This window comes from Sminthopsis crassicaudata, chromosome 3, assembly GCF_048593235.1.
Source record: "Sminthopsis crassicaudata isolate SCR6 chromosome 3, ASM4859323v1, whole genome shotgun sequence".
Taxonomy (NCBI): domain Eukaryota; kingdom Metazoa; phylum Chordata; class Mammalia; order Dasyuromorphia; family Dasyuridae; genus Sminthopsis; species Sminthopsis crassicaudata.
The window spans coordinates 226,685,957-226,830,135 of NC_133619.1; the positions used below are offsets into that span (position 1 = coordinate 226,685,957).

The 144,179-nt window shown below is 39.4% G+C and overlaps 1 protein-coding gene across 1 annotated transcript; it reads left to right on the plus strand.

Moving 5' to 3' along the window:
• The first annotated feature begins 476 nt into the window (after window positions 1-476).
• KCNK3 (potassium two pore domain channel subfamily K member 3) lies at window positions 477-64,120 on the plus strand. The gene is made up of 2 exons (XM_074300115.1): window positions 477-926; window positions 59,081-64,120. The coding sequence occupies exons 1-2, from the start codon at window positions 644-646 to the stop codon at window positions 59,956-59,958; spliced, it is 1,161 nt and encodes a 386-aa protein (XP_074156216.1). The 5' UTR covers window positions 477-643; the 3' UTR covers window positions 59,959-64,120.
• Window positions 64,121-144,179: the final 80,059 nt, after the last annotated feature.

Genomic DNA, 144,179 nt, shown 5'->3' on the forward strand with positions numbered 1-144,179 from the left:
AATGTGTCTGAAGGCTTGTTCTTTTGTAGGGCTGCTTGTCACACTAATGGGTCTCGGTTATTTACTGACTCTGGTAGAAGCATATTTTTATAGGAACAGAGTATTCTTTGGGTGCTGGCTTCTGTATGCCGAAGTGTGAGTGTGTGTGTGTGTGTGTGTGTGTGTGTGTGTGTGTGTGTGTGTGTGTGTGTGTTCATAAATGTACGTGTGTGAAGACAATCTCTCTCTCTCTCTCTCTCTCTCTCTCTCTCTCTCTCTCTCTCGCTCACTCCCTTTATTCCCCTCTCTCTCCCCTCTGCCTCCCCCACCCCCTCGCCTACCTCTGCGCGTCTCCCCAGTCCTTATTTGGCTGGACGGGAGGGCTGGCGGGAGCCAGGCCGCCGGGGAGCTGGGGGGCAGGGCCGAGGAGGGAGGGTGGGTGGTGCTGAAGGGACAGCTCCGACGCGGCCGCGGCGGCAGCCACAGACAGATCGCCGAGCCCAGCGGCGGAGGAGCCTCTGGTCCCCTCGGCGCCGGAGCAGCCCAGCGCAGCCATGCCCCAGGCCGCCTGCGGGGCAGCGGCAGCAGCAGCGGCGGCGGCGGCGGCTCGGGCCGGGGGACTCCGGCGAGGCCAGGGCTCGGGGTCCGCTGCTCGGGCGGGACGATGAAGCGGCAGAACGTGCGCACGCTGGCGCTGATCGTCTGCACCTTCACCTACCTGCTGGTGGGCGCCGCGGTGTTCGACGCGCTCGAGTCGGAGCCCGAAACCACGGACCGGCAGCGGCTGGAGCGAAAGCAGCAGGAGCTCCGGGCGCGCTACAACCTCAGCCAGGGCGGCTACGAGGAGCTGGAGCGCGTGGTCCTGCTGCTCAAGCCGCACAAGGCCGGCGTGCAGTGGCGCTTTGCGGGCTCCTTCTACTTCGCCATCACCGTCATCACTACCATCGGTAACAGCCGGGGGGACGGGCGCAGCGGGACGGGGTCCCAGGGGAGCGGCCGCCCGGGGCACCGAGGGGGGGCGAGGCTGAGGAGGGGAGGAGGGAGGACCTGGGAAGGGGCGGTGAGCTCGGCTGGGGACCTCGGGCTCGTGGGTACTAGGGGACCGAGAGAGCGGGGCCGAGGGCGGGAGCCCTGGCGGGCACTGAGTGCCGAGGTGAGAAGAGGCAGAAGCGGGGCCGCCACGGCAGTTGTGAGCTCCTTCCGGACGCAGGAAGCCTCAGTCCCAGGCAGGGCTGCGGAGAGTCCCCCCCCTCAGCAACTGCCTCTGCGCCGCCGAGACCCTTCCCCTCCAGCGCACTCGTAGTTTGCCGGTCTGCTCCCGGGGAGCCTCCCGCGGAGAGAGCAAAAAGGAGACCCGAGAGAGAGAGAGGAGAGGAGAGAGCAGGACAGGAGCGGGCTTCGGCTCCGGCCGAGGACTTCGCCAGCCTCACTTTTCCACCTCCCTGAACTTGGCTCGGGCCCAGTGAGGGAGTTCCTGAGGCGGGGAGGGGGCTGCAGAGAGAGGAGAACGGCCCCTGTTCTAGAGAAAGACACTGTCCTAGGGTGTGCACCGCCGTTAGGGGTGTGAGGGAAAGTGAGCGTGTCAGAGTGTGTGTGTGTGTGTGTGTGTGTGTGTGTGTGTGTGTGTGTGTGTATGTCCGGGTGTGTGTGTGTCAGTGTGTGTGTGTGTGTGTGTGTGTCAGTGTGTGTGTATGTCCGGGTGTGTGTGTGTGTGTGTGTGTGTGTGTGTGTGTGTGTGTGTGTGTGTTCTAAGTGAGGGCGGACGTAGATGTCATTTATTTATTGTACGGAAGGTGTGTTAGTGTCGGAACTGTAACTACAAAAGCCAGCGGCAGGTTTTCCTGTGAGGCTGCTGGAATCTGAGACATGGCACCCACCGCATCTGGAAGAATAAAGGGCTGCGTGGGACTGTGTGTGCTAAAGGGGTGTGTGACCGTGTTATGTATCAGTGCGTGCGTGTGTGAAGGGGAAATGGGTGTGTAATGTTGTGTTTTTTAATCTCTCTCGGGATTGACAGCCTGGAGCGGGAATTCCCACCCCGGCTCTCCTTCCCTTCCTGCTGTCCCAAAAGAGAATCACCTTGTAGGAATAATTAGAATTCTCCCTCCTCGGCGAGTGCGGACTGACAAACCCACACCCACGGCCATTCCTTCCTCCGGGAGCCCGGTTCCAGGAAAACGTTCTCCACCAGGGCCAAGCCTGCGGAGAGTGCAGGGGACTGGGAGGGAGCCAAGGGAGTTTTCTCCGTGGCGGGGAGGCTCTCAGGAACACACACCTTCCCACCGCGTGCCCGGCCCTTTGCAGACCTCTCAGCTTCCTTCACGTCTTGGAGCGAGAGTTCATGCAGAAGTGTAACATCCAGGGAGATCCGGACTAAAGAAAATAAACCCGCTCCTCCTTCTCACAAATCCCCCGTGCCTCCCGGAGCTGGGAATCTCTAGTGAAATTTCATTTTCCTTCCATCATCTCATTTTCATCTTTTCTTAGGGACCCTTTTCTCCTGATAGATGTTGACTCCCACCAATTCCTGTGTCCCGTTTCCCATTAAGACTGGCTAAGGGAAAGGGGGTTGGGATAGTTTTGTTGGAATCAGAGGGAAGGGGTAGTATAATACGGTGGCAATTAGTAGGATTCAGTGACTGATCACTGGTCTGTTTTCTGTTCTCAGCTGAGCTCCTGGCCTGCTGAGGAACCGTAGGCAAGTCCTAGTGTCCCAGCATTTACCCCCGCATAATAGGCGTCAGGGATCATGATTTGTTGGGGAAAGGTTGCTTATTTTGCTGTTTTCTGAAGACTAAAGGTATGTCATCAGGAACCATGGTAGTCATATGGGAAATAAATCTCATCCCACATTTTCAGCTGGATACTGCAAAATAGGTTAAGATGATTGGACCACAGGGTTATTTGGGGAGGAAGCCACCTTCATCAGAACTGATGTGATGAGCTTGGTCTTGACTCCCTTCTTTTTATTCTTTTTCTTTTTCCTATTCCCACCTATATATGGAGACCACCTGGCTAGCTGGTCCTAGAGAGTTAATTAAAGGTCTTTGAATCACCTTCAGTTATAATCAGTTACTACATTCTTTCTATTCTTTCTTTGAAATAGCCCCCTAAGCTCCCTAATTTTTTTTATTACTACTGTTCCCATTCCTGTCTAGCCTTCAATTCTTTCACATCAATGCCGCAGCAATCGTTTTTAACAGATTCTCTCTGGCTTCAATATCTCTCCCTCTGCCTTCCAATCCAGCTTGCATATGGCTGCCAGATTAATGTTTCTAAAATACCACTCCCCTATTCAGAATCCTTCATTGGCTTCCCACCATCTACTGATGATAAAGTTTTACTTCTTATCCTGGCACTCAAGATCTTCTGCTATTTAACCCAGGCCAATACTGTGAAGCTGTTTTCTACTACTCTCCTTCATCCTCCACTCTAGTCTGCTTAATGCTTGCCCAACTGACCATGCACATCCCCAGCCTGTTTTCCCCAGCTCATGTTAATTCCTGTGCCTGAAATGCCCTCTTTTTTCTTCTCTACATATCTAAGTCTTACTCTACTTTGAAGACCCAGGTCAACATCAAATCTTCTTTCAGGAAGCCTGCTTACCCTTCTCTCCAACTCATGGGGATCATCACCTCCACTTCCAGACTACTATAGTCTGTACCAGATAAACTATATTCTTTCAGTTCAAAACATATTTATTAAGTAATTACTATGTACAAGACACGATGCTTCAGGTAGAAAGGCACACACACACACACACACACACACACACTGGCCTCAGTTTATAAAGGAAGATATAATATGCACAAAAGTAAGTCAACCCTAAGTATATATGGATGTTACAAAAGTGTTACTGCAGTTTTAAGCTTTAAAAGCTTACATCCATTACTGGAATTGGGAAACATTGTATAAAACAATTTCAAGAGGAAGGAGAGGCAGTGTGTTATTATAGATAGAGCTAGCCTCTGACTCAAGATCTTGGCTCAAGTCCTACCTTTGGCACAAACTGGCTGTGTGATCCTAGGCAAATCACTTAACCTCTCAGTATCCTAGGAAACTTTCTATTACTATAAGGTGCAGAGAAAATACTGGTTTGGGGCATAGAAAGTTTTTCTTTCGAGTTCCTTAAATCAGTGAAACCACAAGTCCTGTCTCAATTCCCTTGACGAGAAAATGCATATTAAATGGGAGGGCTCAGGAAAGGTTGAGTGTAGGAGGTTGGAACCAGGGCTGTGCTTTGAAGGAAGCTAAGGATTTGAGGAGGCTGAGGTGAAAAAGGAGTACATGGCAGACACTGGAGACTACTTGGCAAAGGCAGGTAGGCCAGATGTAGAATTTGATAAACAAGCAACCTAGAAGGTTAGTTTGACTGAAATGAAGAGTGCATAGAGGAGAGTCATATATAACAAGAATGGAAAGATAGGTGAAAGACATATCAGAGGATGGCTTTAAATTCTAGCCTGAGGATCTTGTATTTTGTTCTAGAGGTAGTAGAGAATCCTTGAAGATTGGTGGGAGTGACATGTTCAGATCAGTATTTTAGGAATAACTATTTATCTGGTTGTGGAGAGAATTGGAAAGGAAAAGGAATGGAAATAGGAAAACCAATTAGAAGTTTATGAGAGCCTAAACTAGGTAGAGACTCTCTGAATGAAAAGAGTGGGGTGAATATGGGATATTTTGTAGAAAGAAAATTGAAGAGAGCTGACGATTTAAAGGAAATTGTGAAGGATGGCTCTGAGGTGAGGAATCTGGTCAACTAAAAGGATGGCAGAGATATATTGACATTTGAATCTTAGCTTATGTTACTCAACATTGCTATTTATGTTTTGTGTTCACCCAGCTATAGTAAGCTTCTTGAAAGTAGATTGATGTCTCTTGCATACTCCAATTCTAGTCACCTATGTGATACAGTGGAGGAAATGCTAAATTTAGATGCAGAGGATCTGAGTTTGAATTGGGTATTGCAGTTTATTCCCTATGTTATCTTGGAAAATTAGCTTTGCTTCTTTGAACAACAGTTTCTTCATTTGTAAAATAAATGGGTTAATACTTGGTCCCAGGGAGGAAAAAATGGACCTCCTTCCTATCTTTGGAGAGGTGGCTAACCATGGGTGTGGTATATTGCGGATACTGATGGCTAAGATGAATGTCTCAGTTTTGTTGAAAAAATTTGTTTAACAAATTTCAAGAGAAAGAATATATTTGAAAAAATATACAAAAAAGATGTTAATGAAACTTTAAAAATGAAATCAGAGGGTTAGGGTTGGGTTAGATGACCACAAAGGTCCTTGTTGACAGTAATATAGTCTAATATTCTAAACTTTGCATATAGTGCGTTGCCAGTTGAATTCAGCAAACATTGATTAATGACTTATTAAGTATAAGGTATTGTATTAAGCAAAAGCAGTGGAAAGATGAAAATAAAAACAGTCTCTGCTCTCAAGTAGCTCACATGATATGGGAAGGAGGCAAAAACATACTTAGAAAAATACAAAATGTACATTAAAAAATAAAAAGTAATTTCAAGGCAAAGAAGAAATTAACATGTTAATAATAAGAGACAGGGACAACAATGTACATTCCCACACACCCTTCTGAAACCAGACCCTTTTACTTTCCAAAAAGAACTTTGTACTCCAGGAAGTAAAAGACTAAAAGCAGTCAGAGGGAAACAGACAATATGTGGTTCTGGTGATTATTAATTTATGATGCTTTTGGTAAGAGGAGAAACAGCATTAGGGCAGTGAGCCAGTACCGTGGTTGTCCCATGCTTCCCCTCTTAGAGGCTTTAGTCCCTTAATTATTCTTCCCCTCTCCCTCTCTGATCACCAAGCCCCACTGCACCTGCCCTTTGGGTCTGATTGAGAGCTTTCACCTTGTACCAAATACTCACAGAATACCTGAAAGTGTCTGGCATGGGGGTAAGGGAGTTGGGGGTGAGTTGGAGGTGCGACAAAGGTGCTGCTATTGGGCATTTTGAACTGGGAGCTCAATTTTTGACTGATAGAAAACTCAGAGCAGCAGCTGCTTCTGCTTCAGAGCCCCTTTGACAGCCTGGGTGGGCCACCTTCTAAAACAGCAGGAGTCAGATCTGTGTAAAATGATCCTTCCCTTTTTCTTTCTGAGTGTCCCTTGGATGGCCCCGGCAGCCTTTTCCATATGCTACCACACCCAGATAGAGCTTGGGCCCATGCTTTGTGAGATGAAACTGTTTATGGACTGCCTTGTGACTGGTGGAGACAGTAAAGATCTGTTAGCTGCTCTTTGAGTTATTCAGGGGATCTTAGTTTAGAAAGAATTCTTTAAGGAAAAACTTTTTCTTTGGCCTTATCTTTGTTCATTAATGAGGAGCTTAACTATATTACTTTTAAATTACTAATCTCCCTGAGGATAGTGTCTATGTTTCAATAGCTAGAATGTAAAAAACATTAGATCAAAACTCTTGATTTTCTGTTTAAAAAAATCCTTTGGCCCAACCTCCTAATTTTGAAGATGAAAAAACTGAAGCTAGGCTGAAGGCAAAAATCATTGCAATTATGTCTCTGTATCCTCTGACATGCAATGGACATTTAATAAATGCTTGGAAATTGATTGCCCAAAGTTACAAAGCTCAACCAGGCAGAGCTGGGGCAAAAAGTAGGATTCCAATGTCTTTCCACTACACCAAGTTTCCTGGCTTAGAAAGCCAGTTTAGTACCAGACTATATGTTAAATGCCAAAAGGAAGTAATCTGATGGATGGAATGCCTGAACAGAAGTCAGGAAGGACTGAGTTCAAATACCACTTCAAACAGCTTACTAGCTGTGTAACGTTAGGCAAATCATTTATCTTTTCTCAGCCACACTTTTATCATTTGTAAAATGGAGATAATAATAGTACCTACATCATAGTGCTATTGAATTGAATGAAATCATATGTGTAAAGAAATTGGCATACTTTAGAGTGGTATAGAAATGTTAGCTATTATTATTATTGTTTTATTCTAAAGGCAATAGGAAGCCACTTGTGGGTGTAGAGGGGCTGGGGAAAATAACATGGATCAGATATGTGTTTTAGAAAAATCAGAGACCCCAGTTTCTAGATATGCATGGGGCCAGTCTCCCTTGGGGCTGGCAGGTTATGGGGAGGACTTTTCTTTTTTGAACATGCTTTTGCTGAAGGAAGGAGGACACGTAGCTAATTAATTATCCAGAGTCACAGAACTCTTAGAGATAGGTCCTCCAGTCCCATCTCATCCACTTCTCTATCATATGAAAGACTTCCTAGTTCTTGCCTCACAACCATCCTGAGATGGAAGGCAGCTGAAGCAGTCAGAGTCCACTCCATGAATTAGGAGACCTGGATCCCAAACCAAGTTCTGCTTTCAGACCTGAGTGACTTTGGGCAAGTCATAGAAATGATTTTTCTGGCCCTCAACTTTTGCATCTATACAATGAAGGCGTAGGATTATATGATTTCTAAACATTCCTTCTTGCTCTAGATTGATGTAGATTCTATCTCTATATTTTCTCCCCTTCAGGACCACAGAACAATGTCAAGCTTGGAAGGCCCTGGGGGATAATGGATCACGGATGAGATCATAGAATTTAGAGCTGGCAAGAACCTTAGAGAACAGAATCATAATAAAGCAGACATCATTTTAGGTTTTACAAAGTGCTCCATTATTTCATCTGAGTCTCACCATCTATAGTTCTGGAAGGTGGCTCCAACTAGGTGCCCTATGTTACAATTGTTGGACAGCAAGATCTGTATTAGGGCTGAAATTGAAAGCTCAAAAAACTAGAAAATGTGAGAAATCTGGAGAAGGTGATTAGATGGCAAATTGTGGATTTGAACCCTGAACCCCTGATTGTAAGTCCTGTGCCCAATATCATATTGTTGAATATGTTTAGAAGTTCAGACTTTCTTCTGGATGGGCACATAAACTATCACCACTTGTCACTTTTTAAAAAACAACATACCAGTCTGTCTGTGTATAAAGTGGTAGGAATATTATAGGATCAATCAACCAATAAACAAGCATTTATTAAGCACTTACTATGTATTAGGCATGGTGTTTGATGCTGGAGAGGCAAAAGCAAAAATGAAATATAATCTGCCCTCAATGAGATTATTCTTTCATATTTCATAACATATACATACATATATGTATGTATAGCAATGTATATATATATATATATATATATATACATACATACATAAATAGGCATATAGCTATATAGATGTATAAGTGCAGAAAAAAATACAGATACAAGATGATTTAGTGGGGAGGGCACAAGCAGTAATAATGTGTAATAAGGCTGAAAAAATGAGTTAAGGTCATGGTCATGAAGAATTTTCCAAATAGAATTTATTTTTGGTCCATGGATAACAAAGAGTCACTGGAGTTTATTGAATGGGAGAATAATATGACCAAAGGTATGCTTTAGGAAATTCACTCTAATAGCTGTGTGGAGGATGGGTTGAAGAGAAAAAAAACCTTGGCAGGGAAAAAGTGCTGGGTGGAAGGAATCTTAGTGGTCATTTGATACAATCCCTATGGGCAACTAAGCAGCATCGTGGATTGAGCAGTGGGCCTGAAATCAGGAGGACCTGAGCTCAAATTCAGCCTCAAACATTTCCTAGCTGTGTGACTCTGAGCAAGTCCACCCTGTTTGCCTCAGTTTCCTCATCTGTAAAATAAGCTGGGAAAGGAAATAGCAAAGCACTCCTGTATCTCTGCCAAGAAGTTCCCAATAGGAGTCACAATATGTCTGAAATAACTCAATAAGTACATTCCCTTCACCTTACAAATGAAGGCACTGAGGTCACAGAAATACACAGATGATCATAATCATCTAGAGAGTCAGTGGAGGAGTAGGGATTTGAATCCAGGTTCTTTGATTCCAAATTCAGAGCTCTAGCTACCATACCAAGCTGCTGCTCAGAAAGGAACTACATGGTCAGAGAAGATACAGCCCCCAACCCAAAAGGGAGACAGGCAAAACACCAGACAGAGACATTAAAATGCTCACAAGGGAAACATAAACAAGTGCAGATGAATATAGAGTAAATTGCCACTAAAAATGGTGCTCAGCTGGCAGCTCAAATGGAAGATCTGGGTGTTGGTTTATTTTAAAGCAAAGAAAAAAAATTTTCCTCAAACTCCAAAGCTTTTCCCTAACTCACCCCTGGGTCAGTCCTTAGCAGGGACCAGACCAGGAATTCCCGGGATGCTCTCATTACCACAGAACAAAATGATACATTATACTTTAAAAAAAAAAAAAAAAAAAAAAAAAAAACAGGGTCAGTTGTGGCTCTTGCCTTCTGGGCTCCAGGCTTCAGAGACATCTTTGGAACAAGATAGAGCAGTCATAGAATTTGACAAATAGGGTGCTAGAGGTAGAGCTGAGACATGAACCCAGCTCTCCTGGCCCTTCTGCTTCACTGCCCTTAGAAAAGTAAGGGACCATAAATAGCTATTTTCCTGGGCTAATTTCCATGCCTCCCACCCCGGCTTCTACCACCCTTTTTGGCTCCCCTTAATGCCAGTGCTTATTATTTTGACCGTGATCTCCACGCTATGATACCTGATACTGCCCTTTCACTGAGATCGTTCCAGGATTTCTAGCCAATGTCACCATCCCTCCCCAGGGAGACCCACCTGACTGCATCCTTCACTGTTTCCAGATGCAGCATCTGCCTCTGGTGCCCAGAACATGCAGCCTGAGCTCCTCCAAACCCCCCTCGCTGTTCCTTTCCCTACCTGGTGTTGCTCTCATTTTACTAAAGGCCCTTCTGGCTGAGTTCAGACCCTTCCCTTTCCCACTTAGGGACACACTGCAGCTGGCCTCTCTACCAAAGCAGGGAACATAAAGAAGGAATCTAGGGCCTTAATCCCAATTCCAAAGGAACCCTTTTTAAGAATTATGCGAGCTTCTAAGAAACCAGAGCAAGAGAAATGGTCTGGCTCCTAGCTACTGGGAAACAGGGCAAGCCAAAGTAGGAGTTACTCCTAATTGTCACCAGTAATCCTGGGCCCCTAGACATCTGGTTTGTGTTTCACGGTCATCTCCACCATAGTTGCTCTTGTTCCCAGGGCTTCATTCTGCACCTTCTCCTGGCCAGCCGTACTATGATCATAAGACTTAGAGCTAGAGACAATCTTAGAGATCATATAAATCCAACCCCTTCTTTTACAGCTGAGGAAACAGGTTAACTGGAGGAGGAAATAGATTAAGGAAAGAAATGATGTGACTTTCCCACAGTCACACAGGTAGCCAAATCAAAATTCAACCGCTGCCTACAGATTCCAAACCAGTGTTATTTTTTCACCGCATTCTGCTGCCTCCACCCCACTCTGGCACCCCTCACACCCTCCTCAAGCTAAACCAGACAGGGTGGCTGAGAGTCTCTCTGGGATGCCAGCGCTGGCTTCATGAGGCTGCAGCAGTTGTTCTCTGAGTCTGGGGAGGAACAGTGGGAGTTCTAAAATGCCAGGAGAGAGAGCGAGGAAACGCCAGGTTCCCAGTTGATACTTAACCCAGAGTGTCCTGGCAAGAAATCTGCTGCTCTGACCAGAAAGAGACCAGAGTTGGAACTGGAGGGGAAGGGTGGAGCTGGGAGAGGAGGGGAGCCAGCCATGTTGCAGGGGCTTTGTCCAGTCACTCAAGTAAATCTGGAAGGATTAGCCACACAGAAGGAGGAGAGGGAGGAGGGAAAAAGGAAAAAGGAGGAGAGTAAGTGCATGCATTTGCTTGGAGGTCCAGAAGTATAACCCCTATATTAGATACTCTCATAACATAAGGAACCCATGATACACTCTGGGACATTTTCTCATTCTCTTTGCTCATAGCCCCCATCCAGGAAATCTGTGACAATGAATGAAGTTATCTCCAGAATAATATGATCAACTCCCCAAACTAAATAACTTGTGAACTAAAATCAATCAACCATTTATTAAATGCTTACTTTGTGATAAGGATTGTACTTGGTGCTGGTCATACAATGACAAAAAAAAAATGAAACAGTCCTTGCCCTTGAGGAATTTATATTCTATCTACATTCATAATATAAAAATCAAAAATTTTTATTAAAAGGAAGGAGATAAAATTAGCATTCATGGAATGACAGATATAGAGATGAAAGGGACCTGAACCCAAATGAAGATATAAATAAATCTTCTGAACTACAGACCCTGATGTGGGCTCCCCAACCTGTTTAATCCTGTGGAAGTCCACTGCTACCTGCTGCTCATAAAAGAACATGGAAGGATGCTCTGTCCTCACTTTTTTTCTCTTCCTTTCTTTCCTCTCTAATCTTTTCTCTTCTGTTTCTCTATTCTTTCTCTCTATGTATTTTTTGTTCTCTGTCTCTGTCTCTCTGTCTCTGTGTTTCTTTCTTTGTCATGTGCTTCCCCCTTCTCCCTCCCTTCTTTTCTCTGTCTTTCTGTCTCTCTTTGATTCTCTCTGTCATGAGTTGGGATTTCATTAACTTCTCGACTAATCGAGAAGCTTTATGAAATCCTAGTCCCTCAAATCAATCACAGAATCATAGATTTAGAGTTAAAAGAAAATTTAGCAATCATTGAGTCTAAACCCTTCATTTTAAAGATAACAAAACCAAGATCCAAGAGATTGTGTGACATGCCCAGTGCCTAAAAGATAAGGAAGTAGTAGAAGGAGGATTTGAACCTACATCCTCTAATTCCAAATCCATCATTCTTTACATTTTATCTCATTGTCTCTTGGCACAGAGTGTGACTTTAGAAATGGTCCCAAGGAGGTGAAGGGGACATTGAGCACATTTGCAGAAGAGATAAGCCCTTTGGAAGAGGAGAAAGCCACTTAAGCTTTGCAGAGGTCAAAGTCTTCCCTGGCTTGCTTTTTGATTATTATTATTATTATTATTATTATTATTATTATTATTATTATTATTATTATTATAAGGAGACTGAAGAAAAGTTTATAACATTGGAATTTGGTAAAAATCACATTTACATATCCTTTAAGGTTTATTTAGAAACTACTCTGTGAGATACAGGTAACACAAATATTATTATCCCCATTTCACAGAAAAGTGGCAGAAATAAGATTAGAATCCAGGTCCCTGGCTGGATTTGGAGTCAGAAGACCTGAATTCAGATCTCACTCTGCTTCTTACTGAGTGTTCTTGATGAGCCCCTTAACTCCTCTGTGCCTCATGTGCTTCTGTCCCTAATCTGTAAAATGAGATTTATTCTGAGGTCTTTTCAAGCTGTGATCCAGTGACACATATTTGCTAAGCAGTCAGTGTTCTCTCCATTACACACTCTGAAAGAAACATGCCCCTTTTCCTCTTTATAACAATGTTTCTTAGAATGTCCTGGGGATCCCCAAGACCCTTTCAGGTGGTCTAAGAAGTCAAAACTATTTCTGTAATAATGCTCTCTTAATTTTTAATATGGTAAACACCAGTAGTTATATCCTACACAAACAAAAGCTCTTTGGGATGCTGACACTAAGTTAAAAAACCACTAGATACCCAAGATCCAGGATCCACCTTAGTCCTGAGAGAAAGTCCCAGCTTGTCTTTTCTATTCTGCAGCTCCATAGGGTACCCGTAGACAAAAAGTCTCAGGGACACCAGGCTGGTTCTGAGTTTGATCCCAGAGCCAGTCCTGAGACCCAAAAGTGATCTAGGGCTAAGAACAATGCTGCTTGGAATCAGACTATACCTTTCATCTGAAATGGAGCCAGGTATAGTTTATCCCCATATGGATTAAAAAAACAATAACAACGCTTAGAGAAGCAACATGGGATGAGTATAAGTGTTTAAAACACTCGTTTTGGAATAAGGAAAATCTGGCTTCAAATACTGCCTCCTCTTATATTTAATTAGGTGCCATCACCCCCCCCCCAACTTCAAGTCAGTTCCTTCATTAAACTAAGGGAGTTAGACTAGATGCAATGTCTTCCAAGATCTTTTCAACCTCTAAATTTATAAGGTTAATAGAAACAAGAGCTAGCATTTATATATCAATTTTAGCTTCTGAAAATGCTTTCATGTGTCATCTCATTTAATCCTCATAATAATCCTGTGGGGGTAGATGTGTTATTACAGAGCATCCCAAAAGTCTCAGTACCATGAAACATCCTGTATTTGTCCTTATTTTACAGATGAGGAAATGGAGATAGGCAGAGGTTTAATGACACATTCAGAGTCACAGTGCTAAGGAAGTATTTGAGGCAGACTCTTCCAGATTCTAGACCTAACACTATTCACTGTGCTATCTAGCTGCCAGGATCTTCATGTGATGCTTCTGGCCATTCTACAGATATGGAGCAGAACTGAAGCCAGAGCAAAGACCTAGTCCTTCCACAGCCTACCCCCAAACCATTCCTCTCCACATGCCTCTTAGCATTTCTTCTGGGAGGAAAGTCACCATATGCAATCAGAACAAGAATCTGGAGAAAATGCATCTTAATAGTGTCTGTGCCATGCCTCATTCAAGCACAATACCAGGCTAGACCCAGAGGATATGTTGTGACTCTAAGTTATTTACTTTTTTTCCCCATGGACACACCTCTACTCCTACCCCCAAGTCCCTATTTTGAGAACTCAAATATCTTAGGAGCGCCTCCCATCTAACCTTGGTTGTGGACACAGTGTTCCTGCCCAGGAATGTACAGGTTACCTGAGCACAACTCTTATACAGAAAGAATCAGATTAGACAATTTGAGGAAAAATCATTCTGGCTTGTGGCTAACTGTCCCCCTCCCCACCCCACCCATCCTCAGCCTTCCCCTCACTTTGGCTTCCAGGCTCCAGCTGCCCCAGAAGATGAGAGAGATATGGAGACAGCTGTCCAGCTACAAAAAAGATCCTTCTTTCTGGGACCAGGCTTGTAGGCTTTCCCAACAGAATGATTACAGCCTCTAAGCTTCCCATCTTTTGGAGACAGGACAGGCTTCAGCTTGAAGGAAAGCCTCAATCCTGTCTCATCTGAGAAGCACTAAAGTGGGTGGGCAGCTCCCAGACACACACAGACACCAAATTCAAACCCACAGCTGTTTATTAAGGGAAGCACAATGAACATTTACTCCATAGGGAAAAAGTTGAGGTTGCCAGAGTTAGAATTAAGCAGAGAACTACTGCTGGGTACTAATAACCCCTCCATATCCCCAAACTAGGGTGATAAATTATAGAATCACAACTGGTAGGATCGCAGATGGCAGCTAGTTTAACCCCCTCATTTCACAAGGAAGGAAATTGAGGTTGCTGGAAGTTATTTACCCAAAGTCACACAGGTATTAAGTATCACAGGCAGAATTTGAACTCACGTTGTTTAACTACAGTCAGTGGTCCATACCAAATTATCTCTCTAGTAACACAACAGAGTTATTCAAGTACTTCTGAATTTATTGATTTTAGGTATCAAAACTGGTAGCATTGAATTCAATAAGCATTTATTAAGCATCTATGTTCCAAGTAGGGTAAACTAGGTAGTACAGTAGATAAAGAATTGGACTTGGAATCAAGAAGACTCATCTTCATGTTGAGGTTTATCTTTCGTTCTCCAAGAGAACCATGACATGGGAAGGTGATGTCATGACATGCATGTGAATTGGATTTAAGTGAGACAGGGCTCTGCAAAGTCACCAGCCTCATTCTCTCCTCCTGAGCAGTCTGGTTCCAGTGGCCCGATATAGATCAGGATGACTGGAGATGCCCCCAGACACGGTGGGAGACCTTGGCATTTTTAAACTAAGATCTTTCCCAGGTCTCAGTTTATCTGAGGCTATATCCATTTAGTGATTAAGGAAAGGTAAGAAATGAGGCCCAAAATGAGAGGTTTTAGCTAATCAAAAATAATCGGTCTGGGAAGGGAAGACTCTCAGGATTTCTGGTCAAAACAAAAACAATTGCTATGTACATTCACTCTGAGCCATCAGAACCCAAACAATGATCAAGGTGGACTTTGGAACCTATGGCCAATCAGTTAGAGCTGAAGTAATTAGGGTGAAGGCAAGGTCCTTAAAAAATAAATCTAACCCACAAATCCCAAGATATTGTGTGAAGTTTCAGCAATCAAAATTCATATTCCTGTAGGCAGAGTATCCACAGTTAAGGGTATGATTCCCTGTGTCACTACAGAGAGAGAAAGAAAAGAAGGAAGGAAGGAAGGAAGGAAGGAAGGAAGGAAGGAAGGAAGGAAGGAAGGAAGGAAGGAAGGAAGGAAGGAAGGAAGGAAGGAAGGAAGGAAGGAAGGAAGAAAAAGAAAAAGAAAGACAGGAAAGAAGGAAGGAAGAAAGGAAGGAAGGAAAAAAGAAAGGAAGGAAGGAAGGAGGGAAAGAAGGAGGGAAGGAAGAAAGAAAGAAAAAAGAAAGAAAGGAAGGAGGGAGGGAAAGAAGGAAGGAAGGAAGAAAAAGAAAAAGAAAGACAGGAAAGAAGGAAGGAAGGAAGGAAAAAAGAAAGGAAGGAAGGAAGGAAGGAAGGAAGGAAGGAGGGAGGGAAAGAAGGAAGGAAGGAGGGAAAGAAGGAGGGAAGGAAGAAAGAAAGAAAAAGAAAAAAGAAAGAAAGGAAGGAGGGAGGGAAAGAAGGAAGGAAGGAAGAAAAAGAAAAAGAAAGACAGGAAAGAAGGAAGGAAGGAAGAAAGGAAGGAAGAAAAAAGAAAAAGGAAGAAAGGAAGGAGGGAAAGAAGGAGAGAAGGAAGGAGGGAAGGAAGGAAGAAAAAGAAAAAGAAAAAGAAAGGAAAGAAGGAAGAAAGGAACGAGGGAAGGAAGGAAGAAGGAAAAAGAAAAGAAAGAAGAAAGAGATAGAGAAAGAAAATAAAGAAGGAAGGAAAGAAGGAAGGAAGAAAGGAAGGAGGGAAGAAAAAAAGAAAGAAAGAAAGGAAGGAAGGCAGGAAAGAAAAAAGGAAGGAAGGAAGGAAGGAAGAAGCTGTGTTGCCCAACTGGAATTGGTTCCCACTGGGGCAACTACTACTAGTTGTTGTTTGTCCTTCATTCTTGAAGAGCACCATGACATTAAGAAGGTGATGTCTTGACTTGCAAGTGAATTGGATTTAAATGAGGCAAACCTCACTCCCTTCTTCTGAACTATCTGGGTCTAACAGCAAGATAAAGTTCAGGATGATTGGAGATGGCCTCAGATGCAGTTGGAGATTGTGGTAAACCACACCATTATCTTTGTTTAAAAAAACCCCAAATGGGGTCATGGAGAGTCAGAAAAGCAACTGAAAAGCGATGACAAATATGCTATATGCTAAGTGTTGAGTATACAAAGACGACCTAGCCTTCGAAGGACTTATATTCTACTTGGAGGTGAGAGGAAGAGGGGGGACATTCACAGACCAATATAAAATCTCTACAAAATATACATGGAATAATGTGGGAAGGGAAGGGCCCTAACGTTCATGGGGATTAGGGAAGGTTTCATGTAGGAAGTGGCTTTGAGTTTATCCTTGAAGAAAGCTAGAGATAGAGATGAGGAGAGGTGTCTTCCATACTGGGCTTGGGAAACAACCCATGCAAAAGTTTCAGAGACAGGAAATGGAAGGTTATTTAGAGAGATAGGTTGGAGCCAGACTGAAAGGCTGTAGATGGCAGAGGGGTCTGCCTTGGTTCCTACAGGCAAGAAGGAGCAGATGGAGTTTCTTGAACATGGAGTGACATGATCAGGTCTCTCTGCCTTAGCTCTAGCTGACAGGATGATTGGAATAGGATTCAGTTTTCCCCCACCCATCCCCAGCCTAAGCAGAGGACACAGGTTTTCAGTTTTCTCATGTGTTCACTGCCTCACAACCATCTTACAGGGTTGCTACCAAGGAAAGGACTTTGTAAACTACAAAGAGCTATGTAAATATGATCTCCTAAGCTCCCCAGGGGAAAAAGGCTGCCAGGCCTCTTTTTATTCCTTTGGGCAGAATACTCACAGCTAAGGGTAGGATTCCATATGTGGACAAAGGGAAGAACTTACTATTTGACAAAAATTGCTGGGGAAACAGAGAGAAAGGAGGGAGGAAGAGGAAGGAAGGAAGGAAGGAAGGTAGGAAGAAAGGAAGGAAGGAAGGAAGGAAGGAAGGAAGGAAGGAAGGAAGGAAGGAAGGAAGGAAGGAAGGAAGGAAGGAAGGAAGGAAGGAAGGAAGGAAGGAAGGAAGGAAGGAAGGAGGGAAGGAAGGAAGGAAGGATTCACTAGTGCCCTTACCACAATACCCTAGATGTTTTGGAGTTGGTGGGACCCTGCTTGGATGCCATTAGGAAACAAACATGCTACTTAGAGGGTGGGCACTTGTCGGCAGTTGTTGGAATTCTTGTTGTCCTAGAGCCTAGCAGTGCTTGAAGTAAGGGCCATATCCCCAGCAGCTTTCTCCTATCTCAGCGCTTTAGAGAGAGAAAGCTGGGAGGTGGTGGCTAAGCCCCAGCTAATTCTTCCTTTCCTATCTCCCCCTCCTCATGAGAGAGGCTCTTTGGCAGGGAAACAGAGGTAGTTAGTGTGATGCAATGGAAAGAGATGACTCTAAGTTAACGGAATCTGATGCTTCTGATGCTTCCCAACTCAATCCTAAATTACTTAATCTTCCTATATCACTGTTTCTTCCTCTGTAAAATAGGGTGGATGGGGAGGATGCATCCCACAGCCTTGAAGACCTCTTCCAGTGCTAGAGCCATTATGCCCCTATAAAATCTGGAATTAGAAAATCTAGGTTGGGATCCCAGTTCCATTACTGACTTTTGCCCTGCCTTGACATTCTATCCATGTTGCCTATCTCCCTTTTATATCTTCAGTTTGGGAGAGGGAGGAAGGGAGGCAGGAGAGAAGCAGGGTGAAATTCTATTTGGCCTCTAATGTGAGACATGAGACTTGTTCACTCAGAACATAACAAATGGAAAGAAACTTGGCAAGGCAGTATTCAGTGTGACCCACTCACCCCATGGCTCTGATTCATAGATTTTCCATTATAAAGGGCAAACAGGAAGGGTCCTGAGCGGATCTTCCAAGGACTCTGCAATAAAGCAAGGGCTGGGGCCTGATCAACATTTCTCCCACCTCCCACCCTCACTGCCATCCCAGGAAGGGCCAGGAAGAAGCTAGGCCTGGGTGGAACATGTCCAGGCTCTCTGCTGTGACTACCTCTAGTAGAATTTTAGTCTCTGCTCTCAGGCTTGGTATCTGAAGTCTGCTTTGTTCACCTGCTCCCTATCAGGATCCAAGTGTCCCCAAGAGAACCCAGAGAGGGTGGCCAAGCATCTCTCTTGGGCACCTACCCCCGCCTCTGTGTCTTCTTATCTTCTGTCTCTCATATGTATCAAGATCTGGGCCCCAATTTTTTTTTGTTTGTCTGTTTGTTTTTTTAAATCTAGGAAATAAGCACATTTTATTGGGTGTTTTGTGTGTACTTCTCTCATCTGTCAGATTTACCAAGGCCAGTGGGCTGGGTGGAGTGGGGCAGGTCTGGGCTGAACTGGACAAGTCTAAGCTGAGTTAGCTGCCTTCTGCCTTTACTGCCTCTCCCTGCAGTCAATCAATCAGACAACAAACCTATTTTAATTGATTTATATGTGCCAGTCACTGTGGTAAGCTCGAGGGAAATAAAGAAAACCAAAAATAACTAGCTCACATTCTAAAGGAAGAGATTGGTAAATGACCAAGTACAGGTACAATATATACAGAATAGACACCATTTAGGGTTTTCTTGGCCAAGTGACTCCACTTAGGGAAGGGGTTTGCCATTTCTTTCTTCAGCTCATTTTACAAATGGAGAAATTGAGGCAAATGGGATTAAGTGGTTTGACCAGATAAGTGTCTGAGGCCAGATTACTGGGGGAGTTAGTCTCCCTGACTCCATCTGCCATCTAGCTGCCTCCAGGATTAGAGAGAGAGGTGAAATAGGGAAACCAATTAGTCCTCAACGTGATAAAGTGGTCCTGTGAGTGGAGAGATGGGGACTTATTTATACAAGAGACGTTATGAAGATAGAAAGAAGATTTGGCCTCCAGACCTTTGCAAGCCTAGTTTGAACCACGCTATTCTTTGATTTACCCCTAAGGAAGCCTTCCTCATTCCCATTACCTTCCCAGCCCCCAAGCCAATTAAAAACAATCTCAGGTCAGCCCCGAAGCCTCCCTGTCCTTATACCTAGGCTTTCCCTGTAGGCTGTACCAGGGCTAGAAAGTATTCCCACCCCCAGCCCCGTCACAAGTGGAAAATGTGATGGATTTAGTCAGCATCAGGAGACAGAATTCCAATTACTGCCTGTATGATCTTGGACAAATCTTAACACCTTAGTTTCCTCCTCCTTAAGTGGAAAGGGTTGGTCTAGGTCACAGATCATATGATCATAGATTTAAAGCATAAAGGGAATTTAGAGCTATGTAATCTTAACCTCCTCACTTTACAAATGAGGAAACTGAGACTCAGAGAAGTTATGATTTATCAAATGAGATAATCTATAAAGTTCTTTGCAAACCTAAAGTCCTATATGAATGCCATCTTCCTAGTGTAGCAGCAAAGCTTGAATATTAATTCTTCACAGCTCTAAATTTATGACACTAAATCTAAATTTATGATCTATGCTCTCTGTCCCCCTTTCCCCACCACTATCCAAGCATCCAGAAGGAAAAATAACGCTCAGGTTCTCTGCCCAGGGCCTCCTTCTGGAAGAAGTCATCCTTCTGTTGTTTTTTTCTTTTCTTTTCTTTCCTCCTCCTCCTCCTCCTCCTCCTCCTCCTCCTCTTCCTCCTCCTCCTCCTCCTCCTCCTCCTCCTTCTCCTCCTCCTCCTCCTCCTCCTCCTCCTCTTCCTCCTCCTCCTCCTCCTCCTCCTCCTCCTCCTCCTCCTCCTCCTCCTCCTCCTCCTCCTCCTCCTCCTCCTCCTCCTCCTCCTCCTCCTCCTCCTCCTCCTCCTCCTCCTCCTCCTTCTTCTTCTTCTTCTTCTTCTTCTTCTTCTTCTTCTTCTTCTTCTTCTTCTTCTTCTTCTTCTTCTTCTTCTTCTTCTTCTTCTTCTTCTTCTAAAAAAATTAAGTTTCAAACCATGACCAAGGTCCCACAAAATTAGCAGAACCACTCCTCCCTTCCTCATTCTCCTAGGACAGCTGGGATTTTAGTCTCCCACTCTGCAAAAGAAGGTCTCCTGGGGGAAGGCTGATCTCTCTGAGAGGGGGGTTCTGTGGCAGGTCCAGAAAGGGAAAGCAGAAGCTGAGGTGGGGGGAGGGTAACAAGAGCCTAGTGACCCCAGGGCCATCTGTTAACTGTCTAACTTCCCCGGAAACAGGCTGGAGGCCAAGCTCTTTTCCCCAGTTGACTGATTCAGGACAGGACAGGACACAGTGTATCAAAAGCAGACCTAGGAATCCTGAATCCATCCTGGGCTTCTGTCCCTAGGATTTTACAGACTGTTGCTTTCTGGAACTCTGGGGTTTGAAGGACTGAATCAAAAAAAAATCATCAAATGTAGAAATCAATAAAATCCTTAGCATTCACCTCATCCAAGTCCCTTGATCTGAGGAAATGAAGGGCCAAGAAAATGAACTGATCCAGCTGGGCCACACAATGGCTGAAGTGGGCTCCCGTCTACTATTTAGCCTAGGGCCCTCTCAGTCATTGAAACGAGAATTCAGTGTTCTGTCAATTTACTAATTTAGCAGAACAGCAAGGAAACAAGAATAGAAATCTTCTTTCCTGCTCAGCCCCTGGGCCTGAACCTTGTAAGAGCTAGGAGAAGAAGGAGAAGGGAGAAGAGAGGAAGTACCACAGATTCAGAGCTGGAAAGGACCTTCAAAGTCATGGTGTTTCCTCTCCTCAATTTGCAAATAAGGAAACTGAGGTACAGAAGGATCACAATCAATAAATATCTGGGACAGGAGTGGATTCCAGATTCTCCTAACTCCAGTGCCTTAAGGGAGAGAAGAAGGAATAGAGAAAGGGAATGGAGGAGAAAGGAAAATTTAGATAGGAGAGAAAGAGGCAAGAGGAGAGGGAATAAAGGAGAGGAGAGGGATCTAGGACACACAAGAGAATGATAACTATGAGCTCTGAATCATCTCATGCCAACTGATTTGTTGATCTTGGGGTCTATTGGCTTGCCTTCTTTGACAAGGTCAAAAAGATGGAGATTTTCTGGGCCAATGTGGGGCAAAAAGTAGAAATCACTCTTTGAGTAACTCTTTCAAATCTATTTCTTAAAAATGTATACTTCCTGTCTCTATTCTTCTGCCTCTATTTGTCCTCTCTCACTAGCTTCTCTCCTCCTTTTTTTCCCCTCCCCACCTTCCTTGTCCCTCTTCTCTTCCTTTATCCCCTCTCCTCTTTCTCTAAATTCTTCTCTTTTTCCTCTATTCCCTTTCTTCTAATTATTTCTTCTCTCCATTAAGGTACTGGAGTTAGAAGAATCTGGAATTCATTCCTATCCCAGATATTTATTGGTTGTGATCCTTCTGTGTCTGTTTCCTTATTTGCAAAATGGGAGGAGGGAACATCATGATTTTTAAGGCCCTTTCTAGCTCTAAATCTGTGGTACTTTCTCTCTTCTCCCTTCTTCTTTTCTTTATATCCTTTGCACAACTCTCCCTTTTCTCCCTTTCACTCCCTTCTCCCATTTTCTCTCCATCTCCTCTGTCCTCAGTTCCCAATGGTTTTGAGCTCTTGTCTTTTACCAGAAATTCTGATCTCTGCTCTCTCTGCCCTCTGGGACAACTTTTTAGTCTTCATTGTTGTTTGTCTATTTCTAAGAGGACCTTGCCATCAGAGAGGGGATGCTATGACACGCAAGTGAATTGGACTTAAGTGAGGGAGGGCTACGAAAAATCACCAGTCTTTAACCCTCTCCTCAACCAGTTCCAAGGCCTTTTTTGTAATGCTAATTTAAGGAAGGACACTTACCAAAGATTTAGCCGGCAGAAGATGAAGAGATCTGTAATTGCTTTGGGCAGCTCCATCTCCAGCGCCATTTCATGCCATGCTCAACCTCATCCATTGGCTTTAAGAATTTGAAAAGCTGCACTCCAAAGAGGCATGAGACTTAGAGGATCACAAATGTAGAGGTGGGAGGGATCCTAGAGTCCAATCCCCAACCCTCATTTACGGAGGAGGAAAGGTGAAGTGTTTTGTCTGAAGTAACAGCTAGCAAGTGTTGAGGCACATTTGAACCCAGGATTTCCTGACTCCAGGCCCAATACTCTGTTGTCTTAGAAGCTCTGACTCTGTTCTACTTGGTCTCAGAGAGTAGGACAAGAAACGTTGGGTAGAAGCTGAAAGAGGTGAAATTAGGAAGGAAGAAAACAAGCATTTATGTGCTAAGTGTTTTGCAAATATCCCATTTGATTCTTATAACCTCTCTGGAGGTAGTTTTTATTATCCCTAGTTTATAGTTGAGGAAACTGAGGCAGACAGCAGTTAAATGACCTGTCCAGAGTCACACAGCTCATGAATGTCCAAGGCAGTATTTCTGACTCTGGGTCCAGCCCTCCATAACTGCCTTCAGAGAAGGGTTGAATGTTAAGGATGGGATTCATATTCAGGTACAGATTGAACTGAATAGCCTTTCACCCTTGAAATTCTGTGATCCTGGGATGATCCTTTGGCTGGATCCCCCAACCTAATCTATTCCAAGAAGACTGAGGGTCCCAGTTACTTCTACTCTTCATGACTGAAATCCTGAGCTAGTCTATATTTGATGACTTGCTATGCCTTAGTTTCTAACTTTCTATAACCCAGATCCTTGTCACTCTCCAGATGCCTCTAGCTTCACCTTCCACAGTTTCCTTTGGAAAAGTCCTTAGCAGTCCTGGGCTTGAAATATACCTGTGTTCTTCCTTTCTTCCCTACTTCTCACTCCTCCCCTCTCTCCTTTCTTCTTTCCCTCCTCTCCTTTTACTCTTTTTTCTTTTCCTTTCTTCCTCCTCTCCTCTTTCCCTTCCTTTCTTCTTTCCTTCTTACCTCCCTCCCTTCTTTCCTTTCTTTGCTTTCCTTCCTTTCTTCCTACCTTCCTTCCTCTCTTCCTACCTCCCTCCCTCCTTTCCTGCCTTCCTCTCTTTCTTCATTCCTTCCATCCATCCTTTCTTCCTTCCTAACTTTCTCCTTTCCTTTCCTCCTTTCTTTCTTTCCTTTCTTTCTTGAAGCTTCCTCTTTCTAACTTTCTTTCTACCCAACATGAACTTTGGAAAGGTTAAAAAGAAGACAGATCTAATAGTCATGGTATAAACATTACTCAGGGCTCTCTCAAACATAGCTGCCTGATGCTTGATTGGGTAACTATCTAAAATTTACATAGTTTGCAAAATGCCTTACAAACATTATATCATTTGATCCTCATGATAACACTGGAATCATCCCCATTTTATAGCTGTGGAAACAGGTTAGAAAGATTAAATGACTTGCCTACAATCATACAGCTAGTAAATATCCAAGACAGAATCTGAACTCAAGTTTTTCTGACTCCCAATTTAGCACTTTCTACTCACCTTTCTATCTCAGACTAGGTAACCCTAATCTTGATAGTTATAAATGAAATTTTACTCAAGAGGCAGTACAATGCAATAAAAAAAAATACTGGATTTGGAAATAAGATCTGAGTTCAAATCCTCGCTCTGCTATTTAGGTGTGAACAAGTAACACATTTAACCGATTGGGGTTTCAGTTTCCTCATCTGTGAAATGGGGATACACATACACTACCCACCTCATCAAGACTGCTTCAAGGGAAGTGTTTTGAAACCTCGTGGGGCTGCCTCCATGTGAGTTAGTACAAAGAAAGGATTTTTCCCCATCTAGAGTTGTATTCCTGAAAACCTGGCTTCTCCACCTTCCCCCTCCCTTAGAGACCCATTCCTACTTCCTGCCTAAGTACACACACATACACACACACACACACACACACACACACACACACACACACACACACACACACCCTTTGTGAACACAACCCAATATACACAGTCAATTTGGCGCCGGGTTAAGCTTTACTACAAGGGAAAGAGGAATCAGTAAGCAAAAACCATTCACGGAGATGAACAATATCCATCCAGTTCAGTTCTTTTGATTAGCATTCAGTTTATAGCACCAAGCAGGTCTAACCTACACAGACCCTGTGTCATTTGATGGTGACCTTCAACGGGGGACTTCCTCTCCAGCCCACTCACCAAATTCTCCCCAAGCTTGCCATAGTACTCTACTGCTCTCACTCTTGTTACCTGGGTCACCTGGTAGCTGAATGGGAGGAGGCACCATGTCTCTGGGAAACTAGAGAGAGTTTAACCTTTCCCCACCCCCCCCCAGGATGCTGACAAAGGGTTTGCAGTAGTAATTAACTCCTCATACATACCCACCCCCAACCCCTTCAGCCTTTGCTTTATTTTTAAGCTGCCTCCTATCCTTTGGGTTATTTTTAAAGTGAAAGTGCCACGTGGGTGCCCTTTACAGGTGCCAGATCCAATTTGGGCTAATTTTTTAAGTGTAAGTTCAAGGGATCCCCTTTTCTAGGGGTCTGTTCTTCTATCTTTTAGGCTCTTGCCCCCAATATTGTAAGGCTAGCCTATAGAAGACTCTCACGAAGGAATTAGAGACCAATAAAGGGCACACCTATCCATCAGCCTCTTACCAATCTCATGGAACCCACAAGCACACATCCCAGGCTCAGCACACAATGAGATCCTCTAAGTTAAAGATCATAGGACTATAAATAAAGAACTGAAAGGTAGTTTAGAAGACTAGTCACTACCATCACCTTTCCACCCATTTTACAGATGAAGAATTATGCTTTACAGAGTTTGAGTTGTCCAAGTTTGTATGGCTAGTGAATGGCAGAGCTGAGATTAAAACCCAGGTCCTCTGGTTCCAAAACTAATACTCTTTCCATGCTACCCACTATCTTCCCAGTTGTCTTTCCTTCACCTTAGACCCTCCAAGCTGGTATTGTCTCCTCGATTTTCATTTTCTTTCAGTCTGATGCATCTGGAGCCTACTTGGTCGCATCAGGCTAACAACCAGGGAAATTGCCAAAGGTGGCACCTTGGCATAAGGCACGGATCATGGCAGTGGTGGAAGAGGATGCTCCCTGGGGTCCTCACTTCTGGTAACATTCTAGTCATCTGTTTACTTTGAGAATCTGGAAGAAAATGCCTGGGACCAGAGTTCTACCCTTGGCTTACAATATATCCTTTTCAGAAGGGACCCCTGCTTTCCGTATCTACAGAGATGCAGGCAAATTTTTGGTAACATTTTGGAACTAAGATCATAATTAAAACTGAAAGAGGTCTCATAGTTTGTCTAGTCCAATCCCCCATTTCACAGATGATCCTTAGAAAATTAAGACCTGAGAAGGTTAATCAATGCTTCCACATTTATAAAGATAACAAAGACAAGATTGGAACTGGGATCCTTTGCGTTTCCATTGTACTCATTGTCCCACATCAGGTGTTTCTGGAGAATAGAAGAAGGCAATGACACAATCTCAAAGTTGGAATTTACCTTACTGTTGTTCTATGTGCACCAGGATAAGAATCCTCTCTGACATGTGGTCCTCTCTCCTTAGTTTGGAGATCTTTAGCAAGATAAAACATCACTTCCTTCTGAAGCAGCCTCTTCCCCTTTTAAATAGCTCTTTTTGTTAGGAAATTTTCCTTTCATCAGGCTTAATACCTTTTGCAGCTTCCATCCATCCATCACTCCTAGATCTTCCCTTTGGGGCCAAGGAAAACAAGCATAATCCCTCTTCTGAGTGACAGCCTTTCAAATACTTGAGGACAAATATCATCTCCTTGCCCCGCTTCTGTTCTCCAAGCTAAACATCCCCAGTTCTTTCACTTTTCCTCATATGGCTTGATCTCAAGGACCTTCACCTCACTGGCTACTCTCCTTTTGATGCAATCCAATGATAAATAGACTATATGTCAGACTATGACTGGTTTTTCTCTTTCTCTAGAGTGAAATGAGCTCTTCCTTCCCCTTTCCATGAAACAAGGTTCTCATCATTTTAAAATCAGGAACCAGTTCCTTATTATTTAGAATCGGTTCTGACTAGCAATTCCCCTCATTGTTCCCAGAAGATGTCTAGATTATTGAAGTTCCTATTACAACTCAATCACGCCTTAATGCCAGGCTTGTGATGATGTGTTTCCTAAATTTCTTAGCTCTTTCTTCTTTCTATCTGCGTGGTCTGGGGTATATTAGAACAATATAATGCTGTTTCAGCCTCTATTAAGTTTCATCCAAATGTTGTCCCATCTGGGTTTTGCCACATTGAAAATGCTATTCTACCCCTATACTCACCCCTAGAATTAACTCCAGTTTAACATTGCCTTCCTTAGCTTAAACCTCCCTCCTTCCAAAAATTCTAGTGACTTAGTCATAATTTCAGAATTAGAAAAGTTGAAGATTAGCCATCTTGTTCCAAACACCAGGCCACTGTCCTGCCTGCCTGGAAGTTAACAACAGACTTGGACTACATTGATAGAAGTACAAAATGGAAAACAAGGAAATGGATTCTATGCTGATCAGACTGCATCTTCAGTCTTGTCTAGTCCCGGCCACTTCACTTTTAAGGACATTAAAAAGATAGAATGTATCCAGAAGACTGTACCTGGGATGGTAATGAGTCTGGAAACCATGTCGAAGGAGGACCAGTTGAAGGAACTAGAGGAGATTAGTCTGAAGAAGAGAATATTTAGGGGTGATATGGTGGGTGTCTTTAAATATGTGAAGGGTTGTCATGGGGAAGAAGAATTAAACTTTTTCTAGAGCCAAAATTAGGACCAATGGGTGGGAGTTACAGGGAGACAAAATTTGTGCCAGTTTAAGGAAGACCATTCTAACAATTAAAACTGCCCAGTATCTTTGCCAAGAAAACTCCAAATGGGGCATAAGGAGTCTGAACCACAACAACACTGGCTTCCTTGTAATATAGTGAAGTCCTTGTCACTGGACTAGTTCAAAGAAAGATTAAATTCCAAGCTAGGAGGATAGGGGCAGGAATTATTAAATAGATTCTTACATGTAGGTGTATAAGGAAAGTAGGTAAACAAATATCCCATCAGGTGCTTTGGTGGCCTTGGGTTTCCTATTTAATGTTCTTCTCTTCCCACCCTAGCTCTCTCTGCTGAAATCCTCCTGCCCATCAAATATTATAAGCCTTTAAGACTGAATATCTTTGAATGCCAAATTAAGGAATTTGGGAAAACCTTTATTAACTGAGTCTATGTTTACTAGGGGCTACCTAGGTTGCTTTGTGTAAAATGGTTGAAAGATAAATTAGAGAAGGAGAGATTAGAGGCTGGAAGACCAGATAACAGAGAATTGTTTTACTCTAGGTAGTATCACTCAAAATGATGGGGCTGAACTAGAGTGATAGTGGTAGAAGTGGACAAGAAAATGTAGTTAAAGATAATCATAGATCTAGATCTGGCAAGAACTTCAGATGCATCTTCTCCAACCCATTTGTATGCACGGATTCTCCTCCCAACAAGTGCCAATTCAGTCTTTACTTAAAGCACCCAGAAAGGAACCTATCCCTCCAGAGGCAGTACATATCACCTGGATAAAAGTTCAATTGCTACAAGTTAGAAATATGAGTTATTTATTGTATCCTCCCCTCCAGGAACAGAGAAGATAGGATATTAAAGAATGTTCCAACACAGACAAAGTTGTGAGTTTGGTGCAAGAAGCCAATGCCAGAATTTTAATGACCAAGACAGGGCCTGGATAAATGATGGGAGAGTTCATGTCCCCTTTTTTATAGAGAGATGGAGAGACCACAAATGTGGAATATTGAAAATTCTGCCAGCCATGTCTATGGTCACAGTCTTTTGGTTGGTTTTGCTTAATCTTTTTTTATTACAAGGGAAAGAACAGAGAATGAGAAAAGAGGGCCATATCTAAAAGTGATTGAGATATAAAAACAAAATACATCAATAAAAGTGACTTTGAAAAATAAATATAAGCTTGTACCAAGAGCCAAGCAAATAAAAAACAAACTGAAAAAGCCAGAGGTGAGAAGTAGTGCTGAAAATGGAAGCAAGGTCAAAATTAGGAATTTAAAACAAGGTTTAAGAAGTCTAACATGGGTCAAGGTACATACTTCAATATGTCTATGAGTTTTGTTCTAAAAGACAGGTGAAATATTGAGCAAAATAAGAGGGTTGATTATGAGAGTTGGTAATGGAAGTAATCAGGGACATTGCCTTTATGCTCCCACTATTGCCTCAATTAAAAGGAGAAAATAACTAACTCAGTTTTAAGCATCTGGCTTCCTTGTAATATAATGAAGAGATGGTAGGACATCCAAATGGAGATGTCTAGCAGGCAGCTGGAGATTCAGACTACAGCTGAGGAAGCATTTAGGCTGGAGGTATAGATTTAGAAGTCATCTGCATAGAGGCAATAATGAAGAAGCTGTGAAAATGGATGAGATTTCCAGGGAGAAAGTGTCAGTCAAAAAGAGAATAGAGCCAAGAAATGTTTCATGGAGTATGTCTGTATTAGAGAGAGAAGGAGAAGGAAAGAGAACAAACAAGTAAAGGAAAAAATAAGTGGCTAAAGACATGGGTAGGAACCAGAAGAGTGGTTATAGAAGCCAGGGGAGGAGAACTTTCAAGAGGAAAAAATGGGTCAATAACCTTAAATGTTACAGAAGAATCAAGGAAGGTGAAAAGACTAATAAAAATAACAATGGATTCAGGGATAAAGAAGTCATGAGTGCCATTGGAGGGACAGATTTAGTAAAGTGGTAAAAATAGAAGCAAGATTGCAAAGTGCAAAAGCATGACTGGGATGATCAATCAATCATCAACAAGTATTTATCAGGCTGGGCTTGGTAGGTACAAGAGATATGAGTACAAAGAATAAAACAATCCTTACCCACCCCAATGAGCTTACACTCTAATGAATGGTAGCTGGTGGTGGTCAGGAGTCCTAAGTTCAAATTCACCCTCAAACACTTAGATTGTAAACCACTCTACGTGATTGTAAGCTCCTTGAGGGAGCACATTGCTGGAACATAGTAGGCATTTTATAAATGTTTATTGATTGACTGATTGTGGTGCAATGATGGGCAAGTCATTTCATGTTTGTTTGCCTCAGGTTTTTTAGTTATTAAATAGGAATAATCACATCAAGGTTGTTAATAATAGGGCTTCTGTGAGGAGCAAATGAGATAATATTTGTAAAAAGTGGTTGCCCAGTACCTAGCATGTAGTAGACTCTCTCTCTCTCTCTCTCTCTCTCTCTCTCTCTCTCTCTCTCTCTCTCTCTCTCTCTCTCTCTCTCTGTCTCTGTCTCTCTCTCTTTATATATATATATATATATCATTCCCCATAATGAGAGACAAATACACATAAAAACATATGCAGCATAAATATAAAGTTAAAAAATACAAGTGTGTACTAAACATTTCGCTTACTTCTCCAGTAACTATAGTTATTTTCATATCCATTTCTTTCTATCAATGGCATTTCTGATGGGATCTCTGGATCTCCAGAATTTCCAGGGTTGCCTATATCCTTTCATCTCAAAATATTCATTCCCCTAAGCTGAGGAGAAACGAACAAAAAGAGACAGAGGTGGCTTTGAAGTCACAGCTGCCATGGAAGTATGGGAGACAGGTCTGCTCCTCCTCCTTTGCCCAGCTCTCATGACCAAGTCAAAAGAATCCATCCTCACTGGAATCAGGTAGGAAATATGCTTCCAAGATCAGTTACAAAGACCAATCCCCACCCATGCTCTGTCGATACAAATGTAATACAGTCCATGTTTGCAAGATTTTTCCCTCCTACTAACGTGAAGGGGAATGAGACAGAAGCTTGGCAGTGAAGGGAGGGTCTTGTGGATCAGGGTATTGACAGAACAGAAGAGGTATGAATCAACCCTCTCCCAAAACCTTCTCACACACACTTCTACAAGCCTAACTGTCACAGTTAGCTTTTTAATGCAAAGCATTTGTGCTGAAAACAATTACCTTTGTCTCTGGGTGTACTGATGAATCCAACTATGAATCCTTTGGGCAAAAAGAGGTATAAAGGCAGTTTTTAGAAATTTGGTCAAGAAACTCCAGATATCTCAGGGAACCTCATGGCTTAGTGCTTTTTATCTCCTTACCAAAGACTTTTATTTGTTTGTTTTCCTTCCTGAACTTTTTGTTTAAAACTATCTTGAAAAATGCTTCTATCTGAGGGCATTTTGGATGTATTTTTAGTAAAAAGACTGGTTGTTTGAAGCCTCTGGGCTATGAATGATCCATTGTTTGAAATGCTGAAATTGTATCCCTGGAGAAGGGAAAAAATAGGATTGACAACCCAAGAGGCAGCAGGATCTAAACAAAATGGATGGATCCAGCAAAGAGAGATGGAATTTTTAAGAGATAAAGATGGACTAATCTCAGAAGACATGGGAAAAGAACAAGATAGGAGAGGAAAGGTTAATTTTGTTCAGAAATTGAGGCAAAGATACAGACAACTTTCTAGCTTCAGGGGAAAAATATAGCTGGAGAGTCATAAATTTGAGTAAATTTAAGAAGATCCAGTGCCAGGAATCCAAAATTTCCAAATGTAGTTTTGGGATACATTGCCTATTTATAGTTATATCTTTTTTAAAAATGGTTTAAGGGCTATGTTGGAGGACAAGCTTAGTGAAAAGAGTTCCAGTGTGATGATAGAGTGAGAAGCCACATTATGAGGGGTTGAGAAGCAAATAGGTACTTAGGAAATGAAGACATCTTTCTAGGAGATTGGAAGTTAAAGGAATGGGAAAGATGGAGTTATAATGAACTTTTTTTTTAATGAGATAGATCTGAGCACATATTTCAAATAAATGAAAGTACATATGTAAATATCATAGATAGAACTGACTGAAGTTGAGTGGGAATTTATAAGTTCCTGTGAAAGATGGAAAGGGTGAGGAGAGCACATGGAGGAGTGGATGAAAGGGAAGGCACCTATGTTGGGACATGGTGTTAAAAGTCCAGAGAGTCAGACGTAAAATGAGAGAAGAATGAAAGACGTCTGACTGGATCCTTTTAAAAAGGGAAATCTTTGGAGGAACTTACCAATGGGAGAAGGGAAATTGAGGGTTGGAAGAAAGTTAGAGAGTGAGAGGCACAATGGTCAAGTCCAGAAAGTCAGAAGCAAGGAACAAGCCAGATCTAGTAAGCATCCAGTCAGTTGTTGTTGTTGCTCTTCTTCTTCTTCTTCTTCTTCTTCTTCTCCTTCTTCTTCTTCTTCTTCTTCTTCTTCTTCTTCTTCTTCTTCTTCTTCTTCTTCTTCTTCTTCTTCTTCTTCTTCTTCTTCTTCTTCTTCTTCTTCTTCTTCTTCTTCTTCTTCTTCTTCTTCTCCTTCTTCTCCTTCTCTTCTTCCTCCTCCTTCTCTTCCTTCTCCTCCTTTTCCTCCTCCTCTTTTCCTATTCTTCCTTCTCCCCCTCCTCTTCCTGTTTTTCCTGAACCTCAGATCAGGCTCTTCTTCCAAAATTCTCCAAATTGCTAAAGGTTTTCAATTCTGCAAATTACTTTGCATTTACTATTCTGTAAAAACTCTAGTAGAATAGAAGCATTTTGAGAGTAGGTAGGTTTTTTTTGTTTTTGTTTTTGTATCTTCAAAGATTAGTTTAATAAGTGTTCATTTGGAATTAATTGACAATCAAATACATTTCATCCTTAACAGTACCTGATTTAACAACTCTTTATTTAACTTTTAGTAGCTTTAGCTAGCTATACCTGAGGCAGTATAGTTTAAGAGAGTCTTAGAGACTAAAAAAGGTGATTTTTGAGACGGTAGGGTGAGTCTGGCTTAATCACTCAACCTTTTAGTACCTTAGATCTCTCTCTCAAACTTACAGTTTACAGAGCAGAGATTGCTCTGCATTAGCACAAGGGATTTAGTTCACAGTCCTTTTCTACAGCAATGAAAACACAGGTCCAGATTCCTCCCCCAAAGAGCTGATAATTCTTGTGGAAACTAATTATGTTGATTTAAGAAATTAGTAATGTGTAATTTGCATTTTTAAAGATATTTATTATGTAGATCAGAGTAGGAATTCTTCAGTTATGACCCATCCCAGATGTCTTTTCCATTATTAAAAATCTATTAGACTATGGAGAGGAAATATATAATTTAAGTATCCTATTGTTTCTCATTGATGACAAGTTAAATTGTTTCTCTCCACGGATGAGGAAAATATAATTTAAGTATCCCCCTGTTTCTGACTGACTAACTAAATAGTTCCTTTCCTTATGTTCCAACTATATGTAGTATAAGGACAAAAGATATTTTATTTGAGTTGATACTTCAGCCTTTTAGGCCCTTGCCTCTGGCTCAGACATACCAGTTATATGACACTACCACCATCTCCAGCTAATCACATAATCTCTTTCACCTCAGTTTTATCATCTGTAAAATGGATTAATAATAGTACCTACAATACAGAATTATTGTGAGACCCAAATGAGACAATAAATATAAAGAACTTTGTAAACTTAAGGTATTGTATGTTAGCTATCAAGGTACCCACTACCCCATTTCTTCCTCCCATCTCCAGCTGTGCCCTGTCCTGACTAGACCATCTTACCAAGGCTTTCAGATGGGCTAAGCTCTTTTAGTGCTCACTCCCCTGCACCAAGGGCCTCTTTAGACTCATTTACTGCTACTTGACCAATCATGGACCACAATTGAGACACAGAATAATGACATTTCAAATTCCTCTCTCTACTTCATGGCTTGGTCTTGAAGACGAGGGCAAATGGAGCTGGTAACCAACATTTAAAAGCAAATACAATTTACTTCTAGCTTTCAGCCAAAAGATCAGTCTCTTTCAGCACAGATTTGATTCTTCCCTTTTCCCCTTATCCAAATATTTCCTGGTCTTGTTAGTTTTATCTCAGCAATATCAGTCACTACCATCATCAGGTCCTTATCACCTCTTGCCTGAATTCTTGTAATATCTTACTCATTTCTCTCTCTGCCTTCAGATTCCCTTATATCCAGTTCACTCTTCAAACAGCAGCCTAAGATATTCCTAAAAGCAGGAAATATTTGGAGATCTTGCCTCCAAGATCTAATACTCTTGGGTTTGGCATTCAAAGCAAGTCTTTCACAATTTGTCCCCGTCCTAGTGATCCACATTTCTTACACATTACTCCCATTCACACCTTATAAATCCTACCCAGAGTGGTCCTTAGGGTCTTCCTCATAAGTAACATTCTATTTTCAGTCTTTACCTTTGCTTGTGCCCAGGTCTATAATTTATTCCTTCCTTGCTTATGCCTCTTAGAATCTCTAGTTTCCTTCAAAACTCAGTTCAAATACTATCTAATTACTGCAAGAGAACTTTCCTGACCCTCAGTTGCTAGTACTCCCCCCATTAACTGTATTCAAACACTGTTTTTCTTTGTATGTCCAGTACAGAACCTAGTTCTTGCCAGGTGGAAGACACTTAATCAGCCAATCAACAAACATTTATATTAAGTACCTACTATGTGCCAGGAAATATTCTAGGCACTGAACAAATTAATAAATACTTGATTGATTTACTGAAATCAATCCAAGAGTTGGCAGTGTTATTACCAGGGTTGCTTGATTATATAAAAAGTCAGCACATTACAAGGTCCAGGAGTAATGTATAGAATGAATATAGGAATCATGAAGTCATTCTCCCAATATATCCAGTGGTGGATGAATCCAGGGTCCGATTCTAAGCTCCAAATGGTAGTACAAAGTATAGTAGTATAGAGAGTTCAGGGTCACTGAGGTAATTAAAAAGCTGGAAATTGAGGCTTAAGTTTATATAATAACAGCTTATTTTTCCATAAAAAGCTGGAAAGGACCTTAAAGGATGTCTAGTCCAATATCCTTATTACAGATGAGAAAATTGAGACCTAGAATTCAAGGGATTTGTTCAAGCTTACATTGGTAGTAAACCACACAGGTGGATTTTAATTCAGGTCCTCAGATTCTGAGGACTTTCTTCACAACAATTCTGTAAGGCAGGTAGTATAGTATTACCATCACCATTTTATAAATGAGGAAACTGAGCTACTACTAAATTTGTCCAAGCTTCCCCAGCTAGCAAGTGCCAAGATTTGAGAAACTTGTCACCTAACTCTTTTCCAATATATTATGTGATCTTACAAGAAGGAAAAGTGCTGGTCTTTCCATTTATAAAGGGTTAAATTTTTCTAACGAGGCTATTAATAAGCCAATTTCTACCTCAACTGTCGACAGAACTGGAAAGATTTAAGCTCAAGAGATTTTAATTTACATCAATGGAAGAGTTTCCTGATACTGAAATTCATTTAGTGAATCAATAAACAATTATTAAGTACCTTTTGTGTGCCAGGACAAATTATGAAAAATTTTTGATCTCAAAGCATTCTTATCACAAGATTGAAGAGTTAGATCTGAAAACAGTCTCAGGAGTCACCTAATCCAATTCATTTCACAGATGAAGATTATGGAGAAGCTAAGGTCAATGAATTTGGCAATTTATCCAGGGTTAACCAGGTCTTAAGTACTAAATTCAGTTCTCATTCCACTATACTACTTCACAAATTATTCTAAATCCAAATTCTCTTCTGCCTGCTCTAATTTAGACATCATTTCACATCCCAGGCAGCTGGTGGGGAAGTCATTAGATGACTCTTTAAAGTTCCATTCAATGTCATCTCTGTTCCTGTGATTTGGATTCCAGAACACCGTAGCCTTGGGTTAACTTGGTGAGCCCATAGTCCTCAATTCTCTGGGCTATGTAAAGGACATGGCTTTTGGGAGAGATTGGTGGGGGAATGTGAAAGGCTTGCTCTTCAGGGTGTTTTGGATTATTTGGATAAAAAAGCAACTATCTAATACATATAATGTGCCAGCCACTGTTAAATTCTGGAGACACAAACAAACCCCCCCACATACACACAAAAGCAAAAACAAAAATGAAAACAAAACCTGCCTCTATTTCCAAGAAACTCACATTTTAATGGGGGGGGGGAGGAATGTGTTAAGAAGTCTCTCTCTGCAAGACGCATATAAGGTAAATGGAAAATTAATTATCTCAAAAGAAAAGATATTTGTAACACGAGAGGACATGGAAAGGCCTTCTGCAAAAGGTGCTGAATTTAAGCTAAATCTTGAAGGAAGTCACAAAAATGGGGAATTAAGTGAGGGGACAGAGCATTCCAAGAGTGGAGGTGGGAGATAAGAGTACTGAAGTATTGTGTTACAGGAACAGGAAGCAGACATAGAGCTGAATGAAAGAGTGTGTGTTGGAGAGGCCTAGAAAGGGAGAAAGGGACTGGGCTGTGAAGAGCTCCAAATGGCAGAGGACTTTATATTTTACCTTGGAGGTAATAGGGAGCCACTGGAATTTAATGAGGTAGGGGAGGGATGATGTGACATGTCAGAGCTTTGATTTAGAAAAGCCAATTTATAACTGAGTGGAGGATGGATTGGAGAGTTGAGGCAGGGAGACTAATTAGAAGTCAGATTCAATAATCTAGTCAAGAGGCCTAAAGTAAGACTGTAGCTGTGTAAATGGGAGAGAAAGAGAGGTGTGTGAAAAATTAAGCAAAGGTGGAAACAATAAAATTTGGCAACAGATTGGATATGTGGGTTGCATGATGGTGTAGAGGTCTCAAGGGTGATTTGGTCTCAAGCCTAGATGGTGGTCCCCTTGAAAGTAATAGAAGGGTTTTGGAGAAAAGAGTGAGTTGTTTGAGATATGATGAGGCTGAAATAATTACAGAGCATATCATATGAGATGTCCAAAAAGCAGCAGTCTAACCTGAAGATAATTCCCCCTCCATCTGGTCTCTGAATGCTCCCTGCCCTAGAACTTAGAAGGAGTGCCAAGTGTGTGTGTGTGTGTGTGTGTGTGTGTGTGTGTGTGTGTGTGTGTGTGGTGCTCAAGTGCAATGTATTAGGAGCAAGGGGTTGAACCTTTAGCACTGGCACACGGGAAGAGAAGGTCCTGGCAGATGCCTCTAGGCTTGAGTCCCTGTTGCCTGGAGTCCCTTTCATCCTAGGCACAGCGCCAGCCAACACCATCTGAGCTCCTGGGCCTTGGGGAGGGCACTGATCAAAAGTCTCCATTCACATCTCCTGGCATCTGCTCCCCAAATCCCTGCCAGCACAGGGCTGTCTGATCCGCTGCCCATGACCAAAAGGGAGAGACAAAGAAGAATGGCAAGCAAAGGAGCTCTGCCGGTACTAGGGAGCCTGGTGTTGTTAACAGACAGGAGAGAGAAAGGATGATGGAGTGAAGGGTTAAAGTAAGGCAGAGGTGAAAAGATAGAAGGCGGGAGGGAGCGTAAGAAATAAAGGCACCAAAGAATGAAGGGATGAGGGGCCAAGAAGATAAGGGATAAGAGAATGAGTGGATATGGTAATGCATCTATTTTTCCTAGTAAGTTTATTTATTTTTAATACACATTCCTTTATGAATCATGTTGGAAGAGAAAAATCAGAGCAAAAAAGAAAAACCATGGGAGAGATTAAAAAAAAAAAAAAAAAAAACAGAAAAAGGAAGTGAATATAGCAAGTGCTGATTTACATTCAGTCTCCTTAGTTCTTTCTCTGGTTGCAGATGGCATTTTCTGTCCAAAGTCAACTGGGATTGCTTTGGATCACTGAACCACTGAGAAGAACAAGTTTTTCATAAGTGATTATCGCCTATTCTTGCTGTTATTGTGTACAATGTATTCCTGATTCTGTTTGTTCCACTCAGAATCAGTTCGTGTAAATCTTTCGGCAATGCATCTATTGATGAAGGGATAAATAGGTTGAGGCAATGGAAAGAAGATGATGGTAAGGAGGGCAGGGGGAAGGCCCAGACAATGCAGGCACTAAGATAATAGAGAGGATGAAAGAACAAAGAAACGAAGGGGATTGAAGATCAGGGAACAATAGTGACCTGAAGAAAAGAAAACATCCCTTTTTTCATAACTAAGGTTTCCTCTTCCTATGTTCATATCCCCACACTGTGCTCCTTTTTGTAGCTCAGGGCTCCAAGCATAAAAAAAGGCTTCCAACCAGCCCCAAGCACATATCTCCACCTTCACTCCACAGATGGGGTGACAACTCCCTTTCCCCACAGTTTCTCCTTTATTTCCTATTTCCAGGAAATAGAGTTGTACTCCCCCAGAGAACAACCTTCTCCCAGGCTGACCAACCTGTGAGTCCTCCAAAATTTAGCCCTCCCTACAGAAAAGTCGTGGTCTCAGCCTCCACAGGAGTCAGGACTCACACTTGTACTTGTACTTGTACACTGCCCCTCCTCCAGAGCTGTCATTGTTAACCTCCACAGGAGAATATTGACAACGGAGAATGTTAGGCTTTGACTGCTCCCCACCCCACGCCCCAAAGAAACCTCTCATTGACTTGGTTAAAAAGTTTTATTTATCAAAAGTTTTACTCATCACTATACATTGCAAAACAGGGAATAACACAACTATAAATAAATATTTAGGTATGTGTGCATATTTTCATTATATATGTAATTTTCATTTCTACATATTTCATATATCTAGATGATACCTAAACAGACAGATAGATGGATGATGGATGGATGGATGGATAGATTAAATAGATAGATATTAGTCACTGACATGTGAACTCCTTGAGGGATAGGGGCTTTCTTTGAAACCCCAGTACTTGTCACAGTGCCCAGCACACAGGAAACATTTAATAAATGCTAAGACTAGGATCATAATATTATAAATTTGTATGAGAAAGGATAGAATCATTCTTATCAATAAGGAATTGAGTCCTAGAGTCCTCAAGTAATTTGACCCTAGTCATGCAGCTAATAGAGGCAGGAATCCAAATTTCCACTGCACCATGTGATATAAACCATCAGTATTAAAGGAACTAAAAAGAAGGCAGGGGCATTGAAGGCAGATTTTATAAGCTCTTTCCATTCAATTAATAAGCATTTAAAATTTTTAAATAATAATTTAATTAATAATGATATTAATTTAATAATAAGCATTTATTAAATGTACACTTGTACTAGGTGCTGAAGACACAAACACAAAAAAATGAAATAATCTCTGCTTTCAAGGAGTTGACACTCTACCAGAAGAGCTATCATGTATTCAGATACAAATAGATAGATAATACTATTGAAATAGAACACTGTGAAGGCCAAAAGAACAAAAAGAAAAGCGTCTATATGACCTCTAGTCAATAGAAGGATCCTATTGAAGCAAGAATGAAAATTCAGCAGGAAGAAGAACAGCAACTTTGAAACTCTCCCTCCATGTCACTGGGAAGCTGGTTCTTGGAGCTCTCTCTCCTATCCTGGGCCGGACTCGGCACCCATCTATTCATGCACCCTAAATCCAATGTGGGGGAGCAAGGAGAGAGACTGGGTATGGGAATCTGCAAGCTCGGAGCAGTTAGAAGGACCTTATTCAATGTTCTGTATCAAAGCAGCCAGGGATTTTTTTTTCCCTGTTAGTTTTGTGGAACTATTTTTGTCACAGGGTAAAGTTTAGTAGGGGAAGAGATGGTAGAGTAGGGAGGAATGAATAAATTTGAAAACAATGATTTAAAAAACAAAATATCAACGAAACTTAAAAAAAAAAGACTATTCAGGAATCATCTTAAAATGGCCTAAAAACAGGGTATGAAGAACATAAAATTAAAGATTTAGGGTTCCTGGGACTTCAGAGTCCATCTAAATGCACGTCTTCATTTTACAGATGAGGAAATCCACTCGTATAGATTTAGGACCTGAACTAGCTCTGATTCAAAATCCAAAGCTCTGGTCTAACCACTTCATTTTGTAGAGGAAGAAACTGAGGAATCACCTGAACTATCTCCCGCTCTTTGGGGAAAACGTGGACCTATGGGGAAAGACAGAAGGGCTAGCTCTGGACCAAAACATTTGGGGAAGTCATGCTGTATCCAAAGGTCAGGTCTGCTATCTGGTGATCCACCCCCAAATGGACTGCTAAGACTATTCCCAAACCCCAGCTAGCCCTCGAATCCAGCCACATCTTCAAAGCAAAGATACCCAGATCAGTCACAAAGCGTTTATTAGGCACTTACTGTGTGCCAGGTACTATGCTAAACACGGCGTTAATTTCACACGTTTCAATCTGAAAGGCAACTTCCTTTGGTTCCATTGTCTGTTTTCAACAGATGATTTAATATTTAGCATCTCTCTGAAGGGTTTGTAGCATGCTGCTGACTTCCAGATCACTTGCAGGGATATTAAACAGAATTGCGCTAACCTCAGCGCCTGCTCCTCCCTGCCTGGACGGAAGGACTGCTGTCAGCCCTCCCCTGCTTCGGTCTGAATTGTGACCCCACAAAGAAGCTGATTGACTCCCCTGGGGAACGCAGCCCTGACTTCTATCCGGAGGAGGAGATTGTAGCCGTAGTAGCCCCTCATCCTGCTGGGACTGCGAGTTCCCACTGGGTGACCAAGCAGAGCTCCCCAGAGAGCACAGAATTCACCCTGCCCCCCTCGTTTTTATTGCAGTCCGGAACCTAATTGGTATTTTCTGTGCCCAGGACAAACAGTCCTGGAAATGGAGAAACTGGAAGGGAAGGAACCCTTATGAACTGGAGCTGCCTGTCCCACTCCATCTGTGCTGGGTGCAGGGAGAGACCTTGCTCAGATTTCAGGGCATTTACTCACTATGACACCCACAAACCTGCTTTAATAGCAGTGCTGCTACAAATAAATGTTTGGTAGTTGGAGGTGAGTAAACCTTATATGATCATTGCACCCCTGCTCCCAAATCTACCCCTCATCTCTCCCAGGGCTACAGCTCCCTGTTTCTCCCCCTCCCCAGTTTCTCTCCATCCTCTCCCTTTCTCTTTGATCTTCCCACCTGACTATGGCCCCTTCCCAATCCTCCGAATCACTTTTCAGTTCCCTGGGATTCATCCTCTTTGGATTCCAGGACCTTCTCCATGACCTACGTCCACCTCTATCCAATCTTTTTCTCTAAGACCCTACCCCCCATTCTAAGGCTTTCCCCATAGCCTCTGAGTCTGCTCGTCTGTAAAACGGAGGCAAACAAGGATAAGGGACTTGGGCAGGGTCACACAGCTGGGGAGTATCTGAGGCCTGCCTTGAATGCAGTCTTCCTGCAGTCCACTAGCTGTTCCCTAGTTGTTGGTGTTTGGGACTCGTTCAAAAACTGTGCAAAAAATGGCAGAAGCAGTGAATAGAAGCTTCTGGGCGGACTCCCTTAATGGCCCAGCCGTTCTGATGGGCACAAGAGTCAAAGAGAACTGAAGGAAGCCTTCCTAGGAGGCTCATGGAATTATAAATGAGAGTCCTTAGCTGGGCTGATCTGCACAGGCAGATCAGAGAGAGGCTGGAATCTCAGCTGAGGCCAGGGAAGTCGGAGAGCAGGGCTGGCCCATAGGAAAGAAAACTGGGCTGAATTCTTGCCTCAGCTCAGCCTGGCTAACCAGGAGCACCACCTTCCTGGGCCTCAGTTTCCTCCCCTGTAAAATGAAGCAGGCCAAGTCCGAGCGTGGGGACAGATTGGGAGCTTGCCTTGCACGCTCCCCGATCCCTTCCCATCATTCCCGGACCTTGTGAATCGCCCTGAGGACTCAAGTGCAAATTGTGGATCCCAGACCAGTGGGAGGTTTTCTGAGCTCAGCGGAAAGAAAGGGCTTGGAAGGAGCTGGGTGGAGAGAGGCTGGGCCTGGCCCCGAGCCAGGCTGTGTCTGCAAACACTGACCTTGGCTGCTGGAGGGATTTTCCATGACACTAGCACCGTCCCCCCTCCCTCCCTCTGCAGCCCCACATAGGCTCGGGGAGGGTGGGTAATGGGGGGAAGGGCTTGCTGCCCCCCAAGGCTCTGGAAGCCTGGGACTCGGGACACCTGTAGTCACAGGAAGAGCAGATCGGAGCCCAGGGAGGACGGGAGGGGGACGGGCAACCTGGCAGGGAGTGGAGCGGAGACTGATAAGAGATGAGGTTGTAAAGAGGAAAGAAGAGGCCATAGAAAGGGGTGCTGTGGTAAGTAGGAAAGGGAGGAGGAGGGGAATCCCAGAGGCTGGGGTGGGGAAGAAATATCAGACTCCACTTCTCCTGGGCCTTCCTTCTAGCCAGAACAACCACTAGCCCAAGGTTTCCCAGGGCATGGGAGGGAAGGGGTCCAAAGCTGAGGGGGTGGAGTTACAGGGAAAGAATGTAGCTGTGGTATAACTTCAGGGAGTTGAGCTAAGCTCATGGTTTAGGGGCTGAGCTCTGGAGGCACAAAGGTCCTGCAGCACCTCCCAAACAAAAAAGCTGCTCACTTTCCATTTTACCTTTATGTCCCCATGCCTGGAACACAAAAGGCAGCTTAGTGCATATTTGCTTATTGAGGACTGATTCAAACAAACAAACAGAAAAACCAAACAAAAATGCTGCTCACTTTCCATTTTACCTTTTTATCCCAGTGCCTGGAACAAAATAGGTGCTTAGTGCATATTTGCTTATTGATGATTGATTCAAACAAACAAAAAACAAAAAAGCTGCTCAGTTTCCATTTTACCTTTATATCCCAAATGCTTGGAACAAAATAGATGCTTGGTGCATATTTGCTTATTGATGATTGATTCAAACAAAAAAGCTGCTCACTTTCCATTTTACCTTTATATCCCAGTGCCTGGAACACAATAGGTGCGTAGTGCATATTTGCTGATTGATGACTGATTCACTGTGGAGGGAAAACTGTAGCCACCAGCACGAAAATCAAGGAATTATCTTCCAAAGATTATGTACCTAGAAATTATTTCTTTGGAAAGAACTTCTTAGAAGCCCTTTGTCCTTTATTTCTCAAAAGGACCCTGTCTTCATATAAATGGTTCGTTTTTGTTTGTTTGTTTGTTTTGTTTTGTTTTGTTTTGTTTTTTGGGGGGAAGGGTCCAGATTGAGGATTTCATTTGTCAATGGATCTCCCAGTAGGGGAATTTCCTTCAATAATACAAGATGGCATTCCTCAGTGATTTATGGTCTTAAGAGAGTGGGAGAGAGATAGAAGGGGAACTTACTAAGTATCTCACACCTAGTAAAATGACCAGGCAGGCCTTCTAATCACATCTGCCATGTGCATATAATAATAACTGGTATTTTTATAACGCTTTGAGGCTTACAATCCCATCTGAGCCTCACAAGAACTCTGTCCAGCAGGTACTGTAGATATTACCATGCTTATTTTACAAAGGTGATTCTAAAAGGTCAATGTAGCCTTTGGCTACAGAGCTATTAAGGGTCAGAAATGGAGTTAGAACATGGGCAGCTAGATGGCCCAGTGCATAGTGGGCCAGGCCTGGAGTCAGGAAGACCCATCTTCCTGAGTTCTAATCCAACCTCAGATATTTACTAGCTGTGTAACCCTGTTTGCCTCAGTTTCCCCATCTGTCAAATGAGCAGGAGAAGGAAATGGCAAAACCATTTCTGTAACTTTGCCAAGAAAACCTCAAAGAGATCACAGAGTCTGAGATGACTGAGCAACATGAGATCTAGTTAAATGGTCTTGCCCTCCACCACACTGCCACTCATGGGAGTCTGCCTGCACAAGATGGAAACAGGCAACCCCCCAGGGCACAAAGCTGCTTTGTTACCTTCTGTGGACCTGGCAGGAATGGGGGCATGGCAGGTCCCTCAGTGCTGGCTTAATGCTCTGCTGAGCCATTTAGAATCACCTCAAGCTTCATTCCCTATCTCTACCTGCATAAATGGCAGATATCCTAGCATTGTCATGTTAGTTCTCCCAATGGCAAATACAGTTATCCTCATCTTATAGATAAGAAAATTGAGACTCAGGAGACAGAAAGACTCACGTTAGAGGCCAAATAAGGACCCAAAACCAGTCTTCTGATTTCAACTATATTGTCTCCCACAACCAGCTTCTTTCTTTCCTGAAAATTTTCTCTCTCCTGGAATAAATTTCAAATTTTATTCTGAACTAAGGCAGGTGGGGGCACAGTGGATTAGAAGTAGACTTATTATTATTATAGTATTAGTTATTATTATATGCACATGGCAGATGTGATTAGAAGGCCTGCCTGGTCATTTTACTTGTGACATGTACTAGTGCATTAGAAGTAGAATAAGGAGGACTTCATTTGCATTTTTGCCAAATACTAGCCATATGACCCCAGACAAGTCACTTATTCTCTGTCTGGTCTTAGTTTCCTTTTCTGTAAAAAGGGAAAAATAATAGTGCCTGTCTCTCAAAGTTGTCATCAAAATAAAATCAAGGAAACTCTTCTTCCTGAATTTAAATCTGGTCTCAAACACTTACAAGCTGTGAGACCCTGTACAAACCCTATTTGCCTCAGTTTCCTTTTCTGTAAAATAAAGTGGAGAAGGAAATGGCAAAACACTGTGATATTTTTGCCAAGAAAATCCCAAATGGGGTCATAAAGAGCCAGGTACTACTGGAAAATAACCCAACACCAGCAAATTTTAGGGTACTGAATAATTGCTAGTTATTATTATTATACATTTCCTTCAGTGACAAGTCTTTTCTCACTTCTGGTCAGTTGGTACTATCTTTCCAGTAGTTCTTGCAGATTCAAAAGCTGGAACAATTCAGTCTCATCCCCATTCCCACTTCCCCCACCCCTTCCTAACTTAGTCTAATCAGATTCCATTTTCATTCAATAGTGTCTCACACCCCACACCCTAGTCCACAAAAGCCAGCTAGCTTCTGATCTTTCAGGTAGCTGCTAATCCCCCTCCACGACTATTTTTTTGAATTGATTTGAACACAAACATTAGCATATCTAAAGCGTAATTTACATTTTATAAATTTGTCTTACAAGTTGAGGTTACAATACACAATACTAAATAATAACAGCTAAGATTATATAACACCTTTAGGTTTGCAAGGCATTTTACAAATATTTCATTTTATCTCCACGATAACTCTAGAAGGTGGGTGCTATTATTATTCTTGTTTTACACTGGGGAAAATGAACCTGAGAGAGATTATGTAACTTGTCTAGTCACAGTATCTGAGGGAGGAAATTTGAATTCAGGTCTTTTTGACTTCAGGTTAAAGATTCATCATGCAACCCAGTAATAAGAGAAGTATTTCTCAGAAGGATAGAGAGGATCAGAGAATCAGAAAGAATCACCAAGTTAAGAACTAAAATAAATATTTGGGTTTTCAGTCCAGTTTTTTTCATTTCATTTTTTATTTTAATTTTAATTGTATACTATTTTCTAATTATACGTAAAGTTTTCGACATGCATTTTGTAAGATTTTGAGTTAATTTTTTTCTTCCTCCTTCAACTTCCTCCTCCCCAAGACAACAAACAGTCTTATATAGGTCATACATCTACAATCATTTTTAACATATTTCCATTTGAGTCATGTTATGAAGGAAAAATCAGAACAAAAAGGAGAAAGCATAAGAAAAAAAATAATACTCCCAAAAAAGGTGAAAGTAAGGCTTCGATCTACATTTAGTTTCCATAATCTCTTTCTCTCTCTGGATGCAGATGACATTTTCCATCCAAAATCTATTGAAATTGCATTGGCTTACTTTTTTGCTGAGAAGAGCTAAATCTATCATTGTTGGTCATCACACAATCTTGCTGTTCCTGTGTACAGTGTTCTCCTGGTTCTGCTCACTTCACTCAGCCTTAGTTCATGTAAATCTTCCCAGGCTTTCCTGAAACCTGTCTGCTCATCATTTCTTAGAGATCAGCAGTATTCCATTATATTCATATACCCTTATTCATTCATTCCCAAATTTATGTCTATCTACTCAATTTCCAATTCCTTGGTACCCACGAAAAGGGCTGCTACAAACATTTTTGCCCATGTAGATCCTTTCCTCTCTTTTATGATCTCTTTGGGATACAGATCCAGTAGCCAGCCTCTTCATTTTAGAGGGAAAGTGATTTGTCCAGAATCACCCAGCTCATTCCAGGCTAACTGGGATTGGGGTCGTTGGGGCAAGATTGAAGCATTTCAGAATCAGAAGGGATTTCAGAGAGTATCAAGTGCCACCTTCACCTGAAGAGGAGTCCTTCCATTACACGGTCCACCTCTGGATAGGTAGTTGTCAGCTATGATTAATAGCTGGAGTTACTTGCATCAATGAGCATCACACAGCTAATAAGCAGCAAAAGACGAATTTGAACTCAGGTCCTCCTGACTCCAGTTCCAGCAGTTTATCCACCAAGCCAACTTCTTGCCTCATTTCAGAATAAAATCTGAAATTTATTCCAAGAAATGGGAAGTTCTCAGGAAATTGAGAAGTTAGTTATGGGAGACAATAATATAATTGGATGAGATGTAGATTTGAAATCAGAAGACTGGTTTTGGGTCCTTGTTCATCCACTAACATGAGTCTGTCTCCTGATTCTCAATTTTCTTATCTATAAGATGAGGATAACTGTATTTGCCATTGGGAGAACTAACATGACAATGCTAGGATATCTGCCATTTATACAGGTAGAGATAGGGAATGAAGCTTGAGGTGATTCTAAATGGCTCAGCAGAGCATTAAGCCAGCACTGAGGGACCTGCCATGCCTCCATTCCTGCCAGGTCCACAGAAGGTAACAAGGCAGCTTTGTGCCCTGGGAGGTTGCCTGTTTCCATCTTGTGCAGGCAGACTCCCATGAGTGGCAGTGTGGTGGAGGGCATAGACCATTTAACTAGATCTCATGTTGCTCAGTCATCTCAGACTCTGTGATCTCTTTGAGGTTTTCTTGGCAAAGTTACAGAAATGGTTTTGCCATTTCCTTCTCCTGCTCATTTGACAGATGTGGAAACTGAGGCAAACAGGGTTACACAGCTAGTAAATATCTGAGGTTGGATTAGAACTCAGGAAGATGGGTCATCCTGACTCCAGGCCTGGCCCACTATGCACTGGGCCATCTAGCTGCCCATGTTCTAACTCCATTTCTGACCCTTAATAGCTGTGTAGCCAAAGGCAGGTCATTGACCTTTTAGAATCACCTTTGTAAAATAAGCATGGTAATATCTACAGTACCTGCTGGACAGAGTTCTTGTGAGGCTCAGATGGGATTGTAAGCCTCAAAGCGTTATAAAAATACCAGTTATTATTATATGCACATGGCAGATGTGATTAGAAGGCCTGCCTGGTCATTTTACTAGGTGTGAGATACTTAGTAAGTTCCCCTTCTATCTCTCTCCCATTCTCTTAAGACCATAAATCACTGAGGAATTGCCGTCTTGTATTATTGAAGGAAATTCCCCTACTGGGAGATCCATTGACAAATGAAATCCTCAATCTGGACCCTCCCCTCCCCTCAAAAAAAAAAAAAATTATATGAAGACAGAGCCCTATTGAGAAATATTTCAAAAGACAACAGACTTCCTTCAATCAATTAATATTTATTAAGCACCTACTAAGTGCTAGATCCTGTGCTAAGCACTGAGGATATCCAAAGGGCCAAAAGATAGGTCCCACCCTTAAGGAGCTTACAGCTAAGGCATCCCTTTCCAATTTTGTTAAGAAGTTTTTATTCATTAAATTGAAATCTGCCTCTCTCCCACTTCCAAGTTCTGCCCTCTAGGGGCCAGACTAGCCTAGTTCCATCTTTCACTCCAAGTTGACTTCTCTATCTCCTAAGTCTCCCCCACCACCTTTTCTATATATTTTTCCTCCATACTAATCTCTGGTGGTTTTCTCTGTGTCATAGACTTGTGATAGGATAGAGCTACAGATGTAGAGATGGAAGGGACCTTACAGAACACCAACTCTTTCCCCTTTTTTAAAGACTAGGACACTTACTTGGGTATCTTACCCAAGGTCACAAGTAGTAACAGAGCCAGGGATTTGAACCCAGGACTTTGGACCCCATAAATAGAGATCTTTCCAATATTCCATGTTGCATCTTCACTTTAATATTGTCTTTGTTTTTCAGATGAAAAAAAATGAGACCCAGAAGGCATAAATAACTTGCTCATGTTTGTTGTCTAAAATCAATTCCTTATATTTTCATAGCATTTAATGTTTATATTTAGTCCTCAAAAATCCTCGGAGGTAGATCACTATTTACATACATGTGAAGAAACTGAATCTCACAAAGATCAAAATGACAGATTCAAGGTAGTAGATAGTAGTCAGGCCCAGATAACCATATCTTTCAATAAATCCTAGTTATTGGTGATGGTGGTAGTAGTAATGGTGGTGGTCCTTTTGAAGGGATCAATGACATTGCTTGTAGTGGCTGGGAAGGGCGGTCCAGAGATCCAGCTGCAGTGGGATACAGATACACAGATACAGTGGGATCAAATCCCACTCCAAATATTTCCTATCTATATGACCTTGGAGAATGTCATTTGTAAAATGAAGGGATTGGACTGTCTTCTGAGCTCCCTTCCAGAGGGACTGAGAATGAAACAACTGGACAAATCTTTCAACTTAGATTACCAACTCTCCTAATTGACCTATGAAAAAAATCACTTAATTTTTTGAACCTCAATTTTCTCTTTTATAAAAAGAGACTAATAGGATTGCCTCATAAGATTGTAAATAAATCACTACAGAAATAATTGGATCACTAATGGATCTGGAGTGGAAGAAAAGATAAAGCACTAAATCTAGAGTCAGGAGTTATGAGGTCAAGCCCCCGTCCTACCATTTAATGTGTGAACATGGATAATTCATATTATTTTTCTGAACCTCAGTTTCTTCATCTGTAAATTGGGGCTATATATCAAAATTACTGTAAACATGTGAGGTATTCATAAGAAGCAAGAATAAGTACCAAGGTTAAGGATCAGAAGGCTAGACAGACTGAGCAGTAGAGAATCATTTCCTGAAAGATGAGGAATTGGGATCATGAGATCGGTAGAGAAGTTACATCCAGAGATCAGCCCTTCTGGCAGATTGGCTAGGTTTTTCCTGGGCTTTTCACCCAGTGGAATGTTGGAGCAGGCAGGAAGGGAGTGGGGAAAGGTCACTGAGCTCTGAGTGACCCTTGACTCAAGCATCTGGTGGAATGTCCTGGGAGCTGCTACTCAAGCAAAAACCATGGACACCCTTCACTTGACTTGAGCTCATAAATCCCATTTCTCTGTGTCAGGAGACCAGGGAGGCGTCTGAATTGCTGGCAGTGGAGTACGATTTGTCGCATTCCCAGTGACTTCCCAGAAGTTCCTAAGTCCCCACGGGAGCCACTCAGCTCTGGCTGGAGTCATTCTAGGCAGCAAATGGACGTCAGCAACTCCTCATGGCCCTGCCTCAGACTCTCCCCAAGTGACATGCAGGAGCCCAGAAGAAGGGAATGTAGAATGCTGACCCTGACCCAGATCCCAGCCCTGGCAGCTGGTGGAATGTCCCAGGGGGAGATGGGAGCAGGGGAGGACTTTCTATCCATCCACCATTGTTTCTTTGTATCCTGCCTGAGCAAAGTGGAATTCAGTGGTCTCTAAGAGGCCCAGATATAGCTGAAGGGAAGTGCCCAGCCCAATTTGTGGACCTGAGTAGAAAGAATGCCCCACTTTGAAGACTCACTTTCTTGTATGGGGATGCTTGTATTTGAAATTTTGTTTTTTAGAATGTTTAACAAACAAGCGTCATGGCATTTGAGAAAAGGTCTGGGAATGGATCAGGAGGACTTCTCCTTGGAGTCTGAAGCATGAGTCAGTGGAAAGAGCACTTGTCTAAGTATCAGAAGAAGACCTGGTTCTTAGCTTACTGTTCCTAAACAGCTTTGTGACTTTGGGACAAATTAATCCCTGAACTTTTTTCCTCAATTATAAAATAAGGATAATAGTACTTTCCTGGCTTACGAGGCTGCTGTGATGATCAGAAGACAGAATAGTTAGTGGAAGTGCTTTCAGAATGATAAAGAAGTATCAGGCATGATCATTAGTTATCAATCTTGCATTATCTCTCTTGCCCTAGGCACACTGCCCGCAAAGTTGGTACAACCTCACAATAATACTTGGAGAGAAATTGAAGTTTTTGCTAAGGCCTCCTCAGCAAAAAAACTGGGGAGTCTGCAGCAATGCTAACTTAGAGAGCTAACTTAGAGGCTTCCGTTGTATCTAACTTGGGGAAGCCCCTCAAAGCCTACATCTGTTCATCTCTGAGGGATTAGGTACCCTGGTATTGACAGATGTTTTTATTTTTTCCCCTTTGTCATCCCAAAGGCAGTGACAGCAGAGCTGTTATTTTCTCTGGAGAATGGCTTAGGGCCAAGATCTGTGCTTAACACCCACAGAGAAGCCCTGCCAAGAGAAGGGAAGGATGGGTAAAGTGAGCAAGGGCAAGTGCTGGACTGAAAGGTGAGTTAATTACAGAATGGGCTCCGAGGGTGAGGAACAGGTGTTGGGGACACCAGGGGCCAGTAAAAGGAGCAGACAGAAGGTCTTTGGAGACAGCATGGTGAAGGAGAAAAGAGCATTGGACATGAACTTGTAGACATGAGTTTAAGGTCCAACAACCCCCATTTATCAAAATGTGGCCTTCAGTAATTCATTTTATCTGAATCTCAGTATCCTCATCTGTAAAATGAAGTTACACTAATTCCCTCACAGAATTGTTATTATTGAGTTTTTTTTCAGCCATGTGTTTTTGTGATCCTATTTGGGAAATTTCTTGGCAGAGATACTAAGAGTGGTTTGCCACTTCCTTCTCTAACTCATTTTACAGATGAGGAAACTGAGGCAAACAGCTCTAGTGACTAGCCCAAAGTCACAGAACTAGTAAGTGTCTAAGAGTGGATTTGAACTCATAAAGATGAGTCTTTCTGATTCTCACTTTCTATCTGCCACCAAGCTCTCCTCACAGGTTGTAGTGCGGATTAAGTGGAGTAATTTATGTAAAGGGTTTTGTAATCCTAGACTGTTAAATAATTGAAAGCATAATGGCTTCTGCCAAAAAAATACTATCTTCTCTTTACTGCTACCATCTCTCTAATTTCTCATCCCCCTCCACTTTAACTATACCCATCCCCTGTCCTTATGTTTGCCTACCGTACCATTGTACCCTCTTTATTGTTAAGAAACTTCCCTCATCCATCATTTTCTCTTCTCAAATTTTTCTCTCATTCTATTCAAGCTCTCTCTGGAAGACACTGCATCCCCAGTCATATTGAATCATACCTAGGAGTATCATATCAGATACTTTTCTCATACAACACTGTGGAAGAGGAGGAAGAAACATGTTTTCTATTCCTCACTGCTATTTTCAGATCCATCCTCTGAGAACATCACTTAGCAATGTCTTTTTCTTTGAGATTCACTTCAATTCTGTGTGTCACTCATCCAGATCACAATAAAAAATTGAAAGCCATGACAGTGTTAGTCAATCAATATTTATTGTCTATTATGTTCCACTATGCTAAGTGCTGGAAATACATATACAAATAAAAGATAGTGCCTGTCCGTAAAGAGCTTACAATCAAATGAGGAAAACCTCACACAAAAGAATACTGAGAAGTGGGGGAAGAGGTACTAGTCATTCTGGTGGAGACCAGTCCAAAGGAATACAGGTGGGTGGGAAATGAAGAAAGAGCTGGTCTAGGAAACTTCTTTAAATTAAGGCTCTGAAAGGAGTTCTTTGCTCTACCCCTCAGCCCTTGGTGTCTAGGCAGCTCAAAACGTAGAACAGTTGCCTACTGGTTCCCAGGTCGCTCTCCCTCCATGCTCAAAATGTTCAACAACTGCTTCAGGATCTTCCTCTCCACCACAACTCCTGCCCTCATACTCAGGGACTTCAATACCTACTTCAACTCAACAATCATTTATTAAGCACCTAGTACATATCTACTAATAGGCTAATAGTTGAAGACAAAAATAAAAAAAAAAATGAAACATTCTTTACTTCAAGGACTTTGGATCTTATTCATATATAAATAAATACAGAACATTTGAGAAGTCATTTTCAGGAAAGGGGCACAGGACTAAGATGAAGGGTAGTTTGCTCCCTGAAAACTCTCTGGCAACCTAGTTCATTAACTTCACTGATTTATATTTTCATTTTACCTCAGTCTCTACAGGAATTACTACAATTTATATCTTGCTATCAACCATTAGTGTTCTGTCTCAGTGATCCAAAAGTCTAAGAATCTCCACACTGATAACAAATTCTTGCCCTTCCATCTCTGCCCTTTTTTCTCCATTCTTGAACTCCAGTTCCAGCAGCCCTTTTCCCTCTTCCATCGCCTCTTCCTGAACCCTGCTTTCCTCCATCCACAACTCTGCCCTTTGGTTGATCATTTCAACTACTCTGTCTTTATTCTTGAATCCCTTATCCTCTTCTCCTATGGCAGCTCAGATCTTGTCAAATCTGTGACCTGGGTTACCATCCCTTCTCCACCATTCACCATCCACCTTCTCCAATTCATATTGCTCAACATTACTACAGGAAATCTTGCAATTAAGCTAAATGGGTCCACTACAGATTTATACTGTCTAATCTCCTCTGGGTCCTCCTCTAACCTCCTCTTCCCAGATTGGCTCTACCATACTTCTAATACCAGAATTCCCAAGACTTGTCCTCTCCCCTTGTTTCCCACCCATCTGCTTTCTGCTTTCCTTATTTCCTGAGGAAATTTCTCTGCCTCAAATCTCAAAACCCTATAATACCCTATCTTATTATCTTTTCTTTTGCAAAGACTAGCCTCTCTACTTGCGCCCACAATCCCATCTAACACCCTCGGAAGTTTATCTTATCCATTCTTCTTTCTTTCTTTCTCTATTGGTTCCTTTCTTCTGCCAACAAACATGCTGGTCATTTTTAAATGTAGGAATTGGAGAGAAGGAAGAGGGAGAAAAAAATAAATGCTTGAGAACTATATATGCCTCTGACCCTCTACCATCCATTCCAGCTGCTATACAATATTTTTTTTGTTCCTTTCACTGCCAAATTCTGAAAATTGTCTGCCCTCAATGCCTACTGTTTTCTTACCACCCACTCGTTTCTCTATTCTTTTCAAACTGGTTTCTGATATCCCTCCTCTCCTAAAACCACTCTTTAAAAGATTACCAATGATTTCTTATTTATACATGATAAATCCAATGTTCTTTTCTCATTCTTTATCCTTCTTGACCTTGCTGCTTTTGAGTCTGTGAATTACCTCCTCTTGAGAAATATTTTATCCTTTCTGATTTTCATAATACTACCCTCTCCCAATTTCCCTCCTACCTATCTCCTTATTCATTCTTTGCTGAATACTTACTGATTTCCTTTCCCCTAAACATGAATGTCCCTTACAGCTCTATCTTGGGTTCTGTCCTGGGTCTCTTCATGCTTTCTGGGTGATCTCATTAGCTTCCATGGGTTTAATTATCATCTCTATATGGATGACTATATAGATGACTAATTTATCTAGCTATATATAAATATAGACTTCTCTACTAATATATGTCCTGAACTCCAGTTCTATTGTCATCATCAGTCTGATGGACAGATTCTCCTAAATGTACTTAGTCATCTCAAATCCAACATGTCCAAAATAACTCTAATTATCCTCTACTTCTATACCTGCCGTTCCTGCAAATTTCCTTATAAAATAAGAGAACATTATCATTCTTAAGTCACTAGGCTTTGCAAACTCACAGTCATCCCTGATTCTTCTCTCTGTCCTATTCTGTATTCAACCAATTGCCAATTGATACAGCCTCTGTCTTCACAGCATCTTTTACATTTTTATTCCTTTTTGTCCACTTTCACAGCCACTTCTATAGTTCAGGCCTTCATCACCTCTTATCTGGATTACTGCAGTGATCTAGTGATGGTTTTCCTTATTTCTTTTCTCCCCCTACCCTCTAATCCATACTCCACATGATTGCCAAGATAATCTTAATAAGGTGTCTTGTTAAAATAATCTTGTCAAAAAAAAAAAAAGGCTTGTTCAAAAGTCTTTAGAGGCTCTTTCTTGTCTCTAAGATAAAGTACAAAATCCTCAACCTTACATTTAAAATTTTTCCCAACATGGCTCTGATCTACCTTTCCAGACTTCTTAAACATTATTCTCACTTCACACACTACATTTCAGCCAAATTGGCAAACTAGCTGTTCCCTGAATCTTTCATTCCATCTCCCACCTCTATGGCCTGAACCCACTCCTTCCTCACCTCCTCCTCTTAGAATTCCTAATTTCCTTTGAACTTGAAAATCCTCAAAGCAGGCGCCTCCTCTGACACAAAGGCTTCCCTGAAACTACTTCTTAATATTTTTCCTTCAAATGTCTGTGCATTATCTAACCTGTGTACATCTTGTCTCTCCTCAGAGATTATTATTAATTTTATCTCTGTTAGAAGCATTTAGCACAGTGTCTGGTACAGAGAAAATACTTAATAATTGTTTATTGAATTGAATTCTATGATGATGGTGGTGGCAAAGGAAATAGTACTAAGACTGTCAATATCAGGTCAAAAGAATTAATATGGTATACAGGGAAATAAACAACAAAAGGAAAATGAGAGGCAAGAATAAAGGTAGCAGAAATTTGTTCTGAGTTAGAAATAATTCCTGTAAAAAGGACTATTGAGCCAGGACACAGTAAACAGAAAGGAAAACATGTCTTTATGTTGTCCTTAGAAGTCAGCACTGGATGTTTAAGGACACACTTTGATTATCTGATATCCAAGGACAAAGGCAAAAAGCTTCCTTCCTCTGCTAAGAGACTATCTAGCCTTACTGGCGAGTACTTCCTGTTTATTACATCCATCTTGCTAATTCCTGACCAGCCTGAGACATAAGATGCTGAAAAGTAGACAAGCTGATAATCTAAATGGACATTAGTTAATAAACCTTTCTCTAGAAAAGGAGACTCTACCCTTCAATCTGACCGATTCTGAGGCTAGGAGCCATAGGAACCAAAGCCAGATGCTGGACCATACTATGATATAGTGGGGATGTATTGAATTTGGCATGAAAGGCCCTGGGCTTCGATCCCACTTTCTTCCATTATACCTGTTAAATCTTAAACATATATCTCATAGCTTCTTCATGCTTCAGTGTTTTCTCTGAAATGAAGGGGTCTTTTTAAGGTCCTACTGAATTCTAAATTCTATGAACTGGGATTTTTGAATCATGGTTGTTGGATTGAAAAGATCCTTAAAATTCATGCAGTCCAAGAGCAATATGTGGGGGGAAATAGATGGAGAAATCAAGCTCATAATACAAAGAACCAGTTTCCGAGAGCTGAGTTAAACCTGGAAAATGGAAAGGCCCTCACAGGTGGACTTTACTGTCACGTTACAAAATTGAGCTTTTCTATATTGGTAATCCTAAAATTATATTGTAACTTAGGTACTACACCTGAAATTTGGGAAAGCTGCCACCATTGGGACATTAGTGTCTAGATTAGCATCTAGGGGGACAACTAGGTAGAACAGTGGATAGCATGTGGGTTTGGAGTCAGGCTGACTCATCTTCCTGAATTCAAATCTGGCCTCAGACACTTATTAGCTGTGTGACTCTGGGCAAGTCACTTAACACTTTGCTTGCTTCAGTTTCCTCACCTATTAAATGAGCTGGAGAAGTGGCAAACCACTCAAATATCTTTACTTAAAAAAACCCCAAATGGGTTATTAAGACTCAGACACAACTGAAAAACAACTAAATAGTAGATCTAAACATCAAAGATGTGGTTGATTGAGACAATATCTTTTTGTACTTGATGCTTTTTTTCAAATAGAAAATACTGAATCCACACAGCGTAACTATTAATGGACAGCAGTACTCAAAGCGATCTAAAAGAACTGTACTTGATTTGGGTATTTGCTTCAGTAATACAGAATACAACCCATGTCTGCTTATCTTATTTGATCCTTCTCCATATATCCCATGTTAGACAAAGGAAGTTCACCCAATGTGTTGGGGGCAGGACATTCCTTGATTTCTCCTGACAACTCAAGAAATATCAGTAAAGTACATGGGCTGCCTATCTATTATCTCTCAAGCCCATCTTTTCTATTATCTATTTCTATGCTGATATCCTTTAATTTCTGAGGTTCTTTGAAGGCTTTTGTAGATTATATCTTGCAGACTGCTCACATCCACACCCTCCCCCATTCACCTTTACTTTGTCCTCCATGATATACTTTAATTCTTTAGAGAATTTTTGACTTTCAGCCATAGAATGATGCCAGCAGAATATTGGTATTAAAAACATGGACCTTTATTTATGGGGGAAGTTTGAAATAGTGAAAAGAGATGCCATTTCCGGAAGGCAAACCAAATTTTTCCTTCCTCCTTTGTCATTCTGGGTCCACCTCATCATCTTTTTGCTTTGTCTATCCTAAATAAATGAATGATTCTATAGATTCTCCCTCTCACTTTTATGGCAAAATTTGGATGTTAATACAACCGTTGGAGCACTGGTCTGGACTACAGCCTCAAACACTTACTGTGTAGCCCTGAGCAAGACTTGACCTTTGTCTGCCTTAGTTTCCTCATGATAAAATGAAGATAATAATAGTCCCTATCTCTCTAGATTGTTATGAAGAACAAATGAGATAATATTGGTAAAAAATTTCTTAATACAGGATCTGGTTTACAATAGACACAATAAATGTTACTTTCCTTTCTCCCTTCCTCTCCTGCTCCTGTAGAGGTTTCAATCAAATTCTGAGTGATTATAGATCTCTTTCAGGAGGCTCCGAAAAGGACAGTAGTATAGATATTAAATAAGACTATTTTAAAAAACAAGATTCACAATTTTCAATGTTTAAAGAAAAACAAATGAGCTAGGCACAATTAACTGTCTTTTTTCTTGAATAATGGGCAATGGCTGCTGCTTTTCCCCCAATTTGAGGGCTCTCATATGCTTCAGAACATATCCATAGAACTCTTGCAAGCAAGTTTCATCCCTTTAATCCCTCTTTAGTAGGAGAAAACCTTACTTACCTGCTCATAGCACATAATGACTTATATTTTGGGTAGGACACTTTTTACTCTTTCAAGAATCCTACACTCTTCTCATGACCAACCAGAAATGAACTGAAAAACTGTATAGTAGTACCACATGTTAAAACCCGATGATGATACACATCCAAGATGCTCTGAGTTGTTTTCCACTTCTCTTGGAATATTGAATATATATCTGATATCAATTCCTACCCCCACCATACACACATACACACACACCAACTAGAAGCCTCATGAGGGTAAGAATCCTGTTTTATCAAAATTTTCTCTCTGCTCCAGCACTTAGAAAATACTTCGTACACAGTAGGAGCTTAATGTTTGAAGCAATATTGCTGAATGAATGGTCAGAATCTTTCAGAAGAGACCTCTATTGCTTGCATAGACTCTCTACATAAAGGCAGAGATTTGGGTTAAAATCTACGGAATAACAGAAAAGTTAGGTGCTTATCAATGGCATCTCTTCTCCCCACCAATGAATGGATTCTCTTTTGGTTTCTTAAAAGAGGAACCAGAATTTTAACTTTTTTTCAAAGAAAGGAACCACATGTCCAATGAGTGGTAAAACAGGGAGACCTTGTGAATTAAATAGCTAGAATTAAACATGAGAGGGAGAGGAAAAAAGACAGATGAGGCAGGGATAGAGATTGAATCTAGATCTAGTCCTTCAGAAATTCTTCTCCTCTAGGAATCTTTTCCCCTACACCCCTTACTCTCACCCCTGCCAATTTCTGTTGGATGGTTGCAGATATCAACAAAGGGGAGAATTCCTCAATCCCCTTTCTAGAAAAAACCAGTCCAAAGTGCTATAAATTGTGGCATATTTCAGCCCAAGTAAGCTAGAGAGGCCAACAAGATCCAGTAGCTGTCACGTCTATATCAGAGTCATCAGGTGTGATAGGTCAGCCAGTGCCTGGACCTTGCTCTGTAAGGGTCTCCCCTCACTGTTTGTAGCAGGCTCCCAGAACAGAGTTTGGTTCCAAGCTTGTCTCCCTCCCATAGATTTAGTTTCAGCTCACCTCTCTCTTGGTCTCAGTGGTGTCCTGGACATTGTGTATCATCATGGGATTTTAACATGTGTTACTATTACACAGTTTTTCAGTTCATTTCTGGTTGGTTATGAGAAGTGAGAAGGATCTTGAAAGGGTAAAAAGTGTCCTACACAAAATATGAGTCATTATGTGCTGTGAGTAGCCTAAAGATCACCATTGCATCTTTTTATTCTCCCTCTACTTCCTCTGGCAGGAAAATGTTTAGTGGGGTCTGGCTCTCTAAACAATAAATGTAGTTTTAAAATTTGTACTTCTTCACTATCCTCATTTAGGATGAACCACTCACGGGGAGTAAATACATCTAAAGAGCATAAGTACATCTAAGGGCAGCTAGGTGGTTCAGTGGGTAGATATAACACTAGCCCTGGACATAATGGGCCCCGAATTTAACTCTGATCTCAGACACTTACTAGCTGTGTGACTTTGGGCATACCATTTAACTTAAATTGCCTCTTAAAAAGAAAAATATAAAAATAAAAGTTTCCTTGTGGGGTGTGTGTGTGTGTGTGTGTGTGTGTGTGTGTGTATTTGTGTGTGTGTGTAGGGGGTGAATCAGAGGAGAATAACTACATCACAAAAGGTATTAAGGAACAATCTGCTGTAATGGAAAAAGCATTAGATCTAGATTCCTGTCCAGCTCTGCCACTAATTAACTTTGGGCTATTCATTTGACTGCTTAGCTTTAGTCTCATCTATGAAACAGGAATAACACTATTTGCACTAATGACCTTGGGAGGGTGTTGTGAAAATCAAATATGGAATATTGTAAGTTAGCTAGCATTCATCATTAGTGGGTCTAGTTGCTGTCCAGCTTATATTACTCTGTAAGCCTTAAGATTGCTTAGAATTGTATCATCTAGTTGGGGGGACCCAAATATACTTAAACAGATGACTAACAATATGAAGTAGCATCAGCTAGAGCTCATAAGTGCTAGAGAAGTTCAGCCAATACTAGAATTTTACTTTTTACAACATATTTAAATAGAACAGAGGTTTTTAAATAGAAAGAAGTTAAGTTTTTCACAGCATGATGAGAATGCAGAGCTAGAACTGTGGAGAGATAACTAGGGCTTAGTTCCATGAAATTAGAAGTCAATGGTGACTCTCGTACTCTTTTAGCAGATAGAAGTGAGTTTTATTCTTAGCAAGGATTTATTAGATCTGCAATTTTACTGAGTTAGGAACAGCTAGTGAAGATGTTCCTTCTACTTAGAGGCAGTTAGACAGTTCAGAAGATAAAGTGTGGAATCATGAAAATCTGAGTCCAAATCTGATTTCAGATACTTTCAAGCAAGTCATTTAACTTTCATCTGCCTCAGTTTCCTCAACTATAAAATGGAAATGATAAGCACCTCTCTTCCAAGAATATTGTTCTCTGTATTTTCATCCAGTGGGTCCCCTAGTAGAACCTTATGTCTTGAGGGTCTGGGGTCTTCTTTCCCATCAAATCCTTCTCAGACACCGGAATTGATAACTTCCAGCTCTTGGAAAATGTATAGCCCTCCCAGTGCTAGTGCCCAAGGCAAAGGGGAATGCCAAGGCCAAGGGCAAGAACAAGCCATTCAGCTTCTGTCTTGCTCAGTTCAGCTGTCAAGGTGAATTATAGTAGGGTCCAGAGCTGGTGAGCACAACATGTTCTCACTCTCCCTTGCTGTAGGTGAGCCAGATGAGGAGAGCTGAGATGCTGAGCTTTTCCTGGGCTTGACTACAACTAGGGAACAGAGGCTGCAGCAGCCACCTGTTTCACAAGGTGTCGGGTTGGCTGAAGCAGGCTGCCTTGCACCACACCTGCCTTGGGCCTCACACACCCGGCTGTGTCCGCTATTGAGCCCCCTTTGGTGTTTAAGATTCAAAAGGCTGCCCACGGATCCTAGATCCAGAGAAGCTGGGCTTGCCTCAAGTCAAGAGGCTCTCAGGGTTAGGCGCCTCACTTAGCCAGAGATCCATGGCACTATGTTAGGAGGAAGACCAGAGAGATGAGAATTAAGATCACCCCAGATGACAGTCCGAGGTTCTAGCAGTGTGACACACCAATGGAAAGTTTTAACTTGGAATTTGGAGTTAGGGAAAGTGGGTTCTAATCTTTCCTCTTTCACCCAACTACGTGTGTGCGGCTTTGGCCAAAACCGGTCCCTCCCGGGGCCCCTGGAGAGAATAAAAGTGGTTCCTTCCTCTCTTTATTCCTTCCACCGGGCCACAAGCCATTCCCCTCCCTTGGGCTGGTGGGGGGCAGGCAGGAGCAGGAGAAAAATGAAAGGGCTACAGCTTGTCCTCTCTTTCCCCACAGGCTATGGCCACGCGGCCCCCAGCACAGATGGGGGGAAGGTGTTCTGTATGTTCTACGCGCTGCTGGGCATCCCGCTCACGCTGGTTATGTTCCAGAGCCTGGGCGAGCGCATCAACACCTTTGTGAAGTACTTGCTGCACCGGGCCAAGAAGGGGCTGGGGATGCGGCGCTCCGACGTCTCCATGGCCAACATGGTCATCATCGGCTTCTTCTCCTGCATCAGCACGCTGTGTATCGGAGCCGCCGCCTTTTCCTACTACGAGCACTGGACCTTCTTCCAGGCCTATTACTACTGCTTCATCACCCTGACCACCATCGGGTTTGGGGACTATGTGGCCCTGCAGAAGGACCAGGCTCTGCAGACTCAGCCCCAGTACGTGGCCTTCAGCTTCGTGTACATCCTCACCGGGCTGACGGTCATCGGCGCCTTCCTCAACCTCGTGGTCCTACGCTTCATGACGATGAACGCGGAGGATGAGAAGCGGGACGCCGAGCACCGGGCCCTCCTGACCCGCAACGGGCAGGCGGGAGGCAGCATCCACACCACGGACACGGCGTCCTCCACCATCGCCGGCAGCGGGGGCTTCCGCAACGTCTACGCCGAGGTCCTCCACTTCCAGTCCATGTGCTCCTGCCTGTGGTACAAGAGTCGGGAGAAGCTCCAGTATTCCATCCCCATGATCATCCCCCGGGACCTGTCCACCTCCGACACCTGCGTGGAGCAGAGCCAGTCGTCCCCCGGGGGCGGCCGCTATGTCGACACCCCCTCCCACCGGTGCCTCTGCACAGCCCAGCGCTCGGCCATCAGTTCCGTCTCCACTGGTCTGCACAGCCTGTCCACGTTCCGGGGCCTCATGAAGCGCCGCAGCTCAGTGTGACCCGGGGCTGGTGGTGGGCCGGGCTAAGGGCCCAACCCGCCCCCCAGGCCGAGGAAGGGGGAGAGGGCAAGGGAGCAGTCGGAAAAGAAGGACTCCGTAAAGTTTTGCTTCAAATCACCTATTAAAGAAATAAGCTCCATGTCTCTATGTGGGCAGAGAGGCTGTGGGATCTATGCACCCATAGTCTGGGTGGATCTGCAGGCATCGGTCCAGGGCTTTGCTTGCCCACCACTGGTCAGTATAGGAGTAGGGGCTTCTGGGCTTCTCCTAAGACCTCTAACTGTGCCTGCCCCACCAACCTGCCCAGGGCCTTGGGCTTATGCCTAGGGGCTTCTTGCATCTGAGACCCTTCTATATTCTCTCCATGCTCTGAAAAATTCCAAGAAATGTGAAACTTGGTGGGGGATGGGAACCAGAAGGGGTCTAAGGGGAAACTTTCGCTAGCCTTGGAAATTTGAGGAGCTGTGGGCCTGGCCCTTGAGGCTCAGCTGTTCCCAGAGGCCCATCCACTCACCCCTCCCTCACCACCATCCCTCTGGAATGGGACTTCTCTGTGTTAAGTGTTTGTTTGCATCTCTATTTATACCCCTCAGCATTGGTGTCCTACAGTTGTCCTATCTGTGAAGTTCTTCCTTCCCTCCTTGTCTGGGGCCAGGGACTTTTAGCTGCTCCCACTCCCTAGTTGGCCCTGCTCCCTGTTATCACCCCCCCATCGCCTCTCTCCTGCTCTGAGTCACATCTTACAATCTCCCCACCCCAGGTCTTGTTTTATATTGTTTTTGCATGGCTTTGCAAAAAGGGAACGTTCAGCAGAGAGGAGGCAGAAAGGAGAGATTGAGCAAAAGGAATAACTTTCAGTGCTTCTGTCTGAGACTCAAGCTGGAATTTTCTGGTGAAAAACTCAGTCATATTTCTCATAGTGGAAGAAGCTAGTGTGCTTCCTTGGAGGTGGGGATAGGTAGTAATCCCCATTTTAAAACCCTGCCTATCCTTGTCGTCTTAGTTGACCATTTCTCCTGATTCTCTTTGCCTGCTCTCCTGCCCCAAATGCATACCTCCTACATCTCCTTGTCACCAAGACAATTTTGGAGCAAAAACCCAAAGATGTCATCCATCTCCGGGGCCCTGGGACCTGATCACTGCTACCCTTCAAAGAGCAGGCAGCTCCTGGCCTGTCAGCAAGGCCTCCTGAGGACCTTCCCCAGGTCAGAGCAGCACCTCTGTAGGCATGGGACTCTTGCCTCTTCCGCATCTGAAGCTGCCTGTAGATAGGGGAGCTCTTGGTGAGGGGACCTTAGTGTCTTCCAGCTATTCTTGAGATAGAACTTCTGAAAGATCCCCAACCCTGCAATCAAGAAAACAGGGGAGAGGGGAGAGCAGAGAACAACAGAAAAATGAGAGTGGAGTCCACCTCAGCCCTCCTTTATCATTTCCTGATTACTTTCTATCCTAATTCCTGATCAAATCAAAATAGCTGAGAAGGTCATGACTGTGTCTGAGTGGGGACATGGTACAAAGCCAGGAGATTTCTTGATTTGGGAAATCAGAGATCTGGAGCTAAAAGATGGGTAGCAGTAGAAACCTGAAAAGGAGGCAGAGTCATCATTCTGTTATGTAGCCTTGGTCTGGCAGGCAAGGTTTGGCTCTGCCTTTGCCTAGGTGGACACATCTGCTCCCTTTAGGTACAGAATAGATGCCCGTCTGTCCAGTGACAGGGGAAGAAAAATTCTTAGGCTCAAAACAGGAAGGAGAGCTGCCAAACCAGAGGGGGGTGCGCACCTCCCCAGCACGCAGGGCTTCCCTGCTGCCTCCAAGTACTGCAGGCTTTTTCAGACATAGTTATCCCAATCAGGAGCTTACCCTTAGAATAGAACAAATCTCAACAAATGACAGCAGAGCTGTGTGGCAACTCAGGGCACCAGCAGGTAGGAGGAGACAGAGATGGAGCAGCCATGATCCCAGACACTCACATCCAGGCACTCTATAGCCAACCAACATGCCTGCTGCTGACCCTCCCGTCCCACGGGCACTTGGGATAAATCTGGCACTGCCTGCAACAGCCAGGCTTTGTTCTTCCCTTTCTTCTGCAGACACCCTGGAGCTGCAGGCTCCCCTTCAGCATCCTCTCCTCCCTTTTGGTCGCTTGACTGCCTCTCTGTCCCTAATGTTTCAGCTCTTGGCTCCTGTGATCAAGGCCTGCAGTCTGAGTGTGTGCCCTCACCAGCATTCACTGCTATGAAAGTGTTAGGTGGGATTTGCTCCAGGCTGTGCAGCCAATAGGAATGACTGTGGGTCAGAAGCTGAGAATTTATTGCTTTCAAGTTTTTGACCTTATACTTTGGAGGAGGATACTAGTCTGCTCGTTACTTAGTCTCCATCAGAGCCCCAAGAAAAGGAAAAGAGGCCAAAGTAAGGCCTTAGCCCAGACAATCTAGTACCAACAGGTGCCTCCAGGTGTGTAGGAAGTTAGGAGGAAAGCACTAATCGGGAAGCTGAAGGGGGTGCACATGAGCCCCCCGGCCCTCTCCCTGGGGAAGGATGAAGCTTTTTTCCCACCCACAGGGCAGAGGGTCAATCTCTGGAATGACTGTTACCAGGCTGGTCAATCATATGCCTGCAGAAGAAGCAATAATAAGTGGTGAGGAAAGGATTGGGTGTCTGGGGGCTCCACAGGGAGATGCCCTTCCTACCCAAGTACCCTTTCTTCTCCCCTCGCCTCCTCTGTGTATCTGTAGGATTGACTGTGTCCATCCCGTGAGATCCCCTGTCTCCCAGGTCCTTGGAAGTTGCCACTCCCCTGCAGCACAGCAGACATGAGGAGAACCTTGCTTTTCCACCAGAAAGGACCGGATACATAGCAGGGGCAAATTCAGGAAAATGATGGGGAAAAGAAAAAAAGATGGGAAGGGGAGCAAAGGTTTTCAACCAGGAATGAAAGAGACATGGATAAGTGATGGTGTCTGTCTTCTGTCCACCTGCCCTCTTCTCCCCCCCCCCCAAACTCCTCTCTTTTTGCAGGTAGCCTCTCTGCTTCCCTGATGCCTTATCCCTGGGCACACTGCCAATTAAATATGCAATATATGTGGGAAAATCCCCCCACCCTCATCCCTAGTCCTTTCCCACCCCAGCCTCTGAAATCACTGTCCTCCAGAGGAGTGGAGACTCACAGAGGCATCCCCTCAACCTATCCATCTTCACATTAAGAATGACAACTAATAAATTCTGTACATTCAGACCAGGGACAGCCTCGGCTACTTTTGTCACCTTTATCCAGGAGGCCAGATCTCCAGTCAGTTTTGACAAGGGGAATGGGGTAAACCTACATTCATTCAATGGCCTAGTGCTTTCCTGCTGGTTAGCCTGGTCCTTTTGATAAAAGCAATGGATGGAACCATGGAGGACAAATCTAGCCCAGCACCAAAATCAACCTGCTTGCTTTGAGAACTCAAAATCCTCAGATATTCCCATGGTATGTTTCATCCACTGGCACGTTCCTGACCAGACATTCTTCTCTGCATGGTGAATAGGGTAGCTTACCTGACAAGGTCCCTGCCATCTGGGATCTTCTACCCTTCTCACTTGTCTGGACTCCCAAGGCAGAGGTGAGCTGCCTGGCAACCAACCCTATTTAAAAAATCATAACAGGGTCACCAAGGAAACAAGGAAGGTTCTCTGTGGAGGAGAGAGTGGGAACATGGTATGTTTCCTCAGCTGTCCCCATTTGCTCTTGTACCAAGATGGGTCACCTCAGATCAACTGCTGGAGGTTATCTCACCGGAAACTCCTAAACCCTAGGGGTTTTCCTAACTTTTTTAAATTTAATTTTTAGTTGATAAGTATTTATTTTCTCTTCCTCTGCCTTCCATTGAAGGAGGAGGAGGGAGAGTGGGGAATTCTTGTCATAAATATGCATATTCAAACAGAATACATTCCTGCATTGGCCAGCTTCAAAAATGTATATGTCATTCTACATCATATGTCTATCAGGAAGTAGATAGCTTGTTTTTCTCAATAGTCATTTGGAATCATGGGTGGTGATGACATTGATCAAAATTGAAAACTTTTTATGCATTCTTCAACCTGCTTCTCCGTTCACACCCAACTGGAAAACTACTTCAAATGTAGGACTATTGGGATTTTCAGATATCTCCCCACAGTGGTCTTACTTTCTTCAGGTGAGCTGTAAAAAAGGCTACACAGCCTTCTGATGCCTCCAGGAGCAGCTCTCAAGAAGAAGCTTTCAAATTTTTTCAAACTTTTTTTTTAGTTCACAAGATTTCCCCACAATAGATAAGGAAACCAAAGTTCATTAATTATTGTATCTATAGTCATATAGGTCTAGGATATGGCATAGCCTTAGGTCTTCTGACAGCAAGGACAATTGACTCTTTTCACCATATTTCAATATCCCTTATAAGGATGCCTGGAGTTAGTACCATACAATCTGCCTTTGCACTAAGTAAAAAAGAAGGTAACCAGGGCCAGCAAATGAGGACCATAGCCTTAGAAATGAAAAGAATCTTAGATGTCATTTAATACAACCTCTCTCATCTTCACAGATGAGAAAACCAAGGCTAATGGGACTTGCCTAAGGTTTACAGGCAGTAAGCATCAGAGGGGAAATTTGTACCCAAGTCCTCTGCCTCCAGGTTCAGTGATTTTTCCACTATACCACACTACCTTCCACCCAGAATCATTGAATTTCCAAGTTAGAAAGGATCTCAAAAACCATAAGACCTCTTATACAGAAATCCTTTTTATATAAGCCTGCTCGAGGTCAGCCAACCTCAGCCTGAATACTTCCAGTAGTGAGTAATTCACAGCTTCACAAAGCAGCCCATGCCATATTTTGACAGATCTCACTACTTAGACATTTCCTAATTACACTGAGCTGGTCTGTCTCCATGCAACTTCCACCCCCATCATCCTGGTTCTGCCTTCTGGAGTCAATCAATCAACAAACAGTTATTAAGTGCCTCCTGTGAGATATAAATATAAAGAAAAGAAACACTGATACTCTCAAGGAATTGACATTCTATCAGGGGGGAAAATGTGTATATAAAGGATAAATATAAAGAAAATAAATAGAGATAAGTCCAAATATTCTTTCACATGATAACTTTCAAGTTCAAACCAGGTCAGGTCTTTTCCTGGCAACATTTCCAAATCTCTTACAATCCATGACATTATAACCTTCATCCATTCTCCTATCCTCTGCCCCCAAACATAGATGGCAACACATTTGAATGCCAGCCATCCTTTCCACACTGAGATCACTAAGTACCTCATCCCTCCAAGTCATAAATTGGTCACCAACTGGTAAGAGGGGGCAGTGTGGAATGCAAGGACACTGTGACCCACCAGGGACCTCTTCTTCTTGCACTAAAATGTTCTGATGCCCTGCTTTAGGGATAGTGACTAAGGGACTCAGTGGGAGTAGTGCTAATATTTTGCTAATTAATCCCTAATGACTTACCAAAGACCAAAGCTGAGTTACTGGGTCCTTAGTCCCTTCTTTTCTTTCAAGTAGTTCTTTCCTTATAAAACAACAATAACAATAGTAATACTCTTTCCTCATTAGTCATCTGGAATCATACATGGTGATGACATTGAGCAAAGTTTTCAAATCTTTCAAAATTGGACAGTTCTTATATTCTTCAACTTAGTCCCCCACTCACACTCAATTGGGAAACTATTCCAAGTGTAGGACTATACTGACTTTCAGGTATTTCTCCTTACCCCCCCAAGTGCTCTTGTTTCCTCCAGGTAGGCTGTAAAGAAAGGGTCGACAGGGCTCCAGATATTTCCTGGAGTAGCTTAGCTCTTAAGAAGAAATTCTCAGAGGGTTATTATCTTTCACTTTCCTATAGCTCCTTTTAGTGCACAAGTATTTTTCTCACAACAGAATAGGAAATCAAAGTTCAGAGAGATTAATTAACTTGCTTTTACATGGGGTTTTAAAGTTTGCAAAACACAAATACTATCTCATCTTATCCTCACATCAACACTGGGAAGTAGGCACTATATAATATCCTCGTTTTATAAAAGAGAAAACTGAGGCAGATAGAGTAATTGCCTAGTATCTCACAGCCACTAAGTATCTGAATCAGGATTAGGACTCAGGACTTCTGGACTCCTGTTCCCAATTCACTGCAGGACACTGACTCCACATCAAAGTAATGTTGCCTGGCTCCCTTGCTGTTGGAGAAGACTCCAGTCAAGATCAGAAGAATAATTACTCATATTTGTGTAACATTTCAAACAGTAACTTAAAGCAACATCTCAATAGTTTAAAGCAACCCTAAAAATTTAAATTGAAGATTTGATGCACTATATCAATAGAAGGAATTTCCTTCTCTGGGAATTTTCTCTACCATTAAAATTGCAGCTCCAATTGATATCTCTATTCCTATTCCTTTGTCATGGTAAACCATTTCACATCCATTAATACACAGAAGAAACAGTGTGGTATAATGTCTATAAAGTCAGTTTTGGAACCAAGAAGATTTATCTTTGCCATTCAATGGCCATATGACTTTTGGAAAGTCACTTAATCTCTTAATATCCTTTGCAAGTTATAGAGATGCTAAATGAGGGAGTTTCCTCATTGGTAGTTCCATGAACCAATGAAATAATAAATCCAGTCCCATCCATTTATGGAGACTTATAAGGATTATTTCCCCACTTTACAGGTGATGAAATTAAGTCCCAAAGAGAGAAAATTATTTATCCACTATCATCAGATTAGCCAGTGGCAGAGACAGGGCCAACATGAGCCAAACTTGGTTTTTCTGATTCTTTCTCCCATATCACTTGAAGTGCCTTTCTGAACTTAAAGACTGTGTAAGCTCTATGTATGTTCCTATTAGATAGTTTGACCTAGCTAAACTTTATGGAGATTGGGGAATATAGCTTTTGTTTCCTCTCATCGTGGCTAAATTCCTGATAATGATGATAATAATAATGATAGCTAATGTTTTATAGCACCTACTATGTGCTGGATACATTGCTAAGTGTTTTATAATTTTTTTTTCATTTGATCCTCACAACAATCCTGGGAGGCAAATGCTATTATTATCCCCATTTTACATATGAGGAAACTGAGTCACAGGTAAGAGACTTTCCCAACATCATACAACTAATAAGTATCTGAAGTTATATTTGAATTTAGGTTTTACTGAATCCAAGCTCAGCATTAACCATTATACAATCTATCTACATCTTTGAGATACTAATTTCCACTGAGACTCCAAAATACCCATCAGTGTTAATCATAGAATATTGAAGTTTGACTCGAGGAGCCACCTAGCATAACTCACATTTAAGAAGAAATCTTCACTATCACAGATCAGATAATCATATCAGAGAAGTGGCCATCCAGCCCCTTCTGAACACTTTTTAAGGAAGGGGAAAACCTATCACCCCCTAGAGGTACCCTATTCCATTCATGGATAGGTCTTTACTTGTTAGATTTTCCTGTAGTGCGCCCCAAATTTGCTCCTTTACAATATTCAGCCTTTGCTCCTAATGTCTCCACCTGGGGCCTCCAAATAGATAATTCTCTGTCTCCAAATTCTATTTTGGTCCTGGCCCTAGTCACATTGACATTCTCTGAGATCAGCTATGCCCAGGATTTCTTGCCATAGTCTAGGCTACAGATCATCCTCAGATACCTTTCCCTGGTAATTCTCCCTTAGAAAAGTAATCAAGTGGCAGCTAGGTGGTGCAGTGGATAGAGCACCAGTCCTGAAGTCAGGAAGAACTGAGCTCAAATGTGACCTCAGACACTTAACACTTCCTAGCTGTGTGACCCTGGGCAAGTCACTGAACCCCAATTGCCTCCCCCCAAAAAAAACAGTAATCAAGAAGCAGAAAAGTAATGAAGTAACCAACACTTTATTAGCTGAAAAAAGAAAGAAAGAAAGAAAGAAAGAAAGAAAGAAAGAAAGAAAGAAAGAAAGAAAGAAAGAAAGAAAGAAAGAAAGAAAGAAAGAAAGAAAGAAAGAAAGAAAGAAAGAAAGAAAGAAAGAAAGAAAGAAAGAAAGAAAGAAAGAAAGAAAGAAAGAAAGAAAGAAAGAAAGAAAGAAAGAAAGAAAGAAAGAAAGAAAGAAAGAAAGAAAGAAAGAAAGAAAGAAAGAAAGAAAGAAAGAAAGAGAGAGAGAACCAGATGGGTATGCCTAGAAATGGAATTATAGAAGAGGCATCCCTTATTTTACCAATTTTACCAGTTTACCAATTTATTAGTTTACCAATATTCACTTTCTGCCCCGTTGGATATGGAAAGGGGAGAAGAAGCACAAAATAAGAATAGACACAGATGCCCACTCAGGGCTCTGACTCTAATCTATAGAGAGCAGCAGATTACCTGACCTCCTTTTCCTCAGGTATGAGTCTAGGAAAGGGAAGAATGATCAAAATTGTGTTGAAGAATCTTGAAGCAAAGTCTAATTAAAGTTAATCAATTGCAAAGCCCTGGAGCAGGGGGATATGGTCTATTGGTCCTTTAAAGGACCCTTCTCTTCTCCCTCAGATCTCTCAGGGGATCTTCCTTTCCCCACTAGGCCTTTATAATCTAAGGCTTTTTCTATCTCCTAATTTCTTGCTTGTTGTTTGCTAAAATGTAACAAAACCTTTATTTAATAGTGAAAAGCTTTGTTGGCTAAAACCAAAAATTTACCTAATGAATATTTCCATGACAAAACATAATTCTTCCAGAAAATCCTCTCCCTACCTTCCCTCTCCTTCCTTTCTTGCTACTGCTAGACATAAGTCCCACCCTCACTTTTATGAAGCAGGGAAGGAAGATACTGTTCCCACTGTTGGAGCCCAAACTGGGGGAGATGTCTGTAGCTGAAATCCAAAAGGAGTCTTCACATTAAAAAAATAGTGCAGTAGACAGAAGGGTTGCAGTCAATAGGCCTGCATTAAAATCTCAGCTCTTTTAATTACCATCCATGGATGTGAGCACATTATTTTCCTCTATCCTTCAGTTTCCTTACCTGTAAAATGAGAATTTGGATTTCAATCCCTCAGTCTATAATCCTAGAGATGTGATGTTGTCAAAGTCCATATCCAAAGTCATTGACTGAAGAACTAAATGTGTACAATGAATAACATTGGTCTGGAGTCAGAAAGATCCAAATTCAACTCTGGCAGCAGATATTTACTAGCTTTGTGACCTTGGGCATGTGATTTAACCTTTAACTGTCTCTGTTTCCTCCACTGTAAAAATGAGGATTAATAAAACACCTTCCTCACAGGGTTTTTTGTGAGAATCAAATGAGACAATATTTGTAAAGTGCTAAGCAGAGTGCCTGGCATATAGCAGGTATTTAATAAATGCTTGTTTCCTTTTTTCCATGGTAAAGAGGCAGTAGTGGTACCCTAAGTGAATAGCTTTACATGAAGAGCTGATTCCTGAAATCCGAATGAGCCACCCAGATCTTCTTGGCCTTGAACAAAGTTGTTTTTCTGAGTTCAGAGATCTGTCATATGTTAACATTAATTACTTGCCCCCTTTTCTCTGCCACTTCCTAGGATTCTATTTACTATGGAAAGGGATATATAAAAGTTCATAAATAATGCAATTGATTAGTGTAATCAGGAATATTTTTTAAAGAGAAATCTGCTTAGTTGTTTTGGATTCAAGGACTAATTTCAAAGGTCAGAAAGATGATTGGCCTCTCCTACCATTGCTCAACATTTAGTTAGTAGCAAATGTTCTCTAAATCAATGATCACATACTAAATGTTTTTATCCCACCAGTAAAAAGTCAAAGCAGAGACCAATACATAACTAACATATCCATTTGGGGTTTATTGCAGGTTAAATTGGGGAATAGAATACAATTGTCTGTGTTCTGCGATGATATAGAAGTATACACTGGGAAGAGGAGGAAGTAGTGAATTTTCAGCAATGGTTCCATTTGAGACTGGATTATTCTTTTTTTATATATAAAGCAGAATTATCAACAAAATCTCATGTTAACCTAGTCTTAAATGTTTTGAGTACTGCTTGGCCAAGGTAGAGATGGATGAGCTCACAAAGAACCTTTCTGAATTCTTGATTGGCTTTTTGGGCAGCTTAGTCTTGGCATATGCTCAATAGCCTTGGAAGGTGTCTATGATTTCATAACTGTCCAGCTCAGGATCTCATAATTGTTTGAGAATGTCCTTGGAGAAGTTATTGTTATCTTAGAATAGAAGACAAATGTTCCTTAGTAAAGTTTCTCACAAAAGTTTTAAAAGAGAGAAAATAAAATTGAACTTTTAATGGGCCAGTCAAGAGATTAAAAGAGGTTATGGTATACTTCAAAGAAAACTACTGATAATAGCAAATAGAAATCAGTACAACATACAATACAATACAAGAGTTTCATCTAATGAAGAGGGAAAGTTCTCACAATGGGAATTGTACTGGCAATTTCAAAATTCAATAAGTAATAAAAATATTCAATCCAATTTAGGGGTTTGGGCCATCACTTAAATATAATTAATTTAATTAATCAGAGAAAGGTTCTTAACCCTTTTTTAAAAAAAAATGTTATATTCCTCTTTGGCATAATCTCTTATCAGAATAATATTTTTAAATGCACAAAATAAAATAAATAGAATTACAAAGGAAGTCATTTGTGGTGAAATAAAAGTGTATTCTTCCCATCTCAAGTTCATGGACTACTTGAGGTTCCAAGTTAATGGGTTCCAAGCTAAGAAATCCTGCTTTAAACCATAGTGGACTCATGGTATCTTAGTACCAAAACCATGACTTAATTAAATAGGTATCTAACTATACCTTATTCAACGAAGAAACAAACAAAAAATGCTTAAGATATTTTGATACTGATGGGAGTCCTCTCTCCCCTAATACAGATTATAATCCATCTTTTTTGTCTTGGGTCATTTTTGTCCATGAATTTCCATAGAAGATTCTCCCAACATTCCAGATACCTTTTTTCTTGCAATTATAATATTTTATGAGTAACAGTGCATTACTTGAGCTGTCCATCTGCTACTCTTCACCCTTATTCCATGATGAATTCACCTCCTTTTCCCTTTCTATAAGCTTATATTTGTTTTTATAGCCTGTCTTCCATATAAGTCATCTTTGATCAGGTCTTATAACCCACACAAACTCACAAGAAATAAGATATATTTCTAGAACTGAAAGGGACCTTTGAGATCATCTATTCCAACTCCCTCATTTTACAGATAAGGAAACTGAAAGTAAATGTGAAGAGATGTGCCCAAGTTCCCACAGATAGCAAGTGGCGATTTGGACAGGCATTCCCTTGATTCCCTTTACTACTATTTCCACACAGTACCATGCTGTCTTCCAATTTTGGGGGGGATGGGAAAGTAAGCCTAAGGCTACCCCACCTTTTTTTTTTAAGTTCCCAATCACTTCATAGAATTCAACCCACAGACATAAATGTCCCTTTAACTCATTTCAGTTCAGCATCTATTATGTAGCTGACCTTATCCTAGGTGCTAGAAAAGCAACAATCAAAAACAACAACTTCTATGAATGTTATGGAATATTATTGCTCTGTAAGAAACGATCAGCAGGATATTTCAGAGAGGCCTAGAGAGACTTACATGAACTGATGCTGAGTGAAATGAGCAGAACCAGATCACTATACACGGCAACAACAAGACTATAGGATGATCAATTCTGATGGATGTGACTCTCTTCAACAATGAGAGGATTCAAACCAGTTCCAATGATCTTGTGAAGAGAGCCATCTGAGCTAAGTGTGGATCACAACATGGTATTTTCACTCTTTTTGTTGAAGTAGTTTACTTGCATTTTGTTTTCTTCCTCATTTTTTTTCCTAATTACAAACATATGTATAGAAGAATTGCACATGTTTAACATATATTGGATTACTTGCCTAGATCTAGGGGAGGGGATGAGAGGAAGGGAAGGAAAAATTTGGAACATAAAGTTTTGCAACTGTGCATGTTAAAAATTACACATCCATATATATTTTTGTGTGTTTTTGCTGAAGCAATTAGGGTTAAGTGACTTGTCCAGGATCACACACCTACAAAGTATTAAATGTGTGAGGCTGGATTTGAACTCAGGTTCTCCTGAACCACACTCTATCCACTGCATTATCTAGCTGTCCTAATATGTTTTGGAAATAAAAAGTTTTATTTAAAAAAAATGTTCCTGACCTCAAAGAGCTTACATTCTGTTGGAGGAGAAAACATATGAACAGATAAACAGATACAAAGTAAGTATATAGTCTTTGTTCAGGGATAGAACACTAGCAACAGTCTCAACAGAAAGACAATTCCATCCTTCACATAGAACATACTGTCCTAAGCTCCAGGCATAGAGCCCAATGTTAACCATGGAATCTTAGCTACAAAATAGCTTAGCAAAGTTTTTACTACCCAGTTTGTACATAAACCCTAAACACTTGGTCTTCTTATTCTTTTCTTTTGTAAATGAATAAACCCTAGAGCAGGTCTTCTTAAACTTTTTCCGCTGTGATCCCCTATCACCAGAGAAATTTTTAGGTAACTTTCAATATATAGGTATATAAAATAGACACAACAACCCTGGGAAATAGGTGCTATTATTATTATCCCTGTTTCATAGATGGGGAAATTGAGGTTAAGAATGACTTGCTCAGAATTATATAGCTGATAAGTATCTGAGGTCAAATTTGAACTCAGGTTTTCATGTTTGCAGACCAAGAACACCATCCACTGTTCTATCCAGCTGCTTAGAACAAAAGGCTTGGTATCTTGGTCCCTCAAATGTGAAGACACAGTAAGGTTTTAGCTTAGGGAATAGATTTGGAATTAGGAAAGGACTTTAAATGTTATCTGATCTAATGTTCCCATTTTGCAGATGAGGAATTTGAGACTCAGAGAGGTAAAATCGATCCCCTAAAGTCACACAAAATGTAAATAACAAAGCCAGGATTACAGAGCCTGGGTTTGTTCTGAAACACCATGGTGCCTTGGTCTTTTCTGAGCCCTGATCCCCCTCTACAAGCTTTCTCCAGCTTTTTACTGCCAGGAAATACAGGAAACAGGCCAGAGTTAAAAATAACAAGCAGGAGGATGGGACAAGGTTATAGGAATTCTTTTTTAAAAGCTATTAGTAATAGCCAACTCAGGTCTTCATTGAAATGCAAATGGAGAAAGGCTGGCTTTTTCTTCACTTGGCTCTTGCTTCTTTCCTGACTCATCTTTTCGTTCTTCTTTTGGGCGTCAGCCCCCTCCCAACCATCACTGTTTTCACCAACTCACTTTCATTTTTATTCTTATTATTTTTACTCTCTTTCTCCACCCCCTCCTTTCTCTCCTTCTCTCTCTCCTATTCCTCTCCTCTTGATTTCTCTCTCTTCTCTCCATTTCTTCCTCTCCCTTTTTCTTTGTCTTTCCATCCTTTTCACCCCTTCTCCCTTGACTTTTCTTCTTCTCTCCCTCTCCTCTCCCAGTTATAAATATTCATATAACTTGTACGTGTTCTTCTCCTCTAGTTCTCACCGATTTCAGGTCCCCAGATTCCATCCTTGACCATCTTCTCAATTATAACACTACAAATCTCCACAGTCTCTTTCCTCCTCCCCCCCCCCCACTCTTTACTCAGCATTTTCTCTGGACACAAATTCATCAATTATGTTGTTAGAGGGAATTCAAATTCAGCCATCAGTTAGACTAGATGGCCTCTAAGGTCCCTTCCAACTCAGATTATGTAATTATCTATATTAAATTTCATCTTATTAGATTCATGCCAACATTTTAGCTTATTGAGATCTTTTTAGATACTGACTCTTGTCATCTAGTGTGTTAGCTATTCCTCCCAGCTTTATATCATATGCTAATATGATAAGCATAGAATCTATGTTTTTATCCAAGTCATTGATTAAAATATTAAACCACACAGAGCCAAGGACAGATCCCTGGAGCCCTCCACTAGGCCTTCCCTCCAAGCTGATATTGGTCAATTCATGATTTATTCATTCAACCAATTCCAAAACCACCCTATTCCTATCATATAACCCATATTTTTTTTCATCTTGCCCATAAGGAAAATATGAGAGACTGTGCCTCCATGCCCACTCTTGCTGAAGAAGTCTAATAAATGGACAATAGGTTCTGATCACTCATACAATAGATTCAAGGAAGTGCCCAATTTGCCCCTTGTTCTTTTTCCTTCAGATAAGAGAAATCCTCTTCTCCTGCAAGGATGAGTGAAGACAAGACCTTAACATTGTCTTCCCTTGCAGAAATATGCATGAGGAAATAGTCATAGCAGGGAGAAGGTATTAGTACTGATATCAAAGGATTTCTGGACAATGGTACAGTGGAGAGCATTTTTGATGGGCCTATGGCAAATATTTTATTGAAGTATACATGAAGATAGAAATTAGTATTCTCTAGATGTTCTTATTTCATCACAGATACTTTCATATATTTTCCAGCATATTCAAAATCCAATGATTTCTATAACCTGAAGAAGGGACAGCCAGAACTAAGACTTTTGCTATAAGTGATTCTGGGCTCTCCATTCAAGATATGGGACAGGATGGGATATGATTCAAAGAAGTCTCTAGATCAGCAGTTATCAAACTTTTTTTTTATCTCAGGATCCCTTTACACACTTAATAATTATGAAGACTCCAAAGAGCTTTGGTTTGTATAGGTTATATCCCAGGCTGTGTTGAAGCAAGATTGATAAATTTTTAGTGTGATCATTTATATCTTGGAAATTGGCAAACCTAGGGGCTTGATTTACTTATTTTTTTAGATCAATTCCCAGATTTAAGAAAGCAATGAGGAAAATGTTAATAATGCAAATTTAAATTTAAATTATCACATGTAGTTTTGGGGGGAGAGTATACTTCTGGTTATATCTATGAATATTACCTTATTAGACAAGACATTAAAACTGATAAACTTTTAAAATATTTATTCATTCATTTAAAAATAACAATAATAAACTCATTACATGTTAACATAACATTTTAATGAAATAACTACATTTTCTACACCAGAAAAAAATCCTGAGAAGAATCATATTATTTTGCCTTTCTTTTTGCAGATCTCTATAATAACTAGTTTAATAGGATTGCTGGCTTTTCATATCTGCCTCTGCATTCAATCTGTTGTGATATATTATTTTGGGTGAAAGATATGAAGAAAAGTCAGTAGTTGGGAAAAAAATTCATTAGGCAAATAACAATTTAGTGTTATTAGGAAAGTAGTTTTGACCATAGGAATCTTCTGAAAGGATCTCAGGGACCCCCAGGGTCTGCAGATCACAGTTTGAGAACCACAGAAGAACTACTATTTTAGGCAAATGATCATATATTAAAGAGATTTGTTTCAAGGTCAAATCAGCTAAGGTGGTACTTATCCCACCTAATATTTTTCTGCCCTGGGATCAAGTGCCCAGCATGTTCTCAGTATTTCTCAGCCTCTACTTAACAGGGATACCCATATTATCCAATCACAAAGGGAATTCATTCCTAGAGTAAGGTCTCTTGCTTCCACTTTTATTTCTGTTTCACTAATGAAGTTTCTAACTCACTATCACTAACCCATATCATTTTTTGCTCTTCAAGCAAGTATTGAAACAAGTTCCCTCAGTCATCAAGTAAAAAATAACTATTTTGTATTAGGATGTGGTATAGCATAATGGATAGAGTGCTGGACTTGAGTCAGGAAAACTTGATATTCAAATCCCTTCTCAGTCATTTACTAGCTGTGGGATGCTGGGCAAATCACACATTTATCTGAACGAAGTTTTCTCATCTACAAAAGAGAGCTAATCAATAGCACCTCCCCCATAGAGTAGTTGTGAAGCTCTATGGTGTAAACATTAAAGCACTTGTAACTCAGTTCCCACCCAAGTGAGACAAGAGAGGGGCAGCCAATGCCCAGTATTAGAAGGAGATATGATTACCTAGTGGAGAAATGTTTGAGTTCATTACTGTCTACCTGTAGAAAAGCCTTGTTGAATGGAGTCCAGAACTTCTTCAGAGAGACATGTGGATGGAGGACACTCAAGAGAGGAAAGAAAAAGACCTTAGAATGGCAGACATGTATGGGAAGCCAGCCTCATCGTGCCTCTGGACTTCCTTGAAATTCTAGAGATGCTTGAATGGACCTCTTCTAGATGAGATTTCTCTTTATCCCTTTTTTGAACTGAGTTCCTAACTTCCTCCCAGCTAAAGAATTCATTCACTCTGATCTGCATAATTTCTCTGATTTCTGCTTGCTGTTTGACTAGGTTAGTAGATTTGCTTGATATTTACAATCTGTGATGATATTTTGTGTAACTTGTGTTTGGTGAGGTAAGTAAAGAGCTATTTCCTCCACTTCAGAATGGCTAAGAAAATGGCTTTCTTTTTAAACTACAACCCCTATCCCAGACAGATATTGGAAGTGTGACAGATAAGTGCCATTCTAGCTTAATACCTCTCTCAGAGACTAGAGAAAAAAGAACCCAGTTTGCAAGTACACTTGTGGCCTGCTTGCCCCTAGTATGCTAGCAGTACCCTTTATTGACCTTGACTCTCCTCCCCACTGCAAAGAATGGCCAGCTCTTAGATCACATCTATCCATAATATCATCCATGAGCCACATCTATACATCTAGATAACTTCTGTGGGCTTCCCTATCTTACACATTCTATAAATGTGACTTGCAGTTTCTTTGTCTGGCACATAATAAGTGTTTAGGTACAGTGAATGTTTTTTCATTCATTCATCATTTATTCTTACCTGGCTTAACCCCATTCCTTGCCCCTAGAGAAGAAGGGCACTGATTGGTCCCCAATTATCACCTGAGGAGTGGGAAGATAGGAATCTTAGAAGTTGATCCTTACTCCACTAGGGTTATTTGAAACAGACATATTTCCCACTCTCAGCATGGGCACATTGACAAAAACACATAGAGTAACAAGAGATTTAGATGACAAGACAGGCCAGGGACCAGCCCTGAATTATTGATCTTTTGCCATCACAGCAAGCCCAGTGTCTCTTCCACTGCTGCTTCTAGCTCCATCCTTCACTGTCTCAGCTTCCCAGAATATATCCTCAATGAATTGATTTTCAAATCATGACTTTCTCACCCCAAATAGAGTTAAATTTAGTGAGGACAGGTGACAGAAAAAGGTTTTGGATTGTTTTGAATGGTCCATACCAGCATTTTTACATTTTACTATACTTTCCAAATGCCACTCCTAGCCATACCTCTTTCAATCTCTTTTTTCCAAGAGCCACAGGCTCTGAAAGCATTTGTACAATGGCTGTGATTAGTTGTGATTTTTCATAAAATTAGGTCAATCAATCAACAAATATTTATCAAGCACATACATGTTTGCCATTCCAAGGTCTTTTTCTTTCCTCCCTTGAGTGTCCTCCATCCACATGTCTCTCTGAAGAAGCTCTGGACTCCATTCAATAAGGCTTTTCTACAGGTAGACAGTTATGAACTCAATCTGGGGCATTACTGTGCTAAGTGCAAAAAATCCATGAAAATGTGCATTTATTAAGCACCTCCTATCAGTCAGTCACCATGTTGAGTATTATCTCATTTGATCCTCACAACAGCCTCAGGAGGCAAGCACTATCATTATCCCCATTTTACAATTGCAGAAACTGAGGCAGAAAGAAGTTAAGTGACTTGTCTAGGATCACACAGCTAGTATGAATTTGAAGCCAGATTTGAACTTGAGTCTTTCTTAACTCCAGACCTAGCATTCAATCCACTGTACCACCAAGCTTAGTTAACAAGTACAAAGGATGAAACAATCCCTGCTTACAATGAATTTACATTATTTCAAAAATGAATTTCTGCTTTAGTAGGGTATTGTTTATTGTCTTCTCAGTAACTTAATTTCTTTTTTATTATTTATTTTCACATGCATTAATAATCTGTTCCTCCTTTTGAATCGAAAACAAACAAAACAAGAAAAATAAACTCATCATAAATATCCCTAGCCCAGCAAATCCTCATATGGTCATGCCTGAAGTTACTTTGCATTTTAAATTCATTATCTCTATAGAAAAAGGTGAATATTATGGTCAGTCTTCTGAGCTTGTGTTATAGTACTGAAATGATAGAATTCTGAAACCTTTCAAAGTTGTTTTTCTCTGTAATGCTGTTGTCATTGTGTAATGTTTTCCCCCTAATTTTGTTCCCTTTACTGCAGAGTTCATAAAGTTCAGTTCATAAAAGTCTTCCTAGCTTCCTCTAAAACTATTTTACTATTTCTTATGGTACAACAATATTCCAGACAATCTAGACAATTGCATTGTTTAGCCATTAGCCAACAGGAAGATAATTGCTTAGTTTCCAAATTGGAGGTACTATGAGAAAGGTTTCCATAAATGTCTTTGTACATTTAGGACCTTGTCTTTTTGTTTGATCTCTTTGGGGGGAGAGGTCTCATAATGCTCTAGCTCCAAATGGCTTCCCAGCAGGGTTAAACCAATTCATAATTCTGCTAACAGTGTGCTAGTTTGCCTGTTTTCTCACAATCCCTTCAACATGTCATTTTCTTCTTCTGTCATTTTTGTAAGTTTGATGAGTGTAAAATGAGAACTCAAAATTACTTTAATTAGCATGTCTATAATAATTAGTGATAAAGAGCATTTTTTCATATGATTGTTGATAGGTTGGATTTCCTCCTTCTCTATCTATAGTTTAGTCATGAACTCTTCCCCTCAATAGGCTTATACTCTAATAGGAGAGACAAGTACACATAAAAACATATATACAGTATTATGTTAATAAATACAATTATACACAAAGTAGTTAAACACATAGTATCTTGGGAAGGTTTGAGAGTCGCAGCAGTTGGGGGAATCAGGCAAGACTCCATGAATAAGATGCTTGAGCTGTATCTTAAATGAACAGGGAGAATCTATTAGGTATTAGGTGGAGATAAGAAAGGAAGTCATTCCAGGACAGCAATTCTAAGGCACAGAGATGAGAGATGAAATGTTGTGAATGAGGAACAGAAAGTAGGTCAGTTTGGCTATTTCCAATGAGACTGGAAAAATAATTTGAGGCTAGTTTGTATAGGTCTTTAAAAGTTAAACCGAGGAGATTATAGTTTATCCTAGAGACAATAGGAAGTCATTAGGATCCATTAAATAACAAAATGATAAGATCAGATAAGAGTTTAAAGAAAATCTCTTTGGAAGCTATGTAGGAGATATACTGGGAAGAAAATTGAAGCTGGGAGACCAATTAGAAGACTTTTGCAATAATCTAGGCCAGAAATGAGAAAAACTTAAATTAGGGATGGTAAATTAAGAGGAGATGAATAAAACAGATGTTTTGAAAGTAGAAACAAGATAATTGATTGGATATCTAAGGTGATTGAGAGTGAAAAGTACAGGATAATACTGATATTATCAATCTGAGACACTGGAAGGATGGGATGACTTTGCAAATATGAAAAAGAGGGAAGGTTTAGAGGGGGCAATAATGAGTTCAGTGTTAAACATTGATTTTAAGATGTCTATGGGACTTCTAGTTTGAAATGTGCAATAAATGATATACAATTGGGTTTTTAAGGTTATTGAGAGGGAATATAGGGGGAGAAGAGAAGAAAGTTCAGGACAGAACCTTCAGTTACTTATAGTTAGGGGGTCTGATGTGGATGGTAAGACTGCAAAAGAAATTAAAAGATAGACAGGTAAGAAGCAAAGTAAGAGAGAGTAAATCCACAAAACTCAGAGAGGACAGAGAATCCAGAAAGAGATGTTCAACAGCAGAGAGATGAGAAGGACTAGAATTGAGAATAAAAACCCATCAATTTGGCCAATAAGAGCTCAATGGTAACTCTGGTGAAGACAACTTCAGTTGAGTATTAAGATTAGAAGCCAATAAGATGACAGGAACAAATAATGATGAATGTTGGAGGGGATGTGGGAAAACTGGGACACTGATACATTGTTGGTGTAGTTGTGAAAGAATCCGGCCATTCTGGAAAGCAATCTGGACCTATGTCCAAAAACTTATCAAACTGTGCATATCCTTTGATCCAGCAGTGCTACTACTGGGCTTATATCCTAAAGAAATACTAAAGAGGGGAAAGGGACCTGTGTGTGCCAAAATGTTTGTGGCAGATCTTTTCGTAGTGGCTAGAAACTGGAAGATGAATGGATGTCCATCAATTGGAGAATGGTTGGGTAAATTATGGTATATGAAAGCTATGGAATATTATTGCTCTGTAAGAAATGACCAGCAGAATGAATTCAGAAAGGCTCGGAGAGACTTGCATGAACTGATGCTGAGTGAAATGAGCAGAACCAGAAGATCGCTGTACACTTCAACAACAATACTGTATGAAGATGTATTCTGATGGAAGTGGATATCTTCAACATAAAGAAGATCCAACTCACTTCCAGCTGATCAAACAACTACACCCAGAGAAGGAACACTGGGAATTGAATATAAAATATTAGCACGACTGTCTATCTACCCAGGTTACTTATACTTTTGGAATCCAATACTTAATGTGCAACAAGAAAATGGTATTTACACACATATATTATATCTAGGTTATACTATAACATATGTAAAATGTATGAGATTGCCTGTCATCTAGGGGAGGGAGTAAAGGGAAGGAGGGGAAAATCTGGAAAAATGAATACAAGGGATAATGTTATAAAAAAAATTACTCATGCATATATACTGTCAAAAAAATGTATAATTATAAAATTAATAAAAAAAAAAGATTGGAAGCCAAATTACAAAAGGTTCAGAAGCGAGTGAGAGTTATAAATTTAAAAAAAAAAGTATAGAGAGATTTTTCTCAGAATTTGACTAAGAAAAGAAAAAGTTTCCATCTTCAGTCTTCTGGACTTGTGTTGTATCATTGTGATAATAGAGTTCTAAAAAGTTCTAAAATTGATGCTGTTCTAAAAGACAGTACATGACAGGCTTGAGGGAATGATAGGGTCTAATGAAAGGTTTTTGTTTTTGTTTTTGTTTTTGTTTTGTTTTGTTTTGTTTTGTTTTGTTTTGTTTTTAAGGATGGAGGAAGATTTGGGAATGTTTGAAGGCAATAGGGAATGAATCAGTTGACAGGGAAAAACTGAAGATTCATTCCGGAGAGGAGAGAATGATTAAGGAGGGATCCTACTGGATAATACATGAAGGCATGGAATCATGTGCACACATAGAGGGATTGGCCATGGCAAGGAGAAATGTTAGTAACTATGATGGCTGCTTTTTATAAAATCTAAGTGTTTGAAATCACTTAAATCACTATGAGCCTCAAAGGTATGAAATACCAGAGACCAGCCTAGAGAATTCACATTGTTTAAGGGAAACTGCTCATTTGCACATGTAACCAGGAGACAGTCCTATCTGGCAAAATTGACTGGATTCAGTAGACAGAAAATGAATACAAAAGGAAGAGGAAATTCTTCTCTTCACCTTAGAGATTTTATTGGCATGTCAAACATTTTCCCCAGCTTCTTCTTAGTCAATTCCAGACTCTCCCATAGTCAAGATTTCTACTTTGCCCCTCCACCAGGGACAAGCAACAGCTTTGAAAGAAAGGAACAATGAAGGGATTAAATTGTTGACCACAGAGAAAAAATATTCTGGTTTTTTTTGTTTGGTTTGGTTTTGTTTGGTTTTTTTTTTTTTTGTTTTTTTACTAAAAATCAGCCTTACCACTTTAGTTTATGAACTCTTGACACAATCACTTAAGGCAATGATTCCAAAATTACTGGTCTCACAACTCCTTTACACTCTAAAAATTATTGAGGATCCCAAAAGCTTTTATTTATGAGTAATAGTTACTGATACTTATTGTATGAGAAAATTAAAGCTGATAGTTTTTTTTAAATGTCTTTGTAACCCCAGTCCCAAATCCTATCAGTTCAGAACTTTCTCCTTATTGATAGAGCTCAATTGTCCCGTTCCTATAAAGGTGGGCACAGTGGAGTTGTGAGAACAAGACAGAGGAAAGTCCTTCATTTCTCTTCAGATTTAGGGAGCTTCTGGTTTCCAGGTTTGAAAGAGAAGATGGAAGATGTCAATTCTATTTCAGGCTTCTGAAGGAAAGCGCTCTGGGAAGAAGCCAACATGAGAGGAACTGGCTGTTTCCATCATGTTTTTAATCCCCAGCTTGCCACATTAGAGCCTTTAGGAAACTTCCTTTTGGATGAGATCTAAAATTTTTTCTCTTGGTTGAGCTAAGTTACTTCTGCAAATGAAAGAAATAGCTTCTTTACTTTGTATTGCCTGGGATATACTCACTTTTGTATACTTTCTCTGCTTTCTGTTTTGCTATAATTCACATAAATGGGTTTCTTGGATAAGTGTTACATGTGTTCATTGTGGAACTAATATTAGGTTGGAAAAAGTCAAACTTTGAATATAAAGTTTGGGGTCCAGTTTATCTCATTAATGGAACAGTAAAACCTGAATCTGAAAACCACATTCCCTAAAGAAATAATAATTTTAAAAGCAGATAGATGTAATTCTGAGGAAAGTAGAATGGTTATCCTCTGGCTCCCTTTTCCTGTTTTTCCTCCTAGTAGGAATTAAAATTTCCCTTGGAAAAGGGCAGGAAAAGAAGAGGCAAAAGATGTCTATTCTTTCTCCCTGTGAGCCACAAAATGACTCCCATATGCTACATGTGGGGAATAACCATTGCCAAATAATTATTAATTCATTTTAAAACAATAAGAAACCTATTACATGTTAACAGAAATATTGTATGAAAGATAACTACATTTTCTTTTTAATATTTTATTTCCCCCAATTATATATAAAAATAATTTTAGCATTCTTTTTTCAAATTCTGAGTTCCAATTTTTCTCCCACCCTCCCCACACTCCTTCATTGAAAAGGCAAGCAGTTTGACATAGATTATACATGTGTGGTCATGCAAAATACATCTGCATGTAAATCAGGTTGAGAAAGAAAACATAGGGGAAAAAAACAAGAAAAAATTTTAAATTAAAGAACAAGTTTCTTTGATATGCTTTCAGGTTCCACCAGTTCTTTTTGGTAGACAGCACCTTTCACCATAAGTACTTCAGTATTGTCTCCAATCACTGTATAACTGAGAATAGCTAGGTTACTCACAACAGATCCAATACATAATTATTGTAAGTGTGTACAATATTCTCTGTTTCTATTCATTTAACTTTGCATCAATTCATATAACCCTTTCCAGGAAAAATAACTATATTTTCAAGACAAAAAAATTTTATAAGAACATTGTTTTACATATTTTTGCAAATCTCTTTAATATCTGGCTTGATAGAAAACAACTGGATTCTCAAAACTACTTCTGCATTCAATCTCTTGTAATATTTTTTGGTAGAAGTATAAGAAGAAAATCTGCCTTAATAGATATAGAGTTAGAAAAGGAGGGACTATTTTCATGGTCAAATATGATTTTAATATTTTTATGAATTAGCATTGGCTATTCCATAATAAGAGTCCTCAAGGAATCCTTCAAAGGAGAACTACTGATCTAGGGTCCCAAGTCAATTGTAATATATGGTTGGATAACATCTATCACAATTTTTTGGTACTTTTTGAGGTAGCTAGGTAACACAACAAATAGAATGCTGGGCCCAGAATCAGGGAGAGCTGAGTTCAAATTTGAACACAGACCCTGAGTAACCTTGAACAAGCCATATAACCTCTATTTGCCTCAATTTCCTCTTCTTAAAATGGGAGTGATAATAGCACCTGCTTTCCAGGGTTGTTGTAAAGCTCAAATGAGACAATAATTATAAGGGCTAAATCTATAATCCTATGAATGAGTGAATGATCTTCTCTCTCATTTAACAGTTTACAAGAATTATTGATAAAACCCCAGAGATTTCAAGCCAGGAAAAAAATCCTGTTTTGGATTGTTGCATACCTATGTCCATTTTAGTTCCGTGTACTTAGTACAAGCTCTTCATTAGATCTCTCCATTGTAACTCCTTATATATGAAGGCATGAATCATGTAGCACTTGTGATCTATACAGTATTAGTTTTAAATGAAAATGTCAAGAATTAAGAAAAGTTTAAGAAACAGAGCAATTGTGTAGGGAATGCTTGCCAAGGGAAGTAAGAAAGGGATCCAAATCTTCATAATCCTTTCACAGATCTCCAAATGGGACAACAGCAGCAGCTTCAGTCTGGAGTGGCCACACCCATTGGAGATTTTTTTTTTTTTTTTAAATAAAAGGTCAAGGCACTCAATTGAGCCAAGCCTGCAACTGCAACGCCCAGATTCTAGTCTCTGAATTCTCACTGCAAAATGTCTGCAAGAGCTTTTTTCCCTCTGACTGCCTCTGTTCAGCTGCTGTCCTGCTTACCCCTTAAATTCAGCTGTGTTAGCTCAGGGTCCTTTCCTTCTGGGGTTTGGGGAGGAAGAGAGTGCAAAGAACTTGCATTGTCTCTAGTAATGGTAGTTCCCACCAACTTATGCCATCAGATCCCAGAGCCTTTTCTTGCTTGCTCACATGAAAAATGGTTCTGAATAGTCACTTATCCGTAGTTGAGTCATTCCAATGCAGGATATTTACTATTCCTGGACAAAGAATCTGAGCTCCCCAAAAATAAGCAGGGAGAGAAACCCTCCAAAGAACCCTAGTTCCCCTTTTTGTTAATACATTCAGTTAAGGGGTAGGAAGAGGCTTCTAGGAAAATAAGAAATTAATTATATAGAGTAAAGGGGCCATGGCACAATTGGGAAAGCCATAGAGAGACCCCATAAAATTTACTAGGACAGCTTCTAATCCCTAAATGTTCATAAAGATAATCAACCACTCCAGTGTCACTTTCAGAGGGTTTTGCCTTTTCCTCTTCAAGCTAATTATAATGTAACAGATACTCTCTTACAAAGATACATACTTAAGAGATGTTACTTCTAAAACAAAGCCTTCTAGTTTGGGAGTCCTTTAAGTGAAGATGAAGGCACTGCCCTATGTGAGGGAGTGGGAGGAGCTTCAGTTCTCAGCCAGAATTCCCTTTAAGAAGTCATCTAGGGAACATCCCCTTTGAATTTTGTGTAGAATTCTCCAAGTGAAGCTCCCTTTTGAGTCCTCACTTTGGGACTCTCCAAGCAATAGTCCCCTTTGAATGTCTTTTCAGAATTCATCAACCATTGTCTTCTTTGTATATCAAATCACTTTGGGGATTTCTGGCATCTTGCTTTAAGAAAGAAGATGGAAAAGGAGAAGATGTGGTTGGTGAAAGAAAAGACTGGGAAGACATGAAAAGAGCTAGCAGTATCCATCATGTCCCTATTTCCAGCCTGCTGCTCCAGAAACTTTGAGGAGTTTCCCGTTGGATGAGATCCCAGTGCCCTGTCTCTTGGTTGAGCTGAATTATCTCACTCCCACTGGAAAAGCACTTAAATTTTGTATTGTTTGATATATATTCTCCTAGGTATACCTTCTTTGATTTCGCTTTTGCTACATTTTGGACAAGTGGACTTCTTTGCTATTTGATGTATGTGTTGTTGAGGAATTAGTATTAGATGGGAAGGGAGTCAAGATTTGATTATAGAGTTTGGGGTCCCTTCCCCCCAAAATGACAAAGTAGTCAAAAGTTAGATGGAACTCAATCATTTCCCTTTCATGAACAATATTTAGGGGAACAGATATACTTCTAACCAGGTACCCCAAGGTAGCCTCCAGTCTGAATTTTCTACTTCCCTTCCTGATAGGAAAGAGAAAGATTAGGTTAGGGGGAGGGAGGGAAAATAGCAAGAATTATCTATTGTACCACATAAAATGAAAACCATCACTGCAGGTAAGCCTTGTCACACATGTGGGGTCCTTCATACCCTTCACACATTCTATACATATAAGTATGACCAGGCGATCTGTCCAATGCACCCTAAATCGTCCCATTCTGTAAAAGGTCCTTATCCACCAAACATGTGGTAAAAGGGAGCTTTTTTAATTGCCTTAGAATCAGAACTGGAGTACATACAAAAAGACATTAGTTAGCTAGGGTCAGTTTCTTGATATGGGCTTTCTAGACTTAATGATATGGAAGAGAAGGAGCTACTGAGGAAGCGACCTCAGCCTTTTCTTACCGAGAGCCAGCACGAAAACAGAAAAATTATGACCCTGCTATGTCTTATGATATCCATTATTTCTTTTAGGGAAAAGAAATTGGAAAAGATTATGACCTTCCAAAGTTATGACTTTCCAAAGGTCAGGAGAGCAAGATATAAGAGACATGTGTCTATTTTGGGTTTTGTGTCTATCCAGTCTTTCATGGAGACCCCAAAGAATAATCTTTGGGATGGAGCCTAGTGGTAGTTAACCCAGCAGGTCTGCTGCATTTGAAAGTGAATTTGGTGAGACAAATGCTTTGTAGAAAAAGCAAGTCTGAGGTCAATGAGAGGTCAAGTGGATATTGGAAAGACTGTGTCTCTTCTACAGGAAGCTTTTCAATCCCTCTTAATTCTAGTAACTTTCTTCTTTTGATTATTTCCCATTTAACTTGTATGTAGCTTGTTTCTATATATTTGTTCCCAATTTGTTTCTTCAACCTTGTCATTTGACTTGCACGTCTACTCTTGCAACATCACCCCTTTCCCTGCATTCCCCAAATCACGTTTTGTTTTCCGTTAAGGGGATTTCAGATAGGGAAGTCCAAATTGTTGTGATATCAAATCAATATGAGAGTTTTTTACTTTTTAGCCAGTCAGAAGACACATTGTTAATCACTATGAAAGACCCTGTCATCCTCACTTGGGGTCTTTGGTCATGAATAATTCATTGACCCTATTTATTGGCAACTCCTAGCCTTGCTAATAAATGGGTTGTGCTCAGAACTCTCTCAGAATTTCTTTCTCAATAGTTGGCTACCTTGAAGGGATTCAACTATAGGATACTGAGCCCTTGGGGGTCAGGACCTTAGGAAGAATTCACTGAGGTAGTTATCTACAGAGGAGCATCTCCCTCTGCCCTTTTCTCTATTTTGGACTTTCCCTTGAATACAATCCACATTCTTCTGAGACAAGACCTGCAATTGGCAGGCCTGGAAAATTGGGGTTGGGTAGATTCTCTTCCTCAGTGGTCTGAAAGCTGGTATGATCTGGGTGTAAATTCCAGAAAGTATCTATAAGGGTTAAAGAATAAGCAGGTCTCTCCTGCCTCCCCCATTGGTGGGAGAGCTGGTAGGACCAAAAAAACCTCACCAATTTATAGGAGGTTCTTAAGATCCAGAGATTGTGCACAAAGTGAAAGTAAAATATAGAGCTCTTAAATTAATGAGAGTATAACTCCTAAAAAAAATCCCAAATTTGGCCTGAAAAAGGTACTCCCAATTATCACAAATTAAGTCTTTGATATTGTCTATGTTTGTGCTTCAGCAAAAAGCCTTTCAGGATGAGTTGCCAAGTAGCAATTCCTGCTAACTTGGATTTAACTCTTACATTGCCATAGGGTTAAGGAGGACCTTGTCAATAAGTACTATCTGTCTGACACTAGGGGTCATTTGTTTGTTTAGTTTGCATTCGGTTTCAGTTTGTCAGTCTCTGAGCCTACCCTAAAAACAACAACCTGATTCTACAATTTACTATAATTAGTAAAAGTCATCCATAACCATCTTGAGCATGGCACTGTGATAGCAATCTCAGTGGCCAAGTATTATTAATTGAAACATCGTGACCCACCAGGAGGACACTGTCAAAATTTCCTGATTTTATTTAGATCCCTAAGTCAAGGACCAGGTCCTAACTTAGTCAGCTTGCCTGAGTCTCAGGGGAAGGCAAGGACCAAAAGGCTCAAACAAACCATATAACCCCTTGGACAGATACCCCAGAGTAGAATTAGAAATTTAGATTAGATCTCTAACTGCTTTTACAGTGAGTTCTGCTTTTGCAACTTGCAAGATAGCAAGAGCATTGATTCTGCTTTTTGAGCCAGAGAACAATCTTAGAGATGACATCTGTGCAAAGCCTGTCTGCAAAATCTCATGGGGTTATTTTCCCTGACACCTCTCATTAGTCCATAGGTTTTTCCTTAGACAGACTGGGGAGCTGGGCAAGGATTTAATCTATTGACAACCATTGGGGGAGTATGGCACTGTAGCAAACCCAGTTGTAGAAAGGGGAATAAGGGAACTCTATGTTCTCCCAGGAGGAATTTCTTTATGTCAAAGAACTGTCACAAAACACCCCACCTGTCTTGTCTGTCTAATTTAAAATCAGTCAGCAAATCTACCAGCAAGCAAATATCATCTGTATGTTTGTGTGTCCTGGTAAATTTAGCTAATTTTCTTTTTCTATGGCTTGAATTCAATGAAGTTTAAAGTATGGAAAAAACAAAGTGCATTTTTAAAATTCTTTATTATAACTGAAAGATTAAAACAAATATGTAAGTCTCTCCTATAATTCTAGGAGAGGTTTATAAAAACACACAGAGATAGATAGATGTATATACACACACACACACACATATATATATGCATGCATATACACATAGTTTATATATATATATATATATATATACACACATAAACCACATACATCTATACACCTACATATATTTATACACATACACACATATATAGATACATGTACATATATACACACATATATATATACATATACCCATATATATATATATATATACACACACATACATATATATTTATACATATGTATGTATAAATTTTGTGTGTGCGTATAGAAATTATTCTTTCATAAGTACTTATTTTCTTCAATACATCTCTTATCCCAAACAGTTTAAGATTACAAAAGAAAATACCCAGGACTTTGAATAGGTACAGGAACTCACCCCTTTTTCTTCATCTCATAAGATACTTAATAAAAGACTAAAAAATGCTAGTTAACTATTGGTAATGAAAATGTTGGATTGGGGAGGAAGGGGTTGATCTGGTGTAAAATCTGCTAAAGATTTTGTAAAAAAAAAAAAAAAAAAAAAAAAAAAAAAAATTAAATCAAAAAAATTTTACTAGCCAATGTGCCCAATCATCTTTGACATAATTGAAAAGCCTCAGGGTAAGGGAAATATGCCCTTTATCCAACCTTTTAAGGTGTCTGGGTGGGGTTAAATTGAGGTAACGAAAGGAACTCATTTGGCTCTTTGGGTGATTTTAAAGGAAAAAATTGCCACCATGAAACTTTGAATCTGAGCTAACTGAAACCAGTGGGCCCTTAGGAAAATTGAGATTTTAAATGTTACCATTAGTGGTTATAAATTCAGATTTGATTTGTTCAAAATTTGTTCTGAAACTAAATTATAATCTGGTCTCACTTACAGTAAGATACATTCTCCTGTTAGAGTAATTGTAGTAAATCAGAACTTAATGCATTATTCGGCATTAAGGCATTATTCTGGAAAGTACATTGATCAGAAAACTTGAGTTAAATTTATTAGCTGTGTGAAATTTATTAGCTATGTAATCTTAAGCAAGTTACTTTACCTTGCCTTGTTTCAATTTCCTAATATCTAAAGGGAATGATAATAATGGCACCCAACTCCCAGGGTTGTTATAAGGATCGCATAATTATAAAGTGTTTTAACACAGTGCCTGGTATGTGGTAAGGATTACATAAATGTTAAGTATAGCCATAATAATCATCATTATTATTAATTCCTTAACCGAATATAATTATTCTATACTGGATTACTGTATACTAGGTTTTAGAAGCAATTACTACAAAATACTGAAAGTGATCAGATGAATGATTTTCTATATAAAAGAAGTTAGACATGCATTCAATTGAATTGATGTCAACTCATAATGAACTTTGTTGTATGTTTTAAATACATGATTTCATGTATGATAGTACTATGCTTATTAAATCATTTCTTATATTGTAAAATTTGGTAAACCTTATTATCAGAAATGCTACTAGAAAAGTAACTTCTCTTTTAATCAAGATATTATTTAATTATGAATTGAGACATTAAAAGAATGTGGCCAAAATTTTTTTAACTATTTATATTTAATTGGATATATTTTGCTTTAAAAATAACAAAAATATTATTGGGAAAAACAAGTAATAAAGTCCTCTTAAAGTAATCTTTATCTGTGGGTTTCTTGGGGATTTCTCCTTAGACTGGGACATAGATCTTACCCTGCTGACCATGTGTTGGAATTTGAAAAGCTAAGATTAATCCCAGTCACAGTGGGAAAATTTACTAGGTTCTCTTAAAATGAAGATTTCATTTTATCTGGTGGATTATTTGGTTATCAATTATGGAAATATACATTAATAAAACTAGTATGAACTGAGGTTATATCTGTGTATATAATAATTTAGTAACAATAGACTTTAAATTCAGAGATTTTATTTTGCCTTAGAAATTCATAGGCAATGTCTGTTAGTCTGGAAATTTATAATATTTTTTCTGAGGTTTTGAGTCAATTATGAGGTATTCACTACACATGTTCAAAATGTGATTATTCTTAATTTGTATATGAAGGACAAATGAAATGTCTTTATGTTCATATCTTGTTAACTGTTATTACAATAGTTTCCTAGCCCTAAAATATGATTAGTGAAATTTTAGCATTTGAAGTAAAATCTCTTGAACCTGTAATTTAACATTATTCTGAGTCTGATCTCAGGTATTGTCCAGTATTATTAAACCACCAGTATTAAATCCACCATCCAAGGCAAATATTCTTTGCCACAGTCTGTGAATTGCTTCAAGTGGATGTGGGGAGAGCTAAGAGGATGACCTTAGCATGGAGAAAAGTAAGATCTTCTTGACTTAGTTTCCCACTGTGCAATTTTCTTTCTAAACAAGAAACTTTCCCACATGGCTAATTCTGAGACTGACTACAAAACCTTATGCATAAATATAGAGCTTTTCTTTTTCTATATTATTAGCAGTTAAATATATATATAATTCATGTCTCAGAATCAAAGAGAACTAATGAAATTTTTCTTTATTATGACATGTCAAATCTGCTGAGCACCCTTGAAGACACAGTCTTAATATTGTCATAAATATGTCCTTTTCTTTCCCCTTCCACCCCATCTTCATATCAAATTTCAAGGCAAATAACTCATAATACCCATTTGTACGTGTTAAATTTATTGGTATATTGATTAAGATGGAAACATCTGAATATTATAAGCAAGTTCTTCTACTTGTCCTTACTTGTTAGGATCACTGTTGAACCTCTTTCAATAAGGTCTTCTTCTCTCTAAATACCTAAATCTATTATTTTTCCACTATTGCGACTCTCTTTCCCTTGTCTATAAAACCTTGAGTCTGGGAACTCCTGTAGATAACCTGCTCCTTCCTAGGATTTCTATCATTAGACAACACCTGTTAGGCACTTAACTAACATATTTTTGATGGTTTATCTTTAGACACTTCTTCCTTAATTGGCACTATACATGTCTCATTGTTCTTGATAAGGTAGGGATAATTTCCTCCAAAGATGGGAGTTTAGGCTCATTGTCCTCAAAATTAGTTAGCAGTTGAAATAAAATTTTATTACTAAGTATTAACCACTAAAACATCTGAGTTAGTGTAGGATCATGTTAAAAATGCTAAGATGCCACTAGGTAACATCAATCCCATATCCTAAATAAAAGAGGTTTTGAGATTGTCAGTCCCTTAAGAATTGTGTGTTCATCTATGAGAATGGATTTTTGAAATAATTCATTTTTTCAAGCTGACATACTGATAATAACCTCTTAAGAGGAGAATTAGATTTCAATAAAGATGTAATATAAAAATTTTAAAAATTGAATAGAGTGGAAGATTTATCTTTAAAGTTTAACTTAAAAAGTTTTGGAACCCTGCCTTCTGTGATATTTTTAAATGTTTAGGGTTTTTTTAATTATTTCTCAATAGCATAAGAATTTACTAACATATCATAAGGAAGCTATAAGTAGTAAAACTGAAGGTTTTCTTTTTATGCATTCTAGCTTACTTATCTACTTTGATAAATATTAATCTTCATTTGGGAAAGCTCATCTTAAAGTCAGGTCCTCATGGATTTTTAAAAATTCTCTTTTTAGCCCATGGATATCAATGATCATATCAAGTGTAAGGTTTAGATAACAGCAGATGAGATATAAAATCTTAAATTCTCTGAAGTTTTGGATGAATTATGAATTTCTAATGCTTGAGCTGGATATTGGAAAACTAAATTTAAAAGAATATGCTAAATTGTATTGAGACCTATTTTGCAAAGGATTATAGCAGAAACATTTAAGAATCTCTGCAAGTAATCTGAATTAGAAAAGCAGATATTCTAGGAAAAGCTCCTCCCTTCAGAGCAGCTCTAAAGATAAGTCTATACCAGAATGCCCAAGAGATATTTTCAGAAACCAGATGATTTACACCTAAGCCCTAAGGTAGGATGTACTGATGAAATGGACATTGGGAATTGGTAACTGGAAAGGAAATAATGTCTGCCCTTCCCTTTCCTTCTTTCTTCATATACCAGTGTCTCTGTAAGGCCTAATTACCAAAGGGACTGCACCACCTCTGCAGCCATAAAGTTTGCTAATGTGTCAATAATGGGTGGTCTCAAATACCAAGAGAAGAATTGTAATTAAAGGGTAAGCCTGATGATTTGGGGACCATTCCCTCTCAAATTACTCTCATTAGAGTAAAATACCTGGGATAAAATGTCTTTAGTCCATATTCTCATATATTGGGGTTACAGCATTATAACAAGCAGAGAAACTATATCAAACTATATGTGTCATTATATCTTTAGTTTCACTAACTTCCAATTGAAATGTTGCGTTTCCTTTAATTACCAATCTAGGCAATAAAATATTTTGAGAAGAGATCCTTAAGTTTCACTAACTTGCCAAAGGACAAAACATCAAATTGGTTAATATTCCTTGGACTAAATGATCTCTAGGATGTTTTGAGGTGTGCCATGTCATGGGGCTCTCCAATCAATCCCTAAGCCTCTAATTGTCTTTTAGCTTGGATACATTGATTTCTAAAAAACTCATGATGGTTCATGATGATTCACTTTTCTTTTCTACAGCATTTTTGCTTCCATAATCATTACTTCACATTTATGAAACATTATGGAGTGAGAAACATCTATGATTTTCACTATACTTTGATTTTTAACTTTAATAAGACTAAGTGATTCATGGGACTTCCAAGAATCAAAGGGAGGGATTGTGAAATTGAAGATTGATTTTTAATTCTATTTTGTTAAGACATAATCAAGCTAGATTTAATATTCCCTCATGTTGTTCCATTACCCTTGCAAGTTTACTTAAGTAATCCCAGGTCACTTGGGTCAAGATTCTACTCTTACAACTTGAACCTCCAGCCCTTGTAACTTCATCTTTCACCCACATTTCCTGAATCACATCTTGTTTGTGGTGAAGGAGGTTTCAGAAGTGGAAGTCCAAATGTTGCAATATCCAAGTGATGTGAGAGGTTTTGACTTTCTAGCCAATCTAAAGACATATATCTGGCTGCTTTAGATTTGGTCTGTCTATGGCCAAAGGGCTATCAAACTGTGCATACCCTTCAATCAAGCAGTGTTTCTACTGTGCTTGTATTCTAAAGAGATCTTTAGGAAAGGGACCCATATGTGCAAAAATGTTTGTGGTGGCCCTTTTTGTAGTGCCTAGAAACTAGAAACTGAATTGATGCTCATCAGTTGGAGAATGGCTGAATAAGTTATGATATATAAATGTTATGAAATGTTATTATTCTATAAGAAATGACCAGCAGGATGATTTCAGAAAGGCCTGGAGAGACTTACATGAACTGATGCTGAGTGAAATGAGCAGAACCAGATCATTATACATGACAACAATAAAATTATGTGATGACCAATTCTGATGGATGTGGCTCTTTTCAATAATGAGATGATTCAGGTCAATTCCAATAAACTTGTGATGGAGAGAACCATCTGTATCCAGAAAGGAGAATCTGGATCACAACTTAGTATTTTAACCTTTTTTTTGTTTGCTTGCTTTTTTTCTTTCTCATTTTTTCCTTCTTGATCTGTTTTTTCTTGTGAAGCATAGTAAATGTGGAAATTTGTTTGGAAGAATTGCACATGTTTAACTTTCTGTCTAGGGAAGGAAGGTGGGGAAAAGGAAGGAGAAAAAATTTGGAATACAAGGTTTTGCGAGGGTGAATGTTGAAAACTATCTTTGCATGTGTTTTATTATTAATTTTTTAAAAAGAAAAAAGATTTGGTCTGTCATCTTGTTAATTGCTATAAGAGATTGTCAGCTTTGACACAGGGTCTCTGGTCATCGAGAGTCATTGACTCCATTTACTGACAAGTTTTTTCTCTTAGAATTTCTCTTGGGACAGTCACTTACCTTACCTCTGTATCTTTGGTCAAGTTTCTCTGAGCTCCTCAACTATAAGATTATGGGACTATTCTCAATGGCATTGAAGATTCTTTTCATCTCTAAAATGTGGTGCTGGTTCCTAGATCAGCCAGTGGCAGTGATCTCTACTTTATTCAGAAAAATGCAGAAATTCCTGTAATGGTACATCATGATCACCAGAAGATAATGTGCAGATTTCCCGCTGGCTAGCACCTGTTTCTCAAGAACAACTTAATGGCATAATAGAGTTCTAGGCCAGGAGTCAGGAAGATCAAAATTACTGAGTTCAAATCTGGCCCCAGACATTCACTATTAGTTGTGTGACCTACATTAATTACTTTACTCCATTTGCCTCAGTTTTCTCATCTGTAAAACAACTGGAGAAGGAAATGGCAAACCACACCAATATTTTTTGTCAAGAAAACCCCAAATGGAGCCACAAAGCCAGACACAGCTGAAAAACAACTGAACAACAATACCAATCACTCCTGTTCTTACCCAGAGAGGAATAAAGGTTCAGACAATCCATTGATCCTCCTGACTTTGAAATATCTCTTCTATCCTCTGCTCTTTGCTCCAATCTTTTCCTTCCTTATAAGTTCAGGTTGAGTGTCTCTTTGCTACCAAATGATGTCATATATCTCTGGAGTCTCTGGAACTGGTTTCTCAGGCTGAGCAGTATACTTACTTAGCTAAACACTCAGTTATCCACCTTTCAGAGGATTTTTAAACTCCAGAAGAGAAGACAGACTAGGAAGCTTGGGGAGAGAGGGAGTGCATATAATAATTATCTCTTAGGTAGCCCAGTCTGAAGTTAATTTAAATCATAAATAGCAACCCTTTATATATTACTTCTGGGGTTTTTTTTCACCCAGTTGGGGTTCATAGCTATTCAAATCTCTGCTCTAAGATTCCATTTTTCTCCTCTGAATCCCCTGCAGATAAGCCAATATTAATCACAGGACATAAATCATAGTTCTACAAAAGGAACAAAAACCAGAAATACAAGAAACACAACAGACAAATTACAATAGACAGCAACCTTTCTTGAAACAATTGTCCTTTTCCCATATCTCCCAGTAGGCAACAGCTACTCTGAGCTCACCTTCCTATCTTCAAGTGTCTCTAAGGAGAGGTAATCAACTCCCTGCTGAATCTGCCTCTTTGCACCACATCCTAACAATTGTATATATTGCCAGTGAGCATTAGCAGCAGCAGTCTCTCTTTGAGGTATTCTCCTTCCTATCTGAGATGCACGATCTTGTAGAGACTAGAATTCTTCCTTGCCTAGGGTACAAGGTCTAGGGTACCAGTATTTCTCCATTCCTTGGGCACAAGGGTCTATTTAGGAGTTGGAAGCCTCCATGTCGCTGTCTAGAATGTAAGGTCTAAAAGGCATATACCATTTTAACTCCACTACTTATTCCTCAGATTCCAGCTGCTTCTGCATCTTCACCCTTGTGTAAATGCTAATGCTGTTTCTCCTCCCCCCCCCCCATTTATCCCTCTCTCTTTCATGGTATTGTCCAACTTCTAAAGCTCATTTTAAATCCTCCTAAATTCAAAGGAGATTATGAGTTGTGCCCTTCTTCAAATTAGCAAGTTTCTCTGAGACCCAAAAGGCTGTGGGATCTAAGCAATTTTGCCTTAAGAAACCCCCTTACTCACAGAATTAGATCAACTCAGAACTAGAAGAATCCTAGAGATCACTTAGTCCAAGGATTATTTTTATTAATAGTTTTTATTTGCTAGATATTTGTATGGGTCATTTTACAACATTGACAATTGCCAAACCTTTTGTTCCAATTTTTCCCCTCCTTCTCCCCCCCCCAGATGGCAGGTTGACCAATATATGTTAAATATGTTAGAGTATAAATTAAATACTATATATATATATATATATATGTATATATATATATGTGTGTATATATATGTATATATATATATATATATATATATATATATATATATATATATATATACATGACCAAACAGTTGTTTTGCTATACAAAAAGAATCGTAGTCCAAGGATTCTTAACCATTTTGATGTTATACATCTCTTCTTCATCTGGTGAAAATTATGGACCTCTTCTCAAAATGTTTTATTGCCTAGTTTGGTAATTAAAGGAAATGTGAAGTTCCAGTTGGAAGTTAGTAAAAATAAAGATAAAATCTTTTTTCCCATCCAAGTTCATGTCTCCTCTGAACTCTATCCACATATTCTTTGGGGGTACAGGACCTCAGGTTAAGAATCCCAAATCTATTCCAACTCTCTAGGATCTGACAGGAAAGGGACTTGTATAAAGTCATAAAACAAGGAATTTAATTGAATGGGTGGGTAAGAGCCCCAGATTCAGGGTTTAGAAGTCCAAGCATTAAATATTGCCTTGGATACTTACTACCTGTGTAATCTTCAGCAATCAATATAACTTCCCTGAGCTTTTGTTTCCTCATCTATAACATGAAACTGAAAGTGGGCGGGGGGGGCGGTGTTAGGGAAGATGGAAGCTAAGAGGTGCAGTGGATGGAGCACAGCCCCAAAGTCAGAAGAAACTGAGTTCAAATCCAGCCTCAGACACTTACTATGTGACCCTGGGTAAGTCCTTTAATCCCAATTGCCTCACGAGGAAGGAAGAAATGAATTAGATGTCTTTAGAGATTCTTTCTAGCTCTAAATCTATGATACCATTTTCATTCTCATTTAGCTTTGATATTTGTTAAATTATTTCATGAGTTATAAATGGCATATAATTTCCAATTGAGATCCAAGAAAACTAAGATTAAAAGCAAATTCAAAAATAAGATATTTCAGAAATCCCAAGGGAATTCATCCCCTCCCTCTTCAAACAGAAGCCCAGGATATCCTAGCATGTGAATGATAGTCAGACATGGAGAAAAACCCTGGTGTGTGCTTCTGGTGGAGGCTGCTGGCCTCAAGTACCAAGCCTCAGGGGATCTCAAGGGCTTAAGGGATGCAGGTCAGAATTAGCACAGATGAGAGATCCTACTCTAAGATTTGAACATACCCCGGGGTCAGTGGAAGGGCCTCCTGAAGCTGCCCATATTTATGTATCTCAGCAAATAAATTAAGGTTTCCTCTGAAAGGATCAGAATTCCAGGGGGGAAAATCCTTAGAGACAACTCAGTGAGCAACTGCCCAGTCTGGGAACTCTGGTCTGCTCCATTCTGGCCCCCAAGGATCCTAAAGGCATTTCATGTAAATTAGAGTGGTATAAGACTTGGCAGTGCCAATTGGTTTTATAGCAGAGCTAGAAACAGCCTGGTTTGTTTGGGTTTTTTTTTTTTTTTTTGTATCAGGGAGAAAAGAGTCCAGCAGCCTAATCCCTCCCTCCTTTCTCCAACTCTCCAATCCCAGAGAGGCAGAAAATTTTGACAGGCCAAGAAAGCAATTTTCCTTCTATAAATCAGAACTAGAAAGCACATTCTGACTGGAGCATCGAGCTTCCTGAGTAGCCTGGGTCAGCCAGTCCCTCTCAGAAGGACCTGGCTTATTTGCCCCCACCCCTCCCCTCCCCCTGCCCTCCAAACTGACTCCAAACCTCCCCTCCTCCCCTTCCTCAACTCCAATTGCTGGCAGCATCCCCAGGTCACTCTATTCAGACCCAGGAATGGGATGGGGGTTTTCTCCTGCAGAAAGAATCTTACAATCAGTGAATTTTAAGGCTGGAAAAGAACCTTAGATATTATCTAGTCTAAACTCATTTTTACAGACAAGAAAACTGAGACCCAGACAGAAGATTATATAACTTACAATGGCAAAATCAAAACTGGAAGTCAGTTCCTGGATGGAGCTGGAGGAGACCTCAGAGGATATCTGATCTACTTCCTCATTTTACAAATGAGGTCATTGAGCCAGAAAAGCAAATAGATTAACCCTAAATCACAGAGGTAGCTAGAGCCAGAGACAGGATTTGAATTGAGGTCCTCTGTGTCTTGAGCCAGGGTCCTCCACCAAGCTAGGTTCTAATATAGATATACCATACTATCTGTCACCCTGGTGACCTCTCTCAATGACCTCTCTACAAAGAGGAACTTTTGTGATGGTGGTTGTTGAATGGTTGTTTTCTGACTCTTTGTGACCCTATTTGGAATTTTCTTTTTTTTTTCTGGTTATACACATACATTCTCTCTCTGTTTGTCTCTCTCAAAATATTCTTTATGAATCATGTTGGGAAAGAAAAATCAGAACAAAAGTAAAAAACCACAAAAGAAAAAAAAAGAAAGAAAAAGGAAAAGGAAAGTGAACATAGCATGTGTTGATTTACATTCATCCTCCATAATTCTTTCTCTGGATGCAGATGGCATTTTCTATCCAAAGTTTATTGTGGTTGCTTTGGATCACTGAACCACTGAGAAGAACAAGCTTTTCATAGTTGATCATCACACAATCTTGTTGTTACTGTGTACAATGTATTCCTGGTTCTGTTTGTTTTACTCAGCATCCGTTTATACAAATCTTTCCAGGCCTTCGTAAAATCAATTTGTTTATGATTTTTAATAGAACAATAGTATTCATTACTTTCATGTACCATAACTTATTCAGCCATTCCCCACTTGGTGGGTATCTACTCATTTTTCAATTCTTTGCTACTACAAAAAGAGCTGCAACAAAAATGTTTACACATCTGGGTCTTTTCCCCTCCTTTATGATTTCCTTAGATATAGACCAGTAGAAACACTGCTGGATCAAAGAGGATGCAGTTTTGGGGGGGCATAGTTCCAAATTGCTCTCCAGAATGGTTGGATCATTTCACAACTCCACCAACAATGCATTAGTGTTGTTTGGGGTTTTCTTGGCAATGATAGGAGTTTTCCATTTCCTTCTTCAACTGGTGAGGAAACTGAGCCAAATAGGGTTTAGTTACTTGCTCAGTCACATAAATGGGAAGTGTCTAAAGCCAGATTCCTGACACTGGTCCCAGTCCTCTCTCCTCTGCACATTCCAGCTGCCCTCAAATTGAGGATACAGGGTAATTTTGCAGGATTTTGGTCTTTGGGCCCTATTCTCCATAAGACTGAAGTCTAGGTTAAGAAGTGACTCAGAAAAGCAAAGGACTTTGCCTTTCCAAAGATCAGCTTCTGAGCCTCTCATAGATTCTTCTAGCCCTCTCCTAGCCTGAGGGAGCGCCTCACTGAAAGGAAAATGGGAAAAGAGACATGACAAAAGCTTCCTTTAATCCCTGCATTAAAGTCTGAAGGGCTTCCTATACCTCTGAAATATGTCACTTTCCTTTCCTGGAGGTGGGGTATGATACAGCAGAAAGAGCACTGGCTCTAAAGTCAGAAAACATGGGTTCAAATTCTTACATTACATTACAAATACATTACATATAAGACTTTAGGCAAGTCCCTTCATCTCCAGCCTATATGAAGTGAGGGGTTGCACTCATTGCCTCTGAGCTCTCTTCCTATTTTAGGTCCATGAACCTATAATCCTTGGGTGGAAAGCTTAAATGGAAATCCTTTTTCCCTACTCCCTCATGACCACCCAGGTCAGCTCCACCTCTCCCCTTCCATGATGCCCTATGAAACTCTTCTTCTATTGATAACAAAATGACTTTGATGGCAGACCTGCTTCTTTTGTTCTTTCCATATCTGCAAATGAGGAAATCTATCTCTACCCAGAAGACATTATATCACTGGCCACTCTCTCTAGCATCAAATGTACCACCACACACAGCCCTTAATACACAAAGCAAAGAGGAAAAGGAAGCAATTTTCTTGATCCCCACTGACACTTCCAAATTCTCCTTTTGCCTCTACTAGTATTTAGCAGCCTGTTTTTTTGTTCATTTTCATTCTATCCACATAGATCATCACTCTGTGTATGTATGTGTATATATACACACATAGTATATATGTACTTGTAATATATATATATATATACATATACATATATATACACACAAACACACACACACACACACACACACACACACACACATGTATAGAGGGCCAGTATTCATTAAGTCCATGAACAGCAAGAGTCCAGTCCAGGTATTACTTGAGACCTGCTCTTTGTCAGGGTGAGCCGTTCAAATTATTGGTTCACCATCTCCCTAGCAATCTTTGAAAGACATACTCTGGATAAATTTAGAATAATCTTGATGGAGAATGCATTGACAGGAACAAGGCATTCCAACTATATTATTTACAACTCTGTTTTGACAAATACCTTTGCCATTGATAATTTCTGTTATTGATGACCTTGTTATGATAGATATCTTGTTATTGCTAGTTAAGGTGAATTGAAATGTCAAAGTATGATCTATACATTAATCCTGGAAGGCATATAGAATCACCTGGAGGTAGCTGTTGCGAATGTGACACTAGTTTAAAGAGCATATAAACCCTGGAGCTCAGGGTAAAGATTGCAAAGCTTATCTTCCGCCTGGCTTTGGATATTCATCCACACTCTCAGTATTCACTGGGGCTGGACTCCAACACACATGCATGTTCATATAATATGCGGGTGAGTGGGTATGCATATGTATTGTTACATGTGTATGTACATGTGTATATATTTATAGTCTATGTGTTGTACATGTACATATACATATGTGTATATATAAAATTTGTGGGTGGATGGATAGGTACATGTATTGTGAAATATGCATTACACATGTGCAAATGCACATATATGCAGTACACTTATTGTCTATATATACATGTATATAATCTGGGTGATGGTGTGTAGTACAATGTGCATGCAAATACACCCATGTATATGCATATATGTACAATATACATTTATACATGTACATACACATACCCTATCCTAGTAGTAGTTTTCTACCAACCCACAGATCATTCTCTTTTTCTTAAAGAATACACTACATAATTCACGGTATTCCTCTCCACCCTATTCCCTCTCTTATACTTGAAAGCTTCAATTGACAAGTTGATGTTCCTCAAATACTCTTGATTCCTAGTTCATTAACTTCAATTCCCATGATATTGACCACTTCAGTCCCAAGCCAGTTTAGTCACACTTTTCATCTCATTATCTCCTATAAATGTCCCCCCCTCCACTATCCATAATTAATCTATGACTACTATTCTACTATGTGGTATAGCTACTTTGTTTAAGCCTTTCATTTGCCCTCCCCCCCAAAAAAAAACCCTATTCTTCATCCTCACTAAAAACCTCCGTCACTTCATTCTTTCCCGCTTCCCAGGCCATCATCCTCGCTCCAGCCTTCCTTTGTTGTAAGGATGCAGTTCCCGCAAAACAAGAGAAGGGAATTGTAAGGGCCCTTTAAATGGGCGGCCACAGTGCAACAGGAGATTTGAGTGGCCCAGGAAGTATTCTCTGTGGATATTAGGACTGCCCAGTGGGTGGGATCTTGGCCACATTGAGATAGCTTCGTAATGGATGATGACTCTCGCTCTGATTGGCTGTGTGTGTGACCTCACAGGCCCTTTATAAGCCCACTGCAGACAGCAGTCACTCTCTTTAACCTGGCTCCCTAACCTGGGGTAGCCGAGCCAAGCTGATGGATAGCGCAGAGAGGTAAGGAGTTTGGTAGTGAACATGTGGATCTTCAAACCAGGTGTTCACTAGAGAACTGACAAGTCAGGGCATTATGTGAGTAAGTATAAAAGGCTTTTAAAATTACACGTGGCTGTTCTTGAGTGTGCTGCTGGTTATTAAACTATAGATTCCAGAGATTGTGGCCAGAGACCTTTGAAGGCCTCAGAGGAGACAAGCCGGGTAGAGTTGACACTGCAAAGGTCAGTGGTCAAAGGTACTCTGTTGTCTGGACAGACTAGTAATTGTAACTGCTAGGAGGGCATGTTACACTTTGTTCCCTCTAAAATTATTCAATTAATCTAACCTTGAGTCTCTTGCTTCCTTATCAGTTTCCTAACCAACTGTGGATCATTTCCACTATTTGTTTTCTTGAGGAGAAGGAGGAGGGAAGAAGAAGAAGAAGAAGAAGAAGAAGAAGAAGAAGAAGAAGAAGAAGAAGAAGAAGAAGAAGAAGAAGAAGAAGAAGAAGAAGAAGAAGAAGAAGAAGAAGAAGAAGAAGAAGAAGAAGAAGAAGAAGAAGAAGAAGAAGAAGAAGAAGAAGAAGAAGAAGAAGAAGAAGAAGAAGAAGAAGAAGAAGAAGAAGAAGAAGAAGAAGAAGAAGAAGAAGAAGAAGAAGAAGAAGAAGAAGAAGAAGAAGAAGAAGAAGAAGAAGAAGAAGAAGAAAGAAAGAAAGAAAGGAAGAAGGAAAGGGAAAAAGGGGAAGAGGAGAAAGAGAAAGCAGGTTGGAAGACAGCCAACTGGACCCTCCACAAATTTATGATATATAATCTCAGGATGGGCAATCAGTGACATGTCCCAATCCTTTACTCTTCTCTGTATCTCTATCATATTTCACAGTTCAGAGAATATCAAAATTAAAAAGCAAGAATGTAGGAAATCCATCATCTTTGAGTTAGCCTATTCTACTTAGGAAGCTTTTCCTTCTTCAAACTTCAAACTTCCTCTCATCTATTACTGATTCTACCCTCTGGGAAAGTAGAATCTCTGCTCCACATTTCAGCCTTTCAAATTCTCAGACAGCTATCACATGGGCCCTAAGCTTTCTTTTCTACAGGTTAAATAGACTTGGTTCTTTCTGATCCACACGTGTCATGTGTTCAAGATATTTCACCATCCAGGTGGCTTTCTTTGGACATTTGCCAGTTTCTCAATGTCCTTTAAACCATGGGGCAGAGAAATGAACACAGTGTTCAAGGTAATATCTGATGAGGGCAGAGTACATTATTACCTTTTTATTCTTGGAGGCTTTTCCCCTCTTAATGCATTAGCTATTTTTGGTTACATCATGTAACTGATTCATATTGAGCTTGTGGTCCACTAAAAAGCCAGATCTTTTATGGAACAACTAGCAATTTTCTATACCTCCCTCATCTTAGACTTGTGAAGTTGATTTTTTTTTTGTGCTAAAAATAAGACTTTGCATTTAACCTATTGAATTTTATCTTAATAGATTCAGCCCAGTGCTCTAACTTATCAAGGTCCTTTGAACCTACTGGGTTCAAGATCACTCCTAGCTTTATATTATCTACAGATTTAATGAACACACGATGTATGCCTTTATGTAAGTCATGGATGTAAATGTTAAAAATATAGATAAGGTCAAGAGACACAAAGAAAAAAATAAATGATTAGTTTAGGAAATAGATCACAAGCCTGACCAGAGGTATGATATAGCAGTGACGAGAGCTGCAATTATCTAAGCATCTGCTGGAGCTCTCTCTGCCAAGAGCAGAGCATCTAATAACTTTGTGGCTCACCTTAGTGAGAATGTTATCCTTCAAAAGGAAAATTCTGTTCTGTATGTGATTCTGAATGGATAATTAATTTATGAAAATTCTCTGGGAAAGACCACAATTGGCAGTTGGGAAATGGGGCAGCAATCATGTTTTAATAAGACACAGAGGCAAAGGAGTGGAAAATGGTATAGGGATAGAGAATGTGAGGAGGAGAGGCACAAAGAGTCACTCACAAACCATGGATTTAGAAGTACTTGGTAACATGGACCTGAATGACACAGGAGAGATGTAAGGAGGCAAAAATTTTAGATCTCAATTTAACAGACTAACTCCTATTTGTAACACTTTGGAGTTAGTTCATTAACATATTCAAATAATCTCAAAGTTATCAGTAAAACTTCAAAGTCATTATCTTAAAGTTATCAGCATCTTTTTGATATTCTGCTGGTCTGCATTTGAGGAGATTTGTATTCTGTCTTCAATTTACATATCAAAGGACCAAAAGCCTTAACAATCAACAACTAGATGGTTTCTCTTTTTTGGGCACATACTATTAGAATGTGAATTTTAGCTTACTAAATGACACAGTTTGTAAATTATGCTCCTTTGATCTTTGGGAAGATTTGTACATGACTTCCAAATTACTAATTAGAAGGGGAGGGGATGGAGAAGGAAACCAGAATAAGATACAATTTTAAAAATTCTCAATAGTATTTTATTTTTCTAATTACATGTAAAGATAGTTTTCAACATTGATTTTTGTAAGATTCAGATTTCTCACTCCTTTCCTTCCCTTTCTTCTCCCCCAGATAGTGAGCAATCTGATATAGATACATGTACAATCATTTTAAACATTTTAAACATTTCCATATTTATCATGTTGAGAAAGAAAAATCAGAACAAAAGGGGAAAACTACAAGAAAGAAAAAGCAAACAAACAAAAAAGGTTAAAATACTATGCTTCTATCCTCATTCAGTCTCCATAACTCTCTTGCTAGATGTATATTGCATTTTCTATCCAAATTCTATTGAAATTATTTTGAATCTCTGTGTTAATGAGAAGAGTTAAGTCTATCGTTATTGATCTACCCATAATACAAGATACAATATTAATACAGATTTTCAATAACAAAGAGAAATTGCTGGAATGGAAATTTTAAGATTTCCTGAGGGGCGGAGCCAAGATGGCAGAGAGGACACATGCTTCTTTCTGAGCTCTCCTACTACCTTCACACTAATTACGAAATTCAGCCTCTGAATTAGTGCCAAACTGGCAGAATCCATGAATATTGTAAGTGCAGCAAATTAACAGCAGAAGATAATTTCAAAGATTGCCAGAAAAGGTCTGTTTTGATCAGGCACAGGAGGAGGTGGCCAGGCACAGGCAGAGAGGCAAAGCAAGTAGGACAGTGAACACTGAGCAGACAGGGCAGGGTGCAATCTCCCCAAGGCGGAGAATCTATGGAGAGAACTCTACCACAGTGCTGGCTGCTCTGCCCTGGCTTGCAACCAGATCAGCAGAGAAATTATAAAACATCCAATAAAAATGCAAAAGATAAAGAGTGAACCCTGAAGCACCAGAGTCCAGGACCTGACCACAACCACCCAGCAACAGGAGTGAGTCAGCCCAATCCCAGTGCATCCACTGTCACTTCCTGGTCTGCAGAGGAAGCTTGGAACCTCCTTGCCCTAAAAGCAGATCCCAACTAAAAAAAAAAAAAAAAAAAAGTAAAAAAACAAAGCAAGTTCTAACTATAGACAGCTTCTATAGAGAAATCTGTTTCAAACCCTGAAGAGACTAAAAGCAGATTGTCTCCATATGAAGCCCCAAAGGATGATAATTAATCCCAATATTATATAAAATCATGATGAAATAAAGAGCCTAGACACTAGTTTTCAGAAAATCATCAAAGAGAACTGCCCAGATATCATACAATCAGAAGGCAAAATAGCCATTGAAAGAATTCATCAAACACCTCCTGAAAGAGACTCCAAGAGAATAAACTACCTAATAAGCAGCATTTTCTTGCAGGGAAGAAGATGGGCATTCAGTGAAACAGGTGAATTCCATTTATTTCTGTTGGAAAAAAAAACAGAACTAAATAAAAAATTTGACCTCCAAATATAGGACGTAAGAAAAGCATAAAAAGATAAAAAGAACTCTTGAGAATTGTATTTCTGTTATGGGTATACATAGAGAGTTATAATATAAAAGTGTAACTAGAGATGGAAAGGGGATTATACCAGAAAAAGGGAAAAGTGAAGGGGAAAAGAGGGAAATTATATCCCATATAGAGGCAAAGGAAACCTATTGAATCTGAGGGAAAGAAGGGAGGGGAATGAACATTGTGTGAAACTTACTCTTATCAGATTTGGCTCAAAGAGAAATTATTAGACATATTTGGTTTACAGAGAAACTTCTCTCACTTTATTGAAAAGTGGGAGGGGAAAAGTGAAAAGGGAAAGGGTAGGATAAATAGAAGGGAATACAGAAATAGTAGGGGAAAGGTATAAGAAAGGAGAAGGGGCTCTAAGGGGGAGGGATTCTAAAGGGGGAGGACTGCTTGAGGCAAGTGATTCCCATAAGTTAAATAATAGGAAGGAGGGTAAGGGGAAAAGGAAAGAGAAAAGTATATACTGGGGATAATAAGATGGAAGGAAATACAGAATTAGTAGTTTTAACTTTAAATGTAAATGAAGTGAACTCTCCCATAAAGTAAAAGCAGATAGCAGCCTTGATTAAAAGCCAGAATCCTACAATATGTTGTTTACAGGAAATACATTTAAATCAGGGTGATACATAGAGAATAAAGGTAAAAGACTAGAGCAGTATCTATTATACTTCAAGTGAAGTAAAAAAATAAATAAATAAATAAATAAATAAACAAACAAATAAATAAATAAATAAATAAAAGCAGGGGTAGCCATCCTGATCTCAGATCAAGCAAAAGCAAAAATTGATCTAATTAAAAGAGATAAGGAAGAAAACTATATCTTCTAAAGGGTACTATAGATAATGAAGCAATATCCTCTAAATTCCTAAAGGAGAAGTTAAGAGAGCTGCAAGAAGAAATAAACAGCAAAACTATAATAGTGGGAGATCTCAATCTTGTACTCTCAGAACTAGATAAATTAAACCACAAAATAAATAAGAAAGAAGTTACAAAGTAAATGGAATACTAGAAAAGTTAGGTATAATAGATCTTTGGAGAAAAATGAATGGAGACAGAATTCTTTCTTCTCAGCAGTTCATGGAACCTATACAAAAATTGACCATATATTAGGACATAAGGACCTCAAAAATCAATTGTAGAAAGTCAGAAATAGTAAATACATTCTTTTCAGATCACGATGCAATAAAAACTACATTCAATAAAAAGCCAAGGGAAAATAGACCAAAAAGTAATTGGAAACTAAATAATCTTATCTTAAAGAATGAATGGGTGAAACAGCAAATCATAGACAAAATCAATAATTTCATCCAAGTGAATGACAATAATGAGACTACATACTAAAATTTATGGGATGCAGCCAAAGTAGTAATAAGGGGAAATTTTATATCTCTATATGCTTACTTGCATAAAATAGAGAAAGAGACGATCAATAAATTGGGTCTTACAACTAAAAAAGCTAGAAAAAGAACAAATTAAAAACACCCAATCAAATACCAAACTTGAAACTCTAAAAATAAAAGGAGAGATCAATAAAATTGAAACTAAAAAAATTATTGAATTAATAAATAAATCTAAGAGTTGGTTTTATGAAAAAACCAACAAAATAGATAAACTTTTAGTTAATTTGATTAGAATAAAGAAAGAGGAAAATCAAATTGTTAGCCTCAAAAATTAAAAGGAAGAACTATCCACTGATGAAGAGGAAATTAGAACAATAATTAGGAGTCACTTTGCCCAATTTTATGCCAATAAGTTTTGACAACCTAAATGAAATGGAGGAATACCTACAAAAATATAGATTGCCCAGATTAACAGAAGAGGAAATAAATAGTCCCATTTTAGAAAAAGAAATAGAAAAAGCTATTAATCAACTCCTTAAGAAAAAATTCCTGGATCAGATGGATTTACATGTGAATTCTACCAAACATTTAAAGAATAATTAACTCCAATGTTATATAAACTATTTGAAAAAATAGGGAATGTAGGACTCCTACCAAATTCCTTTTATGACACAGACATAGTATTGATACCTAATTATGGTAGGATGAAAACAGAGAAAGAAAATTATAGACCAATCTCCCTAATGAATATTGATGCAAAAATCTTAAAGAAAATATTAGCAAGATTACAGAAAAGTATACCCAGGATAATACACCATGACCAAGTAGAACTTATACCAGGCATGCAGGGCTAGTTCAATATTAGGAAAACTATTAGCATGATTGACTATATTAATAACCAAGTTAACAAAAACCATATGATCATCTCAATAAATGCAGAAAAAGCATTTGATAAAATCCAGCATCCATTCATATTAAAAACACTAGAGTGTATAGGAATACATGGACTTTTCCTTAAAATAGTCAGTAATATTTATTTAAAATCATCAGTAAGCATCATATATAATGGGGACAAACTGGAATCATTCCCAATAAGATCAGAAGTGAAACAAGGTTGCCCACTATCATCATTACTATTCAATATTGTATTAGAAATGCTAGCTTTGGCAATAAGAGATGAAAAAGAGATTAAAGGAATTAGAGTAGGTAATGAGGAAACCAAATTATCACTCTTTGCAGATGATATGATAGTATACTTAGAGAACCCCAGAGAATCTACTAAAAAGCTATTAGAAATGATCCACAACTTTAGCCAAGTTGCAGGATACAAAATAAATCCAAATAAATCATCAGCATTTTTATACATCACTAACAAAATCCAACAGCAAGAGATAAAAAGAGAAATTACATTTAAAATAACTGCCAATTTTATAAAATATTTGGGAGTCTATCTGCCTAGAGAGTCAGGAACTATATGAGCAAAACTACAAAACACTTTCCACACAAATAAAGTCAGATATAAACAATTGGAAAAATATTAAGTGCTCTTGGTTAGGTCCAGCAAATATAATAGAGGTGACAATACTATTTAAACTAATCTATTTATTTAGTGCTACACCAATCAAACTCCCAAGAAACTATTTTAATGACCTAGAAAAAATAACAACAAAATTCATCTGGAAGAACAAAAGGTCAAGAATTTCAAGGGAACTAGTGAAAAAAAAAATCAAATGAAAGTGGCCTAGTTGTACCAGATCTAAAACTATATTATAAAGCAGTGGTCATCAAAACCATTTGGTCCTGGCTAAGAAATAGATTAGTTGATCAGTGGAATAGATTAGGTTCACAGGACAAAATAGTCAATAACTATGGCAATCTGGTGTTTGATAAACTCAAAGACAGCTTTTGGGATAAGAACTCATTATTTGACAAAAACTGCTGGGAAAACTGGAAACTAGTATGACATGGGATAGCTTACATCTCTGACCTGTGGAGGAGGAAGGAACTTGTGACTAAAGAAGAACTAGAGATCAGTATTGGTCATAAAATAGAAAATTTTGATTTATTAAATTTTTTTAATTTTTATTTTATTTTATAATTATAACTTTTTTTGACATATGCATGGGTAATTTTTTTTACAATATTATCCCTTGCACTTACTTCTATTCAGATTTTTTCCCTTTCTCCCCCAACCCCCTCCCCCAGATGGCAAGCAGTCTTATATATGTTAAATATATTACAGTATATTCTAGATACAATATATGTGTGTAGAACCGAATTTTTTGTTGCACAGGAAGAATTGGATTCAGAAGGTAAAAATAACAGTTTACATTCATTTCCCAGTGTTCCTTTTCTGGATGTAGCTGGTTCTGTCCATCATTAATCAATTGGAATTGGATTAGCTCTTCTCTATGTTGAAGAAATCCACTTCCATCAGCACACATCCCCGTACAGTATCATTGTTGAAGTGTATAATGATCTTCTGGTTCTGCTCGTTTCACTCAGCATCAGTTGATGTAAGTCTCTCCAAGCCTCTCTGTATTTCTCCTGTTGGTCATTTCTTATAGAACAATAATATTCCATAACATTCATATACCATAGTTTACCCAACCATTCTCCAATTGATGGACATCCATTCATCTTCCAGCTTCTAGCCACTATGAAAAGGGCTGCCACAAACATTTTGGCACCCTTCTTTAGTATTTCCTTGAGATATAAGCCCAGTAGTAGTATGGCTGGGTCAAAGGGTATGCACATTTTGATAACTTTTTGGGCATAATTCCAGATTGCTCTCCAGAATGGTTGGATTCTTTCACAACTCCACCAACAATGCATCAGTGTCCCAGTTTTCCCACAGCCCCTCCAACATTCATCGTTATTTGTTCCTGTCATCTTAGCCAATCTGACAGGTGTGTAATGATACCTCAGAGTTGTCTTAATTTGCATTTCTCTGATCAATAGTGATTTGGAACACTCTTTCATATGAGTGGAAATAGTTGTAATTTCATCATCTGAAAATTGTCTGTTCCTATCCTTTGACCATTTATCAATTGGAGAATGGCTTGATTTCTTATAAATTAAAGTCAATTCTCTGTATATTTTGGAGATGAGGCCTTTATCAGAACCTTTAACTGTAAAAATGTTTTCCCAATTTGTTACTTCCCTTCTAATCTTGTTTGCATTAGTTTTGTTTGTGCAGAAACTTTTTAATTTGGTGTAATCAAAATGTTCTATTTTGTGATCAATAATGGTCTCTAGTTCTCCCTTGGACACAAACTCCTTCCTCCTCCACAAGTCTGAGAGGTAAACCATCCTATGTTCCTCCAATTTATTTATGATTTCGTTCTTTATGCCTAAATCTTGGACCCATTTTGATCTAATCTTAGTATGTAGTGTTAAATGTGGGTCCATGCCTAGTTTCTGCCATACTAATTTCCAGTTTTCCCAGCAGTTTTTGTCAAATAATGAATTCTTATCCCAAAATTTGGGATCTTTGGGTTTGATTTATTAAATTAAAAAGGGTTTATATAAACTAAACTAATGCAGACAAGATTAGAAAGGAAGCAATAAACTGAGAAAACATTTTTACATTCAAAGATTCTGATAAAGGCCTCATTTGGAAAATACATAGAGAATTGACTCAAATTTATAAGAAATCAAGTCATTCTCCAATTGATAAATGGTCAAAGGATATGAACGGACAATCTTCCGATGAAGAAATTGAAACTTTTTCTAGTCCTATGAAAAGGTGCTCCAAATCATTATTGAGCAGAGAAATGCAAATTAAGACAACTCTGAGATACCACTTCACACTTCTTAGATTGGCTAAAATGACAGGAAAAGATAATGATGAATGTTGGAGGGGATGTGGGAAAACTGGGACACTGATACATTTTTGGTGGAACAAATACAACCATTCTGGAGAGTAATTTGGAACTAGGCTCAAAAAGTTATCAAACTGTGCATACCCTTTGATCCAGGAGTGTTACTATTGGGTTTATATCCCAAAGAGATCTTAAAGAAGGGAAAGGGACCTTTATGTGCAAAAATGTTTGTGGCATTCCTTTTTGTAGTGGTCAGAAACTGGAAATTGAATGGATGTCCATCAATTGGAGAATGGCTGAATAAATTGTGGTATATGAATGTTATGGAACATTATTGTTCTGTAAGAAATGACCAGCAGGATGATTTCAGAAAGACCTGGAAAAATTTAAATAAACTGATACTGAGTGAAATGAACAGGACCATCATTATACACAGCAACAACAAGATTATATGATGATCAACTCTGATGGACGTGGCTCTCTTCAACAATGAGATGATTCAAACCAGTTCCAATTGTTCAGTGATGAAGAGAATCAGGTACACCAGAGAGAGAACTATGGGAAATGAGTGTGAACCACAGCATCGCATTTCCACTCTTTCTGTTATTGTTTGATTACATTTTTGTCTTCCTTCTTTCTTTATAGATCTGATTTTTCTTGTGTAGTAAGATAACTGTATAAATACGTATACATATATTGGATCTCACATATACTTTAACATATTTAACATGTATTGGATTACCTATCATGTAGTGGAGGGGGTAGGGGACAGAAGGGGAAAAGTTGGAACACAAGGTTTTGCAAGGGTCAATGTTGAAAAATTACCCATGCATATGTTTTATAAATAAAAAGTTATAATAAATAATAAAAAATTTTTTAAAAGATTGAAAAAAATTTTTAAAAAAGATTTCCTGAAAGAAAATGACAATTTCATCCTAGAATATGTCATAGAAGAGAGAAAACCCAAGTACAATCTGACATGCACCCAATATTTTCGGTAATAATAGTTCCACTGTACTCTGACCTCATCAAACTTCACCCTGAATATTATGTTCATCTCTATGTACTATAAGGAAATGGAGAAACCGGCAAATGTCTGAAATATGGTAACCAGGGTATTGAAGACCCTTAAATTGAGTTGATGATGCATGTGGATTGATTAAAGAGATTGAGCCTATTTAGCCTGTAGGGAAAAAAAATTACTGGAATCATAAGATATCTATTTTTTATCTACTGTGCCACTTAGCTGTCCTATGGAGATGAGATTATTATGTTCTAATTAGCCCCCTTGTATAGAATCAAGAGCAACAGGAGAAGATGAAAAGAGGCAAATTTAAGCTTGACATCAGGAAAAGTTTCCTGACAATTGAAGTTGCCAAAAATTGGAATAATTTTCTAATGCAATCTTCTCCATTGGAGGTCTTCGTGGAAGTTGGATAACTATTTGTCCAAAATGTTAGAGTGAGGATTCCTTCCATGTTGAGTTGGACTAGAGAGTCACTGGGGTCCTGTACAACACCTAAATTCTATGATTCTGGACTGGAAACACCATTAAAGAAGTACAAGGAAAAGATGGTGAGGACGGGGACAAGTACGAGGATGAAGATGATAAGCATGGGGGACAAGGACAAGAAAGAAGATGAGGACAAAGATGAGAAAGCAAGGATAAGTAGGGGGATAAGGAAGAAGGAGAAAGAAACAAGAAGGAGAAGAAAAAGGAGGAAGGAGGAGAGAAGAAGGAGGAAGGAGGAGAGAAGAAGGAGGAGGAGGAGGAGAAGGAGGAGGAGGAGAAGGAGAAGGAGGAGGAGGAGAAGGAGAAGGAGGAGGAGGAGAAGGAGAAGGAGGAGGAGGAGAAGGAGAAGGAGGAAGAAGAGAAAGAGGAGGAGGAGGAGGAGGAGGAGGAGGAGGAGGAGGAAAAGGACGTGAAGGAGGAGGAGGAGAAGGAGAAAAAAATTGGGAAAATCTGGAAAGATCTTGTTTTTCGTAATTACAACTTCCCTCTCTGTAAGTTCATCAACTATCTCTTTAATTTTTTATTCTAGAATTTTCCTAGTTAATAAATGCTAGCTCACTGGATGACTGCACACTTGTTCTCTGCCCCCTTTTGATAATCAGGACATTTGCCTTCTTCAACCTTAAAGTACCTCTCCTGTTTCCTATGATCTTTGGATATAACTGGTAATGTTATATCCTCAGCAATCACACCTGCCAGCTGTTGTTGCTTGTTTTGTTTTGTCAATATCAGAGAATGTAATTTATCTGGACCAGGTAGCTTGAGTTCATCAAGGGCAGGTAAGTACTATGTCAGGACTAATCTTAAGTGCCATTCCTGTTAATTATTTTTGTTCTGATATTACCAGTGCAAGGTCATTCTCCTTGCTAGAGAAAACAGAAACAAGATAAAAAAATATGCAGCTCCACTTTTTTTTTTTTTTTTTGCCAGTTATCACTGTTTCATCCACACCAAACAAAAGTCCTATCCTTTCTTTACTCTTCATTTTCCTTCTGATGTAACTAACTTTTTATTGTCCTCAGCTTCTCTAAACAAGGAAAACGGAATGTTTCATGAGTGTTCTGGGTTCCTTAGCATGAGCCACTTTCACCAAACAGGCAGGAGATGGAGTGCCTGGCAGAGGGTGAAAGGAAGTCTTGCCAGTTACTTTCTCCTTTATCCTCTTGAGTTTTACTCTTCAATTTCTACTCCCTAATCCTTTTTGATCCTCGTTAATCCTGGTTAATCCTTTTATAGCCTCCTTAACTGTCCTTTGATACTGCTTCTCTTTCAATTCAGAAGTAGAATCTGGACCACTATCTGGGCCAAGAGACTGTTCTTCAGATTTTCCTTGAATTCTTCCAAATTTCATCAAACTTCTCTTCCCAGATTCAACCTCTGACCCACTTGCATGGTTCAAAACCTTCCAATTCACCTAATTTTCTTTTCATTCTTACTCAGTTCTCCTCATTCTCTCCTCTTCCTCTCTTTATTCCACAATTTTCTCCCCCAGAAAACAGAAGTAGAATTCTTTCATTGTTTCTTCCAAGCCTTCTCTTCTCAAACTACCAACTCCACCCTTTTCAAATCCACTATTTTCGCTCAAATGCCAGGCAAAGGATCTCATTAACTATTCTAATAAAAAAAATGAGACCCTCCATCCAAAGTTTTATTTTCTGCTCGACTCTTTATTCCAAATCACTCCCTCTCCCATTCGCTCCTCTGTTTCAGTCCTAAAGAAAGAGATAGCCCTTTTGGCTTCAGAAAGCCAAATCCTCTATTTATTCCCTTGTTTCCTCCAGATTTCACTTTGTGTAGAAGGAGCAATGTTCTAACCCTTTCCCTGCCCTGTGCTGGCTTTTCTTTAAAAGGCATGGGACTACATCCATTGGGGAATGTCTGAGTAAGTTAGGGTATATGAATGTTATGGAATATTATTGTTCTATAAGAAACAATCAGCACGATGATTTCAGAGAGTCCTGGAGAGACTGATGCTAAGTGAAATGAACAGAACCAGGAGATCATTATACACAGCAACAGCAAAATTATACATCGATCAATTCTGATGGATGTGGTTCTTTCAAAAGTGAGGTGATTCAGGCTAGTGGTCTTATGATGAGGAAAGTCATCTGCACCCAGAGGAAGGATTTTGCAGGAGTGAATTTGAGAACTATGTATATGTCTTAAAAATAAAAAGCTTTAAAAACCAAAAAAATTAAAAAGTAAAGGGATAATAATCATTGGTCATTTAAGTCAAACCTAAAGATTCCAACAAGAGAAAAATCTACATTATATGTAATCCATATTAATATTGTTTTCAATGTGTGTAAATGCTTATATATATATTGATATGCATATAGGTTTATATGTGTATGTAGAAATATTTGCATATGTGTGAGTACGTGTGTGTATACATAAATATATCCATGATGAATTGTAGCCTGCTTTAAGAAGATAGAGGGGAGGAATGAAAGGAGGAAAAAAGAGAATAAGGTAAAAAAGGGCAAAGAATAAAAGACTAACCTACAAGGAAGCAAAAATGGATGAATATAACATCTATTATTATATATGCTTTCTTGAAACAGACATTTGTTGTTATATAATTTGAGTGTTCTTGTGGGCACATGACAATGTTTTGTTTTGTTTCCTTTTTCTGTCTTTCTTTTTCTATTTGTTTTTTTTCTTATTTTATATTTAGTTTTAAATAAATAATTTAAAAATTTTAAAAGCAGTGAGACATCCTGGAGATTGGCTTAGAGAGTCAGTGGAAAAGGAGAAACTAAAATTGAGTAAGTGGGGGATGATCCAAGATATTTGAGGCTGGGCCTAATAGGTTAGTTCCCTAGCAGTTTGCTTTTATATTGGAATAAAATAAGCCCACAAGTCATTCAGCAGTTAACAACAACAACAACAACAACAACAACAACAACAACAACAAAGATTCACTTAGCCATAACAGGAGAAAGATATACAAGAATAAGCATTGAGGAATCCTCAATTTGATTCATTTGAGAAAAACTCATTTGCTTGGTTAACCCAAGCACCACTCAAGCATCAGAACACCCCTAGACCTCCTCCTGGCTGCTTTTTATTTTGGCAATGAGGATGTCAATCTCAGCCAGTCTCCAGGATACCTCAATGCTTTTTTTTTTTTTTTAAATAGGGGTTAAGTGATTTGCCCATGGTCACACAGATAGCAAATGTTTAAGGTTGAATTTCAACTTAGATCTTACTGATTCCAGGCCTGGTGCTCTATCTACTATACTATCTAGCTGCTCCATAGTACATAGGCTCACTATATAGACATATATTTATACTATATATACTTACTATATAATATGTTTTTTCATTTAGATAAAATATAAATGAAACACCTATTTTGTGTAAGCATTTTCCATATCTATACATACACATAGGTTATTATATGCAGCATAAATATATGTATACAATATATAGAATGTGCTCACAATAAAGATACTTTGCATATATCCCATATATTTGATATACATATAGATAGATGCTCACTATATAATATATTGATATAATGTAAACATCTGTTTATGTTCAGAGCACTTTTCCATATATATTTTCATATATACACATTTGTATACATAAACACAATGAGTTTCAGGTGACACAGTAAATAGCTGGACAAGTTACTTTATTCCTGTTTGCCTCAGTTTCCTCATCTGTAAAATGAGGACAATAACAGCATCTATCTCACCAGTTTGTTATGAGGATCAAGAGATGATTTGTTCAAAGGCTAATGCTCAATACATAGTATGTACCATATAAATATTAGTTATATATAATTAGGATTTGGTACATGTGCAGACCCCATAAGCTTGCTAAGGTGATGAGCTTCCTCACATGGAAAAGTTGGGAAGCTTGCTTTTAGGAGAGTCATAATGACATCTAAGCTAAGTGTCTTGATGAAACTGTAAAATGTGTGTAAGACATTCTATAACAGGTTCCAATCAGCTAGCCATGTATTAAAGAGGAGGTTCTTTGATTGGCTATGGAAGGAAAAAACACCTGTAAATTTTATTTATTTCCTCTTTGCTTCATTTGTTTCTAGGGAAATCTCAGGAACTCTTTCACTCATGGTGTCAATGAGAGATCACGCTGCATGGGGAAAGACATTAATATTTACTTATATTTACTAAGAAACTGATCTTGATCCTTATTCTCTTCATTCTTATTCTCTTCACCATTCTGTTGTTGTTTGTCCTTTGTTCTTGAAGAATACCAATAATATCAGAAGGATATGTTAAAAAAAAAATCTTTTCAAGTTACTAATAATAAGGGAAATGCAAATTACAGCAACTCTGTGGTTTTACCTCTCTGCTTCCTTAACCAGCAAATTGGCAGAGATAATTAATGATTGAAAATAGTTGCCAGAAACCAGACATACTAAAGCAATTGGTGGAACGATAAATCCTTTCTGTAAAATAATTTGTAATTATCTAATAAAAGTTACTAAAGTATATTCTTTAATTCAGCAATTCTATTACTGGGCATAATTCTTCAAAGGAATCAGAAACAGAAAGGGCCTTTTGTATATCAAAATATTCATAAAATGCTTTATGTAGCAGCAAAAATCTGGAAATAAAGTGTATGCCCTTCAATAAGAGAATGGCTGGCAAAGTAATGGCATATGAATATTGTAGAATATTACGTATTGTAAAAAACGTCATTCAGGGAAACATAAAAGACTTGTATAAAATGATGCAGAGTGAAGTAAACAGAACCAGGAGAACAATATATTCAAGAATGTCATTGAGTCAGCGATGTTTTATAATAAACACAAATGACATTAAGAGGAAACAGGGTTCTGAGTAATTGTAATGGCCAGTCTCGGTTCTAGAAAAAAAATGATGAACTTATCTCTCTCCTTTTGATAGAGAAGTCAGTCACTGTGGGTACAGAATGTTGCATGCACAAACAGAAGAGTTGGATGGCTTTGTTTCACTGTTTTTCTTAGTACCAGAACAGGTTTAATGAAAAAGGAGAGCATATCCAGAAATTATTATGATGTATAAGCAAATGCATCAATAATCCTAATTTTTAAACTTTCTTGGTCTAGAGTACTCTTGATTCACCATGGGAAAAGAGTTAGATGCAGCCTGGTGGCAGCTGACATAAAGAAGCAGAAAAGGCAGCTGCATCAGTTTCTTTGAAGCACAAATAAAGCACAAAAGGAAATGGACCAAAAATCTCCAGGAAATTAACCTGGAAATTCCTTTTTCAATCATTACTTTATTCCACCAAGAAATCTGTTTACCCCGGCAGACTACTGGCAAGGATACATATTCGGGTAAGGTTTGATGTTTAAAGTCATTCTCCAATTGATAAATGGGCAAAGGATATAAATGGACAATTTTTAGAAGAAGGAATTAAAAATATTTCTAGTCTTATGAAAAAATGCTCTAAATCACTATTGGTCAGAGAAATGCAAATTAAGATAACTCTGAGGTACTAGTACACATTTCTCAGATTGGCTAAGATGACAGAAAAAGATAATGATGAATGTTAGAGGGGATATGGGAAAACTGGGACACTGATACATTGTTGGTGGAGTTGTGAACTGATCCCACAATTCTGGAGAATATTTGGAACTATGCCCAAAGGGCTATCAAACTCTGCATACCCTTTGATCCACAATGTCTCTACTGGGTCTGTATTCCAAAAAGACAATTAAAAAGGGAAAAGGACCCACATGTGCAAAAATATTTTTAGCAGCCCTTTTTGTAATAGTAAGGAACTGGACACTGAGCAGTTGCCTATCAGATGGAGAATAAGTTATGATATTTGAATGTTATAGCATATTACTGTTCTATAAGAAATGACCAACAGGATGACTTCAGAAAGGCCTGGAGAGACTTACATGAACTGATGATGAGTGAAGTAAGTAGAATAAGGAGACCATTGTACACAGCAACAATAAGATTATAAGATGATCTATTCTGACAGACATGACTCTTTTCCACAGTGAGGTGATTCAAGCCAGATCCAATGGTCTTGTTATGAAGAGAGCCATCTGCACCCAAAAAGAGGGCTATGGAGACTGAGTGTGGATCACAACATAGTATTTTCACTTTTTGTTGTTGTTGTTTTCTTGCATTTTGTTTTTCTCACTTTTCTTCCCTTTTTGATCTGTTTTTTTTTTTTTTTTTTGTGCAGCTGATAATTGTGGGAAAATGTATAGAAGAATAGCACATTTTGACATATATTGGATTACTTGTCATCTAGGGGAGCAGTGGGGGGAAGGGAAGGAGAAAAAAATTTGGAGCACAAAGTTTTACAAGAGTGAATGTTGAAAACTGTCTATGCATATGTTTTGAAAATAAAAAGCTTTATTTAAATAATAATAATAATAAATAAATAAATAAAAAGAAGAATCCTGCCAAAATGCTGAGGAAAAGTGGACCTAGCAATCAAAGATTCAGCATCAAGTCTGAGGTCTATCATTGCTAAATGTGTAATCTTTTGTAATAAGTAGCATTTAATAGCAACTTAAGTTTTATTAAGATTTTTTAAAAATAGTATTATTACATGTCACTGGAGAAAAATAAAATACTAAATTTTAAAAGAAAATAAAAAAGATGTTTGTTCCCTCCCCCCCCCCCCAAGGCTGGGGTTAAGTGACTTGCCCAGGGTCACACAGCTAGGAAGTGTTAAGTGTCTAAGACCATATTTAAACTCTGGTCCTGAATTTAAGGCTGGTGCTCTATCCACTGCGCCCCCTAGCTGCCCCTAAAAAAAGATGTTTTAAAAAATATATTTACTTATTTAATTTTCCCAATTATATGTAAAAACAATTTTTAACATCTTTTTTTATTTTGAATCCCAAATTCTCTCCCTTCCTCCCCCCCACATTGATAAGGCAAGCAACTGGGTATAGATTACACATGGACAGCTATGCAAAACATATTAGTATTGTTAGTTTATGTTTTAGTAATGTTATGAAAGAAACGTTATGATAAGATCTTTACCTTCCCAACATCTCTGTGAAATGGATGTTATTTAGTCCCCATTTTACAAATAAGGAAACTGAGGCACAGAGAAATTAAGTGACTTAGCCACAGTCATATAGATAGAAACTATCTGAGACAGGATTTGAATTCAGGTCTTCAAGCCTTATGTTCTATCCACTGTACCATTTAGCTGCTTTCTCTGAGTCTGCCCTATATCCCTTGGGATTTGGGGGGGAGTATTAAATGAGATTTGGGATTCAGAAGTGTTTTGAAAGCTGTTTTTTAAAAAGTTAACACTTTAACACCCTCTAACAAGTGAGCCCAGATCAGTTTATCAGATTTGCTAGGTGTGACTTAATAGCAAGGCTGATTTGGGTGGCTGAGAAATTCGAGTGTTTTCAAGTATGGAGAAGGGTGCAATGTTTTGCCTAGAAGGGGTCTTACAGAGTAGGCCCTTGAATAGTCAGGGAAATCTTGATCCTGGGTGCCTTAGGTCAGGGAAGCCAAAGAAGGAGGTAGGGGTTCCACAAAGAGAGGGAGGTTGATAGAAAGCTAAAAATAATCCTGGACTACTTCACAGCTCTGCTTAGCTGAGGCCCTATTAAAGGGTCAAGACTCAGCAGCTGCAGCAGGGCGGAATGGGGGGAAAGGGGGAAGAGAGGGAAGGGCAGAGCACAGCAAATCATTAGAAGCCTCACACTTAGGGCTAGAAGGGACCTGATTTTCAGTAATAAGGATTATTGGAGCAGCCCCACTCTGTTCTGAAAGACTAAAGTGGCTTATCCAGCCCAGACCCATGACCTGGAGAGAGTAGCCTTTCCCACTAAGGAGCCTGGGCTCTGGGTTCAAGTCAATCAGTTCTGTCCTGAGGAATGTTGACCCCAAAAACAGATCAGGCTTTTCTCAGACTCTCGAACCCAGTACACTCATATATGAATAGAGCATCAGAATGTAGATAGGAATAGCTCCAGTCTAGAATTTCCCTGAGAGGGATTAATAGGATTCCTTTTAGAAAAATATTTAATACTTAAAGTGGATTAGTATAGAAGGCTCTCCTTGAATGGGACTTTATTGTTCCAAGTTTCAGTTTGCTTATTTGTAAAATGGGGATAATAGTTGTACAACTTGCCTCAATGCGCTGTGCTGAAGAAAGTTCTTTGATCCATTGCTGTAGAATTATGAGCAATGCCTCTTTATAGTGGCCAAAAACTGGAAACTGAGTGGATGTCCATCAATTGGAGAATGGTTGGGTAAATTATGGTATATGAAGGTTATAGAATATTATTGTTCTGTAAGAAATGACCAGCAGGACGAATACAGAGAGGCTTGGAGAAACTTACATGAACTGATGCTGAGTGAAATGAGCAGAACCAAGAGACCATTATATACTTCAGCAACAATAGTATATGATGATCAGTTCTGATGGACAATGAGATGAACCAAATCAGTTCCATTTGCTCAATAATGAACAGAACCAGCTACACCCAGTGAAAGAACTCAAGGAGATGATTATGAACCACTACATAGAATTCCCAATCCCTCTAATTTTATCCTCCTGCATTTTGGATTTCCTTCACAGGTTAATTGTACACAGTTTCAAAGTCTGATTCTTTTTGTGCAACAAAATAACTGTTTGGACATGTATACATATAATGCATTTAACTTATACTTTAACATATTTAACATGCATTGGTCAATCTGCCATCTGGGGGAAGTGGGGGGGGAAGGAGGGGAAAAATTGGAACAAAAAGTTTGGCAATTGTCAGTGCTGTAAAATTACCCATGCATGTATCTTGTAAATAAAAATCTATAAAAAAAAAAGAAGTATGAGCAATGGGTGGTGGTGGTGGAGAGCATAGTAATAATAGCAGGAGCAGACTGGAGAGATGGGCCTTGGAGTCAGAAGGACCGGCCTTTGACCTGGGCTTGTCACTTAACCCTCGGTGTCCCAGGCAACTAAGACCATAAACTGCAGAGCAGGTGCCAGTCTGTATTAATAGAAGTTCCCTACAATGATAAAATCTCAAGTGTGCTAGGAAGAATATCCCCAGTCTCAGGCCATTGGGTTGGGCTAGCTCTTTCCCTTAAAAGGTGTTGAAACTATCCACAAATTTTAATTAGCTCAAGGGACTAAGATTCAGGCAATTGGTAAAATTTCCCCATCACTTGGGTAGGAAAACAGCCAGAAGAGAGAAAGAACAGAAAAAGGGGAAGGAGGAAATAGGGGAGGGAAGAATCATTTATTAAGGGCCTACTATGTGCTGCTTTACAAATATTCCATCCAACCTCACAAAAACCCTAGGAAATAGAACCCTTCCTGACACCAGGCCCGGCCTTTTACTCACTGCTCCACCCCAGCTTCCTCCTAAGATTTAAGGAGCTCTCTCCGTCTGGATCAAGGGATAATGGGGGTAACAGGGAAGATGGGCTCAACTAAATCAGTGCCAGATCTTTCCCCTGCTCTGGAACCCCTTCCCCTGAGAAGGCTACCCATTAGATGAGCTCCATTTCACTCCAATCTCAACTTGAGCTGGGCCCAGTCTCAGGCGGGTCATTTGGCAATGATAGTGCAGAAATGGAAAGAAATGAAGAATGAGGCAGGAGGATGTGCCATGCAGAGGCCTTCATGACTCCTATGGCGCTTCTAGTGCTGGGGACACTTATTTTGTTTTTAGTGTTTGTTGTTGTTATTATTGTTCCCATGATCCCATTTGGGGTTTTCTTGGCAGAGGTATGGGGGGGGGGGGTTGACGGTTGCTTTTCCAGCTCATTTTACAGATGGACAAACTGAGGCTTAAGTGACTTGCAGCTAGCAAAGTGTCCAAAGCTGGATTTGAATTCAGGTCTTCCTGATTTAACACCCAGAACTCTATTTACTGTATCACCTGCCTGCCTGAGTTTAAATTTTACTACCACAAAGAAAGTGCAGCTATGAATTTGGGGGTATGTTTTAACAGAGTTGTGACTATAGATTTCAGAACAAGGTCACCTTCCAGCAACATGAAGGGTACTCTCAGCTGGAGTTCATCAGGAAGACATACATCCCCTTACTACCCACCTAGAGAAGCCCTACTCTTCCCTTCCAAGGAATCAGAATGTCTAATTGTTTCCTATCCTGACAATCTGGCCTGACGTTAATTCTTTCTTTACACTAGGAATTCAAGACCAAGAGATGGGGTGGCTTGTAAAACTGCAAGCCTTTGAGAAAACAGATAGATGCTTTAGAAGAAGGGCCCCCAGAGAAGACCTAAAGCCAGTCCCTGCCCTCCTCCTCCCTCAAAACCTCAAAATATGCAAGAATTGGAAAGAACACTAGAGGTCATCTAGTCCAAGTCCCTTAATTTAACAGAGTAAGAAATTTGGGCCCCAGAGAGAAATATCATTATTTTTGTAATGTTTACTTGTATTGCCAGCTTGTTCTCAAAAAATAATCTATAAATTTGCAATTAAGCAAAGTCAGGTGGAGCTCGTCTCACAGACTATTAGAGCCAGAAGGTACCTTAGAGAATAGCTTGTATAACGTCCTCATTTTACAAAGGAAAAAAAAGAGAGAGATCTAAGGTTAGTGCCACATCAGGGCCTAGAATTCTCAGTCCAGTGTTTTTTCAGAAGTCACGCTTTGTTTGGTTTTTGTCTTTCTAATTCTAGCACCTAGAACAGTGTTATGTGCCTAAGAAACCCTTAATAACTGCTGATTGAATTGAACTTAGTACAGATGTATAATTTCACATAGAATCTTCCTTTTATATTCTGCTGTGTATGAAAATGCTCTGTCTTCTTGGTGTCTAAATTAAAAATATTTTTAAATTTAAATTAAATTTTTAAAAAAGAAGAATTACATTTCAGCTGGGTTATTGAAATTTGATTCCCTCCGAGGCACATATGAAGGCACTAGCCTTTCCAGAGCAACTTATTTTTATAACTAAGGAAAAGACAAATTAATATGCATTTATTAAGTGCCTACTGTGTGCCAGATCGCATCAACCTCTGGAAATACAAAGAAAGGCCTGGTCTCAAAGAATTCATCTTCTAATGGGGAAGACAGATGCAAACAGATGTGACAAATAAGATATATCCAGAATAAATTAGAGGCAATTCTCAGAGGGAAGATGTTAAGATTAAGGAGGACCAGGAGGGACTTCTTGCAGAAGGAAGCCAAAGAAACTGTAAGGAGGAAATGAGGATGGAAATTGAAAAATACATACATGGGAGAAAGCCCATGAAAATACCTGGAGTCTTATGTGGAATGTCATAATTATAAGTGTAAGAAAACTAGGAAGGTAGCTTATAAAGTTTATAAAGGGCTTTGAAAGCTAAACAGGATTTTACATTAATCCTGGAGGTAATTGGGAGACAGGGGAAGTCACTGAGTAGAGCCATAATGTGGTCAGACTTGTTTTTTAGGAAGACCAATTTGACAGCTCAGTAAAGGATAGACTATAGGGAGAAGAGACTTGAATTGGGAAGACCAACAATACATTATTGCAATCCCACTGCTTGGTTTAAGATTGGAAAAGGAGTATGGCAAGGTTATATACTGTCACCTTATTAATTTAACTTATATACAGAATACATTATGCAAAATGCCGCCCGGATGAATCAAAAGCCGGAATTAAGGTTGCCAGGAAAAATATCAGATATGCAGATAATACTACTCTGATGGCAAAAAGGGAAGAAGAATTAAGAAGCCTCTTAATGAGGGGAAAAGAGGGGGAGAGTGACCTGAAGTTTAACATCCAAAAAACTAAGATCTTGGCAACTGGTCACATTATTTCCTGGCAAACAGAGAGAGAAGAAATGGAAGCAGTATCAGATTTTATATTCTTGGGCTCAAAGTTCACTTCAGACAGCAATTGCAGCCATGAAATTAAAAGATGCTTGCTCCTTGGAAGGAAAGTTATGGCAAATCTGGATGGAATATTAAAAAAGCAGAAATATCGCCTTGCCTAAAAAGGTCCATATAGTCAAAGCTATGCTTTTTTCAGCAGCAATATATGGCTATAGAAGTCAGACTATAAAGAAAGCTGAAACCTACAGAATTGATCTTTTTGAATTGTGATGCTGGACAAGATTTCGAGAATGACAGCAAGAAAGTCAAATCAGTCGATGCTTAAAGAAATTAATTCAGGTTATTCACTAGAAGTTCAAAACCGAAGCTGAAGTTTAAATAAATACTTTGGCTACATAATGAGAAGACAGGACTCGTTGGAAAAGACCCTGACGCTGGAAAAGATTGAAGGCAAAAGGAAAATGAGATATGGTGTCATAGAAACAATAAAGATGAACTTGGATAGACTTCAAAAGAGAGTGAAGGACAGAGGAGCCTGGCGTGCTATGGTCTGAAGAATCAGACACGACTGAATGACTGAACAATAATAGCTGTGCTGGAGGTGAGAAAAGCCTGCATCACAATGTTATCAGTGTCACAAGAGAGAAGGAGGTATATACAAGAGATGTTAAGATAAAAATAAAAGAAAAACAGATCTTAGCAATTGATTTGGACATAGAAGTTGAGAGAGATGAGAAATTAAGATTGACACTTGGGTTTTGAGTCTGGGTGTCTGAAACAAGTAATAAGGAAGTTAGGATGAGAGGAGGATTTGGGGGATAATGAGCTCAGTTTTAGACATGTTAACTTGATAATCAGTTCAAAATGTCCAGTAGGCATCCAGAAAGATGTCTGGAGATCAGGAGAAAGGGTAGTGTTTAATAAATAGATCTGAAAATCATCAATGAGATAATTAAATCTGTGGGAGGTGGTGCAATCACCAAGTAAAATAGTATAGTAGGAAAAGAGAAAAAGACACTGGACCCATCATTAACAAGCAGGATTAAGACCCAGCAATGAAGAGAGAAAGTGAAGGAATAGTCAAACAAAGTAGTTTGAGGACCAAGAGAGAGCTGTGTAATAAAAATCCAAAAAGAAAAGAGTATCAAGGGTGACAAAAGTCATGAGAATGAGAAAAAAAAAGCCATTAAATGGCATACAGTGATTGAGTGATTGATTGATTGTAGAGAGCGGTTTTTGGTTGAATGATGAAGGCAGAAATCAGAATGAAAAGAGTCTAGAGAGTAAAAGGAAATGAAATGAAGGCCAGATTATCAATAGCCTTTCCAAAAGCTTAGCCACAAAAAGGAAGAGAGGTATAGGAGGATAACTAGCAGGTTTGGAAGAAGCAAGTGAGAATTTTTTTGAGGATGGAGGAGATACAGATGTATTTGTTGGCAGTAGAGAAATAATCAGTGGATTGAATTAATGAAGATTAATGAGAAATGAGGCATGAAAGAGAGGAAATTAAGCATGATCTGTGGGAGAAGAGGGGAAGGAATGGGATCACCCACCTCATTGTGTGAGGCTGGGGAGGAGAACATAGTAGCAGAAGGCATCTGGATGATATGAAATGAGGAGAGGAGAATAAGCAGCAGCTCTCAGCAAATAGCTTTGATTTTTTTCAGTGAAATATCAAAGTTCTCAGCTGAGAGGATTGGGGAAGAGGAAGCTATGAAAGATTTGAGGAACAATTAAAAGCCTTGGAAAAGCCGCTGTTGTTGGGTGAGTGGGATAGTGAACTGATCAGGATGGTGTAGAAGCATCACTTTGTCTGAATGGGCAAATTATAAGAGATCCAGTCAGCATGGTGAAGACATGAGGAGAGTCTTCCAACTTTGCAGAATCACTGTGGCCTCCAAGCCCCCACCACTGCTTATTAGGAAAAAGTGAGGAGACTGGGAGAAAAAAATATATCCTGAAGATAAAAGAAGCAGAAGTATTTTCAGGATCAAGAATAGAGATTCAGGAGTTGGTTCCTTCCCCTTCCTTCTCTCATTTGAATACCTGGCTCTGGAGAGACTCACTATTATAGGAGTTTTTCTTTTCCATTTTTGATCTTCTGTCCTTCCGTTTACTCCTTTGTAAAAGAAAGATAATAATTAATACTTCTCTCACAATAAGGTTATTGGGAGGATCAACCAATATAATGTGTACAAATGCTGTGATAAAATAAAATATAAATATCAATTATAGAATTACATCAAGATAGAAATAAGAATACTAGGGAATATAACAAGTATAGTCAATTAAGTGGGACCAACAAATGTCACTGCAGTTCAGAGGAAAGAGAGGAAGATCATTGAAAACCAGGTTAATTTTCTGGAGGAGGGGGATCTTAAACTGGGTCTTGAAGAAAAGCCAGAACATTAAAAGTGAAAAAGAAGGAAAGGTATGATAAAGTGATAGTAATAGTATGAGCAAAGGCATGGAGGTGAGAAAGGCAGTAGATCCATTTGGATGAGATATCACTCAGAAGACACAATAGATACTTATGGAGGTACAGAAGCAGTAGGTAGATTAGACTGGAAAGGTAAATTGGGCTCAGATTGGAGAAAGTCTTGAAGGCAAGCTAAGGAATTCAGAACAGCCAGAAACACTGAAAAATTATTGAGAGTTTCCCTTGTGTTGGGGGGGGGGGGGAGTGGAGAAGAGAGGAAATGATATGTACAAAGTAGTGATTTTAAAAGATGATCCTGGCAATGGTATATAGGGTGAATTGTCAGGAAGAAGGAGATTAGAGACTGGGGAACCATTATTAGAATGTTTCACCTTCTGCAGAATGTTAATGAGATAGAAATTCCCACTTCCCTGAAGTGGGAGGCAGTCGATTCCCTTTAGGCTAGGACTGCAGTTCCAAAACAAAAGGAGAATGAGTTATTCCCCAGTCTAAGCAAGACTATGGAGGTTATAGGGGAGCAACTGTAAATGGGAGAGATGGGGGGAGGAGAGAAAGCAACACTGGAATAGGATGGAAAATCTCCAGCTCCTTTTTAATCTCTTGTCTGGCCCAGCTGCCTTCATCTGACAAATCAGATTAACCAGCAGCTGTTCCCTGGGCCTGGGGACAGAGATGGGGACAGTGTGGAGGAGGAGCCAAGTAGGATTTAATGATATATTTAGGAAGGCTGCCACTGCACTATGGCAGGGCCAGATTGACCAATACTGCACTAGCCTATGGGGAGGGGTCTCAAAGAATCTTAGTATGCATGAGCTAGAAGGGACCTTAGAGATCATCTAGTGCAATTTCTTCATTTTATGGATGAGGAAACTAAGTCCCAGAGAAGTAAAGTAACTAGGACTTGTTCAACATAAATCATAGACTAGGAACAAAAAGAGGGGGTCATATCACCAGTGGGAAGTAGCAAGGAGTTTATGTGAGGTCCTGTTCCTTCCAGTAGTAAAAATGGAGAAAGAGGAGAGAAAAAAGAACTGAAACTGGCTCTCTCTAAAGAGAGTATAACTGGAAACCTGACTTAAAATATCCTCCACCACCAACCTACCCCAACCTAAAATTCCCATCATTACTGAAGTGTTTCTCACCTTGTAGTCCTGGGATGTGGAACAATCACCTGGGGACCAGAAATGCACATATTCACCAAATGATGTCATTTTGGTCTTTAATGCCAACAAAATAGTCAACATGACTCAGTATAATTTACCAATAAATCAGTAAGAATGTACAAACAAATCCTCTATAAACTAAATAGATTGTTACATTTTAGGGGGGAGATGCTATTGCAAATATCATAGCTCTGAAACTGGAAGGGTCCTTAGAGGTCATTTGGTCTAATCTTCTGATTTTACTGAAGCCAAAACAGTTTAAGAGGCTTGGTCAAGATAACATAAATGACAGACATAGAATACAAATTTGTTTATTGATTCATAGCTCCTTGTTTTCAGTAAACTAACATGCATTAATTGCCTGCTATATGCCAGACAATGTGCTAATTACTGAGAATACAAAGAAAAAAAAAAAAATAAAAACAGTCCCTGGTCTTGAGGAGCTCACAGTCCAATGGAAACAACAATATGCAAACAACAATGTGTAAACAAAATATATTCAGATTAAACTGGGAGGGAAGGAACTGAGATCAAGGAGGACATGGAAGGAGGACTTTCTGGCAAGAAGTGGGCTTAAAGGGGGCCGGAGAAGCCAGGAAATGGAGATGAAGAGGAAAAGCGTTCCAAGAATGGGGGACAGCCAGTGAAAATGCCCAGATTCCTCAGATGAAGGTTTGGGTTCAAGAAACAGCAAAGAGGCAATGACTTTTTATCACAGAATACACAAAGAGGAGGAATGTGTAAGACTAAAAAGATAGAATGGGACCAATTTTTGAAGGGCTTTAAAAGTCAAATAAAAGGTTCTCTATTTGATCCTGGAGGCAATAGGAAGCCACAGATTGGAGTTTATTGAATAGGAGGTGAGATAGTCAATCTTATTAGGACACAGCTGAATGGAGTATAAATCAGGAGGCTAAAAGAACAGTAGGTAGAAGTTGTTAAGGGCTTACATCAGAATGGTGAACATATCAAAGAAGGAAAGAAGGCTTGTCTGAGAACTTGACAATTAACTGGATGTGGGACCGAGAGAGCGCGAAGAGCATGGATAACATCTAGATTGTGAGTTTGAATGTCAGGTAAGAGGGTGATATCTGCAACAATAATAGGGAAGTTAGAAAGAGGGGAGGGTTTAAGGGAGGAAAGGACTTCAGTTATGGACATGTTGAATTTAAGATATATCTTGAAATACAATTCTAGAATCAAACCATTCTCCAATTGATAAATGGTCAAAGGATATGAACAGACAATTCTCAGATGATGAAATTGAAACTATTTCCACTCACATGAAAGAGTGTTCCAAATCACTACTGATCAGAGAAATGCAAATTAAGACAACTCTGAGATACCACTACACACCTGTCAGATTGGCTAAGATGACAGGAACAAATAATGATGAATGTTGGAGGGGATGTGGGAAAACTGGGACACTGATGCATTATTGGTGGAGTTGTGAAAGAATCCAACCATTCTGGAGAGCAATCTGGAATTATGCCCAAAAAGTTATCAAACTGTGCATACCCTTTGATCCAGCAGTGCTGCTATTGGGCTTATATCCCAAAGAAATACTGAGGAGGGGAAAGGGACCTATATGTGCCAAAATGTTTGTGGCAGCTCTTTTTGTTGTAGCTAGAAACTGGAAGATGAATGGATGTCCATCAGTTGGAGAATGGTTGGGTAAATTGTGGTATATGAAGGTTATGGAATATTATTGCTCTGTAAGAAATGACCAGCAGGAGGAATACAGAGAGGCCTGGAGAGACTTACATCAACTGATGCTGAGTGAAATGAGCAGAACCAGAAGATCACTATACACTTCAACAACAATGCTGTATGAAGATGTATTCTGATGGAAGTGGAAATCTTCAACATAAAGAAGATCCAACTCACTTCCAGTTGATCAATGATGGACAGAAATAACTACACCCAGAGAAGGAACACTGGGAAATGAATGTAAATTGTTAGCACTACTGTCTATGTACCCAGGTTACTTATACTCTCGGAATCTAATACTTAACGTGCAACAAGAAAATGGTATTTACACACATATATTGTATCTAGGTTATACTGTAATACATGTAAAATGTATGGGATTGCCTGTCATCAAGGGGAGGGAGTAGAGGGAGGGAGGGGATAATTTGGAAAAATGAATACAAGGGATAATATTATAAAAAAATTACTCATGCATATATACTGTGGAAAAAATTATAAAGAAAAAAAAAAGAAATACAATTCTAGAATTATGTAAGAGGTAGTTCGTTAGAGATGTGAGACTGGAGATCAGAAGTAAAATAATGCTAGATTAAAATGATAACTGAAGCCATGAGAGCTGATAAGATCACCAAAGGAAATAGTATAGTGGGAGAAGAGAAGAGGACCCTGGGCAGATCCTTGGGTAACACACATTTAAACATTCAAAAAAAGGATATTGAGAAGGAATGATCAGATAGCTAGTAGGAAAATCAGGAAAAAGTAATATAGAAGTAAGCTGGAGTCAGCTTACACCTGCTTATGAGTACCAATTGGTAAATTTTCAATGTATTTATGCCTTAGAAATCAATAAACATTATAAATCAGTGCTTGATTTTAGTTTTTTATCTTGTTTTGTCTAGACTTAATACAGCAATAGAGAAAATATTAATAATGCTACTTAAACTTAAAAGTTTGTTATGACTGATCCAACCACTCTGGAAAGAAATATGGAACTATGCCCAAAGGGCTACCAAACTGCGCATACCCTTTGATCCAGCAGTGTCTCTACTGGGTCTGTATCCCAAAGAGATCATGCACATGTGCAAAAATGTTGGTAGCAGCTCTTTTTGGAGTAACAAGAAACTAGAAACTGAGTGGATGATATCAGCTGGGGAATGCCTAAATAAGTTAGTATATAAATGTTATGGAATATTATTGTTCTATAAGGAATGATTTCAGAAAGGTTTGGAACATGGACTGATGCTGAGTAAAGTGAGTAGAACCAAGAGAACATTGTACATAAGAAGAAGATTATGGAATAATCAATTCCTATGGAAATGGCTTTCTTCAATAATGAAGTGATTCAGGCCAGTTCCAATGGTCTTGTGATGAAGAGAGCCATCTGCACCCAGAGAGAGGCCTGTGGGAACTGAGTGTAGCAGCATAGAATTTTCACTTCTGTTGTTATTTGCTTGTTTTTTGTTTTCTTTCTCTTTGTTTTCCTCTTTGATCTGATCTTTCTTGTGCAGCATGATAATTGTGAAATATGTATAGAAGAATTGCACATGCTTAACATATATTGGATTACTTACTATTTAAGGGACGGGTGGGAGGGAGGAAGAGGAGAAAAAAAAATTGGAACTCAAGATTTTGTTTGAGTGATAGCTATGAATGGAATTAACCTCAAAGTTCATGTAACTCAAAGTTACAAACCGAAGAAGTTACTGAGTAATGGTAGAAGGAGTCTGGAAGTAACAGTGTGGAACAAGGAGGAATTCAGTTCTCCCAGCCTGACACTGAGTTGAGGCATGTGTGAAAGTGCAATCTGTGCTGGAAAGAATCCCCAAGGAAGTTGTGTCATCAGGAAGGAGCCATGTCTCAGGAAATCTAAAAAGATGGAGGGAATAAGAAAGGAAAAGGTTTGAGATATGATGTTTCTTATGAAGCAAGCATTTAAAAAAAAATTTCAGTAGAAAATAATAAAGATAATAAAAACTGCTTTGCCTTCAGTTTAACTCAATTTCACAAACACCTGAAATTCTACTATGTACAAAGTACAATGACAAAAAAGGGGGAGGGGGGAATCTCAAATCTGGCTTCAGACACTTCCTAGCCACGTGAACCTACACAAGTCACTTAACCCTGTTTGCCTCAGTTTCATCATCTATAAAATGAGCTGAAAAAGGAAATGGTAAATCCTTCCAGTATCTTTGCCAGTAAGATTCAAAAGGGATCACAGAGTCAGACAGGATTGAAAAATGACTAAAACAAGTATATATAAAGTGCTTAATAAGCCCTAGACCAGTATCTATTAATATTATTATCATGATCAGATCTAGAAATGGAAGATAACCTAGTCCAACACACCCTCCAATTAAGGAAACTGATTGTTCCAAGTTTACACAGAGAGGAAGCTTCAAAGATTGGGTTCATTAAACCCAGGTTCTTTGACTTGCAGTCGGTCCTCTTTGCACAGTAGTGATGGGGTGAATAAGACCCCAGCAAAAGACCCCAGGTGGTAGATAGCCCGGTAGGTCATAGGGAGGGGTATTAACCAGAGAGAGCCTGAAACAAAGCAGAAACCAAGCTACTCTCCAAGGAATACAGACAAGCCCTTTTGTTCTTAAGGGGACCTTTTGTTATCCTTAAGCGGGCCTTTACTGCAATTGTCCAGCTTGAATTCCTTGCATAGACAAAACTTATCAGGATCCCACAAATCAGAAAGGGAAACTATAGATATCAACCCCTGGGGGGGTTTTCTCCAGTAAAAGAAGCTATTTGTCCCTTCCCCTTTCTTCTCATTTTCTATAGGAACTGCCTACCTTATGGCAGCAAGTTCTCTAGGAACTTTATCTTTCCCTCGTTATAGATACTTCATTGCTAGCCTTAGAGCATGTTCCCTCTTGTTCCTCTAGGGAATTTAGCTTTTCAACTGCTAAAACTCCCTTTTGTAAATCTGCCCACGGCCAGCAGCATAATAAATCTTTGCCTCTTGATTTGCAGATGGTCTAAGCCTACAGATTCTTTTGAGATACTTCAAGACACAGGCCACAAATCCCAATATATTTAAGTGTCAAACGCCTACACCTCAACACTTGGTAACCTTTATGGGGGAGGCCCTGGAACCCCAATATATTCGAGGGGTCCAACACTTCTGTACCTCTATACTCCATGGAGTTAGCCAGGCAGAAAGCTACATTGAATATTCATGATTCGTGGAGTCCCAATTCTGATCTTTTTAATTTGAAAGGTGTGAATGTGCTGGAAGCTAGAGATAGAACTACACAGAGGAGAGGAAAAGTACTTGATCAAAGTGTGAAGATAGCCATGTCTTCTTTCCTCTCCAGATTTTCTCCTTTAAACCACAGCAACTTTCTCACTCTAGAAGTTCACTTCATCCCCAGCCTTCTGACATCAGAAGTCCATTCTGCCTCTGAAGGTCCTTTTTCTGTTTTGACAGCTCCTCTTAAAATCTCCATTTTAAGGAGAGCATTCGAGTCAGTCACATTTTCATTCCATTCTGGGTTCCACTCCTGATTCTCCTGGCTTTCTCAGCTATGTCCCAGATGAAAAATCATCTCCCTCCCACCTTCTCCTTCACTCTCCTTTGAGCTCACTTTTATGTGCTGTCTTCCTTCATTAGAATTTAATCTCCTTGAGGGCCAGGACGGCCTTTATTTCCGCTTGTATTTGTATTCTCAATATTAGCCCAGTGCCTAGCACTTGTCACACTTAATAAATAAGGCAAGTGCTCACTAATTGAGTAGATATAATAAGATTTCCTTCATAAATGCCATAGGTGCCACAGCTTTTTTAAATTCCCAAATTCTAGTCTCATCTTACTGGAAAAACAAAACAAAACAAAAAAAACAACACCTTTTTCTCTTAGATCTTGTTCTTTGTAAATAGCCTTAGCTGCAAGTGCATATTTAAATAAAAAGTCTAATTAGATAAATAAAATCATGGTAAAAAAAAAATCATGATACATTAGAAACCTATATCACAGGATACAATATTCTTGTCACTTCTCTAGTCACTACCTCTTTCAAATAATATACATTTCATACTCTTCAATCTCCCAAGATGCAAGAGAAAGACAATTCAGTTCAATGACTTATAATCAACCTCCTGTCTCCCAATAAGCTGGAATGGATTATTTTAAAAATCCTTATTATAAAGAATGGTTTTCAGGTAGAGAAAGGAGGGAACTATTTCAAATCAAATGTAAGATAAAGACAAAGTATGTTAATAAAAATAAGATTTATTTTTTATTGTTTTTAGGAATGAGACACAGTTAATTCACAACAGGTTGTCTATGTTTGAGTTTAAAAATGCTGCAGTAGCTCTTAGTGATTCTCTGGTCATATCTACATAGGTGAACCAGACCACAGGATCTTCCAACTCCAAACTATGGCTTCCAAATCCTAGAAACTCTACATTTCCCTTGTCTGGCTTATACAACTGTCCTACCCTGCAATTTCTGGTATTCCAAAAGCAAATCCATGAGGTACTACTTGACTTTCACAAATCTAACAATAACATATAAGACAAATACCAGTGTGTCTAAGATATGGCTGAGGCTACCATAGTTTCCAATTTCCCTTTTCCTTCAAATTTGATTCTGGTCCTGCACCTTGCATCATATCTACAAGCCATGCTGGTACTGAAAACAACCAGAAAATGTCCTGGTATTGTTATTTCCTTTGGAAACACTAGATTCCAAAGGACATTCTCCACATGGAGAAAAAAAGAAAGAGAATTCCAAACTAAGGAAGTTTTTTTGTTTGTTTGTTTGTTTTGTTTTTTTACATGCAGAGCCTTAGTTGGAGCTATAAAGTAGTAAGTGCACAAGGAAAATTAGGATTGTTATGAGTTGGCATGGCAAAAAATTAATCACTTGGTATCCAACCTTCTGATGAGGGCCTTTCTGATGATAAACCTAGCTAAATTAATCCTCAGAAGACAGATATGCATGCTAGTGTAATGCTGAACTTTAAAAAACAAGAAAAAGAACATTTTCAGGTTGGCCATAGATCTAGATTTTATAGATTTAGAACTGGAAGAAACCTTGAAGATTTTCTAATCCAACTCCCTCATTTTAGGAAAATAAAATCCATAAAGGTAAAAAAAAAAAAAAAGTGATTAGGATCACTAGTAGCAGAATTATGATCTAAACCTAAATCTTTTAATTATAAATCCAACCCTCCTAACCAATATGCCACAGTTCTTGGTATAGCTCTCACCTCCATTCTATAACAAGGCATTAAGGGAAGATGCTGATCAAAGTGTTATCATGAGGGATAGTGTTATAAGTCCCTAACTTCAAGAATTACCTCTGATATTATCTCCTTCAGGAAACCTTTCCTGAGCCCTCCAGTTCTTAATATTCCCTCCCTCTTGAAACTACTTTGTAAATTCTTGTCCATTATGCACATCTATATTTCTCCTTCTCTCCCAGTAGAATATCATTTACCTGAGGGGAGAAACTGTTCATTTTTGTATTTGTACACATAGCATAGTGCCTTGCTCATAAATAAATATTTGTTGACTTACATTGCATTGAATTGAATGAAAGGGATGAGCAGTAGAAGCCAGACAATGACAAAGAGGGCAGGAAGAGAAGGTCCTGTGTCCTTTGGAAATAACAAAATCCAGATGTTCAGCCCTCTAATGGCCAAGATCATAGGATTTAGAGCAAAAAGAACCATTAGAGATTATCTAATCTGACCTCATTTTAGCAAATGAGGAAACTGGTCTAGAGGAATTCTTCTGCCTTTCCAATCCATCCTCTTCTGTACATATCATTCCAATCTCACACAATCTAAATCTTCTCCTCCCTTTACAGTGGCTCACTTCTCCTGGATCCAGTCACCATAGAAAGATCACAAGCATATCTAGATACTAGTAACATTGTTTTGATGCTATGGAGTCATCATCATTATGTAAACTGCATATTCAATCATATTCATCATGTTCCTCCCCTTTGAAGCTATACTTTAAAGTACACATGAAAAGTCTGCAAATGGAGATCAGTAGTAGCCCAAACTTTCTGAACTTGTGGTTTGTCTACCAATGAAACAGAATCTATGGTTCTATATTTGGTCTTGGGTTCTTTTGCACAGCTTATAAAAACTAGCACTTATCCTTTCCTTACCTTTCTAGCTCTAGTCCCCATCTCAGCTCTACTGAGCTAAATATCTCCCACTATTAAAGAGGGAACTTCCTCTTCCTTATTTATATCTGCATGCTAAGTAAACACATTAAATAGCCTGGGATCCATTGGAAAGCAAAATGTAAGTCTGGGGAAAAAACAAAGTTTTCTGTACTTAACTGCAGATTTTGAACATATATTCAGAGCATATTTTGCATAGACTCTGAAAGCAAGGAAAGAGAATTCATACCAGACAGGAAAATGTGTCTTCTACCTAGGAGAAATAAAGGAGAAAACAGCCACCACGTATCCTCATTTTTCATTCTGCAGGTTCAGTTTATGCTTAGAATGCCTTCTCTTCTCTCTATTTCAGACTGTTATACCCATACTAGTCCAAACTCTTGCAGCTATGATGGCTCTTCTTCATTGCAGTAGCATTGAGATTGACCTGAATGAAGGGAATGAGCAGTAGGAATCTGACAATGGCAAAGAGAACTAGAAGAGAACTATGCCATTTGAAAGCAACAAAATCTAGTTGTGTTCCTTTCAGCTAATACTTTTAATGGTTTCTTCCTTTTCACAAGCCTGTTCAACCTCAAGGTTTTTTTGTTTTTTTTTTAATTTTTATAATTATAACATTTTCTTTGACAGTACATATTCATAGGTAATTTTTTTTTACAACATTATCCGTTGTACTCCCTTCTGTTCCAAATTTTCCCCTCCTTCCCTCCACCCCCTCCCCTAGATGGCAGGCATTCCCATACATATTAAATATTTTATAGTATATCCTAGGTACAATATATATGTGCAGAACCGAATTTTGTTGTTTCAACCTCAAGGTTAAGGTTCATAACTTGAATACTGCTTAGTAGACCACTCAACAAGCAGTTTGGTTCCTCTTCTCCCACTAATATCTGAATGCACTACCCCTAGGGATGGAGCCAAAAGATGAGTTACTTTCTTTCCTGGGGCATAAACTTTTCAGTCCCTTGGAAAATCAACCAAGGTTTACTCAGAATCTTCAACTATACCACATAAGTGACACAACTAGCATCAACTTTTTTTTTTTAAAGAACAAGAATCCTAGGTAATCTCATAATATTATTGTTCATAGCAAAAAATGTAAGAATGCAATGAGCAAAGGACAGAATTATTGTTCCTATGCACCACAACTTAGGAATTCCCAGTCATTCCATATAAATATTAATTTTTACTACTCCAAGGTCCATTTCCAACTTCTAAAATGACCAACACCTGCTCTCTGGATCAGGTCTCACTGTTTCTCCAGATTATCTTCACTCTATCCAAGGCATATTGGTTTTATCTGAGCATTTTCAGAAAGGACATAGAAGGCTAGCTACAGTACCTAGCAGAGCCCTGCCCCTAACCACACCTGACTCATCCTCCAACTGCATTACTCATGTCTTTTCAGACATAAAAAGAAAACCTGAATGATGAAATCTTGAAAATGTTGGAGCTCTTGAAAGTTTAGTAGTCAAGAAATAGCGTCACACTTTCTTCCCCAGTATTCTACTCCCAGGCATCCAGGGCATTGCAAGTGTGAGGCAGAAAAACAACAGTTTCTGCCAATAAACCTTCACCTAGGCAAAACAGAAAAGCAGAAAGAGTGTGATCCTCTGGGTTGGTGTGAAATTAGTCCATGTTGTAGGACTGTAGAATGAGAGTTTTGGAAGGAGAAAGAGACACAAATGAAACTTCTCTATAGCAGAGCATGCTTGAATGGCCTTCCTTTGAGTGGTTGTGTGTTCCTCCAAGAAAATCATTTAAGCTTTGAGTTGAATTATCAACAGTCTGCAGTATGAGGATGCTATTTGTTTCACAGCAAGGTCAGTGACAGCTATATCTTTGACATCTGATGAGCTCTTTTTTTTATTTATTGTCTTAAGTGTCCCTTTACAAAGATCATAAAATCCAGGCAAGTAGAGGTTCAAAATACAGAGCATTAGAGAGGAAATTGTATATTCTTTTGGAGGCAATTCAACAAACACGAATCTGAGTGCTTATTGGTTTGTTTTTTTAATTAAAGCTTTTTATTTACAAAATACATGCATGGATAATTTTTCAACATTGACCCTTGCAAAACTTTTTGTTTCAAATTTTCCCCTCCTTCCCCTCCCCTACTTCCCTAGCTTGGCAGATAGTCCAATACATGTTAAATATGTTGGAATATATGTTAAACCCAATATATGTATACATATTTATATAGTTATCTTGCTGCACAAGAAAAATTAAATCAAGAAGGAAGAAAAAACTGAGAAAGAAAACAAAATTTAAGAAAACAACAACAGAAAGAGTGAAAATGCTATGTTGTGGTCAACTCAGTTCTCACAGTCCTCTCTCTGGGTGGCTCTCTTCATTACTGAACAAGTGGCGTTTGAATCATCTCATTGTTGAAGAAAACCATGTCCATCAGAACTGATCATCATATAATCTTGTTGTCGTATATAATGATCTGGTTCTGCTCATTTCATTTAGCATCAGCTCATGTAAGTCTCTTCAGGCCTCTCTGTATTCATCCTGCTGGTCATTTATTATAGAACAACAATATTCCATAACATTCATATACCATAATTTATTCAGCCATTCCCCAATTGATGTCATCCACTCAGTTTCCAGTTTCTAACAACTACAAAAAAAGCTGCCACAAACATTTTTGCAAAGGTGGGTCCCTTTCCTTCCTTAAAAATCATTTTGGGATATAGGTCTAATAGAAGCACTGCTGGATCACAGGGTATGCACAGTTTGATAACTTTTTGGGCACAGTTCCAAATTACTCTCCAGAATGGTTGGATCCATTCACAGGTCCACCAACAATGTATCAGTGTCCCAGTTTTCTCACATCCCCTCTAATATTCATCATTATCTTTTCCTATCATCTTAGCCAATGGGACAGGTGTGTAGTGGTATTTCAGAGTTGTCTTAATTTGCATTTCTCTGATCAATAGTGATTTAGAGCACCTCTCATATGACTACAAATAGTTTCAATTTCTTCATCTGAAAATTGTCTGTTCATATCCTCTGACCATTTATCAATTGGAATATGGCTTGAACTATTATAAATTTTAGTCAATTCTCCATATATTTTAGAAATGAGGCCTTTATCTGAAAAAAAAAAAAAAAGATACAGTTCCTACCCTCAAGGCACTTACTGTCAAATCAGCACAATACAACTTTTACATAATAGATATGGCAGAAGGTAGAATGTAAGAGGGATAAAGGAGTGCTATAGAAAAAGCACCGCAGAGTGAGACCACTTTTAGCTGTGTGGATAAGGGAACCCTTTCTAGAGGAGATAGCATCTGAACTGGGCCTTCAAAGAAGAGAAGGATTTCAATAAACAGAAAGAGTACATTAAAGGAATAGAGGGGCAACCTAAGTCAACAAAGGTAGGAATGGGCAGATCAACAGTCAAATTCAGCTGAAACCAAAATATTATGAGGAAAATCAGAATGAAATCCAGATTGTAGTTGGCCTTGAATGTTAAGCTAAACAATTTATATTTTATTCAGAAGACAATAGGGAGCCACTGAAGGTGTTTAACCAAGGGAGTGACATGATCACTCACACCTCTACCTTAGAAAGATTATTTTGGCAGCTGAGTGAAGTTCATATTCAAGAGAGGAGAAACTAGAGGTAGTGAAATCAATTAAGAATCTTTTATAATTTATAGAAGCAATGAGGGCCTAAAATGGTATAATAGCATTTAATAGGTCCATTTGAACAAAGCTTACAACAATGGAAATTTCTGCTAAATTAATTCTATTTTTCCAATAATATCTATTATCCAGTGGGAGCATATTCCCCTATGGGAGATCAGCCATCACACTTAAGTCAGATATTAAATAGAAACAGAATAAAGAAGACTTAGTGCTAAGAGATGCCCCATGCTAATATGGGTGATTAACATACATTTTCCCATGGAAGCTGTTTTACTGTTTATGATATCGTGATGTCATAGACTGTGTTCTTAAGCTCTTGTTCTCACCACACAGGGAAATGCAGGGACTTTTTTTTTTAAGTTTTGAGTTCCAAATTCTATCCCTCCCTTCTCTACCCCGAGAAGGTAAATAATCTGATACAAGTTAAACATGTGCAATCATGTAAAACATTTCCATATTAGCCATCAAATGACTTTTTAAATGCAACAAAAACTAATAAATTAAATAAGAATTTTTTTAAATAACAAAAAAAAAATTAGTGGTTTTCCTATAAGACTTTGACAATGCTCAGAACTATAACTACAGTGAAACAACTGGAGCTATTCCCGTGGAGGATGAAATTTGGAGGGCAATAAAAGTACCTCTTCTTCAGAGATAGAAACTGCTGAGCATAGTAAGTGCTTAATTAGCAAGAAAAATTAATTAAAATGAGAAGCTATCAGATGGATCAGATGGCATGCTTCCTGTTCCAGGAGACCATACCCCATTTGAGACCCTCCTTCCCTCCTCACACTCCTGCTTTCCTGCAATGCCTCTCTACTGAATTTGTCTTAAAAGTTGATTTGACAACATATTTTGTTTCATTTGCCTCAGGTATGAAGTTTGCTGAGGCTCTAGCGATATTCAGTTTATTTATAATTCATCAATTCAATGGAATATTCATTTTATTTCAGTAGGATACTTACCAAGTACATTCTTAATGCTCAGGAAGGGATGGGAGATGAGAGGGGAAAGGGAGGGGAGATACTACATCAAATAGTCCTCCTATAGTTTTCCCCACATTCAGGTGTGCAAACTTGTTGCTTTATCTTTCTGGGAACCAGGACAGAAGGTCACTTCTTGCCTTTTCCATCCATACTTGCACCCCAATCCAGCATCTCCTTTACTTTTGTCTTCTCGATCACAATGTAAATTTCCTTAAGGGCAGAGACTCTCGTGTGTCCACAAATATACACATATGTGTACATATACTCATGAGTGACATGTTCTGCCTATGAGAAGCTGTACTTAAATATGTGTGTATGCATGTGTGTGCATCTCCAGTCCTTAGCACAGTGTCTAGTACATAATAAATACTCAAAGGGGATATGAGGATAAATATTTATATAGCACTTACTGTATACTAGGCTCTTTATTTCTAAGACAAAACACCCATAAAACAATTAGGGACTAAGTTCAAGTCCTAGTGATAAAAAATATGGCAGAGTCGGTCAATGCTACGGAATGGCCAGGGACCAATATCTAGCTGAGTATTCAAGGGATCTGAGCCTCACTCGGTGCCATTTACTATTTTTATCAATGATTTGGATTAAGGTCTAGATGTTATTTCTATCATATTTACAAGGTGACACAAAGCTAAAAGGGAGAGCTAACACAATGGATGACAGCAGGATTTAAAAAGACCTTGATAGACTAGAATAGTGGAGTGAAGTGAACAAGACAAATGTAAAATCTTACCCTTGGTTTCAAGAAACATCAGAAGCATAAATTCAAGGGATGGGTAGACAGGAGTTCATCTGAAAATTATACGGGGCTGCTAGTGCACAGTGAGAGTAATAGAAGTAAACAGTTTGATATTACAATAAAAGTGGGAAGCTGTGAGTAGAGTGTTAGACTAGAAGAAGGAAAATCTGAATTTTTACTTCCTCTGACACTAGCTATGTGAAATTGTACGAGTTATTTGATGTCTATGAGAATTAGTTTCCTCATCTATTTTTATCATTCAGTCATTTCAATCATGTTCACTTTTTTTGTGATTTCATTTGAGGTTTTCTTGGCAAAGATACTGGAGATATTGATAATTTCCTTCTTCAGTTCATTTTACAGATAAGGAAACTGAGGCAAACAGAATAAAGGGTCACAAAACTACCTAGTGTCTGGGGCTGGATTTGAACACAGGACTCCAGGTCCAGCACTCTGTGCACTATGGCATCACCTGCCACCATAATCTAAAAAGGATATAATAAAAGCTCATAAAGCCTATTCTAAGGGGGTTTGATGAGGATCGAGTAAGACAACATCATATAAATCCTTCTGCAAACCTAAAAAGATGCATAAATACTAGAGTTCATTAGTCACTTCTCTCCTTCAAAAGATTACTTTGTCTCAAGACCCAGAATGATGGTAGTTTAGAGACTAGAAGGAGAAAAAATAGAACACTGATGACTATTGCCATGCTTTCTCCTCCTTCCCCTCCCGGAAATGGTTCAGAAAACACTAAGGACATGCTGAAAATTGGATGAAAGTGAGCAAGCAGGCAGAAAGGATGGCAAGAGTTTGTGCTTTTATCTTCAGTAGGAATCAGATGCATAACCAGAGCAGAGTTCAAAGTGCCTGATGACCCAGACCCAAGACAGAGCTAATTGAGACACAAAGAGGCAAATCTGAACTGGATGGTAAGATACAAAGTTCTGAAGCTTCTCATGGCTTGTAAGAAGACTGGAAGATGGACCCACTTTCCAGAACTCTCTCTTGTTTTCATGGTCATAATCTAAGGCATAGAGTAGGCCTTAGACAGAAGTACTATCCCACTTATTCCTAGTCCATGACCTGTGGTTACAAGACGTTGGTTTATAAACATGGATCATATGTCCATGTAGGTTTTCTGGAATGTCATGTTTGGTCTGAGTACCACATTCTAGGTTTTTTTGTTTGTTTGTTTTGTTTTGTTTTGATTAATAGTTTTTATTTACCAGATATATGCGTGGGTAATTTTATAACATTGACAACTGCCAAACCTTTTGCTCTAGTTTTTCCCCCTCATTCCCCTCCCCCCCCAGATGGCAGGAGTTCCACATTTTAGGAATGGCGCTGAAAAGCTAGAGACTGTTCAAACAAGAGCTCCAGGCTGATGGAGGGCCTCAAATTTCTGTCACAGGACAATTATTTGAAGGAACTGAAGAAGTTTACCCCTGTGACTTCAATAGGACATGATAGTTGTTTTCAAGTATTTGAAGTATCATATGGAAAAGATTCTGTTTAGTCCCAGAGGGTAGAACTAGGAACAGTAGATAAAAGTTGTAAAGAGACAAATTTAAGTTTGATGTCAGGAAAAATTTCCTATTAGATTTATACTGACTCAAGAAATAGTGAATTCTCTCTCCTCATTAGAAGTCTTCAAGCAGAGGCCAGATGAAAACTTGTCAATAATGTTGTAGAGCCTGCTAGATAATACTGACTTCAAATTTGGTCTCAGATATATACTAGTTGTGTGATCCTGTGCAAATCACTCAACCTTTGTCTGCTTTAGTTTCATTAGTTGACTTCCATGTTACTGTGTGGTAGAGTGGAAAACAGATTTGTATTTGGAGTCAGAGGCCCTGGATTAAAATCCTAACTCTCACTCTCTTTCTCTCTCTCTCTCTCTCTCTCTCTCTGTCTCTCTCTCTGTCTCTCTGTCTCTGTCTCTGTCTCTCTCTCTCTCTCTCTCTCTCTCTCTCTCTGTCTCTCTCTCTCTCTGTTTCTCTCTCTCTCTCTCTGTCTCTGTCTCTGTCTCTCTGTCTCAGTCTGTCTCTGTCTCTGTCTCTCTCGGTCTCTATCTCTCTGTTTCTCCCTCTCTCCCTCGCTTCTCTCTTCCTCCTCTCTGTCTCTCTCTCTCTGTCTCTCTGTCTCTCTCTCTCTCTGTCTCTCTGTCTCTCTTTCTCTGCCTTTCCCTGTCTCTGTCTGTCTCTGTCTCTCTCTCTGTCTCTGTCTCTGTCTCTCTGTCTCTCTGTCTCTCTGTCTCTCTGTCTCTCTCTCTCTCTCTCTCTCTCTCTCTCTCTCTCTCTCTCTCTCTCTGCCTTTCCCTATCTCTGTCTCTCTATGTCTCTCTATGTCTCTCTCTGTCTCTCTCTGTCTCTCCCTCGCTTTTCTCTTCCTCCTCTCTGTCTCTGTCTCTCTCTCTGTATGTATATGTGTATGTGTCTGTGTATCTGTGTCTGTGTATGTGTGTGTGTGTGTGTGTGTGTGTGCATGCATATAAAAGCTTTGGGTTCCCCCCCCAAAAAATATAAAAGCATTGGCTTCCCAAACATTTTTTATCTGACCTCTAAGGTCCCTTTCATATCTAAATCTATGATCCTATAATTCCATTAAAAAAAAAAAAAAAAGAACAATGCTGAGATAAGAAGTCGATCGGGACAGAGCAGAAGGAATATTAAGCAGCAGTGAGGGCCCAGCTGAGTTTGTATAGCATGAATACGTAGCCAGTGAAATTAACTGGATTTCATTATTTTTTCCAGGCATATTCAGCCCCTCTGGAACATGATAAGAAATGAGATGGTGACAGTTACTGCAGGATGAGATTTCATAGTTTGAGAATGGCAGGCAGCTGAGTATTCTAAGGTAGGTTTGTGATAATCCTGACCTCATTCTTCCAGAGCAGCTTGCTATATCTCCCCCTTGCAAGTCTATGGGGTCTGTCCATAAAAATTAGGGGGAATTGTCATTTTTCTAATAATAATAAGTCAATAAACTTAACCTTTTTAATGTGGTATATTCCTTGAGGAAACTAAGGCCCAGGAAAGTTGAATGATTTGCCATAAGTCACACAGTAAGAAAATGTCAGAGTTAGGACTTAAATTCACAGCCTCTGACTCCAAAGATACATGATTCTGTCTTAGCTTCCTACTTAGAATCAGACCCAATGAGTTGTTCAAGCAGTTC

What these genes read in the sequence shown, in the direction of transcription:
- KCNK3 (XM_074300115.1), top strand. Translation starts at nt 644, where the DNA reads ATGAAGCGGCAGAACGTGCGCACGCTGGCGCTGATCGTCTGCACCTTC. An exon ending in CACCGTCATCACTACCATCG is followed by an intron (nt 927 to 59,080) that starts GTAACAGCCGGG and finishes CTTTCCCCACAG; the next exon opens with GCTATGGCCACGCGGCCCCC.